Source organism: Diabrotica virgifera, chromosome 3 (genome assembly GCF_917563875.1).
Source record: "Diabrotica virgifera virgifera chromosome 3, PGI_DIABVI_V3a".
NCBI classification, from domain to species: Eukaryota; Metazoa; Arthropoda; class Insecta; order Coleoptera; family Chrysomelidae; genus Diabrotica; species Diabrotica virgifera.
Window position 1 is genome coordinate 177291834 of NC_065445.1, and position 123208 is coordinate 177415041.

Below are 123208 nucleotides of genomic sequence, written 5' to 3' on the forward strand. Positions count from 1 at the left end.
TTTTGGTGACCTTCAAAAGTTTTTGCAGGTCATTTTTTAAACATTTGAATCTACTACTATACATTTGATTTAAACATTGAGGTCTGAGGTTAACCTTAGTGTAAAGTAAAAGAAGTGTAGTTTTGCATAACTTGGACATTTGTTGGCTAATAGTGTTTTGTCCATCAGTTTAAAGGTTATGTTTCAAAGAATACGTGTCGGTCATTATGGAATAGTAGGTATTTCTATAAGAATGGCCTAAAAAACCAGAAAACAAAGACTCTGAATGTATATTTTGTAAATGAAAATTCTCCAAAAATGAACGAGGAGAGATTTGGATTCAATACTTAAACTGTTCTTTGTGTGCCCACCTTGACTAGACCGGAACAGAGAAAGAAGATTCAAGATGATGTGTATTATTTTTGTAAATAGAGTAAAAGCAGTAATGACTAGCATTTAATCTTAAAAATATGGTTATTATAGTTAAAAATATTTCTTTTCAGTTAATGCTTTATAAACTCAATTTTTTTCAATGATTATAACAAGTATTCCATATTACCCGAATATTTGATATTAACCTCCATTTGTAACTTTTTTTTGTAATAAACATTTTTATAAAAACACAATAAATATGTATAAACATTTTCAATTTCAAAATAATAGTGTCCATATTTTCAACAAAATAAATATTTCATATCTTACAAGTGATAGTTCATTGCAATAAGTTGTAGTATGAAGCAGTGACGGATCCAGAAATTTTTTAGGGGGTTCATGGATTTTGAGTTATTTAATTACTTTTCTCTGATGCAAAGCCACTTAGTCTTACCACCCCTAGGATAAGTGGGTTTTCAATTATTTTTTGGATGGGCCTAATTTTTATTTTGTTTGACTGCTCTCGGTTTTCTTTTTTTAGGATTATTAAATTGATATCTTGAAATCTTGAGAAATATGGAACTTGAGGATGATTTAATTACTTTTCTCTGATGCAAGGTCACTTAGTGTTACCACCCCTAGGATAAGTGGGTTTTCAATTATTTTTTGGATGGGCTTAATTTTTTTTTTGTTTGACGGCTCTCGGTTTTTCTTTTTTTTTTTAGGATTATTGAATTAATATTTATTTTCAACTGGGAGGGGGGGTCATGATCCCCGTGACACCCCCTTGGATCCGCCACTGGTATGGAGTCATGATGGTTTTTGGGAATTTTAATTCAAAAAGAGTAAGTTATTTTTATAAATGTATATTATGGTATTCCACAATACCCTCCTCTAGTCTAGGTACACCGTTTTTGAACAAATCTCATATTTGAAAAATTACTTTTCTATATGCACAGTCTAATGTCTTTGTAATCCGCACAAATGTGAGGTTAACGCAAAAAACCTTGATAGGGGAGTCAATATAGAACGAAAACATGCATTATTTCGGAATCATTCAAACACGCTTATATTTTTCTAAAACTTTTTTTGTTAGTTTATATACATGTTAAAGTAAAAACTTCTACTCACAGTATTTGCCGCTAATTGTTTAAACAATAACAATTGTTTTGCATAAATAATTTTAAAAATATCGTTCAATTTATCATTTTACTTTGATCAAATATGTTTCTATTTTCTTTTTGATTATGCTGAATCCGAATATCGCATTACAATTTGAACATTTTTATACAGAAGCTCTTATACAGTATGTCTGCGTAGCTAGGAACAGTATGGGTAACTTTCTTATTATCAATTTTACGAAAAAAAAGTGATTCTTCATAAAATGCTCTGCATAGTCTAAAATCTAAAACTCAACCATCAGATATCAAATTTTATCAATTTTATACGAGGTATGTCAAAAACATAAATTTCGTTAAAGAGTAAAGTACGTCTATATTCCAGTATATCAAAAATTGGTATAATGAAAAGTTGTTTGGAATTAAAAACTATGTATATACAATTACATCCTTCTTAATTCACTATTTTCTCAAATTGCGGCTACCCATCGTCATTTTATTACAATTATGATAACTGTTTTATTATCAATTTTACGAAAAAAAGTTATTCTTCATAAAATGCTCCACCTGATCTAAAATTTAAGATACAACCATCAGATATCAAACTTTTAAAATTTTATACGAGGTATGTAAAAAATATGAATTTCGCTTAAGAGTTAAGTACCTTTATAGTTCACAATATTTCAATTAGAAGGATGTAATTGAACATTGAAACATAGTTTTTAATTTCAAACAACTTTTCTTAATAAGAATTTTCGATATTGTGAAATATAAAGGTACTTTACTCTTGAGTGAAATTCATATTTTTTGACATACCTCTAATAAAATTAATAAAATTTGATATCTGACAGTTGCATCTTAGATTCTATACGATGCAGAGTATTTTATAAAGAATAACTCTTTTTCGTAAAACGGCCAATAAAAAAGTTATCAATAGGTACCAAGTTACAGAGACATACTGTATGAAAACTCAAAAATTTTTTTTGTTGAACATTTATTATTGTTGAAGCTTATTATTAAATGTATTTTAAGTAAATTTTGCAGAAAAAAGTTTTGATTACTTTGTATAAACATTTTCTGAGCTGGTAATTTTCGGTTTTTGTATTACATTTTTGTATCTTTCTTAATTTTCTTAAAAGGAAATTGTTTATTTCATTTCTAAAGTAAAATAATTAAGTGCATTTTAAAGATTACATCCTAAGCTTTAAAAAAAACTCCTATAAAATTGTAATCAATCTGTTCAAATTTGAGTAATGCCGTCTTAAAGTGGTAATACATCTGTAAAGCTACGAAGTTTTCAAAAATTACATTTTTTTGAGACGTGCGTCGCACAGTGGTCCAAAAACCCGAAAAGATGGTCAAAATATGAAAGCGTTTTTCGATTTGCATGAAATTAGGCATCCATGGGTTTTTGAGGTCGCTAATTACGAATCCGAAGTCTAAATTGCAAAAAAAACAAAATGGCGGATATAATGTGGCGGGTTTATGTACCTATTTTAAATATATATGTAATACCGTTGAAATTTGATATCCGGGGGTTTTTGAGGATGCTGATTACCAATCCGAAATCGAAATTTCAAAAAACAAAATGGCGGATGCAATCCGCCAATTTTTTATTCCAACGTTAAATTCGATTATTAATCATATGAAAGTAAAACTAATTTTTACTTTATTTTTCAACAATACTGTACCTGACCCTTTTATCCACGATTTTACCCTACGATAGTGAAATAACTAAATATCTACAATCATAACAACTACCGGAATGCTGCAGCATGATCTGTTTATTCTGAGTTGTTAACGATTCATATTGAAACTCAGCGCAGAGCGCTTGTACAAAAAATTCTCGCAAAACCGAATGGGCAGATAGTGGCAGCTATTTTTTTTTTAATCTTAAAGAGAAAAATATAAACTAAAAGATGATTGTAGTAACATCTTGTAATTCGATGGAATACATAACTATTTAGCTAGCTGAAAATAAAATTTTTTCAAAATATATACTTTCTTATTACTAAACTTCAACTTAAAATCTACTAAATATAACACATGTACAAATATTTTGATATTAACGGCTTTTATTAAAGATGGCTCCGGAGACCGGCCCTGGCAAGTTATGGTAAAGTTGTAGTGATATTGTACTCCTAGTTTTTACTAAAAACAAGTGGTATTATTAAATAGTTTTTTAAAACTAAAGTGTTTATCTACTAGATACTACTACGTAAGTCATCTATACGTAATTATTAGTTTATTATTGTGAAAAGAAAACGTCAAATAAGAAAAATACACCAACGTACAATCATTTTGTGAGGTTAGCTAGCATGCGGTTGGTTTGTCACTTACCAGAGTCGGACTTAAGCTTTCGCCACCGCAGCTTAAAATGTCTTCACACAATGTAAACACACCTTCCGATCTAACCAGTCCAGTAAATCAACGTTCAAATATCACAAACAGTTATGCTTCAGCCGCTTCACAGTCTTTTCCGAGTAAGACCCAAGCAATTGTATTTAGTTGTATCGATAATGCTAAACTGCAGGATTATTTAATTCCTTTGGGCACAATCATCAACCCAAAAATATTATATTTTCATCTAGATTATCTCATAATAGAATCTGCATGTATTTAGCAAACAAAACCGTAGTAGATAATTTCATGACACAACATGGCTCTATAAAAGTACTCGGCGAAGTTGTAACAGCACGGAGACTTGTCTCTCCAGCAGAAAGACTAGTCTTGTCTGGTGTATGCCCGTCAATTCCTCATCAAGTATTAGTTGAAGAATTACAGAATATCGGTTTAAAGCTTATTTCCCCAATAACATTTCTGAAAATTAGCTCCACTCTTCCCGAATATAGTCACATACTGAGTTTTCGGAGGCAAGTTTATGTAATCCCTATAACATCAGCAATTCCAGATTCTATTCTAATAAATTTTGACCAAACACCTCACCGCATATTTTTGTCACAAGGTACACTCACCTGCTTTATTTGCAAAAATACAGGACACATATCATCCCAATGCAATAACAGTTCAGTAACGGAATCAACTCATATTGAGTCAAACAATGAAGTACCAAATCCAACAGATCCAACAAGTATATTACACAAGGTACCAAACACTCAGCAGTCATCAAGTTATCCATTATCAAATCCGAGCATATCACCTACACCTACAAATCTTCACGACCAAGAAATTACTAATACTCCTACTCATAGCAACACTTTCAATCAACCTCATTCAGCGGCAATACCGTTTTCACAAACTTCGGAGGCAAGACCCTCCAATCTATCAGCACCTTTTCCATTAGATACAACTGCAGAAAACTCTAATAAAACTGATACATCACCACAATTTTCTGAAACAACCATTTCAACCAATCTTACAAAATAAAACCTCAAGCTCGACTTCTGCCACTACCAATGAGTTTGCTCCAGTACCTCCAAATGTAATAAAGCCACAGCATCTAAGTGAAAACTCTAATAGCACTTGCGAAAACGCAAGTTCTTCCATAAAACGCAGTATTGGTGAGATCGATACGCCTCCTTCAGACTCAGCAATTTCATCACAAAATCTGTTTGCAAAACCCAAATCATCTAAACCAAAAAAACCGCGCTCATCTAAAGTCCCATCTACACGGGTAACTCTTGAAAATTTTATTGATAATCATACCCCACCATTCGTTTTAAATTACCACCAATTGTCTTTACTTATTGATAATGTCCAAGGCTCCCCCGACACTATTAGCGTCGTTAAAACATTTACAACTGATATGGCTGGTTTACTCTATCTTTTACAAAGCAGCTATCAATATGCAAATGATAGATCTACAAAAACCAAGTTTACAAAACTTCAAAAGAAACTACACAACTATTTAGGGAATGAGATTTCTGACTTAGACAGTGACTCTTCTGTAGACAATTGTTCAGTATCATCTAACTCCGAATCTGTTAACAACATTCAACGCGATACTTCAATGGAACATTGATAGATTTTTCCATCGTCTCCCTATGCTACAGCTTCTTTTATCTGAATATTCTCCAGATATTATTTGTCTACAGGAGACAAACTTAAAGACCAATCAGTTGTACAATTCAAAACATTTCACTTGTTTACCCCCAGCATGTAACACATATTCAGCTGAACTCTACGCCATATACCGCGCTGTGAAACTTCTTAACGAGTTTACACTCACAAAAGCCCTGATCATAACAGATTCCCTTAGCTCTCTAAACTCATTAATACATATTTTTCCGAAACATCCTTTTGAAAAGTTGCTACAATACCAGCTTTCCCAAGCTCATGAACATGGAAGAAGCGTCCAATTTTTATGGGTTCCCTCACACGTCGGAATAATAGGAAATGAAGAAGGTGACAGGACCGCACGAGAGGCAATTTTAAGTGATTTTTCAGAGCCGATAGACAAGTGTGTTTCCAGTGACTTAAAATCTTATTTTAAAAATAAAGTGTTGTTTTTGTGGCGAAATGAGTGGTTTCAAACTAATTCCAAGCTAAATAAAATTAAAAATAATGTGTCTCAGTGGCTCCCATCGTCACGCAATAGACGAGAACAAATTGTGGTTACGTGTTTGTTTACGTCTAGGTCATATAAGATTAACGCACTCTTACCTATTCACAAAGAAAAATCCACCTATATGTGATCAGTGTAACGTCCGATTAACAGTCGAACACTTTTTAACAATATGTAGTAAATATGACCAAGAAAGACAGCGCTACAAGATCCCAAACGCTCTACCACAGGCTCTAGGTCAAAACTGTTCCTGTGACAATAATATAGTTAATTATCTCAGATCCAGAAACATTTTGTACAATCTGTAATTGTTTAATTTTGTTATTTATATTTTGTTCCGTCGCTAATAACCTTTTGGTGGATGCGACATATTTTTCTAATAAAAAAAAAAAAAAAAAAGATGGCTCCACGAATATCCTCTATTTTACAGAATTGAATTTGCGCATTTCGTTCTCGAGATACACGCACAAGACTGAGCGTATAAAATATTCGATATTTTTAACTGCGGGCATGTTCCGTACGAAGGTCAACTTTGAACAGAACTGGAAATTCAGATATAGGAGATATAACTCTAGGGTTGCCAACACTGAATAGGGAATTTAATTTTCTTTTAGAAAATGTAACGTCGAATTTCTTTTTTACTTTTGGCCAGCTTCTCTGGAATTTGGACCACTGTGCTTCGTATCATTTCAATTAAATTTTTGAGATTTTTTTGAATAAAATATCGTTTAGTAAGATGTTTGAAAGGTAACTGGTACAAATTTGAGAGTTTTATAGTAATAATTGTATTAGTTACACATTTTTAAACAAAATTCATGTAAGTCTTATTTTCCGCCTACACCGTACTTATACCCATACATTTTATTTCTTTTTATCATAACCATAAGATAACCTAATTGTTCTTCTTTTATGTTCAATTGGTTAAATGTCATTTGATTCATTACTTAAATAATTATATTAAAATAACTCAACCGTTCACTTCGCCGAACGTTAGTTTACAGTGCGCCAATGTAGTGTGTGTGTTGAGTAAGTGTCTTGTTACTTTGCAAAGTCGACGTCATTGTCTTTGCAAAAAGACGCTAATTGTATCCGAACGTCTGCGGTCCCTCCGGTGAGTACCGATCCCACAAGGACAGAAACTATATTTATTTATTAATTTATAATAAATGAAAAATTTCTGACCCTGGTGAGATTCGAACCCACAACCTTTCGGATTGTTTCGATCCAAAGGCAGGCGCTCTTACCACTGAGCCACGGAGGGGGTGATATGTTGTTTATTAAACATTTTTTAATCAAATTACAAAAAGTTTGATTTTTTCCGAAATCAAAATCTATATTGACTCCCTTATGAAACAAACTTCACATTTGAATTGGGTTTTCCCCTTGATGAGTTCTCATATGTCTAGTTAATATTGTCTTGGTAACAAACTGTTTGTTGCAAATTTCACATGTATAAAGAACGTCTCTAGTGTGCCATTTCATGTGTGCAGTTAATTCAGATTTCTTGGCAAACCGTTTGGAGCAAAGTTCACAGGGGAAAGGCCTATCTCCTGTATGCCTTCTCATGTGTATTTTTAAGTTGTATTTTGTTGAAAATTGTTTATGGCACATTTGACATGAGAAAAGTTCTCTAGTATGCACCTTCATATGTAATTTCAACGTTTTATTGCTGAAAAATCCTTTGGAGCACACTTCACATTTGAATTCCCTATGTATTCTTGAATGAAATTTTAACTCAGAATCTGTAGAAAATTGTCTTGCGCAAGTTTCGCATGTAAAAGTCTCTTCTACATTGTGCGATTTGATGTGCAATTGAAGATCTTTATCTGTTTTATATCGTTTCAAGCAAATTCTGCACTTGAAAGGACCTTTTTCGATATGCACCATCATATGACTTTTTAATCTACTACTTGTTGCACATTTCTTAGAGCAAATTTTACATTCGAAAGGCAATTCTTTAGTGTGGTGCTCTCTCATATGTACCTTTAAATTCGTGCTTGTCATATAAGATTTAGAGCAAATTTCACATACAAAAGGTTTTTCTCCAGTATGTGCTCTCATATGCACTTTAAGCGCGGACTTTTGTGAAAGTTGTTTCGAACAAATTTCACATTGAAATGGTTTTGCGCCTGCGTGGAATCTCATATGGACGGTGAAATAATGATAGTCTACGAACTGTTTGGAACAAATCTCGCACGTGTAAGCTTCTCCAGTGTGCCATCTTAAATGTCGCTTTAAAGTATTCTTGTTTATAAAAGTTTTGGAGCACACCTCACATGTAAAACGTCTTTCTTTGATCCCTCCAATGTGCGCCCTCATATGCAACTTTAAATCATAATTCGTTGTATATTGTTTAAAGCAAATTTGACATGAAATAGTTTCTCCACTGTGCCACCTCATATGTGTTTTTAAAGAATATTGCTTTAAATACTCTTTAGAACAAAGTTCACATTTAAATGTTTTTTCGGTATGAAGCCTCATATGCGATTTCACCTCATAATTGTTCGTAAACTGTTTGAAACAAACTTCACATTCAAAAGGTTTTTCTATGCTGTGCACTGTCATATGAGTTTCAATAGACTTTGTCGAAAACTCTTTGGAACCAATTTTAGACGCCACTGTTGCACCATAATGTGAATACTGTTTGTCAAAGGTGAACAGATTTTCAAGGTTTTTTGTGTCCTTTTCTAAGAAGCATTTATTCGCGTTCAACTCACTGTGTGCGTCTTCAGAGAAGGAACCTAAAATTATAATTACATACTTATAAATTTTTTAATGGTACTCGAGGTTTATAGTTCTTAAAGTAAAATTGTTTCTTCATCAAGTTTATGCCCAAATGCGGAGGAGATTAATAAACGTTATGCGAAAGACGAGGTAAGCTCCTCAAATAAATTTCTTAAAATCTTTCTCTCGCCTCAAACCCCAACATACATTCACTTGAAAGAATATCAAAGTCAATGGTCAATTACGTGTGTGTGGTGTGGTGTGGTGTGGTGTGGTGTGGTGTGGTGTGGTGTGGTGTGGTGTGTGTGTGTGTGTGTGTGTGTGTGTGTGTGTGTGTGTGTGTGTGTGTGTGTGTGTGTGTGTGTGTGTGTGTGTGTGTGTGTGTGTGTGTGTGTGTGTGTGTGTGTGTGTGTGTGCGTGTGTGTGTGTGTGTGTGTGTGTGTGTGTGTGCAACTTGTGTATTATTGCTTATTTTTCAAATGTGTAATGTATTTCATTTCATTGAATATAATTCAGTCTCGATATATTTCTTTGTAGAGTAAAGTCGCATTTTTATATTGTAACTATTAGATCGCAATAAAGTAAATTCTCGCACTTGTATTTTAAAAATTGTTTTTTTTTTTTTATTATTTATTAAATTAACAATGCACCTAATCTTAAGACTAACCAGCATTTTACATTTAACTTAATCTACTACTGTACTGTCCTAGGTATTCCCAACGGTTCACCTTAGAAATTAATAATTATTGTTGCACACATCACTGTTGTGGCTAGGTTCACTGTCCGAATTTAAACTGACACTGACATTTTTATAGATTTATCACTATCACACAAGTTCAAAAGGTTTGGTGCGTTTGAGCCTGCGGACTAGGTTTTGATTATCTAAAAGTTCTAACACTTCCCTGTTTGTATGGTTGTGGAGTCGTTTTTCGTGACCCTTGGCAATCTTCTTTATTTCTTCTTTGATTGTTGCTATACGAAGTTGCGATGTAGGTCTTTGTTGCGGATATACCATGGAGCGTTGACTATGTTTCTTAGTATTCGGTTTTGGACTCTTTGAAGGCAAGCATAGTTACTCTCACTAGTACAGCCCCATAACTGTAGACCATAGGACCATACTGGTTGAAGCATTTGTTTGTAAACTAATACTTTGTTTTTGATTGTAAGTTGTGAGCTTCTACCTAATAACCAATATAACTTCTTGTACTTCAGTTTTAGTTCTTCGGTTTTCTTTCTGATATGTTCCTGCCACTTTAATTTGCTATCCAAATGTAGCCCTAGATATTTAACTGTTTTCTTGTACGGAACGATTTTATTGTTTATTCTAACTGGGTGATTATTTATTCTTTTGTAGGTGAAATCGATATGGGCAGATTTCCCTTCATTGATTTTTATGCGCCATTTATTATTCCAGGTGTTTATTTTGTTTACTGCATTTTGCAGGTGTCTAGTTGTTTCTTCGAATGTTTCACCGACTGCTAGTATTGCAGTGTCGTCTGCAAATGTTGCCAGTTTAATATTTTCTGTAACAGGTATGTCACAAGTATATAATAAATATAGTATGGGTCCCAGAACACTGCCCTGTGGGATTCCTGCTTTAATTGGCCGTAATTCTGAATATTCGCCTTCCTGTTTAACTCTAAAAGTTCTATCTTCCAAATATGATTGTATTAGATGTACAAATTGGATGGGAAGATATCTTTTTAATTTTAGTAACAAGCCTTTGTGCCACACTTTGTCAAATGCTTTTGCTATGTCTAGAAAAATAGCTGAGCATATTTTATTCTCCTCCAGAGATCTCTCTATAATATCTGTTATTCGATGAATTTGGTCTATTGTTGAATGTTTATTGCGAAATCCAAATTGGTGGGAAGGAACAATTTCCCTGTGGTCGAGTATAGGTTGCATTCGTGCTAGCAATATCCTCTCAAATAGTTTGGATAAAATTGGTAGCAGAGATATTGGTCTGTATGATTCTACCTTGTTGGTTGGTTGCCCTGGTTTGGGAATCATGATTAATTCAGATGTTTTCCACGTTATTGGTACATATTGCAACCTGAATACTGCATTTATAAGGTTTGTGACTTTTACGATGGCCTTTCTAAAAAATTGTTTTTAAAAATCGTTCCGAAAAGGCAGAAACTATCAGTGGCGCAGTCAGTAGGATTTTTCGTCGAATTCCATTGAGGATATTCGTGGGTTTTAACTCTTAAACGAAAAAAGAACCGGGTTTCCGTTTTTCATAAACTTTTAAACTGTCAGTGATTTTGGGCTCCATTCGGACATCCAGAATTCCAGGAACAAGCAGAAGTGCATAAATGTGGTAAGCTAAAAATTTTTTGTTCATTTTTATCAGACTCCTCTTGTCTATTGAATCCTTTTGCGAAAATAATAGTCAAGTGTAGTATTAGTTATTATAGAAAAGTAATAAATACTCTAATCTTTTTCATAGCGAAGATAAACCCCTTACATTTACCAATAGAGTTAAACATGTTATTAAAACTAAGGATGAACTACCTATTTATAGTAAATCGTATAGATATCCTTTTGTTCATAAACCAGAAGTAAATAGTCAAATAAACAAAATGTTGGAACAAGGAATCATTAGACCCAGTAATTCAGCGTACAGTAGTCCCATTTGGGTTGTCCCAAAAAAAGCAGATGCGTCAGGAAAAAAGAAATGGAGAATTGTTGTAGACTATAGGAAGCTGAACGAAAAAACAATTCCAGATAAATATCCGTTACCAAATATCACCGATACACTTGATAAATTAGGCAGATGCAACTATTTTAGTACACTTGATCTAGCTAGTGGCTTTCACCAGATTGAGATGCACCCAGACGATATTCCCAAGACAGCATTCAATGTTGAGAATGGTCATTATGAATATGTTCGTATGCCATTTGGGCTCAAGAATGCTCCTGCAACTTTTCAGAGAGTTATGGACGATATTCTGCGAGGTCTTCAAGATGACATCTGTCTTGTCTACTTAGACGATATAATTATTTTTTCTACCTCACTTCAAGAGCATATTGTAAATTTAGACAAAGTTTTTAAACGTTTGCAAGAAAATAATTTTAAAATACAACTAGATAAGTGTGAATTTCTCAGAAAGGAAGTAGCCTATCTTGGTCACATTGTAACTAAAGAAGGTGTGAAACCAAACCCAGATAAAATTAATGCAATTGTCAAATACCCAATTCCAAAAACTGCACGCGAAATAAAAGGATTTTTAGGATTGCTAGGATATTACAGGAGATTTATAAAAGATTTTGCCAGATTAACTAAACCATTAACGAAATGCTTAAAAAAGGATGCTAAGATAGAACACACTCCAGAATTTGTAAAATGTTTCGAAGATTGTAAAAATCTATTAATTAATGAACCTATACTTCAATATCCAGATTTTGATAAAGATTTTATTTTAACTACAGATGCAAGTAATGTAGCAGTAGGAGCTGTATTATCTCAATTAGTAAATGGTCAAGATAAACCAGTAGCATATGCCTCGAGAACATTAAATGAGTCCGAGCAAAACTACAGTGTTATAGAAAAAGAACTTCTCGCGATAGTATGGGCAACTAAGTATTTTAGACCTTATCTTTTTGGAAGACAGTTTAAAATTATGACAGATCATAAACCCTTACAGTGGCTTATGTCTCTTAAAGAACCAAATTCACGATTAGTGAGATGGCGTTTAAAATTAGAGGAATTTGATTACATAATTGAATACAAGAAAGGAAGTTGCAATGCAAATGCAGACTCCCTATCTCGAATAGAGATTCATTGTAATGAATTTTTAAAATATATGGAAGAAATTAATAAAACTCCGAAAAACGACGATGATGATAGCAATTCGATGGCTGTAAATGTCGACGACAACATTAACGAAGAAAACACAGGACAAGGAAATAACCAAGAAAACGATATTGAGGAAGATGATGATGACGATGATGGAGAAACTGTACATACTAGTCTAGAAGATCCAATACTAGGAATGCTCATTTCTGATAAGCATCTTAATGCTTTTGATCACCAAATTGTAATCGATTTCGTTTTACACTCAGCCGTCAAACCAAAAATTGAAAAAATATTTCCTAACAGAAAAAGACTTTATATCCAAATTTCAAAAAATAATATTGTAGAAGAAACTATAAATATATTTAAAAATTACATTGACCCTAAATACAAATACGCTGTGTACTTCAAGGAAGACACTTTTATAGCAGAAATATTAGAAACTTTAAAAAACACTTTTAAAAATTCTGCCTACAAGTTACTAAAATGTAACAGCATCTTAAAAGATATAGTAAACAAAGATGAACAACATGAAAAAATAAGGTCATTTCACGAAGGAAAAACCAATCACCGAGGTATTCTAGAAACAGAAACTAGGATCAAACGCACCTATTATTGGCCAGGAATAAAACAAGATGTAACAGATTTTATAAATAACTGTAATTTTTGCCAAGTAAATAAATATGATCGTAATCCGCCAAATCAAAAACTAATGATTACTCCCACAGCTTCAAAACCATTCGAAATAATATTTGCAGACACTTTTTCAAGCCAAGGCCAAAAGTTTCTTACTATAATAGACACATTTTCTAAATACGGTCAAGCATACCCTCTTTCAGCATTGACAAGTACTGAAATCGTAAAAGCTTTTCTAACCTTCATGACACACCATGGAATTCCTGATCTTGTAACTATGGACCGAGGCACAGAATTAAAAAACTCTGTTGTACAAGAATTTTTCGACATACATAAAGTAAAAACTCATTATGTAACTACAAACAGTACCCAATCTGAAGGAGCTATAGAGATTTCATTCTACTCTAATAGAACATCTACGAATAATTAGAAGCAAAGCTGATGGAAAAATTGATATCCTAAATCAAATGCCTTATGCTATTTTAGGCTATAATAACTCAATACACTCCGTAACTCAACAAAAGCCGATAGATATTATAAATGGCCACATTAACACTAAAGAAATTTTTTGATATAAATATAAACCAAAAACTAATTAATAACTACATAGAAAAACATAGAGATAGGACCAAAGAAATCTATAAAGAACTTAATAAAAAATTGATCGAACAAAAAGACAAAAGTATCGAATATAATAATAGAGATCGACATGAACCACTCACATATGAAGAAGGAAGTGATGTTTACAGGAAAAATACTACACTGGTACGAAATAAACTTAATCCCAAATTTATGAAAGATAAAGTTGTTGAAGATGCAAAAATTAAAGTTGCTACTCCAAAAAGACTTTTACACAAACAAAATTTAAGACGACCAAAAACTAACCGGAAAAAACTCTTACAGGTTCCTAATGACAACGATGATGATCCTGGGCCTTCAACAAGTCGAGAATAAAGAAATCACCTTTACGAATCTCAAAGATAATCCCGGAATACTTCCTTATAAAGTAGGCACTGCAAAAATTAAATCTAGTACTCATTAATTTATCCATTATGTTAATTTAGAACCAATTCAAAAAGAAATTAATACTCTAAGACTTTCCTACCAAAATGTAACAGCTGCAATTAAAGACGGCCTTAGTAGTCCTTATTATTCCGAATTAGAAAATTTTGATCGCGTCCTTTTATTCCAGCTACAACTAGCTGAACAAAAACTCCAATCACTCTTACCTGATCACAGAGCAAAAAGAGGTCTTATAGACGGACTAGGCTCAATAATTAAATGTATCACAGGAAACTTAGATACAGAAGACGCAAAACATTATGATAGCGCACTACAAGAACTAAAAAGTAACCAAAATAAAATTGTAACTAAACTTAATAAACAAATTTCATTATCGACTGAGATTGTAGAGAATTTTAATAATACTATTTCTCTCATAAAAAGTAACCAACAAGTAATTTTCTCTGGTTTAGAATCTATTCGTTCAAACCTTAATAAGTTTATTTTTAATTTTGAAGATTTTCTTATAACTAGAAATATTTTAGATCAATTAAGTATAAGTATAAATATTATAGTACAGTTACTAACAGATATAGAAAACTCTATAACATTTGCGAGACTAGGTATTTTAAATAGTAGTATAGTAAAAATTAATGAACTAAAGTCAATATTAACTCAAATTTTAGAATATCATTCAAGAAACGAACTAATTTATCCAAATATCACATCAGACATACATAATTATTATAATATCTTAGAGACAGAAGCGTACTACTCTAACTTGACGATTGTTTTCATTGTCCATGTTCCAATAGCTTATCCCGACGAATTTTCCTACTATCATTTATACTCGATTCCTACTGTAAATCATACTACCATAGTGCCCCCTAACACTTATCTGATAATGAATGAAAATTTTTACCAATACACATCTGTACCATGCTCAAACCTGAAGCCCAAATTCTTCTGTCCCGAAAATCCTCTAAGAAGCAAAAGTGAAGAAGACTGTCTATTTCAACTCCTTCAACTAAAATCCAATCCTACGAGATGCCAAAGAATAGAAGTTCACATTTCAAGAAATATGATCCAGCAAATAGATGAGTCCCACTACATCGCTGTTTTGGTAACCAAAACCAAAATCCAAATGAACTGTACTAACACAGACCTTCAATTAATTTCTGGAAATTATCTCATCACAGTTCCTTTCCAATGCCAGTTTAGCACAGAAGATCAAACATTTAGCAATAATCGTCTCATTTCCGAAAGTCAGCCACTATTACTTCCGAATATAGTTATTCCTCATACCCACCAAGAAGAGATTCCCGAAGTCCATATCCAAGATGTTCAACTGGACAAGATTCATTTAATTAAGAAGAAACAAGAAGAAATTAAAACATTAATACTTAAAAACTCAAAAATCACTCATCCTAATTTTTGGAACCTAACAGTAATATTTTTGATTATAATAATTTTTGCATATTTTGTTATTAAATTTATAAAAAGAAGAACGAAATCACAAAGAAAAGACGATAGTCCCATGGAGAATGTTCACATCCAAGAAGATGATCCTGAAGAAAATCTACCAGAGGCCCAACCTAGGTCATTTTTCAATTCCATGAAAAATTCCAGAAACTAAGGGTGGAGGAGTTATATCCATTGACCCCATATAAGCCAATACCCTGAATCCGATGTGTCAGCACCTGAACTATGGTCGACCTTATTTCCAAACTGCAACTTGTGTATTATTGCTTATTTTTCAAATGTGTAATGTATTTCATTTCATTGAATATAATTCAGTCTGATATATTTCTTTGTAGAGTAAAGTCGCATTTTTATACTGTAACTATTAGATCGCAATAAAGTAAATTCTCGCACTTGTATTTTTAAAAATTGTTTTTAAAAATCGTTCCGAAAAGGCAGAAACTATCAGTCGAGTTTGGCAGAAACTGACATTTGTGCTCTATTATAATTAAAGGTGAAATGAGGAATGTTTTTTTGGAAGTGTAGGATGAATTCTGAAATAATGGTTTGTAGATCTATTTGCAATTATTTTGTAATCAGTTTCCCATTTCCTTCTGATATTAGGTTTGAGAGCATTATTCAAATCTTTTAAATTAAATACTTTGTCAATATGGTGGCAACTGTGATTACTTTTTGCGGCTATATCCGCAATTTCATTACCTTCGACTCCGCAATGTCCTTTCGTCCAAATAAACGAAACAGTTACATTATTTTGTTTAAGATCCATAATTAATTTTTTAATGTTCAAAATTAAGGCATTTCGGAATTGGTTTATTGGGTGACCGCTAATAGCTTGTAATGCTGATTTTGAGTCTGAAATTATTGCCACATTCGTGCATGTTTGAGTTGCACACCATTTTAGTGCCTTTTCAAAAGCAAAGGACTCGGCGGTAAAAATGGAACAATAATTTGAGATTCTGTACTTTTCAATATGATTTATGTTTGAAACAAAAAATGGCGAACCTGTATTTAGCTCAGTTTTTGACCCATCTGTATATATTTTAGTTAAGTTCGACCCGAGACCATTCACAATGGATTTTATCATGGCTTTGTTTAAGATATTACAATGTGAATACCGAGGGAATATGGTGATAGGTTTGTCAATTATAGAATCGAAACTGTGTGCATAAAATGGTATTTTATTAAGTTTAACAATATCATTTTGAAATAAGTTTGTATCAATAAATGCATCTGCCAAAGGAGGAGAGTTTTTCTTTTTCCAATAATGATTTGTCAAATTCTCAATTACAAGAAAGTTAATTTTTGCGATCAAATCACTGTTGTAACATCTATATTTTAATAGACTTTTATTTGCTAAAAACTGTCTTCGAAAACTAAGAGGAAGTTCTTGAGACTCTGCCAGAATGGCATGATTTGGTGAAGATGCCATGGCTCCCAAACATATTTTCAGAGCTCTATATTGTATTCGATCAAGAATAAGTTGGTTCGTATTGGAGGTAGAACCATAGAGAGTACACCCATAATCCAAAATCGAGCGAATATAAGACTGGTAAAACATTAAGGAAATTTGTTGATCCGCGCCCCAGCTCTGTTTGGAGAGGAAGCGCAGAAGATTAATTCCCTTTTCACATCTTTGTTTGACATACTTAATGTGACTGGTCCATAGAAGCAGGGCCGGATCTACAAATTCTGGGGCCCCCTGCAAGAAGTCCTTTGGGGCCCCCTATACGGACTTACCACAGGGGTCCCTGGTATGAAGGAGAGGGGGGCGTGTGAACCGTGAACCATATAACATAACTACCCACCCCCGGACCCTCAGCCCGACGGGATTATGGATGATAAAATAACTGTAAAGGGATCAATAGTTTTAGTTTTTTTTATGTTACTATATTCTAAATTTTCTCGTGACTGGTCTGATTGTTAGATTTAAGTCTGAAAATAAATTAAGTCTAAATCTCTGATCTCGGTCTCCTCTCATTTGACCTTGTGAGTAAAGCCTCCCAAAGATGTATAACCAGCACAGAAGGTAATGGTAAGAAGATGTAATGGATGTAATAATCCCAGATGTATGGTAAGAAGGTAACACTTTTTCAAAACAAATGCAGAAGTAAATGAAATATAAGTCCAGTTAAATAAATAATACATAGTATGGTTGCACAATATTGAAACAACCTTAATTGAAGAGGTAAATAAAACGAATAATTTAATATTCACATATGAATGTTTATTTTACACAGAATTGGTGTAATACAATAATACAATTTTCTTACATGTTAGTTTGTTTGCAACATTTTTAAGTTAAACGAGGCAACATATTAAATAATTCTTAATGAAAATACACCTATTTTAAAATAAGTTTGCGAAAATTGTTGTTGAAAATTATAAATTTCTTTAAAAATTTCAAATACACTTTTTGATATACTGCACAAATTTAAATTTTGATGATACATGAAACTGCTTGATTTAGTAGTTTGTTTGGAAATTATTTTAAGTTAAATAAGCCAATATCTAGAATAATTGGTTATGATAAAATTAAAAATACTACACTGCAAAAACTTTCCTTCTAAATTTCATTTCTGCAAAGCATTGCACTAACGTACGCTTGTCTAGTTGTGAGGCTTCTCTTTGGTTTATCGCCAACATTCCAAGATCGCTAAGTCTGTCTTGTCCCATTGATGTTCGGAGATAACATTTAATTCTTTTTAGCACTGAGAACGACCTTTCTGCAGATGCCACTGTTACCGGCAAAGTCAAAAATAACATTAGAGCAGTCTGTACTTCTGGAAAACTTGTAGCTAATGTGTCAAACTCAATCATTAAAAGTGAAGCTAAGTCATAAACCGTTTTCAGTTTTGATAGCTCACATTTAAATCCACTTTGAAGGGATATAAGTTCAAGAGGTAGCGATGGCCCTATGTCTTTTTCGTACACTCTTTGCAATTCTCCAGCTTTTTCAAAGATTTCTTTTTCAGTTAGCTTGACCAGAACTGTTGGAAATAAAACAGAAAACAGCTGGACAACATCTCGAACAGAAGAAAAGCGGTCTTCAATTTGACGATTGACTATGTCCAAAACAGCGTAAAACACTTGCACTCTGAAGGCCTCTTCACCACTTGAAAACCTGAAATCTTCTGCTAGTTCATCAAAGTGTCGTTTTAGTTTACGCTGCCTGCTTTGAGAAAACATTGGTTGTACGTTCCATTTACGTGCTATAAGTGTGGCTTCATCTTTGTAGGCCTCGTAATCTTCCCTCATTTTCTTGAGCTCAGTTTGACTTCTTTCAAGTACTCTGGCAGCTTTTTCTAAGTCTGTTTCCTTGCCTTGAAGAAACTTAGACGTGATGTTTAGCTGTGTAAAAATCTTGGACAACACTACTGTCAGCATTACAAACTGAAAGTTATCAAGGGATTTTGCAAGTGCTTTAGCTTCAGAAACTTCTTCTTGCTTGTTACTCTCAAGTATAATCTTCGTAAGAGCTTTCATAATGTCCAAATACCTTACCTTAACTGCTAAAATCGAATCATGTCTTGATGCCCACCTAGTTGGATTCAACTTCTTCAATGTCACTTCAGATTCACCCGTTAATGACGACAAAATGTCCCACCTCTTAATGCTGAGGCCGAAGAAAACATAAAGAGATTGCAGAGTTGTGAAATAACTGTCCACTGCTCTCACTTCCTTAACAGCATCATTGATGGCAAGATTTAAATTGTGCGCATTGCAGTGTACATAAACAGCAAGTTTTTCAATTTCTTGAAGTCTTTATAAAATATTCAATACATGAGAAATAAAATCGATTTTTCAGAATCATAGAAAAATCATGGGGGAGGGGGCCCCGAAGGGGCCACCACCAGGCCGGGGCCACCACCAGGCCGGGGCCACCACCAGGCCGGGGCCACCACCAGGCCGGGGCCACCACCAGGCCGGAGCCACCACCAGGCCGGGGCCCCCCCGCGCCGCGGGGTTTCGCGGTTCCTAGATCCGGCACTGCATAGAAGTTTACTATCTATAATTATACCTAAATATTTATATTCTTTTACGATAGGAATAGTGTATTTACCTATAGAGAAATTATAGACTAACTGATATCTGTGCCTTGTGAAACACATCACAGCTGTCTTTTCTGGTGAAACACTAAAACCCATATCGTCGAACCAGTTTTGCAACCTGTCAAAAGTACGTCTTAAGTCTATCATGCATCGATCGTAGGTATTATGGGCGACATAAATGCATAAATCGTCCGCGTATTGAATAATTTGTATGTCATCGCTCATCAAATCATGCAAGTCTGCAGTGTATAAGTTAAACAAAAGGGGACTTAAAATAGAGCCTTGCGGAAGCCCGTTGTAAAGTACTCTTGGACCATGTAAAACGTTATGACTACCTCGCAAAAATATTTTTCTATTAGCAAACAAATTTAACATATTTATAGAGACTCTTTTATTGATACCAAACGTTACCATTTTTGAATATATTTCCAAATCTACCACATCATAAGCCCCTTTAAGGTCCACAAAAAGACACAACATGTAATTATTTTTTGATAGACACAATTGAGCATCTGTAACTAAATGGGAGATTGCATCAATTGTACCTATACCTCTACGAAATCCATACTGATTTTTTAGTAAAATTGATCTGTTTTCGACAAAATGTTCGAGTCTAAATTTTATAAGCCTTTCGAAAGTTTTTGTAATGCACGATAACAATGAAATAGGTCTGTAGGACGAAGGTAAGTCAGGTGGTTTCTTAGGTTTCGCTAGAAGACACACAATTATATTTTTAAGACTATCTGAATACTTTTGTTTCAACCACCAATCATTAAAAATTTCTAAGAGAAGAAGTTTACCACTTTCAGGCAATTTATTTATTATCGTATAAGTGAACCCGTCAAGTCCAGGTGCAGTATTTTTTGATTTTTTTAAGGCTAATTCTAATTCCGAAAAGCTAAAATTTTTTGAAAGGGTGTCTGAGTCTTGATGGAAGTGAAATTGATTAATGTTGTCGTTAAAAATTGGACCTGCAGCAGATGAAGGAGCCAATGTATCAAGAACTTTTTGAATAAGGCTTTCGTCTAATTGTGGTTTTCTTTTTTGATGGTGTTTATTGCAAATAGATCTTACAGTGTTCCATATCTCAGTCAGAGGAGTGTTTTTATTTAATTTATTCAAAAACATTTTCCAACTGTTTTTTTTGTTTAAGTTTGAACGTACGTTTGACATTAGCAGAAGATTGATAAAATTACTTTGTTTTTTAAACTCGCTGAGAGCTTCTTTTTAATGGTCAATTACAAATAGATAAATACGAGAGGTGAATCAAATATGAACCGACCTTTGCTAATAACTTTTTATTGAATTATAATTGCAACAATTAAACAATACTTTTCTATTACTTACTATTTTTCTATATACATTCCATCCTTCTGTATGCATTTTTTCCAGCGGCTAGGAAGTTTCTGTATTCCATTTTTATAAAAAGAATGAGGGCGGGTATCCAACCAATTGCTCACGAATTGCTCCACTTAATTATCATCATCAAAACGCGCTCCGCCTAGTGCATCTTTTAATTGACCGAACATGTGGTAATCACATGGTGAAAGATCAGGACTGTATGCAGGATGTTCAACGAGAGTCCAATGCATTTCCGCTATTTTTTCTTGTCAGCTGTATGCAATCGAGTGTTGTCATGCAAGAGCAACACACCTCGTATACCTTGGACCTATAGGCAACTCGAACACGGTCCAAAAGAAAACAGTAATAAGCTGCATTAATGGTTCGTCTCTCACGAAGAAAATTTAGCAACAAAACGCCACGATAATTCCAAAACATGTCGCTAAAACTTTGCCTGCAGACAAATCAGTCCTCGCTTTTATCGCACAATTTTTGGACGTCGTTGATGACTTTTGTTTTCTACGGCATCTCGTCATTCACGAACTTGTCTATGCAAAAATTTCACTTGTGTATTGGACAGTTTTGATTCCCCATATTGATTTTTTAGTCTTCGCCAAATTTCAGCGAGACCAACATTTTCTTTTGCAATGAATTTGATAACAATGCGTTGTGCAACCGAACATGGCACTACTCTCTCGCTCATCGCAACAGTAACTGACTGCAAGTCATTAGAGAACAGGCGGTAGCGCGCAGTCACACATTAGACTATAACCAAAGAATACTCCATCCAATAAGAAGCGAAAGCATCGACTATTTCACGATCCGAATTTCTTTGCGCATGTACGATCCGCCATGTTTCATGTATTATTTCTTATTTCTCAACCTAACCGCTAACTGTTTGTTGAACCTAACAAATAATGTGAATGTATTTATAAAATTATTGTGTTGTTTAGTCTTTTCTAATTGTAGAAAAAAGGAAAATACTATTAAACATATATATTGTCAAAATAAACTCTCATTGTGATGGCTCCACGCAAAGGTGGATTTTCTTGTGTGGTTCGTACTAGGATGCCCCCATGCCCCACTAGATCGTGAACAAATAATTCTCTTTTCAGTACCGAGAAATCGTAGCAGTAAACGGTCGTAGGGCAATGAGAGAAGTTCCATTTAAACATTTATGTGATTCATTTTCATTCATTTTCAAACATTTATGTGGTTCCATATACGTACATCTATTAAATTATTTCTTCCCAGATTTTTAATAAAGAATAAAAACATAGCTAGTGTTTTATTTAATTTGCAACAGTATTTTTTTTTATTTCCAGTAAACAAACGTTTGCTTAAGGGGGGGGGGGTATGGTTTGAAATATTTAAATTTTTTTTATTATTTCAAATAAAAGTGCATACTTTCAAGAATACTCTCTGAAAATTTCAAAATAATCGGAGTAAAATTACCAGAGATACAGCGTGTTTGAATATTCCTACCTTTCGACTCGCTTTGCCGCGACTTCGCACTAGCACGCATGAGCGTAGTGAGAAATGTTAAACAACTGTTCGCCTTCTCTTGTGTAGATTACTCCTCGATTCAAAAAATATATTTCAATGTGCATCACTTTACGATTTGGCAGACAAATAAGAAGATGAAGATGCAGTTGTCAAAACTTTAAACGCATTTTTCTCAAAACTACTTCTTCAAATGCGGTGGACATTGTAACTGAAAAACTACTCGGCCGATCTACCTGATATTTTGCACATATTTTCTTGAGACATTTCATGAGGTAACAACGTCGAGATATTTTTCTTTTTTTGCTTATTTTTTGTTCAACAATAATAAATCTGTTGATTTTCACAAAAATTTTACCAAAAATTTCAATTTTTTTATTTTTGAGTGATACCGAAAATTCAAAAATCATTAAAAATAAAAAACTCTACGTTGTGACCTCGTAAAACTCATAAGCTAATTAAATCTTTTTGAATTTTTTGTTTCGTATGATCTAGTGACGAGTTCTGATGTCCACCGCAAAATCCATTTTTTTGTCAGCTACCTGTCAAAATTTGTCACCAATGGCTTACTTTTCAATATGTTGGATTGAATTTTTTTCTAAATATTCTTTGAATTGTACTTAATATGTTTATTTAATTTAAAAATACAATAACTGTACCATAGCTTCGAAAAAAATTCTCAAAAATGTGCTTGATATGTTGATTTCAAACCATACCCCCCCCCTTAATTTTGTTCAGATCATTAAGTATTTGTCTTAGCACCCTATTCAAAATTCAAAATATGTATGTTGTCGTTATTGTACATTTGAAATCTAACAAAATTTAGTGTACGGTTCTAGAAATAAATAAAAGTCATTTTGAATTTATGCAAGGCAGGTCCACAACATCAATTTTTTTATGACAGCTGAGGGAAAAACTTATGAGTGGAAGAGAAAGACTTGCACATAGTGTTTATTAATCTTGAGAAGGTACTAAAACTGGAAAATTTTGTGTGAAAGCAGAGCTTCATTAGGGTTAGGTTAAGTTCCGTATTAAACCCGTAGCTATTAATAAATAGAACTAGCGAATAACTACAAAAGATAATGTTAGGAATGAGTATATACGAAAAAATTGGGTGTGGATCCTATTGGAAACAAAATAAGAAACAGGTTAAGGTGGCTAGATGCTAGATCTGATGTCTTCTTTCTTTTATATAGGCAGTACTGCATGTTTTTCTTCAACGGTGAATTTCATTCTTTCCCTAAATGTCATTCCAACTTTTCCTTAAGCGACCTATACTTCTTCTGCCTAACGGTGACTTGTCCCTGGCTATTCTTACTATCCTTAATTCAAACATCCTGCTCATATGTTGATTCCGCTCTTCTTTTCTGTTTTTTACCCAGGTATTTATATTGTCTACCCTACATATGCGTCTGATTTCCTCACGTCTTACCCTGTCCAGTAGTCCTTGTCCAGCAATCCTTCTTAAGATCTTCATTTCGTTGGTATCCAGATGTTTTTATGTTTTGCTTGAATCTTGTCTTGTTTCGGCCGTATAAGTCATAACTGGCCTAATAACTGGCTTATATATTCGGGCCTTTGTTTGCACTCTTAAGTGTTTGTTTTTCCAAATCGTGTCGTTTAGGCATCTGGCCGTTCTACTGGCTTTAATTTGTTCTTTTACCTCTTCTTCGATATTGTTGTCAGCTGATAGATTAATTCCCAGGTATTAGATGCTAGATGTGATGGGATATCTGGGATAATTGTTATATATCCAGGCGAATTGAATTTGGTACAGTACAACCTGAGTTTCCAGAAACCTCATATGCACAGAAAGAAATCGAAGGTGAATAAAGTCATTCTAGCCTCAGCCGCAGAGTTTCCTCGTGCAGCGAGAATATGGTGGTGTTGGAGCTCAATAGACATTCAAAGAAATTTCTAAAAAGGAAACAAAAAAAGTTATCAACCTAAGACAAAGTTAATAGACCATTTGAAAGTATAATTCTGTACTAAGTAAAAAGGTCTTGGTTCAAAAATATATATTTTGACAAGTTTTTTATTACGAAAAAAAGTAATAGAAATCGATAGAAATTTTCAGCTCTACTTTGAAATTAACTATTAAATTCAACTAAGCATTAAAAATCCATCACGTTTACATAACTTTACAAGACTTAGTCAAAATCGATATTTTTAACTTAAAACCTTATAACCCTTTTAACCTTTACTTATGAGTACAAAATTTATGCAGCGTGTCTACTTAAGTTGGAAACATATGGGAAACTTTTTTATTATTAATTTTACGGAAAAAAGTTATTCTTTATAAAAAGTTCTGCATGCCCCAAAACCTAAGATTCAATCATCAGATATCAAATTTTCTCAATATTATACGAGGTATGTCAAAAAATATGAATTTCGGTCAAGGGTAAAGTACCTTTATTTCTCTCAATATCGAAAATTCTTATAATAAAAAGTTGTTTGGAATCAAAAACTAAGATCAAATATGCAATTACGTGCTTTAAATAAAAAAAATTCAAATTTATGGATACCCAATTTAAATTATTACAAATATGATAAAAAAGTTTTTCTTCATAAAAAGCTTTGCATGGTCTAAAATCTAAGACACAACCATGATATATCAACTTTTATTAATTTTATACGAGGTGTGTCAAAAAATATTAAATTCGCTCAAGATTATAGTACCTTTATATTTCACAATATTTCAATTAGAAGGATGTTATTGCATATTGAAACATAGTTTTTAATTCTAAACAACTTTTTTAATAACCGTTTTCAATATTGTGAAAAATAAAGGTACTTTACTCTTGAGTGAAATTCATATTTTTTGACATACCTCGTATAAAATTATTAAAATGTGATATCTGATGGTTGCATCTTCGGTGTTAGGACATACAGAGCTTTTTATTGAGAATACCTTTTTTTCGTAAAAGTAATAATAAAAGAGTTATCGTATGTGTTATAAATAAAAACGAAGTTAGTATCAATAAATTTGAGAAAAATTTGGAAAATATTTTTTTCTAATTAGAAGCATGTAATTGCATATTTAATCTTAGTTTATATTTCCAAACAACTTTTCCTAATAAGAATTTTCGATATTGAGAGAAATAAAGGTACTTTACTCTTGAACGAAGTTCATATTTCTTTACATACCTCGTATAATATGGAGAAAATTTGATATCTGATGATTGAATCTTAGGTTTTAGAGCGTGCAGAACTTTTTATAAAGAATAACTTTTTTTCGTAAAATGCATAACAAAAAAGTTTCCCATATGTTTCCAACTTAAGTAGACACGCTGTATATGGGCTATATTAAATTTTACAGAAAAAAATACAATTCATATTAAATAGATCAACTTAAACACTATAGCTTTAATTATTACTTTGTTTCTCAGTGTAACTCAAATTTCCTACTGTTTTGAACGAATTCCTCATTACTTTTCTTAGTGTAGTGTGAAGTATTACCCCTAACATTCTCCGACCGATATTTCTGTCCCCTGAACATCAAAGGAGCCGACAGGTGCTTTCGCTTCTTGTTGGGTGGAGTATTCTTTGGTTTAACGCTGCCCGGAGATTGGGCAAGGGCGGCTGATCGGCCATCAGCCTCCTCTGCAATTTTAGGATCCTGACTACAAATAATTAAAAAACTACAAGTGCGAATTTTGTGATGAAATTTGGTATGTGGGGTTAGAATAGTATTTGGAACAACTTGTTCAAATAACTTTTTCCTATATCTGTAATGCAAAGCAAAATATCGGTAATTTACCGTGTTTTTGGATTCGCAGAAGGCCGCTTTTAGAATTAAAAAAATTCAGTTAAGTATCTTAAAAAATGTGAACCTTCAACCTGTATGGACTGCAAAACTTCAAATCTGTACTTATTTTGATATGCATATCTACTTATAGAGATAGAATTGTTTACAAATAAACGACACAAACTTTGGTAATACACTTTTACAATTTGACAAGCTATTTTTAAACTGATATGATATTATGAAATTATGAATTATGATGATATTATAAAATGTAAATAAAAAATGGTCAAAAAATGGGGCCCCTAATCAGATTTTTTTGGCGGATTTTTTTGCTAAAAATGTGCAAATTTGTATAGATATTTTACAGTTAGGTATAGCCTCCCCTATGGTAAAAATCACGAGCCGCCACTGATGTCAATCGGAGTAGAACTAATGAAATCTCATTTGAGCTTTGTTGGAGACGTAAGAAATAAGTTTAGCGAACTAGAAGCGAAAACTTTCTTTTGCGAAAGCGATGATATCTCAAACATATTCTCTACAACTGACCTTCAAAGAACAAATAAAAGAAAAACATTTTTCGATGAAGCAGGTGAAAAAACAATTTTAAAGGGACAAGAGAGAATCAGAATTGAAATATTGTTCTGAAGCTATTTCTTTGTGGCATATTATGCAATTTACTATTTTACTTGGGAAATAAGCCACAATTTAAGTTGGAAATTATGGCAGCAGGAATATAACTCATCAGTGACAGGGCTTAACTATGTCGGCCACCAAAATAACATACCATCGAAAAGCTGGTTTCATGGATTAACAAAACGAAACTTCATTGTTACAAAAAAGCGAATAAGATCTAATCATGCTATAATATAAAATAGGACTGGATGAAAACTCTTATTGTCTATGCGGAGAAGTTGGTGATATGAACCATGTAATCCTAGAATGTTCAAGAAATAAGAAGAGCATTGAATAATTTTTCGAAGATATGGTAAATCTCAAAATTCTGTTTGCCAACCAATCTCAATTGTATAAATTTTAGTAATAATATTAACTTATATCAATGTTTGTATAATCATTTAAGTAATTCATTGCAAAATGAAATTGTAAAAAACTAACACCATTGGAAGCAATTCTGCGATACAAAATATAATTGTAAGTGTGTTCACGAAAAAATTAACATAAAAAAAAATAAAAATAAAAAAAATTGAAGGCACTCGTGGGAGTGCCGACAGAAGTGAAAACTTCTTATAGTACATCCATTACGAGCTCAATGCTTTTACCCCATCCTAAAAGAAGTGCTGTACCTATATCATATACGATATGCGCGATGCGTATGCCCTATGCTATTTATGTATACATACACATAATTTATATATGTATAAAATTGATTTCAGCGAAGTGATGACCATAAAGAAATTTTCAATTCAAAAATTTATTTCGTCGAAGCGATAACGGTCGCTAATTTAATAATTTTCCCATCCAAAAAGTGCACAACGTCCCTCAAGAAGTTTTCACTTCAAATATTTATTTCGTCGAAGCGATGATAGTTGCCAATTTATTACTTTTTTACATCGAAATAGTGCACAACGTCCCTAAATAAGTTTCACTTTAAATATTTATTTCGTCGAAGCGATTACGGTCCTAATTCTATACTTTTCCTCCATACAAAAAGTTCACAACGTCCCTAAAAAAGTTTTTATATTTAATAATTTTTCCTTATCCAAAAAGTGCACAACGTCCCTCAAGAAGTTTTCATTTCAAAAATTTATTTCGTCGAAGCGATGAAGGTTCGCTAATATAATATTTTCCCCATCCAAAAAGTGCACAACGTCCCTCAAGAACTTTCCACTTCTAAAATTTATTTCATCGAAGCGATGACGGTCGCTAATTTAATACTTTTTTCCATCGAAAAAGTGCACAACGTCCCTAAAAAAGTTTCACTTCAAATATTTATTTCGTCGAAGCGATGGATGACAGTCCCTAATTCAATACTTTTCGCCCATCCAAAATGTGCACAACGTCCCTAAAGAAGTTTCACTTCAAATATTTATTTCGTCGAAGCGATGACGGTCCCTAATTTAGTAATTTATCCCCATCCAAAAAGTGCACAACGTCCCTAAAGAAATTTTTGACTTCAAACATTTATTTTGTCGAAGCGATAAAGGTCGCTAATTTAATATTTTTCCCCATCCAAAAAGTGCACAACGTCCCTCAAGAAGTTTCCACTTCAAAAATTGATTTCATCGAAACGACGACGATCGCTAATTTATTACTTTTTTCCATCGAAAAAGTGCACAACGCCCCTAAAGAAGTTTCACTTCAAATATTTATTTCGTCGAAGCGATGACGGTCTCTAATTCAATACTTTTCCCCCATCCAAAAAGTGCACAACGTCCCTCAAGAAGTTTTCACTTTACAAATTTATTTCATCGAAGCGATGACGGTCGATAATTTAATACTTTTTTCCATCCAAAAAGAGCACAACGTCTCTAAAGAAGTTTTCACTTCAAATGTTTATTTCGTCGAAGCGATGACGGTCGCTTATTTATTACTTTCTCCCCATTCAAATTTAATAATATTTCCCCATCCAAAAAGTGCACAACGTCCCTAAAGAAGTTTTCACTTCAAAAATTTATTTCGCTGAAGCGATGACAGTTGCTAATTCAATACTTCTTCCCCATCTAGAAAGTGCACAACGTCCCCAAAAGAAGTTTTCACTTTAAAAATTTATTTTGCCGAAGCGATGACGGTCGCGATGACGTTCGCTAATTCAATACTTTTTCCCCATCTAAAAAGTGCACAACGTCCCTAAAGAAATTTTCACTTCAAAAAATTATTTCGTCGAAACGATGACGGTCGCTAATTTAATACTTTTTCCCCATCCAAAAAGTGCACAACGACCCTTAAGAAGTTTTCACTTCAAAAATTTATTTCGTCGAAGCGATAACGGTCGCTAATTTAATAATTTTCCCATCCAAAAAGTGCACAACGTCCCTCAAGAAGTTTTCACTTCAAATATTTATTTCGTCGAAGCGATGATAGTTGCTAATTTATTACTTTTTTACATCGAAATAGTGCACAACGTCCCTAAATAAGTTTCACTTTAAATATTTATTTCGTCGAAGCGATTACGGTCCTAATTCTATACTTTTCCTCCATACAAAAAGTTCACAACGTCCCTAAAAAAGTTTTTATATTTAATAATTTTTCCTTATCCAAAAAGTGCACAACGTCCCTCAAGAAGTTTTCATTTCAAAAATTTATTTCGTCGAAGCGATGAAGGTTCGCTAATATAATATTTTCCCCATCCAAAAAGTGCACAACGTCCCTCAAGAACTTTCCACTTCTAAAATTTATTTCATCGAAGCGATGACGGTCGCTAATTTAATACTTTTTTCCATCGAAAAAGTGCACAACGTCCCTAAAAAAGTTTCACTTCAAATATTTATTTCGTCGAAGCGATGGATGACAGTCCCTAATTCAATACTTTTCGCCCATCCAAAATGTGCACAACGTCCCTAAAGAAGTTTCACTTCAAATATTTATTTCGTCGAAGTGATGACGGTCCCTAATTTAGTAATTTATCCCCATCCAAAAAGTGCACAACGTCCCTAAAGAAATTTTTGACTTCAAACATTTATTTTGTCGAAGCGATAAAGGTCGCTAATTTAATATTTTTCCCCATCCAAAAAGTGCACAACGTCCCTCAAGAAGTTTCCACTTCAAAAATTGATTTCATCGAAACGACGACGATCGCTAATTTAATACTTTTTTCCATCGAAAAAGTGCACAACGCCCCTAAAGAAGTTTCACTTCAAATATTTATTTCGTCGAAGCGATGACGGTCTCTAATTCAATACTTTTCCCCCATCCAAAAAGTGCACAACGTCCCTCAAGAAGTTTTCACTTTACAAATTTATTTCATCGAAGCGATGACGGTCGTGATGACGGTCGATAATTTAATACTTTTTTCCATCCAAAAAGAGCACAACGTCTCTAAAGAAGTTTTCACTTCAAATGTTTTCGTCGAAGCGATGACGGTCGCTTATTTATTACTTTCTCCCCATTCAAATTTAATAATATTTCCCCATCCAAAAAGTGCACAACGTCCCTAAAGAAGTTTTCACTTTAAAAATTTATTTTGCCGAAGCGATGACGGTCGCGATGACGTTCGCTAATTCAATACTTTTTCCCCATCTAAAAAGTGCACAACGTCCCTAAAGAAATTTTCACTTCAAAAAATTATTTCGTCGAAACGATGACGGTCGCTAATTTAATACTTTTTCCCCATCCAAAAAGTGCACAACGACCCTTAAGAAGTTTTCACTTCAAAAATTTATTTCGTCGAAGCGATAACGGTCGCTAATTTAATAATTTTCCCATCCAAAAAGTGCACAACGTCCCTCAAGAAGTTTTCACTTCAAATATTTATTTCGTCGAAGCGATGATAGTTGCTAATTTATTACTTTTTTACATCGAAATAGTGCACAACGTCCCTAAATAAGTTTCACTTTAAATATTTATTTCGTCGAAGCGATTACGGTCCTAATTCTATACTTTTCCTCCATACAAAAAGTTCACAACGTCCCTAAAAAAGTTTTTATATTTAATAATTTTTCCTTATCCAAAAAGTGCACAACGTCCCTCAAGAAGTTTTCATTTCAAAAATTTATTTCGTCGAAGCGATGAAGGTTCGCTAATATAATATTTTCCCCATCCAAAAAGTGCACAACGTCCCTCAAGAACTTTCCACTTCTAAAATTTATTTCATCGAAGCGATGACGGTCGCTAATTTAATACTTTTTTCCATCGAAAAAGTGCACAACGTCCCTAAAAAAGTTTCACTTCAAATATTTATTTCGTCGAAGCGATGGATGACAGTCCCTAATTCAATACTTTTCGCCCATCCAAAATGTGCACAACGTCCCTAAAGAAGTTTCACTTCAAATATTTATTTCGTCGAAGTGATGACGGTCCCTAATTTAGTAATTTATCCCCATCCAAAAAGTGCACAACGTCCCTAAAGAAATTTTTGACTTCAAACATTTATTTTGTCGAAGCGATAAAGGTCGCTAATTTAATATTTTTCCCCATCCAAAAAGTGCACAACGTCCCTCAAGAAGTTTCCACTTCAAAAATTGATTTCATCGAAACGACGACGATCGCTAATTTAATACTTTTTTCCATCGAAAAAGTGCACAACGCCCCTAAAGAAGTTTCACTTCAAATATTTATTTCGTCGAAGCGATGACGGTCTCTAATTCAATACTTTTCCCCCATCCAAAAAGTGCACAACGTCCCTCAAGAAGTTTTCACTTTACAAATTTATTTCATCGAAGCGATGACGGTCGTGATGACGGTCGATAATTTAATACTTTTTTCCATCCAAAAAGAGCACAACGTCTCTAAAGAAGTTTTCACTTCAAATGTTTTCGTCGAAGCGATGACGGTCGCTTATTTATTACTTTCTCCCCATTCAAATTTAATAATATTTCCCCATCCAAAAAGTGCACAACGTCCCTAAAGAAGTTTTCACTTCAAAAATTTATTTCGCTGAAGCGATGACGGTCGCTAATTCAATACTTCTTCCCCATCTAAAAACTGCACAACGTCCCCAAAAGAAGTTTTTACTTTAAAAATTTATTTTGCGAAGCGATGACGGTCGCGATGACGTTCGCTAATTCAATACTTTTTCCCCATCTAAAAAGTGCACAACGTCCCTAAAGAAATTTTCACTTCAAAAAATTATTTCGTCGAAACGACGACGGTCGCTAATTTAATACTTTTTCCCCATCAAAAAAGTGCACAACGACCCTTAAGAAGTTTTCACTTCAAAAATTTATTTCTTCGAGGCGATGACGGTCGCAACGGCGGTCGCCAATTTAATACTTTTTCCCATCCAAAAAGTGCACAACGTCACTAAAGAAGTTTTAACTTCAATACATATACGTACAAAATATTTATTTCGCCGAAGAGATGACGGTCGCGAAATAAATCCTTTTTTTCTATCGAAAAAGAGGTTTTACATTTATTTTAAATTTAAATACTTCTATACAATTTATGTATAATGTTGTTCTGAAGCTATTTTCTTGTGGCATTTTTACAATTTTAACTATTTAGAATGGGAAATAAGCCACAATATTATTAAAAAATGATTTTTATTAACGTTTCGACGCCCAAATCGGGTGCCGTTGTCAAAATACAAAATACTATTAATATAAACAAAAATGTTGTTGCTTAGTAAAAAAATTCTTCTAATAATTTATTTAATTTGACTCATTTATATCGGCAATTCAGATACATATGATACATTTTAAAGTAGATGACTTTAAAATGATATTGCCAATATTTATGAGTTGCGTTCCTGGGACGACTTTACTGAAAGATAGTTCATTCGATTACATGAAATCAACCCCAACTCAAGAATATCCGTCACAAAAAAATCATAGCATGTGATCTGTCTTTAAAAAGACAACCACATGCAACGGTGACATTAAAATTCTCGCGTTAGAGATCTCATAGTAAATCACGAGGGAAAACCAGGAAAAACCTCGTGATACTATCCCGACATCGTAAGTATTTGGTCTTACATTTAATTTACTCTAAATTTAATTGACATAAACAGTTTATTTACAAATGTGCCATTAGATAAAACTTTAAACATAATCAAAACGAAATTAGAGAATGATGATACATTGACAACTAGGACAAAACTAAATGTATCAGCTATAATGGAGTTATTGACATTATGTACTAATAATACCTATTTTCAACTAAATAATGAATTTTATAAACAAAATTTTGGTCTAGCAATGGGCTCCTCTTTATCTCCATTATTGGCTAATATATTTATGGAGGATTTCGAAACTAATATCATTTCTAAACAAAATTTAAAACCCACTGTATGGTGGAGATATGTAGATGATGTGTTTTCAATATGGCCTCATAGATCAGAATTGTTGGATACATACCTGAATATTATAAACGATCAAGAAGAGACAATAAAATTTACAATGGAAAAGGAATATAATAACACGATGTTTTACTCGATGTTTTAGTCTTAAAGAAGGATACTGGATATGAGACTCAAGTGTATAGAAAACCAACACATACCAACAGATATCTCAATTACAAATCAAATCACATCAACGTTAAAAAGGGAATCATAAAATCCTTATATGATAGAGCCAAAATTACTTGTTCTAACGAAAATTCCTTTTTAGAAGAAAAACAATTCTTAACATCTGTTTTATTAAAAAATGATTATCCTTTATCGTTTATAAATAAGGAATTGTCAAGATTGGATCGAATGGAACAGAACAACATAGAACGGGATCCTACAACATTCACAAGAAATAATACGAGGAAAATATCAATACCATACATAAAAGGACTATCCGAGAAACTTAAAACAATAGGAAATAAATTCAACATTTCAACAACATTCAAAACAACCAACACATTGAGATCTATTCTATCTAAAACTAAACCTAACAATGAACAAGAAAGGACAAAGAATTGTATTTATAAAATACCTTGTGAATGCGAACAGTTTTATATAGGTGAAACATCAAGACCATTAAACGTTAGAATAAGTGAACATCAATCTTATATTAAAAATAGAGAATTTGATAGATCTCAAATATGTCAACACGCATGGGATAATGAACATAGAGTTCAGTGGAGAGATTCAAGTATAGTCCTGAAAGAAACAGATAGTAAAAAGAGAAAAATCAAAGAAGCGGCTCTAATTATGCTAAACGAAACCAATTGTGTCGCAAATTCCTCGGTGGAATGCAGTAGGATGTGGATACCCATACTGAAAGAGGAAGTCAATAGAAAGAAAATACCACAATTAGTAAGTCAATAGTCGAGTTAGTACATATTTTATATTTTAGTATTACTTATATACCCATGTATTATTGATATTATTTATAATTTAAACAAAATTATAGTAAAGTCAGAATTTGGTATTAATTTTGAGAGTAAATTAAATGTAAGACCAAATACTTACGATGTCGGGATAGTATCACGAGGTTTTTCCTGGTTTTCCCTCGTGATTTACTATGAGATCTCTAACGCGAGAATTTTAATGTCACCGTTGCATGTGGTTGTCTTTTTAAAGACAGATCACATGCTATGATTTTTTTGTGACGGATATTCTTGAGTTGGGGTTGATTTCATGTAATCGAATGAACTATCTTTCAGTAAAGTCGTCCCAGGAACGCAACTCATAAATATTGGCAATATCATTTTAAAGTCATCTACTTTAAAATGTATCATATGTATCTGAATTGCCGATATAAATGAGTCAAATTAAATAAATTATTAGAAGAATTTTTTTACTAAGCAACAACATTTTTGTTTATATTAATAGTATTTTGTATTTTGACAACGGCACCCGATTTGGGCGTCGAAACGTTAATAAAAATCATTTTTTAATAATATTGTGGCTTATTTCCCATTCTAAATAGTTAAAATTTATGTATAGATACACATAATATAGAAAAGTACAAAATTTATTTCGTCGAAGAGATGACGGTCGCGAAATAAATCCTTTTTCACCATCCAAAAATAGGTTTCACATTTATTTTAAATTTTAATACTTCTACACAATTTATATATACATACATATAAAATATATATATATATATATATATATATATATATATATATATATATATATATATATATATAAGATTATGGTATTCTTGACTGTATATTCAAATATCAAGCAGTGATTCTTGAGGATGCAGTCTATATTGGCCCACAAGACAAAAAGTTTCAAATTTTTTCAATGTAATCTCATGACTAGTAAGTAATTAAGAAAATTGTAAGTACCTACATAATTTTTATAATTGTATATTTTTGTCAACAGATGTCTTGAAAAAGAATTAAAATAAATTCGAAAGCTTGACAGTAAGTCAAAGAGTTTTCTTTGTCTTGTGGGCCAAAATAGACTGCATCCTCAAGAAGCACTGCTTAATATATATATATATATATATATATATATATATATATATATATATATATATATATATATATATATATATATATATATATATATATATATATATTGATACATGTATCCATGTGACTTCCAAAGTAGATTCTCGTAATACGTTGTTACTTCATATATACCGTTATGACTTCCGATTTCGGAAGTCACAACGTTTTGCCTATATTTTTACGAATTTGGCTACTAGATGGTATCAGAAGGCTTATATTAAAAATTTCGCTGGAAGTCATATCGTATCTAACATACTCATAAGATCAGATTTTAGTTCGACGGTATATCACCAGCGCTAGTGTCGCTCCCGTGCTACTATACAGGTTATGTACACAACGCGTAGCGTCTTCCGTATACCACACCGCTCGGTGTGACTTCCGTTTTTTGGCAACCCTGTGTAACGGTTTCCAGACATTTATCTGTTGTAGATTCGCGGTCCTAATCGTACTTAGTGTTTTGTGTGCCTTTTGTTTTTAAACATGAATAATAGCAGATCTGCTTTACTTTTAAAGTTAGCCTTAAATGAAGGTACAATAAGTGATTATATATCTCTATAATTATATATTTTCTGTACTTATTTCAATCTATAATATTTACTTACCTATTTACTTATATAAATTCATTTTTCTATATAAATTCATTTTCTCGTGTTTTTGTTTACTTCCTTTTTTACAATGAACTTCTAATTTAATCTACACTCACCGGCACGAAAAACGGGCACCCTAAAAAAATGGGTAATTTTTGATGTCTCGTATCTCTCAAACCTTTGGTCCGATTTAAGTAATGTTTTTAATATGTTATAGCCTTATTATTTAACAATATAGCTATGATAACATTATTGATAGACAGGTAAATTTTCATTGTATACCGGGTGTACCAATCAAACTGGGTTTTTTTCTCAATTTTCACAACACCCTGTGGAATATTCTAGCCTTTATAAAATATTTAAATTAAAGCCTAACTATAGCTCCAGGTTTTATTAACATTCTGTTTTTTTATTCATTCGCTTACGTTGGATAATAAAAAAGTTAAGGACTTTAACAACTAGCCATGTTCTTTATCGATACAGGTGTTTCTAAATATAAGTGCGACAAATTTTAAGGGGTAATTTCTGCATGAAAAAATAATGATCGTTTGGCAAAATAATTTTATATTTGCAAGCATTTGCGGACATAGCTTTATCAAGTAAACGATCATTATTTTTTCATGCAGAATTACCCCTTAAAGTTTGTCGCACTTATTTAGAAACACCATGTATTGATAAAGAACATGTTTAATTGTTAAAGTCCCTAACTTTTTTATTATCCAACATAAGCGAATGAATAACAAACAGAACATTAAGAAAACCTGGGGCTATAGTTGGGTTTTAATTTCAATATTGTATAAAGGCTAGAATATTCCACAGAGTGTTGTGAAAATTGAAAAAAAAAACCAGTTTGATTGGTACGCCCAGTATACAATGATAATTTACCTGTCTAGAAACAATATTATTACAGCGATATAGTTAAAGAATAAGGCTATAACATATTAAAGAAATACTTAAATCGGAGAATAGGTTTAGGAGATACGAGCCATCAAAAATGACCCATTTTTTGGGGTGCCCGTTTTTCGTGCCGGTGAATGTATCTATTAAATAATCTAAATTATTTTTAAAAATCTTATTAAAAGCTTAAATACAAGAAATGTAGGTAAATGTTCTCATTTAACGAAATTTCCGAAAATTGTGTATTTTTTTGACCCAAGTAGGCTGAAAAATCGATTTTATAGTTATTGTTATTTCGAAAGTAATAAAACGTGTAAAAATTACAAAAAAATTGAATGTACAATTACAATTGAATGGAATTAAATACACGATAAAATGAATCAAGAGCGATAAAAAGTTTAAAGTAATAAATTCTAGTAATAATATAAAATACAGTAAACTCTCTCTTAAGGGGGTAGGCGCAAAATCTCTGTCCAATGCTATTTAAATACATTTATTTTTTTCGAATCCTGGGAAAACTAATAAATATTTTTTAAAACATACACCCAGAATGAAAGATAACATTATTACGGGGGACCGAAAGTCCCTTAGAATAAAAAAAAGTTTCTTTTGAATGAAATGTTCGAAATTAAAAATCACACTAACTTTTCTCTTGTTTTTTCATCCCATTATCTTTATTAAAATAAACATATATTAGGTATATAAGTTATTAAAATAAACATTATATAAGTTTTCAGGGACTTTCTGCCCTCGGTAATAATGTAAGCTTCCATTCTGCGTTTAAATTTTTCAAAAATACTTATTAGTTTTCTCAGAATTCGAAAAAAATTAATGCATTTAATTAGCACTGGACTAAGATTTTGCGCCTATCCCCAACGAGCACCTCCTCTATACGGACGGTATTTAAAACAAAATTCATTTGCCGATATACTGAGCCTGTACTCTTCCGGACAATCCCTTAAAATGATGTGTACCTAAATGAAAAAAAAAATACATAGATATTTTTTCCAAATATTTTAGAATACAAAACTACAATATTTATATTTTATTATTTCAAATTAACACAGAGATGACAACGAGTGATATTTAAGAACTCTTTACCTTATCAGCAGTAGGTAATAAAAATCTGGTTCTAGTGTGAGATCCGTCATTAAAATATTTTGTGTGTCGGTCATTAAAAGAAATGTGACACCATAACGCGTTGCTCTAATAATACTTTAACATTGATATTATGTTGTGACTAAAAATGTTAACGGAATGTCTGCTTGGCAAAAGAAAACATCGGCACAATATCAATTTTCTTCTTTGATATGTTACCTATGTGTATGCCAAATTTCATGTCAATCTTAAGTGGTTTTTTAAAATTTATGGGTTTTGCAATATTTTACCGTCAGCGAACGGACTAATAGAAGAGGATCCGATATAAGGCCGATCTGCATCGATATATTTAATGGATAACAATAATTATTGGATATGTAATTTAGTATGTTAACAATTATAAAAAACAAGGGGTGCATGATCTAATTTTCTTCTGACTATAATCAATTAATAATTAATAAATGACTTTTATCTACTCTATGTCATATTATAATATATAAATTTTTAGTTTGTGAAAACTGTCATTATAGATAGCAGTGCTTTAAAGTAAGCATGAAGTAACAATGTATTTTAAATGGGATTTACTTTTTCTCACTGTTTTTGACACACTTTCATATAATTAAATATTCTTTCTTAACTTTCGCGTTTCATGGTGATGACATCTTTTTCTTCAAGTGCCATCTCCGCGAAGGAGGTCGGCAATCATCATAGCTATTCGGACCTTGGAGACGGCTGCTCTGAAAAGTTCGTTTGATGTACATCCGTACCATTCTCTCAGGTTGCGCAACCACGATATTCTGCGTCTCCCTATGCTTCTTTTTCCTTGAATCTTTCCCTGCATAATGAGTTGGAGCAAGTTGTATCTCTCTCCACGTGTAATATGTCCGAGATATTCCAATTTTCTGGTTTTAATTGTATTTAAGACTTCCATTTCTTTATTCACCTTTCTCAGAACCTCTTTGTTTGTGACGTGTTCTGTCCATGATATTTTTAGAATTCTTCTATATACCCACATCTCGAATGATTCCAGTTTTTTCATTGATGCCGCATTCAAGGTCCAAGCTTCCATTCCGTAAAACAGAGTCGAGAAAACGTAGCACCTAGCCAACCTTATTCTTAGCTCTAACCTTAGATCTCTTGTGCAGAGCACAAGAGAGGTGATGACATAATGAGCAATAAATTACAAAAAAAAAATTTGACAGTTTTGTGGTTTGAAAGAAATTAGAATTTTTATATGTCACAGTTCTAAGAATTGTAGAATAGAAATGAATTCCAGTGACGAAGAGTTACAGTATTTTTATTTGTTTATCGTAGATAAAATATTGTATGAAATTGTGCGTGAAGTACTTTTTGCGAACTTACGCGATGTATAGCACTCACTCCGTTTCATAAATAACTATTTTCATATATTAAAAAAAAATGTTTCGACCCGGGTAGATATTATTCCAGATTTTCAGATTTGGGCACAGAGTTGGATTGTTGGGGCATATATGGAGAGCAGGTAGCGCAACAACTATAAACTCAATTTTACAATGGAGACCCGGAGTTAGAAGGAGACGCGGAGGAACTAGAATAATTGGTTACAGGAATTAAAGGAAGATTTATATAGGGCAGGAATTAGAGACTAGCAGAAAAACAAAAGAGGATAGAAAGAAATGGAGAAGCATAGTCAATAGTATCGAGTAGCAGATTGGGAAAAATCTGCTCGAAAAAGATGGATCTAGATAGCTTTTTAGCGGGTAATCCCCACCTGGAGGGTTTAGCCATTTAATTTTTTATTACATATTATTATTGGTACATCAAAAATTAAAAGGACGGTGCCTGTAATAAAATCTAAAATATTAAAATTTTCTATAATTTCAAATTTATTTATTAACATTTTTGATATAATTTTCATAAATAAATGACTTACTATTAACACTTTTTTAATTAATTCCAATAAATCCATTTTACAGCAATAATAATATATTAGTATTTTTGTTAAAATAAATATCAATCATATTATCATAAATAACACAGGTTTACAAAAAAAACTAAATTTCGGACAATTTGACGAAACCATATGACAAGGGGGTTTTTGGAGTGGCTGATCACAAATCCGGGGTCTGCTCACCTCTATCGCGTCAGGTAAAGGTCATTTCAATGTCAAATCAAGATAAATCTACAGTCGCTCTGAAAAAGTATATTAGGGGGTTCTTGGGGTCGCTGAAGATGAATCCGGAGTCCGCTGACCTCTATCTCGTCTAGTTCAACGTCATTTTAAGGTCAAATCAACATAAATTGACACAATTGCTCTGAAAGTATAGGGAGTTTTGGGGTCGCTGATCATGAAAACTGCGGTCCGTTGAGCTCTACTACGTCATGTAAAGGTCATTTCAAGTTCAAATCAGGAGGAGTTAACAAAATTGATTTGACCTTGAAATGGCCTTTACCTGACGTGGTTGAGCTCAACGGGCCCCAGTTTTGTGATCAGGGACCCCAAAAACACCCTAATATACTTTTTCACAGCAATTGTGTCGATTTATCTTGATTTGACCTCGAAATGACCTTCAGCTACACGTGATAGAGGTCAGCGGATGCGGGATTCGTTATAAGCGACCCCAAAACCCTCCTAATATACTTTTTCAGAGCGACTGTCGATTTATCTTGATTTGTCCTTGAAATAACCTTTACCTGACGTGATAGAGGTTAGCGAACCCCGGATTCGTAACCAGCGACCCCAAAAACCCCCCTAGTCATATGGTTTCGTCAAATAGTCCGAAATGTATTTTTTTGTAAACCTGTATAATCAAAAGAATATCAATATTTTAATTTAAATAGACAACTTTAAAACACAGACAACTGTATTCACAGTAAAAGTTTCAAAAGATCACACATTACGCTCAAAATAGGAGGTAAATCTAGCAGACGAGTCGTGACTTCCAAAATATGACAACACCGCTGGAAGTGACAACGCGCCTTGAACTACCCTATATATGGAAGCCATGACGTATGCTGTACGCTTCGGTATATACGTATATATATACAAAATTTATTTTGGTAAATCCTTTCCCCTCAATAGGTAGACCCATTTTATAAGCCCCCCTTTTACCAAATACACAATTTTAAAAAAATAATTCCTAGTAGAAAAGGTGGAAGTCGGACAGCCTCTTCTGTATACCGGAAGTCACAACTTAACGTGCATCAATATATATATATATATATATATATATATATATATATATATATATATATATATATATATATATATATATATATATATATATATATATATATACCAACAGAATTTATTTCGCCGGAGAGATGACGGTCGCTATGATGGTCGCGAAATTAATCTTTTTTCCCCATCGTAAAATAGGTTTTATATTTATTTTAAATTTAATACTTCTATACAATTTATATATACATACACATAATAAATTAATATATATACAAAATTTATTTCGCCGAGAGATGACGGTCGCTATGATGGTCGCGAAATTAATCTTTTTTTCCCCATCGTAAGATAGGTTTTATATTTATTTTAAATTTAATACTTCTATACAATTTATATATACATACATATAATAAATTAATATATATACAAAATTTATTTCGCCGAAGAGATGACGGTCGCTATGATGGTCGCGAAATTAATTTTTTTTCCCCATCGTTAAATAGGTTTTACATTTATTATAAATTTAAATACGTCTACACAATGTATATATACATACACATAATATATAGCATGAGCGATGACGGTCGCAATGACGGTCGCGATGAGGGTCGCGAATTCAATGCTTTTTCCCCTATCCAAAGAAAGTGCACAACGTGCCTAAAGAAGTTTTAACTTCAAAAAAAGTTTAAAAAAAGTAAAATAATGATAAGCAAATAAAAAAAACAATAAAAAAAGGAATTAAAACTAAACAAAAGACTACATAAATAAAGCATTAAAAAAACAAAAAATATAATTAAAAAAAATAAAAAAATATACATATAAAAAATACACTAAACAGAAACACACACATTTTACTAACATAATAACATTTATCCTAGGGTGTGAGAGTTTGAACAATCAATTTATTTATATTGGATCATAAAAAAATGCTCTCTTTATATTTTATAAATAAAAAATAAGTCTGGCTAATTGGTTTATGCCAAAGCCAATTATAAATAAAAAAAAAGTTGGAAATTAATTTTATTGAATTGAAATGAATTTGCTTTGATTGAAATTCAAAGCAGCCAACTGATCTGGTACATACCATGGTCATGTAGAAAGAATGGATGAATGACGCCAGGCTGCCAAAACAAATTTTAAAATGGACGCCAAGGGAAAGAAGGAAGAGAGGAAGGCCGAAAAAATCCTGACTAGGCGGCATTCAGAAGGCAATGTCGGGAAGGAACCTTCACCCTGGCGAATGGAACGACCGACGAAGCTGGAAACTAGGAACTGGAAGGCGGAGAACGCTATAATAAACCGGAATAATAATAATTAATTTTATTGACGTTTCGAGTTACACATCGGGAATCGTTATCGAAATACAAAATATTAATAAATTGATAAATATTAACTAATTTATTAATATTTTGAATTTCGATAACGATTTCCGAAAAGGAAGTCGCAATGTCAATAAATTTAATTTCTAACTTAAATTGTGGTTTATTTGCCAAGTAAAATAGTAAATTTCAGAGTTGAAGTATTTAGTGGTATATGCGACAATAATACTCAAGAACTTTTATAGAGAATTGACTGTTACAAAGATGCAACATCAGCTTCTCGATGTTTGTTTACGCTAGATAAAGAAGACGTCAAGTCGTCAATTAATACTTTATGCGGGGAATATAAAAAAAATGTTGATGAAACGAAAGACAAGAAATTACTCATTTTATAACGTTATGCCAAAACTTGAATAAACATACAATTTATGAAAAATTTGGTGTCATTCAGGATGTAAAGGTAACTTTTCTCAATATTTTAATTTTACTGCAAATATATTGACAATACCATTATAAAGCATCAGACGAGCGGTCTTTTTTAACTTTAAAAAGAATAGTCATATTTAAGGTCTTTGGGTTAAGAAAACCTAGGCACATTATCACTATTGTATATAGAAAATGAAGACCTGGAGCAACTAAATAATTGTGATAGTATTATATGGCAGTTTGCTAATGCCAAGTCAAGAAACAAAGTGATCTAATTTTTGTCTTATGTAATTTATTGTATGGACTTTACAATAAACATTATTTTTCTATTCTCATACTATACGCTGTGAGCTCGTACGTAGAGGGGATATTTAAAAATTCGCGAGCGCCAGTAGTGACAAGTCTGTAAACGTTTACTGGAAATTTGATATAAATGTCAAAGTGATTAATTTAAAATTAAAATTAAAAACATTAATTATAAAAAATATTAGTTGGTCAAAGCTGTGGTATATATTTTTACCTTAAATATACTTACGTTTTAAATACCGAATTTAAGTTTTTTTAATGTTCCGTAATATGTAATTATAAATTAATCTATTAATCTTAGCGCCATCTACACGATAATTGTGAAAGTATCAGAAGTACGAAATTAATATTTCATCAATAGAACGTGAAAATGATTAGCAAAATCTTAAAAAAATCGATTACAATTTAATTACTTTTTTGCGGTGTAAATATTAAGCGATAACAATTAAATAATAAATTTAAAAATTACCGGTGAAAGTTGCATTAGTAATCCGTTAGGAGCGACACCAGCGAAGCTCAGAGCGTATAATCATAGCCACCTTTACTTAACAAGCCATGAAGTTGAAACAGCAACATCTAATGGTAGACCGGTTAGTCTGTCAGTTCTCATTTGTTTGTATACAATATTCACCAAATTTACAGAGAAACTGAAAGATTTTACAATATTTCGTGCTACAAATTATAAAGAGCTTTAAAAGGTATGTTATTAAGATGATTCTAGTTCAAACAGCTTGTTTTTTACAGTAAAGGAGAGACAACTGGAGCAGATTACTATGATTATTTGCAAAGGGGTGGTTTGTGCTTAACAACGGATTCAGTAAAATTTATTTATTAAGTAAAAATATTCTTAGTAAAAATATAGCTAATAAAAAATTTAAAAAAATGGTGTATGCGTGAGGTCTGAAGACCCAGTAGAAGCAGAGGTGCAGCTAATGAAATGTAAGTTCTTCTTCGTCAAATTCCAAATCGAATATTTCAATGTGAAATAACCAAAAAACGGAGCACTTTTCGGGGAAAATTCATTACAACTTTTTTAAAGTGTTTAAAAAATGTTTATTTTTGTTTTTTAAAAAAACTTTTAACATTAAAATTAAGTGAGTTACGCTCAAAATATTGTTGGTCCCTCTTATTTTTTGGTAAAAAAATGGCAAAAATCACCCCTTAATTAGCTTCTCAAATAAAATTAATCGTTACCGCTTTACAAGTTACTTTTCTCATGTAATGGTTATATTATCTATAAGTTTCATTGGTTCAAAGTGCTCAGTTTTGAAAAAAAATGGGTTTAAAATTTTTTAACATTTTTTTTAATTGTGAAAAAAATCGAAATTGTGTATGGAATTAACTTGAAAACAATTAGGAATACCAAAAATCTCAAAGAGTAATAAAATGTACGTTTTGCTTTTCTGAATATTTTTGATTTTTTGTTTTCTTGTTAGATAAAAATTGGTTATGCTATGGCTGTTCAAAATTTGCCTAAACTCGTGATTAGTTACTCGTTCAAGTAATTTTAACTACAGCTTTTTCAAAACGAAGCACTTTGAACCGATGAAACTTACAGATCATATAAATAATACACAGACAAAGTAACTTGTGAAGTGGTAATGTTAAAACGTATATGTGATGCTAATTAGGGGATGATTTTCGCGATTTTTTTACCAAAAAATAAAATGGACCAACAATATTTGGAGCGTAATTCACTTACTTTTAATATTACATGTTTTTATATAAAACAAAAATAAACCTTTTCTTAAACACTTTAAAAAAGTTAAAATGAATTTTCCCCTAAAGGTGCTCAGTTTTGGGTTATTTCACATTGAAATATTCGATTTGGAATTTGACGAAGAAGAACCTACTTTTCATTAGCTGCAACTCTGCTTCTACTGGGTCTACAGACCTCATGTATACACCATTTTTTTCAATTTTTGATGGGCTATATTTTTGCTAAAAATTTTTTTTTTCGCTAAAATACTTATAGGTCTGGATCCCGCGTATGAATAAAAAGTTGATTAATAGCAAGCTGAAAATTTGTTAATAGCTTAAAGGTGTCTAGTCGGACAAACTTTGATATATGGGAACACTGGAACAGCGGAAGTTTTAATTGTGGAACAGGTTAAAAATTTGGAACGGTCAGACCACGAAAACGGCACATGTATTTTGTCCGACAGAACAGACTTAAACTCTCCGAACAGTGATTAAACTCTCATGCAAAAATCAGACTGCTATTTATCACCAAATGGGCGTTTTAATGAGTGGAACATGTAGAATATGTCAAATGGCAGGAATTATGACAGGCAGTCTGATTTTTGCATCGCATGAGAGTTTAATCTCTGTTCGGAGAGTTTAAGTCTGTTCTGTCGGACAAAATAAATGTGCCGTTTTCGTGGTCTGACCGTTCCAAATTTTTAACCTGTTCCACAATTAAAACTGCCCCTGTTACAGTGTTCCCATATATCAAAGTTTATCCGACTAGACACCCTTAAGCTATTAACAGATTTTCAGCTTGCTATTAATCAACTTTTTTTTCACACGCAGGATCCAGACCTATTACTTTTTGAGTTATCTCCGAAAAACCCTCCAAAAACATGTTTTATTTTGTTAAACATGAACATATTCACTCGCAAATAACTCGAAAAGTATTGACTTAGTGAAAAAACTCTATAGAAGAAAAGTTGTTTAGAATTAGTCATTTTATCCAATTTCGGTCTTATTTTGAATGTATTTTTTCATCTTCGAGAGGGGGGTATTCCCCTCCATTTTTGTAAAATGGAGGGGATGTAGAATTGTAAACTTTTTCTTATATAATAATAGACAATTTCAACTACCTATTCCCAAATTTTCATCCTTCCTTTATTTTTTTTGGGTCAGATTGTTCTTTGATCGGGCTAGTAAGCCGGTGAAGAGACATGTTACAATCTTATGTATTATAGCATTGAATAACGCCAGTCTAGGGGAACACTTCAGTGTTCACGGTTTCAAAATAGGATAATTTTACGTCAAGTAATGAATCATAAAAAAACAACCATATGTACTTGTACTATTTATTCTTAACAAAAATAAAGCTTAGGTTTGTTATCTAATTGCTCCAAAACACCTCATGATATAGAAACAAACAAAAATAAACATATCTGACAGAAATTGTTATGACTTTTTCCAAATTTTAGTAGCTTGATGTAGGTAAAAACAATCAATTTATATTGAAATATAAGAAACAATACAAGAAATATGGTTTTATATTGAATTGTATCGATTATTTTTTAATGATTTTAACTTCCAATCGTATAGTAAGATATTTGATCACGTGTTCAATTCTGTCCAATCAGATTAAAATTATACCGATATAATTTTTTTAAGTAGATTGTTTCTGTTTAAGAGGATCGGTACGTATTTTAGGCTGCAATGCTATTCAAATGGAGATTCATTTTTTTCGAATCCTGAGAAAACTAATAAGTATTTTTTAAAAATTTAAACGCAGAATGAAAGATCACGTTATTAGCGAGGGCCGAAAGTCCCTGAGAACTTCTATAATGTTTATTTTAATAAGTTACAGGGGTGAAAAACTAAGAGAAAATTTAGTGTGATTTTTAATTTCAAATATATCATTCAAAATAAACTTTTTATTTATTCTAAGGGACTTTCGGCCCTCGGTAATGATTTAGTCTTTCATTCTGCGTTGAAATTTTTTAAAAATATTTATTGGTTTTTTCAGGATTCGAAAAAAATAAACACAATGCCGTGGTAATATTTTCCAAATCTATCTTTGTCTTACAACGCACTCAGCCGAATATAATATTGTCAGTCAGACACTGACAATCAGTGACAATTTTAAATATTTGACATTGCATCGGGAATATGTTGAGTTATTGATTAAATTTTATTTAAATATAGTGTATTTGATAAATAATTGATTTAAGACGTTGTAGCACTTAGAAATAAGGGGGAAGATAAAAGCTTGGAAAATTTAGATACTGCTTAAATACAAAAGGGTCGAGAAAACTAGGGGATATTTCTAAAAACTACTTTGCTACGGCGGCTCGTGTTTTGGTTGGAGAGCTAAGGTTGTGAGTTCGTTAAGAAGAAGTTAGGGATTAGGGAATATTTACTACTATCAAAAATTTAAACAAGGGTACTTACAGATATCCTGGGGTGTTAAATATAAATCCTGGCTATATTTTGTTAGGGCGCCTTACCAGGAGTTTTACTTTCTATGATCATCCAACATCTTAAAATTCGACTCTAAAAAGCTTTTAAAGTTTGTGGTTAAAATTTTGCCAATAGGTTAGCGGTAAATAAACAGGACAAAATACACAGTTATGGCATTTATTGAAAAATTATTCCTTGAGATAACAAAACTTTCAGATTACATAAAAAATTACCTGTAAAAAAAATACATCTACTTTTCTGAACATAGGTTATGGTGCACCAAAAGATAAACAATAATATTATTGCATTGAGGATTTGATATCTGACTTAATTATGACTTGTATAACTGACTGACTGACCTAATTATGACATATATTATAGCATTTGCATTAAAACAAAAATTTATATTCATTCAGGGAACAATGTTTACATTAAAGAATTACTGACTACTCCTCGTAGTACTTAATTATTGAAAATAACAACAACTATGTCACCTGTCAAATATCATTCCGTAAATCTTTTATTTTTAACTATTTCAAAAGGTTTCAAAAAGGATTTTAACATTAACTTACAATTATGTCTTTACAATAATATTTTAATGATGGAAGCAAAATTATTCTTTGTTCTGTTCAACAATTTACTTTTTCATTTTTGTATTTTAAGTTCCAAAAAGATTTATTTTTTTTATGTTGAAAGAAATTAACGTTATTAGTTTGAGAATTTTATAATTATTAAAAGTCACTATACCTTAAAATTCAAAACTTCACCATTGTGAAACTTGACATGACACTTGACAGCACGTACGTAGTTCATACGTCACTCGAAGGGGAAAATGTCAATGGAAAATTACTGATTGCACCATATACCATTATACCATGAAAATACCATAAAACAAAAGAAATTTGCTTATTTACCTCGGGAAATAGGTTTTCTAATCCAGGAGACGGGAGGCTTGGGTTTAATTCATCACTACGTTAATAGTACTATGCCGGCTTTCATAAATACATACGCAGTATTTTTACAAAGCGTATATTACACTTTTACCATCAAAAAAAGAACTGCTACACCATCAAACTGATGGTACACCTACTTAACAACAACACAGAAGAACTTTGATAGATCCCATTTACTTGGAAATTCTTTTTGCGTCACAAAAAAGCCAGTTACTGACTATCGATGTTTACTGATTCACTACCATTGTAAGAATGCCTGCTTTCTTCTCCGTCTCCTGCCAAAATTCCTTGATCCTGTCACTACGCAATTTCCGGCTTCCGTTCTTCAGAGCCAATTACGAGCTTCGATCTTTGTACCAAATTCAAACAAACCAATCAAATTGATTTTCAACATTTCTTCTAGAAAGTTCATCTACGCATTAGAACTGTACTTTTGTCAAAACTTCTTACAAATTCTGTTTTTGCGTCTCAAATAAACAGGAATCTTGTAACACATTGAAATGTGCGCAATACTTTGTAGATGTATACAGGTGCGGTTTTAGAAAATTCCTTGCAATCTGAATTTAAGTAAAAAACTGAATAAAAAAATTTGGACTTCTTAGAGAGGGATTGTAAAATCTATACAAATCTAAAGATCATATTTTCACTGGTTTTTTAAACGCTACACAGCCTCCTCCGAAAAGAGAAAGCTCGGATAGCTATCCAGTTTTCGATAAACCAAACAAAAATCAACCATGACTCCTTGAGTGAGGCTAAACAATCACATCAAAATTTTTTTAGATGATGGCTAGTGGGGATTAAATTAAACAAACAAACGTTAGGGATTGGGCTAGCGTACCATCAATCGCCAGACTCTTTAAAGTCGAGTAGACTGAAATGTGTAATGACTCTAAAATGAACTGTAGGTGACAAGAGTTTCTGTGCCTTGGGGAAGAAGCTAACATTGTGCCCTGTGTGGACCTCGCTGACATCCACAACAGTAACACAAGTGAAATATCAGGGCAGGCACAGCCTTGTCACCTCGTTGCCTAACCGCGAGCGGTTTTCGAGAACTAAAAAAATCATTTGAGCTCTAGGCTCAGCAGATAGGCATCTGCCTAAACTCCACTAAACGCCTAGCGAGTTTCAGGGAATTTTGTTGGCAACGGTTCAGCAAAAATGAGGATTTAGAATCTCCATTCTAAATACCTCAATGAGACAACGTAATCTTAACATTTGTCTCAAGTCGAGATCGGTAACTTTATGTTAAACGTCTCACAGGGAATATACTCACTTCAACTAGACCAAAATAAAATAAGACTAAAAAAGGGGTATACAACAACAACAAGGGCCAAATCACAACAAATTCATACAAGGGGGTATACGACAACAACAGGGACCAAAAGACGACATACCAAAATCAAAGAGAATATCAACTTCTTATCAAGACTAAGGGAACTGAAGAACAATACAGGGGGAACAGGGAATAGGGGATCAGGACTAAGGGGATGACATATTATCTTCATCACATACAAAAGGTTTTAAGTCTTTAACATGCCATTTACCAAGATCAGAACCATTTAAATCAGATAGACGATACACCACTGGTGACAACTTTTCACGGACTGTAGCTTCAATGTACCTCGGTGCTAGTTTAGACATAAACTTGTTAGCAGCATTAGACAGGACTTTATTCATTTTCCATACTCTATCTCCTACTTGGAATTGGACTTCTCTTCTTCGTAAGTTGTAACTTCTAGCGTTACGTTCATATCCTTTTCGAAGATTAGCCCTGACCTTTTCGAAGACTTGACTTAATCCTTTTACTTCTGAAGCATACATATCACGGTTACCAGGAATAATTTCTAGATCTTGCTTCCGTTGATCGTTTTGATCAACACCATAGTAGTTTCCACTCAGGGGAACATGACGGCCATAATTAAGGAAAGCTGGGGTGTATCCAGTTACTTCGTGCTTTGCGGTATTAATAGCTTGTCTGATCTTTGCTAAATTCTTGTCCCAGTCTACGTGGTCTTTTATATACATACGGATTGCTGTTCCAATGGTTTTATTATTTCTCTCCACAAAATTACATTGTGGTGCATACACGGGGCTAAACCATACTTTCTGAACATTATACCTACTACAGAGATTAATTAGAAGAGGGTTGTTCAGATTTGAGGCATTATCACAAATCACATACTGGGGAACACCAAACATCAGGAAGACATTATCTTCCAAAAATTCAGTAATATTCTTAGCCGTAGCCTTCCTCAAAGGATGGACTAAGGTATATTTACTAAACCAATCAGCAACCACTAATAACCATGTATAACCTTTTTTAGAACGAACAAAGGGACCTATCAGATCAATGGCAACTATTTGCCAGGGGAATTGGGCTTCTCTCTGCTTACCCATTTTACCTAAAGGAGCATGATTTGGTGTTTTCTGATCACCACAAACTTTACATGATCTGACAAACTTAAGCACATCACAACGCATTTTGGGCCAATAGTACCTTTCTTGAATACGGGACAAAGTTTTATAGAATCCAAAGTGAGCACACGTAGGTGGCTCATGACAAGATTGCATTGCTTCTAATCTTTGGGGTTTGGGAACTAAAATTTTCCATTCAATATCATTAGTCTTGAAAGAACTGGGGGATGGGGCATACTTGTAAATGAAATCATTTTCCACTTTCCATTGTGGAAAATCACCAGGGGAACGGAGTATCTTTGATCTTAAATCATCGAACCAAGGGTCTATTCTGTCAAGATCTATTTCTAGATAATCAACTTTTTGGGCATCTTTGGGTGTATCATTGGTATGAGCTCGAGATAAAGCATCAGGGACTAAATGGGATGTTCCTTTTCTATGAATCAAATCGAAGGTATGTTGTCTTAGGCGCATAGCCCACCTGGCTAATTTGCCTGTAGGATTGGACAGTTTATTCAACCAGAGAAGTGAATGGTGGTCAGTAATGACCGAAAACTTAACTCCTTCAATATAACCTCGAAATTTCTCGATAGCGAAGATCACTGCGAGACATTCTCGCTCTGTAACTGAATAATTTCTTTCAGCTCGGGAAAGGGACCTACTTGCATAAGCTATAACTTTTTCTTCACCATCAATAGTTTGAGTCAAGACACCACCAAGACCAGTGTCAGATGCATCACATTGCACAACAAAGGGAAGTTCGAAATTGGGTTGGGCTAAGATAGGGGCAGAAATTAGAAGTTCTTTAATTTTCAAAAAAGCTTTTTCAGCTTCACTAGTCCAAACTACTGGTTGTTTTTTCTTTCTATGACCTTTAAGGAGGTCATTAATAGGGGAGGCTAAACTGGAAAAATCTCTAATGAAACGACGATACCAGGAACACATACCTATAAATCTTTTAATTTCAGTAGAATTAGATGGCCTGGGATAATTAACCATAGCTAAGATTTTTTCAGGATCTGCTTTAAGGGAATTGTTACCAACTACATAACCAAGATACTTCAATTCAGATTTAAAAAAATCACACTTATCGATGTTAATGGTCAAGTTTGCTTCTTTCAGTTTATCTCTTATAATTTTCAACAATCGGATATGTTCTTCAAAAGATGGGGTACACACTATGATGTCATCTAAATAACAGAATATATAGGGTTCAAATTCAGGGCCAAAGATAGCATCAACAAGTCTTTGTTGAATCTGTGCACTATTACACAAACCAAAGGGAACAGAAGTGAATTGAAAGGAACCTCTACCAGAAACATTAAAGGCTGTCTTTTTCCTAGAGTCAGGATGCAGCGGGATTTGCCAAAAGGCTTTTCTTAAATCAATGGAGCTAATGCATTTAGCTCCTCTAAGCAACGAAAGAATTCTGTCTATTTGGGGTAAAGGATAAGTATCATGAACAGTGACTTCATTCAATGAACGACCATCAAAACAGAACCTATATTCACCTGACTTTTTCTTGACTAATAATATGGGACTTGACCATGGGGATTGGGCTGGTTCGATTACTCCTAATCGTAACATTTCATCTAACTCTTCATGTAGTATTTTGTTCATATAAGGGGATAAAGGATATTGTCTTTTCTTAAATGGCTTTGCATCACCAGTGTCAATAACCATTTCAATTTTATTGGTTCTTCCAATGTACTTGGAACTAGAAATTTCCTCAAAAGAAGCGACTGTGGAATCTACTAAATTTTTTTCAGTGGGAGAAAATGAGTCTACAGAATACAAAGTTTCTGTTTTCTCTTCCTTTTGGGAAGAATGCCATGTTCCATCTCTAAAATTCAACAACACTGAAAATTTATGCATAAAGTTACTTCCCAAAATAAAACTATGGGGAACGGAGGGTACGACAAGAAATTTCACTACTTGGGAAACACCATCAGCCTCAATTGGAAGATCAATAGTACCAACAACTGATTTTTGAGAACCATCTGCTAAGCAGACGTGTTTACAGGGAGTAGAATTATATTTAATTCCTTGGGAATCCAAAAATTTAATTCCAGCGGCACCTACTACGGATGTGGTGCAACCACTGTCTAAGAGGGCGACAAAGTTTTTAGAAAAGATAGAAATACTAACATGAGGACGACTGTCACAACCTTTCTTTTCAAAAAGAGGGTTAAGTATGTTTTGGGGGAATTTGTCGGGCTTAACTCTATATGGAGTGCAACTGCCGACTGGCTGCACACTACCTAGTTTTTTTTGACACATACAGGAGGACGTTCTCACTCCTTTATTACCACAACGAGAACAAGACATTTCTCTGTTTGTACAATTGCGAGAAATGTGGTTGGGCTTACCACAAGTAAAACAAAAAATAATTTTTCTAGGGTTGTCATGTGTTTGGTAGGGTTGTGGAGGGGGTTGCATTGAATGAGGTTGATAAGAAGAAGACTGATTTCCATACGGTCGATAGGGAGGGGATTGCATCAACGGAGGTGGATAAGAAGACTGATTTCTGTGGGGTGGATAAGAAGAAGAAGACTGATGTCTTTCTGGTGGATAAGAAGAAGAAGACTGATGTCTTTCATCAGTATCTACTGGAGGATTGGGTCTCTCATTTCTCTGCGTAGACTTGGATTTCTTAAAGGGACGATCTTGCTTTTCTCGTTTGTCTCCTTTGGGGTTATCAGGCTTGTCTTGTTTATCAAGTACCTGAAGCTTCTCTTGGGGTTTTTCTGAATCCTCTAATGAAATACCAGCAAGACCTTTTGTAGTTTGAAGCAGGGGCAAAACATTTTGCTCCAAACGTTTAACAGTTATGACTAACATTTCGACAGTGGGAAAATCTTGAAGGGCTACGAGTGGAATATAATCCACCAAAATATTTTTTCTTAAAATCTTTACTCGTTGGGCTTCAGACGGGTACTCTTCTAAACGTTTAAAGAGATTCTCCATGATTGCGGAATAAATAGTGATTGACTCAGACTTTTTTTGTTTTCGACCTTTAATTTCATCAAGGAGATTATCGTTATAATCTGGGGGTAGGAAAGCAGTTTTGAGAAGGGTTACCAACTCATTCCAACTGTTAACTGTATTTCCAACACTCCTATACCAAATAGCAGCGTTTCCGTCGAATAACTCAAAAGCTGATCTAAACAGGACATCATCAGAAATATTTCTGGATCTAGCAGAATCTCTTACTTTTTCTAAAAATGTGGGAAGGGCTTTACTCTCACCATTAAATTTGATATTTAAATCAGAAACTCTAACAGGAGTTGAAATTTGTATAATAGGGGCTGAAACTGAACTAATAGGGGCAACGGGGACTGAAGTTGTACCACTAGTCGATGGGACGGACACATTGTCAGATGTCTCTTCCTTTTCTAAGACATCTCCAGTCAACATCAATAAATCCATCTTATAGTTGTCAATAACTTCTTTTATAGCTTCTTCTACATTATCAGGGAAATTTTCCAATCTGAAATCCAGATGACTGGACCTTGTTTTGAAACGAGCAAAGTCAGCCTTTGATGACTGTGCACTCATTGCCCGCGCAATACTTTGCAAATCTGCTAATATTGACTGGATTGTAGGCAACTCTTGATCAGGATCGACTACATTTTTAGTCAAATCAATGGAAGATGAGATGGTCTCTTTACTTAACTGACCTCTCAACAACTTACGTTTTTCTTCAACAGTCTTATTTTGGACATTAAAACCTCTTATGAAAAGTTCATAAGATAACTCATCGGTTTTCAGATCATTAACTTGGGTAGACTTCATTTTTAAAACTGGGGTGAAAACAACACACAGGGGAAAGACCAATGGGAATAGTAGAAAGTATGACTTTCGGACAAAAAACCGTTTCTATTTATCAAACGAACACAAACCTCACTTGCACTCTCACGCAGCCAGATCCTAACCTCACTGACTTTGTTGCAACTTCTGCTCTTGGTCTGCAATCACTCAATAAACAAAAGAGGGGTCAATAAACTATTCGTCAAAAAATTCACACTCCACCACTGACACGGACTAACAGGGAATAACACAAGGGTACACAAAACAAACAGGAAACAACAGACTCAAATATTTTCAGACAAAACAGGGATAGACAAACACAAACAATATTGAAACTTGCTTCTCGAATGAGCTTACACGGGATAACACCAACAACGGTTCTTGTTCCGATAACTATTGGGAGTGTTCCTAGACAACTAAGCACACTTCCTTTATCACGAGTATTACACTTGTGATCTATTCTGGTACAAGAAGGGAAAGACAAATAGTAATTGAACTGACTAACTACTTTACTTCACGGATACACTCAAACTACTTCACAGGCAGACTCCAACTAACCTTTGGTATCTTTATGACACTGACAAAGCTAGATTAGTTGAGAAAAAAAATAATGGGACAACTAGACAACATTGGGAGTAAAAGCTCAAACGGAAACTACACAGACTATACACATATACTCAAATGACGAACAAAAAAAATCACAAAAACAAGTTATTCTGTAAAAAATTGTTAATCAATTATGAATAAATGCACAAATACAACTAAAATGTTATACTTTATCAATAGTTTCAATATTGGAATGTTCAACGTTACTTATATAGACTACTTGTCTATACAATCAATACTTTTTTTAAAAAAAATTTAAATATTGCTTTCACCATGGGTACTGTATTAACATCTACTATAAGTACATACATAAAAACAATGTTAATACACTACAATGAGTACATATTTACACATCCTATTGAAAATTTTATACCACTTCGTAACGTTAAAAAAATGTAGGGGCTCTTGGGCTAAACTATGTTGCGATACTGGTTGTGATAGTAGAATCGGTCTCGAATCTGGGGCAAGGAGAGGAAATTAAGTTGAAAAACAGTTGGGACTAACTAAAAAAATGTAAACTGCTTGGGAACAACTTAACGATATGACAGGGGGGTGAAAAGAGACTGGCCTCACGTCTGAGGGTGCTATTTTGTAGCGCACAACTGGACACTGAAAGAGGCAGAAAAATGAATCGGCCCCACGTTCTAGGGCGACATTTTGTAGCACTTAGAAATAAGGGGGAAGATAAAAGCTTGGAAAATTTAGATACTGCTTAAATACAAAAGGGTCGAGAAAACTAGGGGATATTTCTAAAAACTACTTTGCTACGGCGGCTCGTGTTTTGGTTGGAGAGCTAAGGTTGTGAGTTCGTTAAGAAGAAGTTAGGGATTAGGGAATATTTACTACTATCAAAAATTTAAACAAGGGTACTTACAGATATCCTGGGGTGTTAAATATAAATCCTGGCTATATTTTGTTAGGGCGCCTTACCAGGAGTTTTACTTTCTATGATCATCCAACATCTTAAAATTCGACTCTAAAAAGCTTTTAAAGTTTGTGGTTAAAATTTTGCCAATAGGTTAGCGGTAAATAAACAGGAAAAAATACACAGTTATGGCATTTATTGAAAAATTATTCCTTGAGATAACAAAACTTTCAGATTACATAAAAAATTACCTGTAAAAAAAATACATCTACTTTTCTGAACATAGGTTATGGTGCACCAAAAGATAAACAATAATATTATTGCATTGAGGATTTGATATCTGACTTAATTATGACTTGTATAACTGACTGACTGACCTAATTATGACATATATTATAGCATTTGCATTAAAACAAAAATTTATATTCATTCAGGGAACAATGTTTACATTAAAGAATTACTGACTACTCCTCGTAGTACTTAATTATTGAAAATAACAACAACTATGTCACCTGTCAAATATCATTCCGTAAATCTTTTATTTTTAACTATTTCAAAAGGTTTCAAAAAGGATTTTAACATTAACTTACAATTATGTCTTTACAATAATATTTTAATGATGGAAGCAAAATTATTCTTTGTTCTGTTCAACAATTTACTTTTTCATTTTTGTATTTTAAGTTCCAAAAAGATTTATTTTTTTTATGTTGAAAGAAATTAACGTTATTAGTTTGAGAATTTTATAATTATTAAAAGTCACTATACCTTAAAATTCAAAACTTCACCATTGTGAAACTTGACATGACACTTGACAGCACGTACGTAGTTCATACGTCACTCGAAGGGGAAAATGTCAATGGAAAATTACTGATTGCACCATATACCATTATACCATGAAAATACCATAAAACAAAAGAAATTTGCTTATTTACCTCGGGAAATAGGTTTTCTAATCCAGGAGACGGGAGGCTTGGGTTTAATTCATCACTACGTTAATAGTACTATGCCGGCTTTCATAAATACATACGCAGTATTTTTACAAAGCGTATATTACACTTTTACCATCAAAAAAAGAACTGCTACACCATCAAACTGATGGTACACCTACTTAACAACAACACAGAAGAACTTTGATAGATCCCATTTACTTGGAAATTCTTTTTGCGTCACAAAAAAGCCGGTTACTGACTATCGATGTTTACTGATTCACTACCATTGTAAGAATGCCTGCTTTCTTCTCCGTCTCCTGCCAAAATTCCTTGATCCTGTCACTACGCAATTTCCGGCTTCCGTTCTTCAGAGCCAATTACGAGCTTCGATCTTTGTACCAAATTCAAACAAACCAATCAAATTGATTTTCAACATTTCTTCTAGAAAGTTCATCTACGCATTAGAACTGTACTTTTGTCAAAACTTCTTACAAATTCTGTTTTTGCGTCTCAAATAAACAGGAATCTTGTAACACATTGAAATGTGCGCAATACTTTGTAGATGTATACAGGTGCGGTTTTAGAAAATTCCTTGCAATCTGAATTTAAGTAAAAAACTGAATAAAAAAATTTGGACTTCTTAGAGAGGGATTGTAAAATCTATACAAATCTAAAGATCATATTTTCACTGGTTTTTTAAACGCTACAACGTAAACTTAATAAAAAGTTATTTATTGTGTATTATTTGTGGAAGATCCAAGCAGAGAATACATCAGGATAATATATTCTGTGATCCAAGTATTTTGTTCTTAAAGATGTTCAAAATTGTAAGCGTTCCATAACAATATATTATTAAAAAATCACTTTAACACTTTTCCTCTTTTCTCGATTGAGTATTAGTCTTTGTTGTACAAATAAATTATTACAATCACTGAATACATAGTTGGTGAAAAATTATCACATTTATTAACGTAATTAATAATTTCCAATTATAAAAATAACAGTTATCCAAGAACATTCAAAACCCATCTCTTTAAATTAATGATGACATTTTCAAGTAGAATGACATTTAGTAATGTTTACATATCCATACCAGTGTGAATTTTACTACGCGTAATTTGCCGTGTAAAGACAGAAAAAGTAGGGATACACGTAAAATATTTGCGAATTATGTACCCATAGCCTTAATGGAAACCAGTTCCTAGTTTTGACAACTGTCACATTTAAGAAAATATCCATAATATACGTATTAAAAAATAATCTTACGAATATCACACGACAGTAAGAATAAATAAGTTGTTGTTGTCATTGGGCAATAGCCACCTAAGTCCTGCGAGCTCTCGTGTCTATTGCCAGACAACAAATTTTCGAAAAACTGTCGCATTATTTTCAATTTATTCTCACTCACTTGTGATACTATACCCGATAATTAATAGGTATATACTTGGGACCGATAATTATCCTCCTTTGAATGATCCTTACTAGCATTGCCAATAAGAAATGCTTGGTTTACTTGCATATTACCTACTGGTAGCAGCTTTCTGCTAGTTCAATATATTTACAGATGGAGTGTTTTTAGTTTTATTCCTGCTAATTTTTTTTCCTGGCACCATGTCATATTCACAGGGATAACTGCCATCAGAAGCAATTTAATCATCTGATAAATCATCTGCATCTGACAATTCATTGCACACAAACAGGTTACTAATATCTTCATCTGACATTACTTCATCATATTTTTTTTATTCGAGCTTGTTTAGCTTCAAAAGAAGACATACTGCGCTATTTATCACACTTCTCAACTTATGCGTTCAACAGTTACTTGTAAAGTAATGCAATATTCACAAGTGACCCTTAACACTTTGATTTAGTCAAACAAGAATCGACAAGCTTGAAACAACAACTACACTCTCGACCAGATGACACATCCATGAGTCTCACTTTTATTGCTACACAACACTATTGACTAAAGGGCCTAGCCGGGTAAGATGGTGAAAAGTGCCCCCAAGCCGATTCGAATTCCATATAGGCCACTTTTTAGCACATATAGAGGATATCACTTTCTGAAATTTTTAACCCCCTAGGTGGTCACGTGACCCCCCTAGAGCCTAATTAAGCTTTTTATGTTTTTATTTTTTATCTCAGCCGCATCGAGAGCTAGCCAAAAACTTTATTTAAAAAATTTGTAAGTTTAAAAAAGATCTATATGAAAATTTTTTTTTTTTAATTTTTGGCGGGAAATTCGAATTTTTAGAACAATTTTAAACTTTTAAATAAGTCTGAAAAAAAAACTAAGACACTCGTTTTTACGAAAATCAATTATAATGTGTATTTTTGCACAATCTTTCACCCTGAAATTTTTCAGATTTTTAAAATTGGTGAAACGTACCTTTAGAAATGAAAAACCGCATTTTTTCGCTTTTTTCGGGTATTTTTTGAAGAAAATCCAGTATTAAAAATCAGAAAAAAAATTTTGCGCATTTAGCATAATTTTTAGATTGTTCAATACCTTCTATGTAAATAATATATTCTTCATTCTTAACGATAAAATCATTAGTTTAAGAGATTTTTGAAGTTAAAACCGAAGGGATATAATGCATTACTCAAAAAAACTCTGCGTTTCATTTTAACTTCAGATATCTCGAAAACTAACGATTTTATCGTTACGAATTAAGAATATATTATTTTCATACAAAGTATTGGAGAATCGAAAAATTGCACTAAAATAGCAATTCCGCCAGTGACGTAGAATTTAGGAAGGGTCAACCAATCATTCTCCCCTGTCGTACGACTCTGGTAGTAGCCTGAAACATTTGTTTAACATAATTTAGTAGGGTGTATAGTACCTACACTTGCTGCCAAATATGACAAGGATATGTCAAACAATCTTAAAGTACTGGGTACAAATATAATTTTTTAATTGATTAATAAAACACCTTGTAACTAGCCACATTTTATTTAAGTGATTTGGGTATTTGGTTATTGGATCTTAATCTTTTGAGCCCAAGAATCTACTATTAAAATATTTCTAATTATTAATGAAACACCCTGTATATTTATAAACGATATACATAATGAATACATTCTATAATAATATTATAGAACCCACTTAATAGTACGTATTAGTTATAACAGTATTTTAAAAAAGATATTTATTGAAGTTATTTACATAAGTGCAACAATATACATAATATTATAATACATAAATTGAATATACAGTCGACGCCGATGCTAGAAACTGTTACAAATCCTAGCCGGGACCAAGCCACTTGGACATTGTTCTATGTTATACTAGATGATGACGGAACACTATTTGGACACTATTGATTGAGCATTGGAGAGTTACGTCGAAATAATTGTTTGACCTCGTAATCTAAAATTTTTAACTTAATTTAATAACCTATGTTGAAAAAAGTTTTCCATTGCTAACATTAAAAAAAGTACTTACTTATATTTTTTGTAGGGAGCGAAATGGCCCTGTTGCAATAGTTTAATATCGTTTTTGCATTCAATCTTCATCACTGTCTTCATTTATAACAGGTATAACATTGGAATCAAATATGTTTGTTAGTATTTTTGCTGGATTTACAATTTTAGCTAGATATCTTGCATTTGATAAGTAGTAGATGATAGCGGCTACATGTGAGCAACATCCTATTGTTCTGGCACCATTTGCGCAATCGCAATAATGGCGTTTGATTCCACTGGTACCAATTGAATGAGGCTGATAGTGAATGTAACAGTTGTATGTTTTAGCCTTTATATGTCTCGAACGAACTTGAATTTTAATTATGTCTGCAGTTTCTTTCAAGAACTGTAGATCCACTTTATTATCTTCAGTAATTAACTCGGCCAAATATGAAATTGATTGTTTCAGTTGATATGTACCTGTGAAGAAAGTTATTAAATCTTGTTCTGTCATTTCGGGGAAATCTAAAACATCATTGGACTGGAGTGGTTGAAATAAAGTTTTCCGCCTACCCCATCTATTTTCTTCACATTCTTGAAGCAACGTATTCTCTAAACTTTTTATTTTGTTGATTTGTGCAATTATTTCGTTTTTACTTGAAACTTCGGAAACGTATCTCTTTCCAAATGTGTTTATCAAAAAACCCGCTATCTTACAATATAGAGCTGCGTTGGGAATCATCTTGTTATCGAACTGATTATGCAGAAGTTTATACTTTTGGCTTATTACACCATGTACAGCTTCGACAACCCAACGAACCATTGTAACCATACGTGACTCATTGGCTTCTATACTTGTGAGTTGCTTCCTTTTTCCCTTTAATGCAGGCATCAGTGCTTGAAATTGAAGGTTTGACAGTTTTTGTATAACGTCGCGGAACCCTCTATCCAAAAAAAATTTATCTCCTTCCTGCAAAAGCGTTATCAATCCATTTGGGTCATTGAGAATACTCTCAAGAATTTTAGCATCGTTGTCAGTTGCATAGTACGGGCCGAGTATGTCTATGATGTAGCCATTGGTAGTGCAAATTGTAAAAGGTTTACACAGAGGAGCTTTTTTTTGTCCAGAGTATGATTTTCTTTGATATTCATTATTACTGCTTTTCTCGTGACGGAGATATGTGCCATCACATACGAGACCTAGCTGATCGCCCCGAATATCATACAATATTTTGGCAACCGGCGCGGTTTGGTCGATTAAATGTTGTCGATTAGCAGCTTGAATTCCAAAACGAGATGGCAAAACATCTTTCTCAAAAGAACTTAAAATCGATGCAGAAAAATCCGATACTTGTTGAGGGCGCTCAAGTCCAAGTACAGCTGCAATTGTGTTGTTTGAGTTTCCTGATCGTAATTTAAAAAGAAATACGACCAATGCTTGAATTATATTTCTCGATTCCGTATTTCTCAGTGACGTCATCATATCACGTAGCATAATAATATTTTCCCAAGTTAAGCCAGTAAAAATAAGTAAACGCTCTTCGGATAGAGAGCACTCGCCAATTTTGTCTGTTAGTTCTTTGTCTATATCAACTCTCAAGTTTTCAAGAAGCTTTATGACGTCTGATTTTTTAATTGAACTATAATGTGTATATACTTGAATATTATTTATTTCATCTTCAAAAAAGCGTTTTTTTATTAAATGGGTAGAACAACACCGGTTGCCATCAGGAATAAATATTTTCTTGGATGTAAAGACTTGTTTGCGAGCATTAAAGGGTACATTGACAATAATAGTTGATTTTCCACATAAGAAGCAATATTTATGTGTCGAAATAGGACGAGGAAATGGCAATTCTATACACTCTTCTTCTTCTTTAGGATACTCTTCAAGTACGAACTCTGAGACATTGCTAGAAGATTGTGACAAAGTAATCGGTCCTGAACCTTGACTATCAGTTTGTGTACTTTGTGAACATTGTTCTTGTTGCGATGAATCCTGTTGTTCCTTTGGTTTTGGGTTTAAAAATTGAAACGTTGTATAACAAGATTTGCAGATGTAATCACCGAGTGCACTATTTAGATTCAAAACTTGGTTTATTTGATTGGCTAAAGAATCAGACACAATGAATTTTTTATACGACGTAGCTTTTCTTTCATCGGCACCGCATTTGATGCACTTTTTGTATGATTTGCCTTTACTAGTGCTATCAGACATTACTAACCTGAAATAAATAGATTAAAGTTAGTATTAGACTAAAAAATTAGCGCAAATTGAGATTCAATGAAAAATATTATATGAGACCATAAATTATATGCCACCTTATAAACTAATCAACATTTTTTTTCACTTACAATGTAAACAAACACACATTTTCATACAGGACTGCAATAAAGACAAGTCATTCTTTCGTAAAATTATTATAAAGAAAAATTATTTTACCAGTATTTTTTGTGAATGGATAAAACACGTAAACGACTGCTAAACGGCTTGGCTCCACAGACTCCAATTTGCTTTTTAACCACTTTTTGTTTTCAATATTTCAAGTGTCCAGATCTATTACTGAAATTAATTTAAATAAAAACACGAATTGAACTTATTTCAGTAAATGTTGCACAGTAAAAATGTTGAGAATTATTTTTATATAATCTGACTAAATGTCATTTTGGTGTCAATTTTATTCCACTGCTACCTAGATACATACGCGCATCATAGCCTACTGACTTGAGCGGTTGTCGATCCACAACCGGAATCAAGCAGTGTCGAGTGCAGTTATGTTTTGGATGGGTGACCACTTTTAATCTTTGGTATTACATATTTAAAAAATTTTTTTTTGAAAGTAGTAAGTATTAAAATTGGTCTAATGTTTAAACAAAATACAAATAAACTGTTTAGAATATATATATATATATATATATATATATATATATATATATATATATATATATATATATATATATATTTCGTTGAAATCATATAATAGAAATATAACTTCTTCAGAAAACTTCGCTCTCCTGAGATGTTGCTATATATTTTGTTTTGATGGATTATATCACGCTGTGAAACTAAGCTGAATACGCCGAAATAATGTAAAGGCTGAACTCTAGAGTTTCATGGGGGCTTTTTTGTAAACATAGCATTATAAGAAATATTTGAAAAATCGATTTTTGATATTTTATGGTATCTATTTGACTATTTGATTGACTCTTAAAATATTATGGTCAAGAGTCCTTTATGTTAAACACGTGAGAAAGTGTTTTCAGAATTTTCAGTGCATTTTATACGAAAAAAAAAAAAAAATTGAAAAAATTAGTATTTGATTTTTTACAGCATCTACAAACAACCATCTAGTATCTTTACCTAATTCAGAGCAGCAGCACTTCGTGTTAAATTCGCAAAACATTTTTTTTCTGATTTTGTTAGGTTTTCTGAAAAAAAAAAAACGCGAAAAAATGAGTTTTTTTATTTTTAAAGCTACTTTTCACCAATTTTAAAAACCTGAAAAAATTCAAGGTAAAATATTGTGCAAAAATACACATTATAATTTATTTTCGTGAGAACGAGTTTCTTAGTTTTTTATAGACTCATTTAAAATTTTCAAATCGTTCTAAAAATTCGAATTTCCCGCTAAAAGTAAAAAACTGTTCGACATATCCTTGTCATACTTGGCAGCAAGTGTAGGTACTATACACCCTACTAAATTATGTTAAACAAATGTTTCAGGCTACTACCAGAGGCGTACGACAGGGGAGAATGATTGGTTGACCCTTCCTAAATTCTACGTCACTGGCGGAATTGCTATTTTAGTGCAATTTTTCGATTCTCCAATACTTTGTATGAAAATAATATATTCTTAATTCGTAACGATAAAATCGTTAGTTTTCGAGATATCTGAAGTTAAAATGAAACGCAGAGTTTTTTTGAGTAATGCATTATATCCCTTCGGTTTTAACTTCAAAAATCTCTTAAACTAATGATTTTATCGTTAAGAATGAAGAATATATTATTTACATAGAAGGTATTGAACAATCTAAAAATTATGCTAAATGCGCAAAATTTTTTTTCTGATTTTTAATACTGGATTTTCTTCAAAAAATACCCGAAAAAAGCGAAAAAATGCGGTTTTTCATTTCTAAAGGTACGTTTCACCAATTTTAAAAATCTGAAAAATTTCAGGGTGAAAGATTGTGCAAAAATACACATTATAATTGATTTTCGTAAAAACGAGTGTCTTAGTTTTTTTTTCAGACTTATTTAAAAGTTTAAAATTGTTCTAAAAATTCGAATTTCCCGCCAAAAATTAAAAAAAAAATTTTTTCATATAGATCTTTTTTAAACTTACAAATTTTTTAAATAAAGTTTTTGGCTAGCTCTCGATGCGGCTGAGATAAAAAATAAAAACATAAAAAGCTTAATTAGGCTCTAGGGGGGTCACGTGACCACCTAGGGGGTTAAAAATTTCAGAAAGTGATATCCTCTATATGTGCTAAAAAGTGGCCTATATGGAATTCGAATCGGCTTGGGGGCACTTTTCACCATCTTACCCGGCTAGGCCCTTTGAATGGAAATTATATTGTGAGTTATTTAAAGGCCCATATTTGATAATTTAAGTAACATTAATTTCTGGTACACAGATCTCATAAAAAAAATTCATGCTAGGTATCTAACATGTTAAGGATGAAAACCTATGTTCCTGGGTTCTGGTAATTTAAGGTTAGGTTATAATTAATTCATAATAATAAACTTTGAAGTGTTCAGTTTTTCTGACTAACCCACATTCATTTGTCACATAAAGAAGAAACAAGCCACCCAGATGACAACACTCACAATAAAACATTCATAGAACCAATAACCATTTTCAGTCAAATAACTTTAAATAAAAATGTCACTATTTAAAGTTCACATTTGCCTATTTTCGTAGATACAATAGTTGTCGAGTGAAAAATAGGAAAAAATTTTTATTAACAAAATACCACAAAACTCTAAGGCTGAAAAAAAAAAAGAAAATCTAGAAAATGGAGTTTGTACATTATATTAAACAACTCAATAGAGAATCAGAATGACCAATGTAGAAAAGCAAAATGTTCGACAAACTACCAGGGCCTCGATTTTTGACCCTTCGCTTCGTTAACGAATGTATTCGCTTCTTATACTAAACAGATATGAAGCGGATATGTTCGATAAAGAAGCGAAGGGTCAAAAATCAAGGCCCATGAAGGCTGTTTAGATGTGATAGATGGAAGGTTAGTGAAACCTAATCCTATTGCAGAAACAGCAATTGAAGCTGAAAAGGAAAAATAAGCCAAAACTGATTTTTATAGAAAAGAAAAATAGATATGCAAAAAGTTTAATAACTAGTGTGATCAGTGACAATATTTATATCAGAAAATTATTTACAATGAATCAGCTTTTGTTCTTCCGTGGACTTCCGATAGTGCAGAACCCCGTCAAAAATATGTGGGCAGAGTTAAAAAAGAAACTACATGAAAGAAACCTTAGACCACGGAATAGAATTAAATTATGGGAAGCAATTGAGCAGGCATGGGAAGAATTTGTTTACTATAACATGAGGGGATGTGTTGCTATCTGTGAACAGAAGACTGCAAAGTTGTATTGACATTAATGGGCCTTCCACCAAATATTAATTATTATTTTAAAACCAGACTTTATTATTTTCTATATTAAGATCATAATCCATTTTATTCAAAAAACTTCTGTCTACATATACTTTCCATTTTGTTAAGTTTTGTAAAATATATTTAAATATATTATTTTGATTTTTTAATTTTAATCAACATATTCTAGGTACACCACTGGTAACGTCACTTTGATGTCAAAGGTGCATTTAAACGAGGTGAATTTTAAAAAATTGGCTCCTAGGTGGGTAAGTCTGTAACCTATTCAATGACCATAACTGTACCTACTTTATTTAATGTGCCATTTAAGCAATGATTCCACAACAACACAGATTGAATGAAATTAACATTGCAGAAGATAATAGCTTTGTTCACAGACAGTCCATGACTGGTTTCTGACTGATTCGCATATATGCAGTTCTGTTCTCAAGCACCTAAAAACGGAACTACGCATGCGAATCAGTCAGAAACCAGTCGTAGACTTTCTACATAAACAAAGCTTATGCTAGTTCCTTGCTGCAGCTGTATCACAAAGGGTTTTTAAGATCTAGGCTAATCTTTAAGGCTTTGTTTAATAGTATTAAGTATTGCAGGATTGTAATAGTTGGAGTGAGATTATTTATATTTAAGAGGATGGGTACGTATTTTCGGCTGCAATGCTATTCAAATGGGAATTCATTTTTTTCGAATCCTGAGAAAACTAATAAGTATTTTTGAAAAATTTAAACGCAGAATGAAAGATTATGTTATTGGAGAGGGCCAAAAGTCCCTGAGAACTTCTACAATGTTTATTTTAATAAGTTACAGGAGTAAAAAGCTAAGAGAAAATTTAGTGTGATATTTATTTAAAATATCTCATTCAAAATAAACTTTTTATTTATTCTAAGGGACTTTCGGCCCTCGGTAATAGTATAGTGTTTCATTCTGCGTTTAAATTTTTTAAAAATATTTATTAGTTTTTTCAGGATTCAAAAAAAATGAACACAATGTCCGTGGTAATATTTCCAAATTTATCTTTGTCATACAACGCACTCAGTCGAATATAATATTGTCAGCATACTGTCAGTCAGACAGTGACGATTTTAAATATTTGACATGGCATCGGGAATATTTTGAGTTGTTGATTAAATAATAATTACAGTCGGTAAAATGAAAGAATACCCATGAACGAACATATAAAACACGCTGTATTTTTCTGTCACCGTGTCACAAAGAAAATTGTCCAGTGCAAGTACATGTCACAATAATTATTACATGTACTTGCGCTGGCTAATTTTTTATGTGACACGGTGACAGGAAAATACAGCGTGTTTTGTATGTTCGTTCATGGGTATTCTTTCATTTTTCCTACTGTATATATAGTGTATTTGATAAATAATTGATTTAAGACGTGAACTTAATAAAAAGTTATTTATTGTGTATTATTTGAGGAAGATCCAAGCAGAGAATACATCAGGATAAGATATTCTGTGATCCAAGTATTTTGTTGTTAAAGATGTTCAAAATTGTAAGCGTTCCATAGTAACAATATACAGTAGAACGTCAATAATCCGGATTAATTGGGACCGGACCCCATCCGGATTATCAAATTATCCGGATTATCGAAATTTCCTCAAAAAAGGCCAGTATTAAAGTACAACAAACGTTTTAAAATATTATGTTTTCTCTTGTACAGTAAAGTGTCTAGAGGTGAGATTAATCAAAACATTTTTTATGTTTAAACACTGTATTGTAATTAATTTATAATAACCGGTGTTACTGTCATCGAGGCCTAGCTTCTCGATGTGCATCGCCCCGCCTTCTCTGCTCTGACGCGAGTCAGAGACTCCACCCGCCGAGGCTTTGAAATTTCCAGCTGCCGCACACGTCACTGTCGACGTTTTCTATAAAAGCTGGCGGTTCCAATCCTCGGCATAGCGATCAAAAGTCCACCCCTTTCACTCCACAAGCTGGAGTTCCCCAGGGTTCAGTCCTAGCACCGCTGTTGTACATCATCTACAACAGCGATATCACCAATCAAAATATCCCAGGCACTCGGCTGTTTCTGTACGCAGACGATACGGCTCTGCTCACAACAACCTCTCGATACAACCCAAGACTCATCCATAGAAGAGCCCAGGCTCTGTTGGACGGGGTCGGAGAATGGTGTTGTAAGTGGAGAGTCACGCTCAACGCGAACAAAACAACAACAATTGTGTTTCGCGCCCCTTCTGTGTCACATAGAATCATAATTAATGAAGACGACCAATATCCATTGAGACTGTTGGGAGAAAGGCTTGTTGTTAGCCCGACTGCGACCTATTTGGGAGTACTGTTCACCAGGACTCTTAACTGGGACGCAGATCTAAAGGCAACTTTAGATAGGGTAAGGAACAGGGCCAGACTTCTCAACCCTCTCTCTGGACGAATTGGCAAGACACATAAGAAGACTCTCATTCACACTTACAAGACCTTTATTCGACCAGTAATAGAATACAAGTCATGTCTCTACACTCTTTGCTCAAGAGCAAAACAAGAGAGGTTGTTGCGAGCGGAACGTAGAATCTTGCGTGTATGCAACTACGAGCACTGGAGATATCCCTCAAACGAAATCCATAACATTTCAAACATCCCCAAAATCACCGAGAGAATAAACTCTCTGAACAGGAACTTCACAATCAAAGTAATCAACGATCCCCCCTCCGACACACAAGAAACTCTCAAATGTTCCTGTTCATCTTCCGGCCACGTACTCTACCGAAAGCCCAAACACAAAAAGATTCATTTACCGTCCGCTCTATTGCAAACATGCATTGACGAACTCCCGGTAGAGTACGAAAACATCCTCGAGGCTACCCCGTTAGCCTTCCGTACCCACCTTTAACATCTCCTCTTCCCTACCCCGAACAGGGAGAAGTTGGTTTTTTGCGGTTTCCCAACTTCATTGCACAATTATACCTGTTCGTCCCAAGAAAATAGCCGCAACTATTTTCTCCACTCGAACGCACACTGTCCACGCCGCGCTCAAAGCCACCTCCTGACCGCCGACGAGGGACGCAGGCTCGCCTGTCGCTGTACAATGGTTTCTAGGGAGATTGGTCTAGAGCAAAGCACGGACAGTACACGTAAATGTCTATGGAACCAACAACAATCCATCAAACTTTCTTCTCTGTTGACTTCTTAGCCTTCTGGACACCACCGTCCGGCATAACCCAGGATCCAAAAAACACCAGGATACGGCGCTTGCCCCAGTGTGTTTTTCGGACTGTTTGCTTTTGCTGCCAACATTATACATTCACTACAAACCCTGAAGAGGACAAAATCCTAAACGGGGACAATCATTGATCGCATTTCCACATAGCATTATATCTATACACGCAAATCAAACAATGATAGTAGTATCCTCGGCATCTCAGTCCGCAGTTGTCCTCCGGCCTGCACGGGCCTGCCCGTCAGCCTGGGGCGCTGCACTTGCCCTACCCTGACTCTGTGGTCTGGGGTGGTTCTACAAGAGAAAACTGTTGTTTTATTTACTAGTTCTAGTTAGCAGTAGTGTTTTCTTTATTTTAGGTCTTCATTTTAAAATGTAAGAAAGTAATAGCTTTGGCTTGGTTCTTTTCAGAACCAGCCAAACGCTACCAGAGAAGCAGCCTTTGGTTCTTAGTGTCAGAACTGTACTGAGTTCTGTTGTGGTCAGAACTCAGTACAACTCTTCGAGTAGGAGTAATTTTATTTTTAGGTTTTATTCTAAATGTAAGAATCACGAGCTTTGGTTTGGTTCTTTTTAGAACCAGCCAAAGTCTCCTAGAAGATAAGAACCGTAGTTCTTAGTGTAAGAACTGTACTGAGTTCTGTTCTTCGAACGGCAGAACTCAGTGCAGCTCTTCAGTTCCAGTAGCCATAGGAATTCATAATGTAAGAATCATGTATCGAGTTCTTATTAGAACTCGGTACACCCCAGCACTGGCCTTTATCAAGGCCCATAGTGCACCTCCAATTGCCTTAGCCCTGGAGGGCTGAGGCGTAGCAGCGATCATGCAGAGCCATCCATACGCCGAAAATGGATGAGGACCCAACAGGCCGGGGGTGAATTTAGTAGCCCCTTGCATGCTAGAAGTTGGAGGCCCTTCGAGGGGGACTTACGACTCTAACTTTTAGCTCCTGTTGTGGACATTACCTTAGCCATAAATTTCATCCATAAATTTTTTTTTCATATTTTCACAAAAATTTGGTATAAATTTATCAAAAATGAATAAAAGAGATAAGAAAAATGTTATATATGTTTGGAAAAAAAAATTAAACGGGCGATGTATTGACGGTGAGTAGATAATGCCACTCAAATTCAAAAATCCTTTATGGATGGTACGTTAGTCAACTTTTTTTCTCAGTTTTTTGTTAAATTCTCAAAGTAAATATATAAAGCATAACATATAAAAAAATCGTGATGGAGGTATTTTTCAAAGCAAGCGAAAAAAATTCTGAAACTTAGATGTATTGCGCGCTATTCGTTAATACGTCTCAAAAATCCTTTATGGATGGATCGTTAGTCAACTTTTTTTCTCAGTTTTTTGTTAAATTCTCAAAGTAAATATAATTAAGCATAACATATAAAAAAATCGTGATGGAGGTATTTTCCAAACCAAGCGAAAAAAATTCTGAAACTTAGATGCATTGCGCGGTATTCGTTAATACGTCTCAAATTCAAAAATCCTTTATGGATGGATCGTTAGTCAACTTTTTTTCTCAGTTTTTTGTTAAATTCTCAAAGTAAATATAATAAAGCATAACATATAAAAAAATCGTGATGGAGGTATTTTCCAAAACAAGCGAAAAAAATTCTGAAACTTAGATGTATTGCGTGGTATTCGTTAATACGTCTCAAATTCAAAAATCCTTTATGGATGGTACGTTAGTCAACTTTTTTTCTCAGTTTTTTGTTAAATTCTCAAAGTAAATATAATAAAGCATAACATATAAAAAAATCGTGATGGAGGTATTTTCCAAAACAAGCGAAAAAAATTCTGAAACTTAGATGTATTGCGCGGTATTCGTTAATACGTCTCAAATTCAAAAATCCTTTGTGGATGGTACGTTAGTCAACTTTTTTTCTCAGTTTTTTGTTAAATTCCCAAAGTAAATATAATAAAGCATAACATATAAAAAAAATCGTGATGGAGGTATTTTCCAAAACAAGCGAAAAAAATTCTGAAACTTAGATGTATTGCGCGGTATTCGTTAATACGTCTCAAATTCAAAAATCCTTTATGGATGGTACGTTAGTCAACTTTTTTTCTCAGTTTTTTGTTAAATTCTCAAAGTAAATATAATAAAGCATAACATATAAAAAAACGTGATGGAGGTATTTTCCAAAACAAGAGAAAAAAATTCTGAAACTTAGATGTATTGCGGGCTATTCGGTAATACGTCTCAAATTCAAAAATCCTTTATGGATGGATCGTTAGTCAACTTTTTTTCTCAGTTTTTTGTTAAATTCTCAAAGTAAATATAATTAAGCATAACATATAAAAAAATCGTGATAAAGGTATTTTCCAAAACAAGCGAAAAAAATTCTGAAACTTAGATGTATTGCGCGGTATTCGTTAATACGTCTCAAATTCAAAAATCCTTTATGGATGGAGCGTTAGTCAACTTTTTTTCTCAGTTTTTTGTTAAATTCTCAAAGTAAATATAATAGAGCATAACATATAAAAAAATCGTGATGGAGGTATTTTCCAAAACAAGAGAAAAAAATTCTGAAACTTAGATGTATTGCGCGGTATTCGTTAATACGTCTCAAATTCAAAAATCCTTTATGGATGGTACGTTAGTCAACTTTTTTTCTCAGTTTCTTGTTAAATTCTCAAAGTAAATATAATAAAGCATAACATATAAAAAAAAACGTGATGGAGGTATTTTCCAAAACAAGAGAAAAAAATTCTGAAACTTAGATGTATTGCGGGCTATTTGGTAATACGTCTCAAATTCAAAAATCCTTTATGGATGGCACGTTAGTCAACTTTTTTTTCAATTTTTTGCTAAATTCTCGAAGTATATATGTTATAGTCAAAGCCCGAATTTCAGGCACTCCTAGGTTTGACTAGTCAATCCTCAGGTCTGACTGACGATCTCAGTCAAAGCCCGAAATAAATTACAGTTTCGGCCTATGACTAGTCAAACCTAGGAGAGACTAAGTTGGTCAGGCAAAGGTCGAAATTTAATTTTATGAAATCGGGGTTTGACTGGTCAAACCCCGATCAGCTATTAAAATGTCATAATTTGTTAGATTAGGTTTAATAAAACGTCATTTTTTTAATTTTGATGTTTATTGCCACCACTCCCCTGAGCCATTCGCTCAGAAGCCTCATGTCTTTATTTGATTACTACCTTACTTCCCTGAACGGGCTGTTGGAAAGTTTGGCGTGCATTCTGCCAAGTAAGAGGTGACGCAAACCGTCTGTGTGTGCTTCGGACTTCCCTGAGGGGGTTGTCGTCAGTTGTGTGCCGGCCTCGTCGCCAAAGTTCTTTGTTCAGGTGTTACGAATCCAATCCAAGGAATCTTAACCGGCCTGTCATTCAAACAGTACATGCATTCACACTTTCATCTACTCGCTCCGACGCGCAATTCTGTCGACCTGAAAAAAATAACCTGAAAGAGAAAACATTATTTTTGTTTTTTATATTTTTTTTTGGGTGGGAGAGCCTAGTCCCCAAGTAGTGTTCTAGTCGGTGACTAGGCCCTTCCGGTTTTTTTGGTTTTTTTGGTGTTGGAGTAAAGACTCCGACCGGTTACCCGACCGGAGACGTTACTCCTCCGTTTTGTTGGATTTTTCACCGTGGTTTTTTTTGGGTAGGTAGGCGAGGCCCCGGAGAACCGGCAACTCGGCTACCTGGGGTTTTTGTGGTTTTTTCTGGGGTTTTTTTTGGTGGTAAGAGTCCAGACCCCAAGTTCAATTGAAATCGGTGCCCGGACTCCTCCCTTTTTGGGTTTTTGTGGGTTTTTTGGGAAAAAATGAAAATCAAACGCTTTCGATCCTATAAGATTGAATTAATATTAAGAGGGCAGAATATTATATTTTATTGTTCCGTATCTGTACACTCGTCTGAAGAAGACTCTAAATTGGGTTCAATTACGATCGGGTTGATAGACGGCAATGTTCGATATTCATTTTCTTCTTTTATTACATGACCTACGCTATTTTTCCAGACTTGTAAATATTTTGGATTAGTAAATACTTTCCGTATATTTTCAATGACCATGTTATTGTTTTAGATAATGCGTCGTATCATTCGCGTCAAATGAATAAAATACCGAATTCAAATACCAAAAAATCGGATATAATAGCATTTATGACACATAAAAGTATACCAATTCCTCAAAAAATGACGATAAAAACAAGATTGTTGGAAATTATAAAAACTTATAAATTACGTGGTTGATAAAATGGCGAAAGATGAAGGTCGCACGGTACTCCGCCTACCTCCTTATTACTGTATTTTCAACCCGATCGAGTGTGTGTGGGGTTGTTTAAAACAAAAAATTAAAAAAACTAATAGTGCGCTATCCTTAAGTAACATGGTCTTTGAAAATATACGGAAAATATTTACTAATCCAAAATATTTACAAATCCGGAAAAATAGCGTAGGTCATGTAATAAAAGAAGAAAACGAATATCGAACTTTGCCGCCTATCAACCCGATCGTAATTGAACCCAATTTAGAGTCTTGTTCAGACGAGTGTACAGATACGGAACAATAAAATATAATATTCTTCCCTCTTAATATTAATTCAATCTTATAGGATCGACCAGAGCCACGTTTTTAGTTTTTATATTTCGTAGTACCTATACTACTACCTTTACATAAAACGCACTGGCTTTTAGCTGCTACATAATATGTGTCATCCGCACAGTTGCCGTGTATAAACCTGTCACATGTTACACATTGAAATGACTTGGAAGATGTAGGGGAGAACATAATATCGCAACCGCAAACTAAACAGCGATGTTGCATGGGCAATGAACCCTGTAGAATTGCCCGTTGTAAATCTATTCTGAATGTATCCAAGTTTATTTTATCGTTGATTAATTTATTATCAATAATACATTGGCTGACATAAATTACGCAAACACCACAATTGTGCTGGTCTTTCTGAATAATGGGACTTAGCACATTAACATTCAAATTTTGCATATTACATTTCAAAGTATCTACTTTAAACAAATGAACTCGGTCTAAAAAGTAAGAGGAAAACAAATTTCTATAACGGACAGCTTTAGTTTTGTTTACAAGTCTAGATGAATCATATATATTAAACTGATAATGTATAAAGTCTATTTCACACAAGATCCAATGGTTTTGATTATGGTTAACGGGAATTAAAATTTTGTTATAATTTGAAATATTTGTTTTATTAACAATAAAATTTTCGGTTACGTTGTTATTACTATGGCTTAATATACAATATCCTAAACTTGCATAAATATATAAATCATCCTTTGAATTTTTTATATTTGTTGTGCTAAGAATAGCAGCGTCTATTACAGAGTCACTTAACCATTTTATGGGATTTAACGTTTCAAAACCTTCGTTGTATAATGTTAGATCTCCTAAAATATAATTGTATTTCGCAATTACAAAGTATTTATTTAAATTTATTGAATTGTAAAATTCAATTTTGTTTTGAAGGCCGTTTTCAAATTTATTTTTGAAAGTTGGATTAGAATACTCGGTTGTAGTATGTTTTTTAATAGTGGAACATTCGTACTCAGTCTTAAAGTATTTTTTTAAGGTTTGTTTTTTAAAATATGTATTATTTCTTTTTATCCGTTTGCACCATTTTTCTTCGTTTATCTTTATTGTATTACGCGGTTGTTTTTTATTAACTCTTGTGGCGCAGCCCGTTTTTTTTATGCTATACTTTTGTTCTCTATATCTGTTAATAACATATTTTCTTACAGTTCTAATAAAGCGCGAGCATTTTCTGTGTAATTTATTGTTTAATATATTGTTTTTAAGCAAACCGAAAAAAATTTCTACCGGTGCATTACTGCTTCGTTTGTAATTACAAATTCCCGTCCAGAGCGGAATGTAGGGAACAAAATGTTTTAAAAAATAATATACGAAATCTTGATTATACATAGGATTTAACGGAATATTTTTACGTTCATTAGTTTCGTTAATAAGTTCACATTTTTCAATTATGGAATGTTTTAAAATATGTTCGAAATGTTTAAAGAAATCGTTATTTTTGTAAAAAGCTGTGTGCTTAGCTGTTAAATGAAATTCGGGAATTGTTGTCATTTCTTTCGTATCATCAATAATTATTGTGTTTATATCAGTATTGATTAATGTTATTTTTAATAAATTTGTCCTCATTTCATTACTCTCAGTACTTTCATGTTTTAATAGCAATAACTGAAACATCGATATGATAACTTCCTCAACAAATCCAAAGTCAGAAATATCAAACAGCGACGCTAAAACCTCCTTCAGAAAAGACCTTACGTTCTTGTGTTGCGAACAAAAATACTTATCCACACATCTAACGAATATTTTCATCAAATGAGCACAACACAATTTTAACACGACTAACCTATCCACTATTTTATTAGAATACCTAGATTCAAAAAACAGAGTGCAGTACCGTTGCAAAGTCATTAAATTCCAAGCCTCACAAATGGAATTTATAACAGCTAAACTGAAATCCGTTGTCGCTGTTCTAAATACAGGCCACCTTAGATTATTCCTCACACAAAAGTATTTAAATTCCTGTAACCAATTTAATATGGTAACAGTGTCATGCTTTTCAGCTACCATTTCAAAGACTGGAACCACCCTTTCCATTTGTACCTGAATAACACCAGTGTAATACAAAATCCTATTAGATGCAGGACATGGTTTTCGGACTACGCTCCCTGTTGCATCAATGTGAACATCCGGTATCTCACCGGTTTTACATTTCGCAAAGTTAAGTAAATGCAACTGCTCTTTACTAAAAATAGTCACAATAAATGGACTAGATACCCTATAAATATAATTTTTATTATCGGTCCTCATCTCCACCATGTCCTTTAAATAGTCGTTGGATCTATCACGAAAAGCCTCACTTTCAGACTTTATTCTGCGATATACACATTCGCTCTTAATACGCTTTAAATTTTTAGTGACCATAGCTACTTTATGACACCTTTCAATGTCTTCATCCCGTACATTACGCGCTAAATCACAACGTAATCGCTGACCTAACAATACTCTACTCCTCTGACCTGTTGCGTTAACTCCCTTTCATGGAAATAGTTGAAGCTGTTACTATACACTTCACAGTGTAGCCCATCTTTAATGCTACATTGTAATTTAAAACTTTTACAATTATCATGACGGCAGTACCCATATATAACAACCATTTTCTTATTATAATTACATTGTTCGATACAAAGTATGCAAGTAGTATTTGCTTTTTGGAGATGTTCGCGTATAATAAAAGGATAATTACAACGACGGAATTTATTTTCTTTTGCGTTATAAATTAATTTTAATTCGTCAACACTAAGGGAGAACTCACCCTCGCGAATCACTAATTTATTGTGGAATTTTAGTTTTATTGGAAAGTTATTTCGCGAATGTTTTGGTAACACGTTTAACTACGGTTGTATTTCATAACATTTTTTTATTTCGGGGTCAATATTAAGTTGTTCGGGCGTAACGTCCACAGTTGTATTTGTTTCCGATAAAGTTTCTAGCAGGTTTTGATCTGAACTATCAGGCATTTCAGTATTAATGTCAAAACTTACGTTTTCAAATGTTTCTTTTAATGGTTCAGGTTTATCCGAATATTCCACATTTTGAATAAAAACAGTTGAATTTGGCACGTTATTTATATCAATATTATTATAAAATTTGTTGTCTGTTGGTGAACAATTCAAATTATTTGTATCATTTGTATAGTGAAAAAAACTTGGGAAAAGTTATGAGAATTACGTTTAATTATTTTCAGCAAATTATTACGAGACAAACTTGATTTATTATTAAACAATTTTAGACATGCATCCGCAATTATTTTATCACCGTGTTTTAGCCGTCTAATTTGGACAAGAGTTAACTCCTGTGAGTTCAAGAATTTACACAATTTATCTACTAATTCTGCCATTTTAAAAAGTAAATACTACAAATAAAAAAAGTAAAATATTAAAATGATAAAGAGAACGATTAATATAGTTGGGTAAGTTGCAAAAAAAACAAAATTACTAATAAAAATTTAAGAATAAAAATTAAAATATTAACAAATACTTACCAAAAACTAGAAGACACAAAAACACACTTTACACTTTTTAGCATTAAACACTTATTTTGACTGTCGCACTTGACGGACTTCAATCAACTGAAACCTATTTTCTTTTGACAATATATATATATATATATATATATATATATATATATATATATATATATATATATATATAGTTATATATAAGTTATTGAAGAATAAAAGCCATTAATTAGAAAGTTAACTGATTTTTCTGAAATTACATTCTACAAAAGTCACGTTGAAAACTAGACAAGGAACTCGTTATCATAATCTCTAAACAACTCTTACCTAAAATAACTATAAATGAAAAACTAGTCGTAACTAATGACCACAATCCCAGGTAATAAAATCATATTATCTTAATCCCTCAAGAATGGTATTTTCCAAAAATTTACACAAAATATAAGAATATTAGATCTGTCTATAAAACAATTGTTAAGAATGTATTTGGTATTCCTACTTATTCTTCTATAATAACTCAAAATTAAAAAAAAAATAATTTCAATTTTTCTAATACAAATTCGGCTAATTGACGAAGTCCCTGATCACACAAACAACAGCCCACACACATTAGTCCAAGTAATGAAGCATAACATAGGACAAAACCTAGCAATTTTTACAGAATGGATCGATTTGCTTGAAAATTTGAGAATAAGTAGTGGATAGTCCAAGGATAAAAATCTATATGATGCCAAAAGGCGCTTTTACCATGGGGGTGGTTGCCACCCCATGTTGGGGATGAAAATTTTTTATTATATTTTGACCGCAAAAGTTGGTAAAAACATTTATTCTAAGCAAAAAATATTCTATACATTTTTTTGATAAAATTAATAGTTTTCTATTTATTCGCTATCGAAAGTGTTAGTTTTATATTAAAAAAAAAATAATGTTTTTAATCAGTTTTCTGCAAATAACTCAAAAAGTTTTTGTTTTATCAAAACAACTTTGCTTAATAAAAATGTACCTTTTGAAAAAATCAACAAAACCGTTTTTCTTTATTTTCTTTAAGACCAATAGTAATCGAGCTATACTTTATTATATGTTAGGTCTTCTTCGGCAAATGCTAAATATTGTAGTTTCAAAGTCAAAAGACGGGAAAACTAAGCATTTTTCGAGGTTCACTTGTTTAAACTAATTTGAAGTATTTAAAAATATCTATCTTCAGAAATAAAAAAAGTCTTTAGCTCAAAAATTAGGCGGCTTATAATGAAAAGAATGTCAGACCCTATATTTTTCAGCGAAAAAGTGATCGAAAGCAAACCCCTAATCACCACCCTGATTAAAATTAGTCATTGACCTTATTTCGTCTTCTTTACTTATGTATTATTAATAGGTTCTAGAAGTTTAACTGGTTTAGAATGATTAGTTTTTAAAAAAATGGAGTCAAAAGCAAATATCGAATTTTTGAAGTTTGGTAAAAAATTCCCTTTTCTTCAGAATAGAAAGATTATCATCAGAGATACAAAAAAATATTTCAATATAAAATTGTATCTTATTTAATTTCCAAGAACATGGTTTGCAAAAATTTTCTCTACGGTAAAAATTAAGTGTGGTATTGGCAATTAAAACTTGTAATAACATGCAAAAATCACCTTTACCAACCCTTTCAAAGTCACCACTTTTTGCGACTGAGGATTTTAAAAGGATTTGGTATTAATAGTCTTATAGATCTTGTAAAAACCTACAAAATTATTTTTTATCAAACTTTCTAAGATTAAAATTAAAAAGGTTACGGTTAAAAAATCAATATATTTTTTTCAAAAAAAAAAAAAGAAATCCAATTGGAAGCATAATAATGTAAGTTAGCTTTGCTTTCAGTCATTGGCCTTATGAGTTCTTCTTTATTTATGTATTATTAATAGATTTTAAAAGTTTGACTGGCTTAGAATAATTAGTTTTTAAAAAACTAGAGTTAAAAGCGAATAACGACTTTTTGTAGATTGGTAAAAAATGCCATTTTCTTCAAAATAGAAAGATTAGCATCAGATATACGAAAAAATGTTTTTATATGAAATTGTAGGTTATTTAATTCCCAAGAACTTGGTTTGAAAAAATTTTTTCTACGGCAAAAATTTAGTGAATGGTAAATGAGTATATATCGAAAAACATTGATTTTTTTCTATATAAAACTAACACTTTCGATAGCGAATAAATCGAAAAGTATAAATTTTATCAAAAAAATGTATGGAACATTTTTTGCTTAGAACGAATGTTTTTATCAACTTTTGCAGTCAAAATCTAATAAAAATTGTCCACCCCCGAGATGGGGTGGCAGCCACCACCATTGTAAAAGCGCCTTTTGTCATCATATAGATTTTGATCTTTGGACTATCCACTATTTATTCTCAAATTTTCATGTAAATCGATCCATTCTGTAAAAATTGAAAGGTGAAATGCTTCGGTTCCTGGACTACATAAGAAATATTTGAAAATGAGACGCATTACCTACACGCCGTTTAAAAATTTTTCCCTCGCTTTCGAATATACCTTGATTACGATATTTTATATCTCATGCTTTATTACACGTACTTCCAGAAATTTTATTATATGTACTTCCAAAATTTAACTAAAAATTAAAAAAAAATGTTAACTAACGTACCATCCCCAAAGCATTTTTTAATTTGAGACGTATTCCCGAATAGCCCGCAATACATCGCAAGTTTCAGAATTTTTTTCGCTTGTTTTGGAAAATACCTCCATCACGATTTTTTTATATTATGTTATGCTTTATTATATTTACTTTGAGAATTTAACAAAAAACTGAGAAAAAAAGTTGACTAACGATCCATCCATAAAGGATTTTTGAATTTGAGACGTATTAACGAATACCGCGCAATACATCTAAGTTTCAGAATTTTTTTCGCTTGTTTTGGAAAATACCTCCATCACGATTTTTTTATATGTTATGCTTAATTATATTTACTTTGAGAATTTAACAAAAAACTGAGAAAAAAGTTGACTAACGTACCATCCATAAAGGATTTTTGAATTTGAGACGTATTACCGAATAGCCCGCAATACATCTAAGTTTCAGAATTTTTTTCTCTTGTTTTGGAAAATACCTCCATCACGTTTTTTTTTTATATGTTATGCTTTATTATATTTACTTTGAGAATTTAACAAAAAACTGAGAAAAAAAGTTGACTAACGTACCATCCATAAAGGATGTTTGAATTTGAGACGTATTAACGAATACCGCGCAATACATCTAAGTTTCAGAATTTTTTTCGCTTGTTTTGGAAAATACCTCCATCACGTTTTTTTATATGTTATGCTTTATTATATTTACTTTGAGAATTTAACAAAAAACTGAGAAAAAAAGTTGACTAACGTACCATCCATAAAGGATTTTTGAATTTGAGACGTATTAACGAATACCGCGCAATACATCTAAGTTTCAGAATTTTTTTCGCTTGTTTTGGAAAATACCTCCATCACGATTTTTTTTATATGTTATGCTTTATTATATTAACTTTGAGAATTTAACAAAAAACTGACAAAAAAGTTGACTAACGATCCATCCATAAAGGATTTTTGAATTTTGAGACGTATTAACGAATAGCGCGCAATACATCTAAGTTTCAGAATTTTTTTCGCTTGTTTTGAAAAATACCTATATCACGGTATTTTTATATGTTATGCTTTATTATATTTACTTTGAGAATTTAACAAAAAACTGAGAAAAAAAGTTGACTAACGATCCATCCATAAAGGATTTTTGAATTTGAGACGTATTACCGAATAGCCCGCAATACATCTAAGTTTCAGAATTTTTTTCGCTTGTTTTGGAAAATACCTCCATCACGATTTTTTTATATGTTATGCTTAATTATATTTACTTTGAGAATTTAACAAAAAACTGAGAAAAAAGTTGACTAACGTACCATCCATAAAGGATTTTTGAATTTGAGACGTATTACCGAATAGCCCGCAATACATCTAAGTTTCAGAATTTTTTTCTCTTGTTTTGGAAAATACCTCCATCACGTTTTTTTTTATATGTTATGCTTTATTATATTTACTTTGAGAATTTAACAAAAAACTGAGAAAAAAAGTTGACTAACGTACCATCCATAAAGGATGTTTGAATTTGAGACGTATTAACGAATACCGCGCAATACATCTAAGTTTCAGAATTTTTTTCGCTTGTTTTGGAAAATACCTCCATCACGTTTTTTTATATGTTATGCTTTATTATATTTACTTTGAGAATTTAACAAAAAACTGAGAAAAAAAGTTGACTAACGTACCATCCATAAAGGATTTTTGAATTTGAGACGTATTAACGAATACCGCGCAATACATCTAAGTTTCAGAATTTTTTTCGCTTGTTTTGGAAAATACCTCCATCACGATTTTTTTTATATGTTATGCTTTATTATATTAACTTTGAGAATTTAACAAAAAACTGACAAAAAAGTTGACTAACGATCCATCCATAAAGGATTTTTGAATTTTGAGACGTATTAACGAATAGCGCGCAATACATCTAAGTTTCAGAATTTTTTTCGCTTGTTTTGAAAAATACCTATATTACGGTATTTTTATATGTTATGCTTTATTATATTTACTTTGAGAATTTAACAAAAAACTGAGAAAAAAAGTTGACTAACGATCCATCCATAAAGGATTTTTGAATTTGAGACGTATTACCGAATAGCCCGCAATACATCTAAGTTTCAGAATTTTTTTCGCTTGTTTTGGAAAATACCTCCATCACGATTTTTTTATATGTTATGCTTTATTATATTTACTTTGAGAATTTAACAAAAAACTGAGAAAAAAAGTTGACTAACGATCCATCCATAAAGGATTTTTGAATTTGAGACGTATTAACGAATACCGTGCAATACATCTAAGTTTCAGAATTTTTTTCACTTGTTTTGGAAAATACCTCCATCACGATTTTTTTATATGTTATGCTTAATTATATTTACTTTGAGAATTTAACAAAAAACTGTGAAAAAAAGTTGACTAACGTACCATCCATAAAGGATTTTTGAATTTGAGACGTATTAACGAATAGCGCGCAATACCTCTAAGTTTCAGAATTTTTTTCGCTTGTTTTGGGAAATACCTCCATCACGATTTTTTTATATGTTATGCTTTATTATATTTACTTTGAGAATTTAACAAAAAACTGAAAAAAAAAGTTGACTAACGTACCATCCATAAAGGATTTTTGAATTTGAGACGTATTAACGAATACCGCGCTATACATCTAAGTTTCAGAATTTTTTTCGCTTGTTTTGGAAAATACCTCCATCACGATTTTTTTATATGTTATGCTTTATTATATTTACTTTGAGAATTTAACAAAAAACTGAGAAAAAAAGTTGACTAACGATCCATCCATAAAGGATTTTTGAATTTGGGACGTATTAACGAATACCGTGCAATACATCTAAGTTTCAGAATCTTTTTCGCTTGTTTTGGAAAATACCTCCATCACGATTTTTTTATATGTTATGCTTAATTATATTTACTTTGAGAATTTAACAAAAAACTGAGAAAAAAAGTTGACTAACGTACCATCCATAAAGGATTTTTGAATTTGAGACGTATTAACGAATAGCGCGCAATACATCTAAGTCTCAGAATTTTTTTCGCTTGTTTTGAAAAATACCTCCATCACGATTTTTTTATATGTTATGCTTTATTATATTAACTTTGAGAATTTAACAAGAAACTGAGAAAAAAAGTTGACTAACGTACCATCCATAAAGGATTTTTGAATTTGAGACGTATTAACGAATACCGGGCAATACATCTAAGTTTCAGAATTTTTTTCGCTTGTTTTGGAAAATACCTTTATCACGATTTTTTTATATGGTATACTTTATTATATTTACTTTGAGAATTTAACAAAAAACTGAGAAAAAAAGTTGACTAACGTACCATCCATAAAGGATTTTTGAATTTGAGACGTATTAACGAATAGCGCGCAATACATCTAAGTCTCAGAATTTTTTTCGCTTGTTTTGAAAAATACCTCCATCACGATTTTTTTTATATGTTATGCTTTATTATATTTACTTTAAGAATTTAACAAAAAACTGAGAAAAAAAGTTGACTAACGATCCATCCATAAAGGATTTTTGAATTTGAGACGTATTAACGAATACCGCGCAATACATCTAAGTTTCAGAATTTTTTTGCTTGTTTTGGAAAATACCTCCAGCACGACTTTTTTATATGTTATGCTTTATTATATTTATTTTGAGAATTTAACAAAAAACAGAAAAAAAGTTGACTAACGTACCATCCATAAAGGATTTTTGAATTTGAGACGTATTAACGAATACCGCACAATACACGTAAGTTTCAGAATTTTTTTCGCTTGTTTTGGAAAATACCTCCATCACGATTTTTTTATATGTTATGCTTAATTATATTTACTTTAAGAATTTAACAAAAAACTGAGAAAAAAAGTTGACTAACGATCCATCCATAAAGGATTTTTGAATTTGAGACGTATTACCGAATAGCCCGCAATACATCTAAGTTTCAGAATTTTTTCCTCTTGTTTTGGAAAATACCTCCATCACGTTTTTTTTATATGTTATACTTTATTATATTTACTTTGAGAATTTAACAAAAAACTGAGAAAAAAAGTTGACTAACGTACCATCCATAAAGGATTTTTGAATTTGAGACGTATTAACGAATACCGCGCAATACATCTAAGTTTCAGAATTTTTTTCGCTTGTTTTGGAAAATACCTCCGTCACGATTTTTTTATATGTTATGCTTTATTATATTTACTTTGAGAATTTAACAAAAAACTGAGAAAAAAAGTTGACTAACGATCCATCCATAAAGGATTTTTGAATTTGAGACGTATTAACGAATACCGCGCAATACATCTAAGTTTCAGAATTTTTTTCGCTTGTTTTGGAAAATACCTCCATCACGATTTTTTTATATGTTATGCTTAATTATATTTACTTTGAGAATTTAACAAAAAACTGAGAAAAAAAGTTGACTAACGTACCATCCATAAAGGATTTTTGAATTTGAGATGTATTAACGAATAGCGCGCTATACATCTAAGTTTCAGAATTTTTTTCGCTTGTTTTGGAAAATACCTCCATCACGATTTTTTTATATGTTATGCTTAATTATATTTACTTTAAGAATTTAACAAAAAACTGAGAAAAAAAGTTGACTAACGATCCATCCATAAAGGATTTTTGAATTTGAGACGTATTAACGAATACCGCGCAATACATCTAAGTTTCAGAATTTTTTTCGCTTGTTTTGGAAAATACCTCCATCACGATTTTTTTATATGTTATGCTTTATTATATTTACTTTGAGAATTTAACAAAAAACTGAGAAAAAAAGTTGACTAACGTACCATCCATAAAGGATTTTTGAATTTGAGACGTATTAACGAATAGCGCGCAATACATCTAAGTTTCAGAATTTTTTTCGCTTGTTTTGGAAAATACCTCCATCACGATTTTTTTACATGTTATGCTTTATTATATTTACTTTGAGAATTTAACAAAAAACTGAGAAAAAAAGTTGACTAACGTACCTTCCATAAAGGATTTTTGAATTTGAGTGGCATTATCTACTCACCGTCAATACATCGCCCGTTTAAATTTTTTTTTCAAACATATATAACATATATAACATTTTTCTTGTCAATATTATCTGTTTTATTCATTTTTGATAAATTTATACCAAATTTTTGTAAAAATATGAAAAAAAAATTTATGGATGAAATTTATGGCTAAGGTAACACCGTTTTTATAATAGCACCATGTGTACAGTAAAAATATCAGACACTATTTGGGCTTTTAAAAAAATATGTAAAATATTTTTGAACTGCGGTAGAGGTTCGTTTTTCGTAGCGAAGTTCTTAATTTATTTTAAAAGAATCAGATATTTTTGCTAGATACAAATCTGGATTATTGACAGTCCAGATTTTTGACGTCCGGATTATCGACGTTCTACTGTATTATTAAAAAAGCACTTACAACACTTTTCCTCTTTTCTCGATTGAGTATTAGTTTTTGTTCTACATATAAATTTATACAATCACTGAATACATAGTTAGTGAAAAAATTATCACATTTATTAAATAAATTTATTTATTTATTTATTGACGGGATTGCCCCATTAAAAGTTATAAAATTAACAATAATAAGTTTACGAGCTAAATATGTACTAATAATACTTTAACAACATTATAATTAGATAACAAATATTAGAGTAAGAATAGGTAGGTACGTGTAACCTTAGAACTAACAAAAAGTTAAATAAATACTCTACTTAAATTATTTTTAAACTTACTCAGAGATATATCAAAAATTTCAATGTGTTTGTCATTTATAAGTTTACAGTAACGATCTATAGGTGAATTTTGGCCATAAGTTGTGCGATGGAAAGGAATATAAAATGTTCTAAAATCACCTCTTCGATTTCTAGTTTGTATATCAACATTAATACACTGTAATAGATCACAGCAATCTAAATTTCCATTTATTAAATTATACAAAAATACTAATCCTACTTGATTAAGTCTATTTTCTAGTGTATTAAGTTTTAAACTGTTTTCTATTAATGAATAATCGTGATCTACAATAGTTTCACCTAATTTAAATGCACAGAACCTCAAAAATTTGTGTTGAATTTTTTTAACAGTCATATTATGAACTGCATGGTATGGAGACCATACTATAGAGCCATATTCAAGTTTAGATCGCACCAAAGAACAATAAACTCCTCTTACAGTGTCAACTGAAAAATTACTACAGTGTCTCAAAATAAATCCTAACATTTTTGAAGACTGAACTGTTACGTAATTAATGTGTTCAACAAAACTCAAACTTTCGTCAAAAATCACTCCTAAATCTTTAACTTTTGAAACATATTTCAGATCTTCATTATTTATTTTATATGAAGTATTGATCTTCTTATTACCTTTGAAAAAACCAATGTAACAGCATTTTGAGACATTTAGGTTGAGTTTGTTTACTGTACACCAATGTGTCAATCTATCCAGGTCTTCCTGCAGAAGGTGTTGGTCTAAAGGACTAGAAATTATCTTTGATATTTTAAAATCGTCAGCAAAAGCTAAACCATCACTGTTTTCAAAGCAGTCGAAAATAGAATTCACAAACAGATCAAAGAAAATCGGTGAGCAGTGCCCGCCCTGAGGAACGCCCGATGTAACTGCAATAGAGTTTGACAGAAAGGATCCAACCTTAACCTTCTGCTGGTGGCCAGACAGAAAACTCTTGACCCAGGTGACTGTGGTTATGCCAAAACCAATATCGATGAGCCTCTTAAGGAAAATGCTATGGTCAACTCGATCAAAAGCTTTAGAAAAGTCTGTATACACTGTATCAATTTGTTTAAAGTCTTCCATAGCATTTATTAATCTATTCTGATATAAAACTAAATTGGTAATAGTAGATCGACCCGAAAAAAACCCATGCTGATTCTTATTTATTAAATTTCGACATAACCAACTTAACTGACCACAAACCAAGCTGTCAAAAAGTTTGGGAATAGATGACTGTATGCAAACACTTCTATAGTTGTTAACATTGCTTTTATAGTATTTTACTACAAAAGCGATATTACGTAGGTCAAAATTTTTGACGTAAGAGAACTGTCAAAACATTAGAATGTGACTTTTCATTATTGCCATGTTTATTAATAAACATGGCAATAATAATAAAATATGATCGTCATCGGATCGTCCTTCCCACTGTTCCAACAAGAATTGTGATCTTTCGGTGACGGTTTCGTGATGATCATTTCAGTAATCGGGCAAATGCATAATGTGCTGGTTGGACTGACTTGCGCACTAGGATTTAATTCTTTAAAGTTTTTGAGCCTTTGATCGACTAAAAAGTACACAAGCTGTCACCAACAAAAATGACAAATATATGATTACCGTCATGGGACGATAACTGGGCGATACAATTACGAACATGCGCACAACAAACGGTACAAGTAGTTTCGTGACGGTTTCTGGACCGTCCAAAAGTTCATGTTGGAACAAACCTTAGGTAAACGCAAAATTTTATTATAAATTTCTTGTATAGAAATGTCTGCAAAGTCAATATTCTGTGAACAATTTATAGGTAAAACCAAATTATCCACAGAACTATTTTGGTCTCCAGGAGTATAGACTGTCTGAAAGTATTCCTTAAAAAGGTTCACAATATCTTGGCCATTTTCTGCCAACTCTTCATTATACTGCATTGAGTGTGGTAGTGAGTGATTAGACTTTAGGTCGTGCACATACTTCCAAAAGTACCTAGGATTAGTTTTGAACTCATTATTTACATGAGATATATACTGAGACCAACATACTTCTCTGATTCGTTTGCATTCTGTACGTAGTTGACAAAATCTTAGGTAATCTGAATGTAATTGTGATTTACTGTAAGTTTTATGCATTTTTCTCTTTTGAGATGTTATGTATCGCAATTCTGGTGAAAACCATTTAGGAAAACTGCTAGATATATATTTTTTCAAAGGTACAAAAAAAGCAATTCCCATAGCCAAGATTTCATAAAAATTGTTAACTGAATCATTAATATTATTTGAGAAACATTGTTCCCACTGCACACTTGCTAAAAAATTATTAAGACCAAAATAGTTTGCATTCTTAAAATCATAGTAAAAATCATGTAGATATAAGGTACTAGAGTCTTGATTGTTAGAAAATAGGTTTAAAGTACATTCGTAACTAAAATGGTGCAAACTATCAGCAAAAATAAAATCCTTAGATTTACTAAGTTGTACATTTTTGTCATTTGTAAACAACAGATCCAAATATATATTCCTACTATTGGGTATTTCATTTAATTGATACAGTTGCAAAAAACCAAATTGTTGAGCAAGTCCTACTGCATTCGATGTACCAGGACACTCTACTCGAACTCCATAATCGTCATTAAACCACCTAGCATCTGGTAAGTTATAGTCACCAAATAAATATATTTTATTCAACGGAAACCTTTGCAACATATTTTCAACTGCTTCACAATGTTTATTGTAATATATTTCAGGCATCTGAGGTGGAATATACAGACCTCCAATTATGAATTTTATACTTTTAAAATTACAAGAAATAAATAATGCCACCACCTCGTGATTTTTGACTAGTTAAACTTGATCTATCATTACGGTATATATTGTAATTTTGACATTCCAATTCACTATCCAAATAGTCACAGCTATTTGTGACTATCCAAATAGTCACAAATTAATAATTTGCAATTATAAATATAACAGTTATCCAAGAACATTCAAAAGCCATCTCTTTAAATTAATGATGACATTTTCAAGTAGAATGACATTCTAGTAATGTTTAGATATCCATACCAGTGTGAATTTTACTACACGTAATTACCGTGTAAAGACAGAAAAAGTAGGGATACCCATAAAATATTTGCGAATTATGTACCGATGGCCTTAAAAATAAACAATTTATTCTAAAGATGTATCCGCATAAAAACAAAACTATTTTTTAAATGTATATGTATATGTGGGAAGAAAAGTGGAAAGTGTCATCTGCCAAACTATGCAATAGTAAAAAATCGATAAAACCCTGGCCAACATTACCAACAAGTCAGAGAGATCAAGTAATATTATCACAACTCTGACTGGGTCATATGTGATTAACCAATAGCCATGTGTTTTCCAACAAACAAGAACCAAGATGTGACAACTGTGAAGAAAAGTTAACAATCAAACATTTGTTAGAGAAATACTCAGCATTAATGCCGAAGTGCATGTTGTACAATATACCCAACAAACTAAGTGATATTTTAGGTCTACAGTGCAATGTGTCAAATCTAAAAAGTTTAACTTCAATTAACATTTTAAAAGCTATCTAAACATATAAATATAATACACATTGTTCGCTACTATTGTTTCTCTAATAGCCAATTTGGCTGATGTGATTTTGTTAATAAAAAAAAAACTACTTCCCTAATGTTTATAATTGAAGTAGGTATGCAAGTGATTATGATTATGTTTTACTTTTTTTACCTTTACTTTTTTAAATTGTTTTGTCCTAAATTATTTTTATTTATACATACTTACCACATTGACTCTGATTTGCTTCAATTACGTCTTCCTCTTCCTTAATATTTGGTTCAGACTTAAAAATTTTACAATTCAACAAATTACTATCATCTTCAATTTCTTCATGTTTTACATTTTCAATGTATATTGCAGTATTCATTTGATTGAACCAATCTTTAGAATCTTCATTAGTTGGATTATCCTCAGGTAGAAACATTTCTTTTTTAAATTCATTTTTTATGGTAACCGGAAATTCTGTATTATTCACACCATCATTCTCTAATTCGGTTTGGCATTTTATATTATTAGATAGTTCGCTTTTTGTGTAATTGTCTTCTTGTTCCTCCATACTGTTTAAATAACTGTTTTTTTTTTATATAAATGCAGACTAATAATAACTAAAAATTAAAGGAATAACGAAGCAGAAATCACAAAAAAAACGCCGATATAACTTGATTAACCTATGTGTAAATTTTAGATTTTAGTTTGTTTGTGTTTGTATTGTAGATTTGATTTGTACATTGTAGTCAACAAACTGTCATAACAAGGATCGAAGGATGTACAGACCGACAGACCGAGCTAGTCCCACGGTTCTTAAGGCTGTATGACAATAGGGAGTTTTTGTTGCTACGTAACGTACGCATCTCCGTATACGTAAAGCCACTAACGTGTCGTAGAGGATGAACGTTAAAATAGGTAGTTTTTGTGACTGCCTTAACGTAACGTAAAGCAAATCGTAAAGTAATTTTTAAATTCCGTTGACATTAAAAAAATAAAACAATGTTCACACAATATACAATTAATATACAAATGTAAAAAAAGATAAATGAATGATGACATTGTATGGTTTTTATTGCTTCTATTTAAATATAAAAATATTATTTTTCCTTAGGTTAAAATTTTTTTATTTTTGTTTATACCTACTTTTTAGTTGTAAATTATTGTACCTACATCAGAATTCCAGTATAATGTAAATAGTTTGTTCATATTTATTTGAAAATTTTACAGAAATTAGGTCATTTATTTATCAAATTATTAATTGTGGTGATCACAGTATTTCTTAAATTAATACAAGATTTGTTTGTTTTGCTTTATTAATAGACAACTTGAAAACAATAAAATTTTAAATATATTATGAAGTTCCAATTTCCAGTTACAAACACAGAATAATTTTACTCAATTAGACTAAACCAATAACCAATATAACCTTAAATATTTATAAACGGGTAGTACGCTGATGAAATGTTCATTTGGTAGCCATTGGCACGCCATTGGTAGGTAATCGCCAATCGGGCAAGATCCTCGTGTGCATTCGGTGACTTTCGTCTCGATAGGGATGCGTTCTCACGTAAAGTAAAGACGGGATTCCGTTGGAAAATTTACGCTAACAAGAGCGGACCAGATACTAGCAAAATGGCAACACTGTTAAGAGTGACCAGGGTGACAATTTAGTGAACAGTAGCGTAGATATCTAATTTAAATTTAATAAAAGTTATTATTTTGCAAACATTTGATTTTAAGTGTAAATTGTAAATGAGGCCATCGCATTTCCTCAAATTATGTGGGTATCAGTAAATATTTTATTTTACGAAAAAGTTTAAATAAAAAAATATCGGTGTTATCAACATCTGTGATATACCTAGGTACATAGTGATAACACTAATCGACTCGACTGAACAGATCTTATTGTAAAATAATAATACCTGTATAAAAAATTGTCAATAACATTAATTATCACATATAATTAAACAGTAAGTATGATCAAATTTATATGTTTTAGTAATACAACTGCTCATAAGTAGTAAACCTTACTGTTTTATCTCTGATAACTTTCATGTTATTGTAATCTTTTGACTAATTGATGGACTTGTTAGTGTCCACGCTTCCAAGCCATAAAGAAGAGTAGAGAACACGTAACACAGAAGCATCCTTAGGCGTAGTTCTAACCTTATATCCTAATAACAAAGAAACTTTGTAAGTTTAATGAATGATGCACGTACTATTTCAATACGTGTCGTAAGGGGCCGTTCAAATATTACGTAAGGGGGGAGGGTTAAAAATCTTCAAAAATTGCGTCACGTAATACGTGAACGCCCCATTAAGGTGCGTTACGAAGGGGGAGGGGGTCAAAAATCTTCAAAAACCGCGTTACGTACGTACTTGAACGCTCCCTAATTTCTTTGCTTTGGTCCACATTTGATGTTATCCATGTTCCTAATTATTTGTAGTATCCACACTCTTAATTACAGTATCTTCAATAGTCAATTGGATGTTTGCGTGTGCTAATTTAGTCATGGTCATGCATTTAGTTCTTTAAATTAATCTTCAGTCCGTACTCATGACAGCGTTCACTAAGGCGTTGCATTACGTTCTCTAAATTCTAAATCATTGTCTTAATCCGTTATTATTAAGGCCGTGACACACATATCCGCACCGAACCAGCACCGTGTCCGCACCGCGCCCGCACCGAGCAGAGACAGCAAGGCTGGCCATGCTGTCTGTGCTCGGTGTGGGCTCGGTGCAGATATGTGTGTCCCGGCCTTTACTGTATCATCTGCAACTCATAAGTTGTTCCAAAATTCTCCATTGATAGATATACCTTTATCGACCTTTAGATTGTAACTCTTTAGCGACGTATTAGTAAAATATGGATAATCGTCGAAGGCCGATATGATTAACCAAAAAAGAAGATGTGTTTGGTAATATTTCTAGTGACTTTCTTGGGTGTAAATATGTCTTTTTATTGTACTCCTCTTGGTTTAAAAACAAAGCTTAGTAATACTTTTAAATAGTCTGGTGCTTATCTATTAGTATCTGGATACCGCGTATGAAAAAAAGTTGATTAATAGCAAGCTGAAATTTTTGTTAATATCTTAAGGATGTCTAGTTAGACAAACTTTAAAATATGGGAACACTGGAACAGGGGAAGTTTAAATTGTGGAACAGGTTAAAAATTTGGAACGGTCAGACCACAAAAACGGCACATGTATTTTTTCCGACAGTGTATTTTGATACGTGTATTTTGTACTTTTTCGATCTGATGTTCATTTCGCAAAATATTGCGGGGTTCCTATTTAAAATTTACCCTCACTCCTCTCCGTGGGAGTTCGTGTTTGGTATCATTCGATATATTTTTGAAGAATATTGAACACGTAATTTTTAGTTTTTCGATCTAACGTTTATTTCTCAACATATTCTCTTTTTTCTTGTGAAGCTTTGTGACTCACACATTTTCTTACGCGCCCCCTCAAACCGTCAGATTTTTGAAATATACACTGTTCTGTATGTACTTAACTTATCTTATCTTAATGTGACATAAGTTTTTCTAAGGGTATATTTTTTTTCGGATCCTCCTGTATTAAGATCCAATATATGGTAGGGGTATATTTACATAGGACCTACAAGGTTTCTCCCCGTGTAATTTTCTGGCTCGCTCAAGTAACTGCAAAAATACCCGCTTGAGCTCCCCTACCAGTATGGCTCAATTCATTTATATCTCTGTATTCTATTACATTCTACATAATCTAATAATTAATTGCTGACATTATTAAAATTATATTTTTCCGTCACAACCAACATAACAAAGATTTATCACCGATTATCAATTATTAGTGACCACTGATCAGGTACAAAAGTTAACAATGGATAGAGTAATTTTATTATTTGGTCTGTCAAACTAACGTCAGAACGTGTATGTATCGATCTGTAAATTGGTGCCGAAATTTGTAATTATTACTGTAAATACTAGTTATTAAAATTAGTTTTCGCTCAAATAGTGACTAATAACAATTGTGTTACGTGTTAATCATCAAGAACAAGCTGTAACTTCAGTGAGTAAGAGATGTTTTACTTAATAATCTTCCAATTTAAACCCATTCAGTGTCAAACTGTCAATAGTTTTTCACTGTTGCTATCCCGTCCCAACGGACGCCAACGGTTAGGCAACCAGTATTGCAGTGATGTATCCAAGGTTATCACTTATTTCCAGACATCCAAAGCGTTAATATAAACAAATTCAAGTTACTTTTGACTACATGAGTAACAATTTAAATAAATGTTCCCCACTGTTAGCAACACCATGTTTGGACCCAATTCTTCCAGTAATCTTACTAGTTCATATGCAACTGCTACTATGACTAAACAACGTCCGAAGTATCCCAAGAAGACCGAAGCAATTTTATAATTAGTTGTACGTCTCTATAGTATCCAATGATTGTATATCCAATTTTTTTTCTTCGTAATTTTTACGTAATGTTATTTAAAATTTAGAAATTAACTGTTATAATACCTAATTAGTTTTAAGTCCTTATTGTAATTAATTATTGTATAACCAATATTGTTTGTGTAAATGGCCATTGCTGCCGAGACACATAAATTTAAATAAAAAAAATTATTATTTTAGAATTTGCTAAAGCGACATCGATTTAGTTAAATAAAATATTTGACAATATTCTGAAATACAAAAAAAATTATTTTCCTCAACAACTTCAGAAACATTTGTTGATCAGAATTAAAAGAAGAAATTATTAAAACATAGTTGTTGTTTATGGTTTTTGAGTTGATTTTAAAAATAATAAAACATCTTGAAATGTATTTTTTATTTATTAACAAAAGTGGAAAACACTTCAAAATTATTTGCACTTACTTATATAAAAAAAAAACAAAAATAACATTATAAACAACAAAACCGAAAAAAACCGATAAAACCGTTTGAAAAATTAAGTGTTACGGTTCGGTTCCAAAAATTATATTTAATATCAAATAAGGGTTCAGTTTCGGTTCTGGTCCACTAAAAAATATCGGTTTCGGTTCGGTTTTCTGTTTTTAGCGGTACGGTCCGGGTCCCTGGTGCACACCACTGGACGGCTGCAATCAGCCGAAAGATGACACTTTGTGATAAACTATTTTATGGCATGGCCTCGCTCAGCCAAATATTGTTATATCTTGAGCGAAGGGTGAGTAGTTCTTCCGATAAAAGATACCGCATTATGATTGGTCACAACAGCAATATCCGATTTTTTGAGTGGCTCTTTGTCCACGTGGACTGATCAACAGTTCGATGAAAACTTAACTGGGTGATTGCCCATATTTTAAAATATCATACCAGGAACATCTGAATGTAGAACCTTAAAACTTTTATATTTTACACATCTTAGTCATTGATAGTTTTGCAGTTAATAACTACTCCTGGTAGGGTACTTTTGCTTTCATTTTTATGGCTCGCTTTTATTACAGATACATTATATTTTTACACAGTCTCACGGAAATACGAGGCGACCATACGTATCAGAGCGCTACTTTAGGTAATACGCATCGAGATACGGGAGTTCAACCATTAATGCGCAAGCGTATATGTCAAAAAGATGGGTTACGTTTACGTATTTGTGTGCACAAAAACTCCCTACTATCATAGCCACCTTTACTTTACAAGCCATGAAGTTGAAACTTGGCAACATCTAAGCGTAGACCGGTTAATTCTGACAGTTCTCATTTATTTTTAAATGTTTTTAAATAATATTCACTGTATTTACAGAAAAACTCAAACATTTTACAATATTTCGTACTCCAAATTATAAAGAATATTAAAAGGTATGTATTAAGATGATTTTAGTTCAATATAATATATTTTTATATAATATATTTTATAGTATAATATATTTTTATATAAACTTACGTGCATATAGAAATGCGTCCACTTAAAATTTTTGTCATTTTTGATGTCTTATATTTACTAAACCTGTTGGCCGATTCAAGTGATTTTTTTAATATGTTATAGCCTGAAATTGGGACTATAACTAGTCCCAATCTTGAAAAATTATTTTTGCAGCACAATTGTCACCTGAAGCTGTTCATGTTTGGTAATGAAAAGTTTACAACATGAAGGCTTTCATTTAAATTTTGAATTTGAGTGTGAATGTGGGGAAAATGCCTTCAAAGTTTATTCTGCTATTATAAAAATTATGTGTAATATTGTTTTAAATAATTATACAAAAAACAAAAATAGCATCCATCAAAGTGATGAATTTTCAAAAAAGTATAAAAAGAAAAGTAATGCTAAGGGGAATAACAAAAAAAGAAAGTTATCGACTCTAAACCCCAACACTTCACATCAAACCATGTGAGAAATTGTTGTTATAGTTTTTTCTAGCGATATTTGTATATAATTTAAAATAAGATATTATTTATTTAAAATAAAGTATTTTACACATATTCTTGTTATTGGTTTTTTTTGTATAATAATAATAATATATTAAAACCCAACTATAGACTCTGGTTTTCTTAATAACATTCTGTTTTGTTTTGATTAATTCGCTTATGTTGGATAATAAAAAAAGTTAGCTACTTTAACAACTAGATTTTTGTTCTTTATCAATTCAGGGTGTTTCTAAATAAGTGCGAAAAACTTTAAAGGGAAAGGAACAAAATGCAAAATTTTGACGCCTGTCAAAATTTTCAGTGTATTTTAAATGCAATATCATTTTGTTCGAATCCTGAGAAAACTAATAAGTCTTTTTGAAAAATTTAAACGCTGAATGAAAGATTACTTTATTACCGAGGGCCGAAAGTCCCTTAGAATGAATAAAAAGTTGTTTTTGAATGACATATTTGAAACTAAAAATCACACTAAATTTTCTTAATTTTTCGCCCCTGTAACTTATTAAAATAAACATAGAAGTTTTCAGGGACTTTCGGCCCTCGGTCCTAACGTAATCTTTCATTCTGCGTTTAAATTTTTGAAAAATACTCATTAGTTTTCTTAGGATTCGAAAAAAATTAATCCCATGTATATTCTTGTTATTGGTTTTTTTTTGTATAATAAACGTTACTTACAAGGAAGTACTTTTAATTTTATTTTGTACAAACTTCTAATTAATAATATTTTCTTGTTCGACTCAAAAAATACTATAAATTTTACCAGAATTTCTACTTTAAAATTGTGTTTTCAAAAGCGGTAGTCCGAAAGTCGGACTACGCACGTCATCAATTGCGATGTTGCCTTTTTCTCTTCATGGCTTGTTAAGTAAAGGTGGCTATGACACTATGCATTTTCTTGTATCATTTCTAATATCGTTTCTGATATCGTTTCTTGTATACATTTTCTTGTATCATTTCTTGTACGTACATTTGTGCCCTGTATGACACTATCATAGCCACCTTTACTTTACAAGCCATGAAGTTGAAACTTGGCAACATCTAAGCGTAGACCGGTTAATTCTGACAGTTCTCATATATTTTTAAATGTTTTTAAATAATATTCACTGTATTTACAGAAAAACTTAAACATTTTACAATATTTCGTGCTCCAAATTATAAAGAATATTAAAAGGTATGTATTAAGATGATTTTAGTTCAATATAATATATTTTTATATAATATATTTTATAGTATAATATATTTTTATATAAACTTACGTGCATATAGAAATGCGTCCACTTAAAATTTTTGTCATTTTTGATGTCTTATATTTACTAAACCTGTTGGCCGATTCAAGTGATTTTTTTAATATGTTATAGCCTGATTCTTTAACAATACCGCTGTAATAATATTGTTGCTAAGCAGTTAATTTTTTATTGTATAACGGGCATTTATAAAATAGTGAAATTAAAACTCAACTATAGCCTCAGGTTTTCTTAACATTCTGTTTTTTATTCATTCGCTTATGTTGGATAATAAATAAAAGTTAGCTACTTTAACTATATAATATGTCTTTTATCAATACAGGGTGTTTCTAAATAAGTGCGACAAACTTTAAAGGGAAAGTAACAAAATTCAAAATTTTGACCCCTGTCAAAATTTTCAATGTATTTTAAATGTAATCATTTTTTTCGAATCTTGAAAAATCTAATAAGTATTTTTGAAAAATTTAAACGCAGAATGAAAGATTACTTTATCACCGAGGGCCGAAAGTCCCTTAGAATGAATATTCCATAGGGTGATGCGAACTTTGAAAAAAAAAGACACTTTAATTCGTACACCCGGTATATATACAATGAAAATTTACTTATTTAGCAACAATATTATTACAGGGGTATTGTTAAAGAATCAGGCTATAACATATTAAAAAATCAATTTAAATCGGCCAACAGGTTCGGGAAATACGAGACATCAAAAAGGACCAAATTTTTGAGTGGGCTGATTTCTATGCACGCAAGTTTATATAAATTTCTTTAAGTTTGGTATTTTACATACGGCATACCTACTTATAATTTTTGTTTTTGTAGATGCCAAGCCGTTGCTGTGTGCCAGAGTGCAAAAGCAATTACGATAGCAGTCTTAAAAAGAATGAACAACCAGAAAGCACTTTTTTATTTCCAAAGGATCCAAAGCTGCGAGAACTTTGGTTACAGTGTATCCACAGGAAAAATTTTGTTATTGGAACATCAGCGGTAGTATGTGCCAAACATTTTTATTCTGATGACATCGAGAGAGTTAGAGAATGGGTAGATAAGGAAGGCAACAAACATGTAGAGAAATTAACGAATCCTAAGTTAAAACCTTCTGCAGTTCCTCGCATTTTTCCAATTCAGGATGTTTCTAAATAAGTGCGAAAAACTTTAAAGGGAAAGGAACAAAATGCAAAATTTTGACGCCTGTCAAAATTTTCAGTGTATTTTAAATGCAAACATTTTTTCGAATTCTGAGAAAACTAATAAGTATTTTTGAAAAATTTAAACGCTGAATGAAAGATTACTTTATTACCGAGGGCCGAAAGTCCCTTAGAATGAATGAAAGGTTGTTTTTGAATGGCATATTTAAAACTAAAAATCACACTAAATTTTCTTAATTTTTCGCCCCTGTAACTTATTAAAATAAACATAGAAGTTTTCAGGGACTTTCGGCCCTCGGTCCTAACGTAATCTTTCATTCTGCGTTTAAATTTTTGAAAAATACTCATTAGTTTTCTTAGGATTCGAAAAAAATTAATCCCATGTATATTCTTGTTATTGGTTTTTTTTTGTATAATAAACGTTACTTACAAGGAAGTACTTTAATTTTATTTTGTACAAACTTCTAATTAATAATATTTTCTTGTTCGACTCAAAAAATACTATAAATTTTACCAGAATTTCTACTTTAAAATTGTGTTTTCAAAAGCGGTAGTCCGAAAGTCGGACTACGCACGTCATCAATTGCGATGTTGCCTTTTTCTCTTCATGGCTTGTAAAGTAAAGGTGGCTATGACACTATGCAAGTTCTTGTATCCAAAACTGTATGAAATTCGGCACGTGATTGGTCGAAATTTTGTTTGTCACCCTGTCACGTTACATTGGTATGGTATGGTAGTACTGCGTCTACAGCTGATTTTAAGGATTTTATAAAATTTATAAACTTTTAAAAACCAATATTTTAATGTTATAATAACTAGAATTTTTACGTTGACTTGATTATTTGTGTTTTTTATTTTGTTTTGATATTTGTGCTAAAATATTTGCATTATAATTATCTTCAGTTTGATCCAAATTGGAACTATTGTATTTTCCTCTATTAAAAAATTATGCAATATGAAACCCAAAGTTATTCTAAATAAATGGTTATTAGTAGAACAGTAGTCCATACCAAACGGTATATTAAGTATCAATAAAATATTTATAAATAATACCTACAAAACACAAATAAATTCATCAAGACATAAATCATATGATCTCATTTTCAGCCGCCATTATGACATTTAGAAGTTTTACCAGCAGGTTTTACGTTTTTGCTCTCTGCGCAGAAATTGGCGCAGTTATTGTACAAGAATCTGTGCCTGACACAAATTCTTGTATCGTTTCTGTATCTGTGTATGACACTATTGGCCATGAGCCGATGGGTAGAGGGGATTTGACAGCTTTCTCCAGCGCTGTTAGTGGCAGTTTTGTGCATTTATCTGATAAATTTAAATGGCGCGCCATGGGTAGAGGAGAGGGGATTTGACGGTTTTCGCCACAGCTGTTAGTGCAACGTTGCCACATTTAGTAGATTTCTACTTTTTTGGTAGATTTTTGATATTTTTTAAAAAATTCTAGTAGGCAATATTTTTTAGTAGATTTTTGGTATATTTCAACATTTTCTTATGACTAAAATAAAATTTGCTTTTTAATAGTATTTACCCCATTTCTAAATTAATTTTTAGACATTTTGTTACAATTTCCCAATGTCATTACCGAAAATAAGATTCAGGGGTGGGATTCTGTGTACAATCGCTAACAACCGCCGACCGCTTTCTATCAATGTCAATATATTTGAATTTTTAGTTTTAATTCAAATATTTTCTTGTTTTACAAGTATCACTTCAGCATCAACTAGCAAAACTAGAAAATAATTCAATTAAAACTAAAAATTCAAATATTTTCACGACAATTGACATCGATAGAAAGCGAAGTGTAGATATCTACAGTGCACGGAATCTAGCCCCAGGACGTAGATGATGAATATTAAACAGAAATGAAACTGGATTCTGGTGTAACAAACTTGCAGATTTCAAGTAGCAGTGCAATCAGTACCTATTTCAGGTGTTATTGAAGAGTTCTGGTATTCGGTGGTCGGTGAGCCTGTTAGAAGCTAACGATGGAAAACTAAAATATCTAAAGTCCACTTTACATCAACAATAAATTGGACAAGAAATTGACCAAGTTATTCAAGGCCAAATTTGACGTGTAAAAGCACACTTTGACATCTAAGTTTGTTCGTTATAAACTTCACGTGAAGAAATTGACGAAAAAGAAAATTGTTCTATTTTTTCATTTATTTGGCGTGAATTCAGTGTCACCAACCTGTGTCCATTTGGCGGGAAGTGGAAGTAGAGCTGTAGAGCTTTTTGTTTATTATTATTTGTTGAGGTTGAGTCTTTCATGTTCATGACAACCTAAAAATTTTGATTGGAAAATGCATATAAGATAAGGGGGTGGGAAAATGGAAATTAGTGGCTTTTTTGCAGTTCTGTCTGTTAGTTTTGCTCTGGCTGGGTCTCTTTTGTTTAAACAATTATGTAAGTATTATAAAAACGTTTTCAATTTTCTGTATTCTTTAGGAAACGAATTATTTATGCATATTATTACCTGTAAATAGTAGTACCTATTTCCTATTTCTTTTGATTTTTAATTGTAAAGAATAGAAAAATTACCATTCATTTTAATTTTTTAGAATCAGCTGAAAGTGGTCTACAAAAAAACCAGGAAGGAAACGTATTATAGCCTTGTTGTGGCTATGAAAGGCAAAAGAAAGATACCTATAAAAAGTGTATTGACTAGTTGGAAGAAACTCCACATTGTCGATGCATAATAAGATATTACTTTATAAACAAATATCAAGACCTAGGAATGGAACCTGGATAATATAGTCATCAAGAAGATAGCAGGAGGTCATGAGCAACAACAACTTCATAAGTATGAGAATATTGAGGAAATCCAGCTCCTCGATATCTACTACTGGACAAACTAGAAGATTGAAGAGGACAAAGCCTTTTGAACTAGTTTGAGTGATAGGTGATAGTGAAAAGCAGAGCGTAGTGCTTGTGTGCCTGTGTATGTTAGAATAGTGCACGATCTTGTTAGATTAGATAAGAGACGCTATAGGGTAAGCTCTTCATTTTAAGGAACAGTAGTAATTTAGGTTAAATTAAAATTGCTCATTGGTCAGTTATGACCAGATTGTAATTCTCTGATGTTTGGCAAAAAGGGCTGAAGTCAGAATTGCACATCAATAATGTTTTGATGATTTCTGGACCATAAAAAAAGTGTTGCAGACTTAAACTGTATGTACCAATAAAAAGAGCCGATTTTTCTGGTCCAGAAATCATCAAAACATTATCGATGTGCAATTCTGACTTAAGCCCTTTTTCCCAAACATCAGAGAATTGCAATGTACAATTCAATACAAATGAATCATCATCGTAGTGATGATTATGGAAAAAAATATATATATATAGAAATATATATATTTTGTGCAATAAAAATGTTTATATTTATCAAGGATGTATTATTTGGTATGGCCACATATACTTCTGGTATATCGTCGGTGATGTGACAATACCTCCTATCTGCTTTTTCATGAATTTTGTAGGAGACGAAAAACCATTTTTAGGGTCATCTGTTTTCACATGTAAATTTTGACATGTTTTGTAGTAAATAGATAATTGAATTTACTACAAAACATGTCAAAAAATATCATATGAAAACAGGAGGTGACTGTAAAAAAAGTTTTTAGTCTCTCTTACAAAATGGTTAACAGTTAATAGAGAGACAGATAATCGAGGTTCCACTGTATAGTGAAATTTGGACACCCGACACCCCATACAAATTTTATGGGGGTTTTGTTCGTTTAAACCCCCCCCCCCCAAACTTTTGTGTAAGTTACAATTGAATTATTATTGTGGTACTATTAAACACAATGTTTTTAAAACTTTTTTGCCTCTTAGTACTTTTTTGAAGTCAGTTTTTATCGTGATATTTTGAATATTTGTCAAATCCACCACATATTTGTATATGGTTAAGTACGATTGTAGAGACTAATAATATGAAAATTTATTTATGATTTACATTTTTAGGTATATTTTGAACCATTTTAAAAAGAAGCCATATCTTGATAAAAAGAGCTTTATCGAAAAAATAGAAAGAGGTAAAAAAGTTTTAAAAACACAGTGTTTAAATAATGGTACCGCAGAAATAATTTAATTGGAACGTACCCAAAAGTTTGGGGGGGTTAAAGGGAACAAAACCCCCATAAAATTTTTATGGGGTGCACAAATTTCACTATAATTTTTCTTTAAGATGTTACTGCAATAATATTGCTTCATGTCCATTTTCAATAAAAAATCTTTAATAGTTTTCGATATATTCGAAAAAATCGAATTTTCATTTTGTATCTTCAAAGGGCTGTAACTTTTTTTGTGTGCATATTTGTACTAAGGTAAGTTAGGTTCATTCAAATTATTTTTGGTCCCAGAATATGTGATTTAATTTACGACCAATCTTTTCGGGACACCCTGTATAATAAATGGGATTAGCTGGCTTAAAAATTCATAATCTACGTTCTGTAGAAAATATACAGTTTTTGGTTTCTTTTTAACTAGATCTTAATATCTAACCAAGCATTTTAAGACCTTTTTATTATTTTTTCGATGATATATTCATGTTTTTAGTTTGTTCAAAATATTCTAGATGATTGTACACTATAATAGATAGCCAACTAAATAAACACAAAAATTTTATTTTTGTTACAGCCTGTATATAAGTTTACCTATATATACAGTGCATTACGCACCACCTTAAAAATTGGGCATTTTTGATGTCTCGAATTTCCTAAACCTGTTGTCCCATCTAAGTGATTTTTTTATAATAATATAGCCTGAGGCTATAGGTTACTGCCTTATGCTTGTCATGCACGGGGAGCTATACTGTAATATATATTATATCACGTCGCTCTCTATAGTAATGAGTGAGCCTGCACATACGGAACCATTAGTTCCCTGTCTGCAGGCTCACTCATTACTATAGAGAGCGATATGATATAATATACATATATTACAGTATAGCTACCAGTGCATGACAAGCTTAAGGATGTAACCTATAGCCTAGGCTATATTATAAAAAAATCACTCAGATGAGACAACAGGTTTAGAAAATTCGAGACATCAAAAATGCCCTATTTTTAAGGTGGTGCGTTAATTTCTTGGAGAAGTGTATTGTAATTTAATGTAAATAATGTAATATCCAATAATTGTAATTTAATATAAGATGTAATATAAGTTCCTTAAAAATATATTTTTTATTTCCCACCATACATTCTCCACAGGTCTAAATATCGATGCTAGACGTCCACCGGAGGTCCTCTCAGGACGTTAGATGGACGTTCGGCAGCAAGACATTGGACCAAACTGGGACATCCTATGAAGGTCCAATTGACATTCACTGAACGTCCCCTCGGACGTTAGGTGGATGTTTGGCAACGTGGCATTTGGACCAAAATAGGACGTCCTGTTAAGGTCCAATTTACGTCCCCTAGGACGTCCGATTAAGGTCCAATGTACGTCCCTTCGGACCTTAAGTGGACGTCCAACAGACATTCGGTAGCGCGACATTTGGACCAAAATAGGACGTTCCTTGGACGAAAACGGACCTCCCTAAAGTCTGTGAAGGACATCCTTGTGCTATTAGGGATGTAGGTATATAGTATCTTTATTCTATTATATTCTACTCTATTTCAAACCTATTCTATCCCAGACAGCACAAGTACGTTTTATGGACATCCAATGGACGTACATCTGTGTACATTGGAACGTCCAATGGACGTCCCGATAAGGTACAATGGACATCCGATGGACGTCCAACGAATGTCCAGAGTTCACAAAATTGGACGTCCATAGAACGTCCGCTACAAACGTACATTGTACGTTGTATTGAAGCTTTCAGTGTACACCTTATGTACATTCAATGTACGTCTTATGGACATTTGTAGGGCACTTTTCAGAAAGAAATCTGGTATCTATAATTTTGTGAATACATAGCAAAAAGCCTTTATAGGAAATAGTTCCTTATAATACTAAACTTATACTTAAAAATATTACACAAAAGACCTTTTTATTTCTCTTTACTATAACTTCATTTTAATATATACTTTATTATAGGAACTAGGAACTTCATTAATGCACGACTGCACTTGCACGATAAACAGAAAACACAAATATATCACAGGATGTATTTTCATAAAAACGAGATTCAGATAATGACGCCCTAGGATAAGCATGCACATTAAAAGAGGTTTAATCTCTATTCTGTTTCTGTTCCAAACTATTTTTAGAGTCAGTACCGTTGTTGTATATTACAAGCGCGTTTGCCATTCTGTGAATTATCATAAATAAACCATCCTTCAGTATTCCACAACAATTAACAGCGATAATCCCCTAAAAGTACCTGTATAATACTACCTTTCACGACCGATAGCGCGAAGAGCGACAACGTTGTCAAGAAGATTCTCATTTAGTTTGTATTGGGACTTAATATAATAGTTGCGTTTTGTGTAAAATATCCATGGACCACAAATGGATGTCCAATGTACGTTGAAATCCAACGTCCAATGGACGTCCCGTAATGTACGTACATAGTACGTCCAGTTTTGGTCCATGGACGTTTGGACTTTAAATGTACGTTATATGGACGTACATCGGACGTTGTGTGCTATATGGGATATAAGTATCTACACATTACACCTATTATCATCATCATCATTCTCTTTGCCTTATCCCTATGCAGTGTCGGCTTCCCTAATTGCATTTCTCCACACAATTCTATCTTGAGTCATATCAATGTTAATCCCCTTTACCAACATGTCCTGCCTTATCGTCTTCTTTGGTCTTCCTCTCCTACTCCTTCCAGGAATCTGCACTTCAGCTATTCTTCGTATTGGGTGATTAACGTCTCGATGTTGAACATGACCAAACCATCTTAACCTATGCTCTCTCATTTTGGCATCAATTGGTGCCACACCTAGACTTCCCCTAATATACTCATATCTAATTTTATCCTTCTTTGTCACTCCACTCATCCATCTAAGCATTCTCATTTCCACCACATGCATTCGTTGTTCCGCTTTCTTTTTCACTGCCCAACATTCAGTTCCGCGCATCATAGCCGGTCTTGTGGCTGTTTTATAGAATTTTCCCTTCAGCTTCATTGGAATTTTTCTGTCACAACACACCACTCGCTTCTTTCCACTTCATCCATCCAGCCCTAATTCTACTGCATGCATCTCCATCTATTTCTCCATTACTCTGTAATACCGATCCTAGGTACTTAAAACTATTGCTTTTCACAATCATTTCACCTATTATATTATATTTTACTTTATTCTATACTATATATCTATTCTAATCTATCTATATATTTCATTTAATCTGTTACATTCTACTCTATTCTGTTTTAAATCAAATACTTTATTAGTAAGTATCTACATATATATTACATCTATTCTATTATATTCTACTCTATTCTATTTCAGTTTATTTTATACTATATATCTATTCTAATCTATCTCTCTATTTTATTTATTTTATTAATCTGTTCTATTCTATTCTGTTTCAAATCAAACACTTTACTCAAACAAAGAAACAAACGACATTCAAAAGCTTCTAATAAAAAAATCATTGCATTGGTACTACTGAAAATATTGACATTTTTACAACATTTATTCCAAGTTCCTTCAATTTTTTTGAGGACAAGAAAATTTTGCTTTCAAGAAATTCACGAATTTATTGGCGTCAAGTTAATAACGAACAAACTTGGATGTCAAATTGTGCTTTGAGAACACGTCAAATTTGGCCTTGAATAACTTGGTCAATTTATTGTTCAATTTATTGTTGATGTAAAGTGCACTTAAGGCCCGGTCTTTTCACCTCCGAATAAAAGTTATTCGGAGGTTATTTGACAGATTTACATGTAATCTGCCGGATAAACTTCCTAATAAATATTTATTCGGAGGTGAAAAGACCGGGCCTAATTATAATGTATGTAACTTTGCAAAACAACAAATGTTGTGTTTGCGTGTTTCTAATGTAAAATGCGAAATAATTGTTTGAAGAATGTGATCCAGATATGCAGATGTTAAAATCAGTGGATGACAAAATATTATATATAAATATTAAATATGAAACTGATAAAAATTAATTATAGTTGGTCATTTTGTTCCCCAGTTAAAATATAAAAAAGTTTGGTTTTTGTTTACAAACAGTCATATTAATTTCTAGTTAAACTCCCTCTGTGGCTCAGTAGTAAGAGCGCCTACTTTTGGATCGAAAGGTCCGAATGATCGTGAGTTTGAATTTCACCAGGGTAGAGAATTTTTCGTTTATTATAAATTAATAAATGAAAATAGTTTCTATCCTTGGGGGATCGGTACCCACCGGAGGGACCGCAGACGTTCGGATACAATTAGCGTCTCTGCAAAGACAATGACATCGACTTTCCAAAGTAACAAGACACTTACTCAACACACACACTACACATAAAGTCTACTTTACACTACATGATTTATCACGTGATTTATCATATGATTTTGCCCATGACGAGCCGCATGACAATGCTTATGATAAAACACAATGCTTATGGCAAAATCATATGACAAATCACACAGTGTAAACATGTAAATTTTACTCTATGACCAAATCATATGACAAATCACATGATAAATCATGTAATGTAAAGTCGACTTAACACTAGCTACCTAATTGGTAAAATCCACTGTACCATCACCATGCCAATGCCCATTAGTTGTCGAGGCATTAGCTAAATAAAAAAAATTTCTAGTTAGTCAGCTGTTATTTTTATTATAAAAAGTCATAAATTATATACAAATATATTAATAAAGTTTTATAGTATATTTTAGTTTTTGATAAGTAGATTTTAGACAAGAATCTACAGGTCGAGCAAGTCTCGTAAATTTCACGATTGCGAGCCACGCTTCACGCAACCGTGTTTGCGTACTTGTGTTTCGAGTTGCGTGGTCGTACGGAGTTATATTTACCAAATTTAAATATAATCGTTTTCAAAATTAAATCAATATGTCAATATGGCTACTGGGTGTAAAAGATAAATCTTATTCTATCTGTTCTTAATGAGTTTTAGATAATTTTAGTTGTATTTCTTTGTAATTTTGTGTTGTACAAAGATTAATTTAACATTTTCTCTGGAAGTATTAATTTAGAAAGATAATATGCTTCATTGGTGTTGTGTTTTGAAGTGTGAAATGTGATAAAGTCAAGATAAAGTTCACTTTTAAACTGAACTAAATAAGGTATCTGAGAGACAACAATGGTTAAATGCAATACAATGTACAGGTTTTACTAGCGAAATGAAAATTTTCCTGTCCTGTCTGCTGTAATCATTTTATATCTGGTAAGTTACAATTACAACAGTAACGATTTTTGAAGATGTTAACATTTTAATCTTATAGGAAAACCAGCCGACTTAATCGATAATAACAATCTCCAGATTGGGTTCCTTCAATAAATATGATCTATAAACACAATGAAATAAGTTCCCCAAAATCTAAAATGGAGTGGTATCAAAGGAGAATTAAAGGGAAAAATATTCATATTGAAATTATTTATAAGGCACTGGACTGTCTTAAATTCTACAATAATACTAGGTGGGTAAATGATTTTAGACATTTTTCATTAAGAGTAGATTAAGATTAAGTAGATTTTCATTCAGTAGATTTAAGACTTGTTTACACGGGTAGAGTAATGATGCAAGTACTTGATAGAGTAGAGTAACTCTACCTGTAAAAATGCTCAGCACAGTAGAATAGCTGGTAGAGTGTATAGTTGGAGTTAAAGTAGAGTGACTAGCAACCTATGGCAAAGTAACTACTCTATGACCACCACTACTGCCAAAATGTCTACTCGGCTGCACACTCTACCCATGGAACACGCTCAATTATGGCAGAATAGAGTAGGTAGGAGAGTACATGGGGGCGCTGTCATTCTGGCTGGAATTGTGTTTTGTGTAAATAGTGAAAATGAAGTTCACCGAAGATGAAACTTTAAAACTTGTAGAGCTATAATACGGCGAATACCAGTGTTTATGGAATTTAGGTAGTGTATACTACAGAAATAAAAGTTTGCAGCAAGCTGCGGAGGATGAAATCGTCGAAAGAATGGCAAAGGGGGCTTTGGAGTAAACAAGCTTAAGCAAAAAATTAAGAATTTAAGGTGCACTTATAATCAAGAGTGTTTAAAAATACAAAAATCGGTTTCACTATACTAGCATCAGTACTATACTTGTACTCTGCTCATGTGAATGGTATCAAGCCATTTTTGGTAGAGTACTACCACTACTCTACTCTCCTCAAAACTCTACCCATGTAAACAAGTCTTTAGAAACAGTGGAAAATGAGGTAGCTAGTAGAGTAGTAGTAGAGTAAAATATACTGGTTTAGCAAATTACAATGTTTTAAGGTAATACAGTAGCGATAAACAGGTAGCCAAAACGTGTTCCAAGATTGTCACTGTAATTTTGAATATTTTTTCGAGGCATTTGGCACACGTATTCGTAAAATAATAAAGAATGGCGGTACAGAGCCCAATTTGAAAAATATATTAATATGTGGAAATTACTCTGTAATTATACAATATTTAAAAAATGAGCCTGTACCGCCATTAAGAAGAACAAAAAAATACACTTTCTTCAAATAAACTTTTTTATCCGATGCCTAGATTTTGTGTAATTTTGGAACTACTAAAGAAATAAAAAATTTTAGTAGTTCCAAAATAACACAAAATCGGATAAAAAAGTTGTATTTGAAAAAAGTGTATTTTTTTGTTCTTCTTAATGGCGGTACAAGCTCGTTTTTTTTATATTGTATTTAATTACAAAGTAATTTCCACATATTAATATATTTTTCAAATTGGGCTCTGTACCGCCATTCTTTATTATATTACGAATATGTGTGCCAAATATCTTGAAAAAATATTCAAAATTACAGCCGCAATCTTGGAACACATTTTCGCTACCTGTTGATCTATACTGTTTCCTCTTAAGATAGTTTTAATAGTTATTTATGATATAAGTATTAAATTTTAAGACGCGCATGTGAAAGTTAACTTGAAAAAATAATTTTATTAATGTTTTGACTTCCACATCAGATGTCATTGTCAAAATACAAAATATTCATTATTATTAGGTTTGTTCTAGCAAACAGTCAAACTAGTCAAAAACCATCAGCAAACAGTTGGTCAGTAAAAGAACATAATACAGTCACCAGTGCGATCCCCTCTACTCGCGCTGGTCCACTATTCGCTGATGGTTTCAAACTGATGCTAGAACAAACCTATTATTATTATACATATCATTATCTCTAAATAATATTTCTTCTGATTGTTAATTGTAAAGGATAGAAAAATTACCATTTATTTTATTTTTTTTAGAATCAGCTGAGAGAAGTGGTCTACAAAAAAACCAGGAAGGAAACGGAATATGTGGCTACGAAAGGCAAAAGAAAGGTTTACAAAGCAAATGTGACACATTTTTTTGAAATATTTAGGAATATCAGTAAATTGCATTAAAAAAATGTATGAAAAGATTTTGTTCAATAAAAATGTTTATATTTATCAAGGATGTATTATTTGGTATGGCCACATATCGTCAGTGATGTAATAATACATCCTATTTGTTTTTTCATGAGTTTTGTAAGAGAGACTAAAAACTTGTCTTAGGGTCACCTCCTGTTTTCATATGATATTTTTTGACTTGTTTTGTAGTAAATTAAACTATCTATGAACTACAAAACAAGTCAAAACTTACATATGAACACAGGAGGTGACCTTAAAACATGTTTTTCCATCTCTCATACAAAACTCATGAAAAAACAGATAGGAGGTATTGTCACATCAGCAAGGATGTACAGTGATGAGTGCCCTAATAACCGGCAAAATATTTAGTTGTGAGATAAAAAGAAATGAAACTAGTCGAGCTGGGAAATTTAGCGAAATTAACCTTTAAATTTACGTTATATTGATCCCACCTTTACACATATCGGAGGAGTATGTCAACTAAAACTGTCACTGTGACAGTGGTAGTTTCCAAACTCGTCTGATACGTCTGAAGGTGGTACACAATCAATACAATCTAAATGTATAAGTTAATATCGCTAAATTTCCCAGCTCGACTAGTTTCATGTCTTTTTATCTCACTACTTAATACATCTTTTGTGCTATTTTGCCGGTTATTAGAGCGCTCATCACTGTATTTCTGGTATATCCAGGGAATGTCTACAAAATATATTTTGAATGTCCAGAGAACATTCGTGGACATTCATGGAATGTTCCAATAAGACATTCAGGTAATGTTTAAAATGCTAACACAGGATTTTCCTGGGATGTTCTCAGGGAACATGTTTTCGGGGATATTCCAGGAATTTTTCAATGTCTGTGTACCTTCTATGGACCTATATGGAATATTTTGGTGTTATTACCGCCGCACTCCACTTGCGATTTGTAATCAGGAAGATTGAACACATTGTTTCAAATACAAGTCAATCCATGTGTGACTAAATAATCATGGATTGACTTCTATTTGAAAGAATGTGTTCAATCTTCACAACTACAAATCGCAAGTGGAGTCCGGCGCTTAGGGCTACTTCCTCTTCGGTATTATGTATTATACTACAGAAATCAGGAACTTTCCTTCTAAATATATGTATGCATCTTGGCCATCAAACATATTCTTCCAAACATTTTTTTAAGTCTTGTGGGTAAAAAAAGTGACTTTTTAAAAAAATTATATCTCGAAAACTAAAATTTATTTTTATTTATAATTGGAACATGTAAAAGTATAGTACTTAAGGTAGTCTCAAAAAAAGTTTCAGCCAAAAATATTCATTTTTGTAGAGTTTAAGTTTTTTTGCGTTGGCAGCATAACTAAGTCCGGTCTCATCTGAAATCAAAAAGTTTCTTGTAGTTTATACCTCTGGCTAGAATATGAACGAAGGAATTAAAAAAAAATGAAATTTGAAGATTTTACATAAGTTTAAACACATTTTTGACCCCAATTTTTCTCATTTTTAAAGTAGTTTTTTTTATAAAACAAAAATGACCTCATCTAATAAAAAATCCTTTGTTCATTGACTAGCCAGAGGTATAAACTACAAGAAACTTTGATTTCAGATGAGACTGGACTTGTTATGCTGCTCACCGCAAAAAAGGGCTGTTGTTGAAAAATTGCAGTCAACTCTACAAAAATGAATATTTTTGGCTGAAATTTTTTTGAGGGTACTATACTTTTACATGTTTCAATTATAAATAAAAATAATTTTTAGTTTCCAAGATATAATTTTTTAAAAAGTCACTTTTTTTACCTGCAAGACAACAACTTAACAAATTGTTGATTTCAAATTGTAACAGTTGTTTTGCAAAGTATGCTGCCCTCTTGTATTTTCTGTGTTATCTTCATCATACAATTACTTCATCTAAAAACTTTCTGCGATATATTCGCAACAACAAAAACAAACAAAACAAAAAAAAAATAAAACAAAAGTTTAACCACCTTCACACCACAGAATCAAGCAATCAAGTTACACAAATTTTCAAACACCTCACCTGACACAGCGTCTCAAGTACGATTGCGCGAATTGGTAAATATAACTCTGCACGACCACGCAACTCGAAACACAAGTACGCAAACACGGTTGCGTGAAGCGTGGCTCGCAATCGTGAAATTTACGAGACTTGCTCGACCTGTAGATTCTTGTAGATTTTAGTAAGCTAAACTTACAGTAGATTTTCTAAATAAAATGTGGCAACGCTGTGTTAGTGGCAGTTGGCAGTTTTGTTTTGTGCATTTGATAAACTTCACAAACTGAAATGGCGGGTAATATGGATTTTTCAAAAAAGAAAACAAGATATTGCAGCTGTTGTATTGATTCATGTAAAAATATTGAATATAACAGTACTGGATGCAGTTATTATATTCGGAAACATTGCGTACATGTCCTGTATCAACTAAATCCTTTCCTTTTTTGGTGTTGCTGATTGAAATTGGATATCATGGGAAATAAGACTGAATCCAGTATAATGTTTAATATCCATTTTGATAGAATTCAAACAAATTACAATTCATACAAATTGCAAATTTTAATAATCAAAGCAGTAAGCACACAAAAATAAACAGAGGTAACCTTTAAAATGTTAAATAATTCATATAAACTTATTCTTTTTCTCAATGGTCTCTTGCGTAAGCAGTCATCCAGTCTCACGAACTTATATATTAAATATTAAAATTATAATGAATAAAATAAAAAAACATAATTAATTTTACTATTAATTCTGTGTATTCGTTTAGTAATCAGGTAACAATAATATTTCAATTCATAATTTATGTCTTTCTAGATAAGTATCTATTTTTCTCGTTTTGTATATTTCACATACATAAATTTTATCAGAAAAGTATAAGTTTCAAACCGCGAGATAGCGCTACCGTCGAAACTCACAGCCAATACATTTTTTTGACATATCAGAAACGATATTAGAAATGATACAAGAAAATGCATAGTGTCATACAGCCTTTAGACTATACTACGGTGCACGTGCAGGTGGCCTTTTCCGGCGGTGGTGGGGAGACTTCAATTTTTGACGTTACGTCACAAGAGTTTAGAATCTGACAGACCCATTTTTAAATTTTTTGCGGTAATCTTTTTTGATCTTTGAATGTGTACAATATACTTTGTATAGTATTGTGTATGATTTGTATTGTTATTAAATAACATATATTAAGATAAATTTTATCTTATAATATCCTAGTTTACTTTATATTTTTGTATTTGAAATTGTGCTGTTGTTTCCCGTAAATACTAATTTTGAACTGTTTATGAAATTTATGGTATTTTGAACTGTTTATGAAAAGTTATTTATGTTGTACATCGTACCTATTGTAGGAGCCTAAATATTAAGAATATTTATATATAAGGTAAGTTAAATCGTTAAAATTAAGGTATTTAACGTAATAATAATGTTGATGAAATTTTAGAATGCCAGGTACAAACTGCAGTGTGGCCGTTTGTAGAAATAATTTTTATAAAAACAAGAAGTCTGCTGATGATGCTGATCAACAAATAGCATTTTTCAAGTTTCCCAAAGATAAAAAACTAGAAAAAATATGGATTGAGCGCTGTTACGGAAAAGATGAAATAAAAACAAAAACTGCTAGAGTATGTAGTAATCATTTCAAGAAGGATGATTTTGTGGATGATATGTATGCTCGAATAATGGGAACTAGACCTAAATTAAAATTAAAGAATGGAGGTAAGTATTGTTTTCTAATGTTATAGTCGGTTCGCTAAACTCAGACGCAACTGGCTAGATATTTTAGTCGATAATTTTTTTGTTTTTTGCCAATTTTGCAAAAATTGGTAAAATTACTATAGTGATTATTAACTATTTAGTAATTATTTTTTATTACCGACTAAAACATCTAGAAAGTTGCGTCTGAGTTTAGCGAACAGACTATATTCTGTTTCTTATCATCACTATTTTGTAGCAATTCCAAGTGAAAACTTAAAATATCTGGGCGATGTTTCAAAACAAACAACAGCAATAAGTGATAAAATGATAGAAATGAAAACACAAAAAGCTATCGTTGAAGAACTATTAGAGGTATACTCACATGAAAGAATCATTGATGTGTCTGATGTGCCCAGTACAAGCAATGAATCGGAGGAAGATATTTTAAAACGAAAATATGAGGAGTTGCTTAAAGAGAACAAAAAACTGAAAGAGAAATTAGAAGAAAATGAAGAAGATTTGTATACTACCAGAACGAGGATTGTAGAACTAAATAAAAGAATCAAAGAAAAAGATATTGATAGTGAAAAAAATATTTTGAAACGCTTGGGTCACATGTTTAGTAAAAACGAAATTGAAATTATTTTGAAAAAGAAAACGAGGGCATGTTGGACAACGGAAGAAATTTCAAAAGCTTTCACAATAAGGTATTTTAGTAGAAGGTGTTACCTTTATCTAAGAAATACCCTTAAATACCCATTACCTGGAATATCAACATTACAAAATTGGGCTGCACACATTAATCTTAGATCTGGTCTCCTACAAGATGTACTTCAGGTGATGTATGTTGCTGGAAAATCTAAAACTGAGCTACAAAGAGTAACCGTCTTGTCCTATGATGAAATGAAAGTCTGTGCCCAGTATGAATATGACCAAAAAGAGGATGAAGTTGTTGGCCCTCATAGGTACATGCAAGTAGTGATGGCCAGAGGACTTTTTGATAAATGGAAGCAACCAGTGTACATTGGCTTTGATACAAGTATGACTGACAATATTTTACATTCAATAATTACTGAGTTGCATAATGTAAACTATAATGTAGTTGCATGCGTATCGGATTGTGGAGGAGGGAATCAAGGACTTTGGAAAAAATTGAATATTTCTGTTGATACCACCTATTTTACACATCCAGTCACAAAAGCACATATTTACATGTTTGCTGATGCTCCCCATCTTCTAAAATTAACAAGAAACTGGTTAATCGACACAGGATTTGAACTTGAAGATGGAAGTGTATTAAAAAAAGATCTATTAAAAAGAACTAATTGAAACTGCAAAAACAGAAATAAGTTCCCTGTATAAGCTGACTTTAGATCATTTAGAGGTAAAGAAAATGCGAAGACAAAATGTTGCACTTGCTGCAGAATTATTATCTCACACAACTGCAACAGCCTTAAAACATTATTTTAAAAATGCAGCCAGAGATAAAAAAATCGCAGCACAAAAACTTGGGGAGTTCATAGAGCTTATTAATAGTTGGTTTGATTTAATGAATTCCTTTACACCTGTTACATCTACCACGAAACGACCTTATGGATTGTATATTTTGGAAGAGCAAAATAGGTTACTGGATCTAGTAATTAATACTGTTACTAAAATGGTGTGTATTGGAAAAAAATCCATGCAAATTTTCCAAAGGGGGATTATAATATCATCCAGATCTATCCAGGAGTTATTTACTGACCTAAAAGAGAAATATAAAATTTCTTATTTCTTAACACACATATTAAATCAAGATTGTCTGGAAAACTTTTTCTCACAGGTAAGAAATAATTTGTTATCTATTTTAAGCATATTTATATTTAATTATTTTATATTTTTAGTTGAGAACAAGGGGTGGATTACATGACCATCCGTCACCTCTAAATACCCTTTACAGAGTGAGAATGATCATACTAGGAAAGAATCCAGGTATGGTGCAAAGAACTACCAACGTTTCTCATTACGGTGGCCAAGAAAATGAAGAATATATCGTTGCAAAAGCTCTTCAACAAGCAAAGATAAATATGTTGCCACCTGAAGCACCTACAAATAATATAGATACTGTGTTCATGGATCTGCAAAATCAAAGTAGCAGTAGTTCAGACTTGTCAGTTCCAGATAATATTACTAAAGAAACCGAAACAGATGGGTTGATATATATTGCTGGTTTCATAGCATTTAAATTTAAAAATAAATTCCCAAATTTAGGAAGACGTACATATGAAGAACAAAATATAAATCTTCATAATTATTCTGTACCAACCTGGGTACAACATTTATCATTTGGTGGACTCACAAATCCTTCATCAGAATGGGTAGACCAAGTATTAACAATGGAAAAATATTTCCAAAATTTTCATGGTGAAAACCTAAATCGGGGTAAAAAAATTATACATCGAACTACAGAGTATATTTTCCATCATTGTTCGGATATATCTCTTTGTCTAGTAAAAACATACTGTAGACAAAGGATTTTCGTGCGGATTAAGTATTTTAATAAGTGCTTCAAACGTCAGGTTACCAGTGGCAAAAGAAAAAAAGAGCAATCAATCAAAGAGAATGATCGATCACGGAAAAATATTAAAAAAATGAAAAAAATAATTATGTAAAAGAAAGCGGGGGAATGGTGCGCGCTTAAGCAGTAATCGCTTCTGGTGTAAATTTTTAGATCTGAAGTGACCGGCACAAAAAACGACCACCCCATAAAATGGATCATTTTTGATGTCTTGAATTTCCTAAACTTGTTGTCCGATTTAAGTGATTTTCTTATATAATATGTTATAGTCTTCTTCTTTAATAATATTGCTGTAATAATATGTGTTTATAAACTGTGTTTTTTTTTCTCAAAGTTCACCACACCCTGTGGAATATTCTAGCAATTAAAAAATACTGAAATTAAAACATAACTATAGCTTCAGGTTTTCTTAACATTCCTTTTGTTGATTCATTCGCTTATGATGGATAGTAAAAAAGTTAGGTACTTTAACAACTAAGCATGTTCTTCATCAATACAGGATGTTTCCAAATAAGTGCGACAAACGTTAATTAATTCTGCATGTATGTTAATTCTGCATGAAAAAATAATGACCGTTTGATTTATAAACCTATGTCCGCAAATGCTTCGTTTCCGAGATAGGGAATGTTGAATTTTTTCTTACAAACTGATGATTTATTTATTGCTCTAAAACCGGTTGAGATATGCAAATGAAATTTGGTAGGTTTTAAGAGACAGTTATTGCACATTTTTTGATATGCAATTAAGAATTTTATATTCTTCATTAGAGTGCATACGGGTAATGCCAAATTTCATTTGCATATCTCAACCGGTTTTAGAGCAATACATAAATCGTCAGTTTGTAAGAAAAAATTCAATATCCCGTATCTCGGAAACGAAGCATTTGCGGATATATGTTTAGAAAGCAAACGGTCATTATTTTTTCATGCAGAATTACCCCTTAAAATGTGTCGCGCTTATTTCGAAACACCTTGTATGGATGAAGAACATGGCTAGATCTTAAAGTACCTAACTGTTTTATTATCTAACATAAGCGAACGAATCAAAAAGAGAATGTTAAGTTGGGTTTTAATTTCAGTATTTTATAAATGTTAGAATATTCCACAAGTTGTGGCGAGCTTTGAGAAAAAAACACTGTTTGATTAGTACACCTGGTATACAATGATAATTTACCTCCCACATAACAATGATGTTCGTATCATGTTCTAAGCATATACTACCAACATTCGTCGGAGTATATTCTGTTTAGTATATGCGTAGTACAAGCATAGCATGTACCTTAAAAAACATTCTAAATTTCATGTTCTTTGCATATACTTTAAAGTATATTCTCGTACCGAATATACTGAGTACATTCGTGTACGTAGTAACTCGGAATATTCGTAAAAGTTTATTCTTAGAATATACCTTTATCGAATATTCTTAGCACATACTTATAAGTACATTCTTAACACATACTTATAAGTAGATACTTTTAAAATATCTTAAAAATAATATGTATGTATAGTATTGGCTCCGAGCGTTAACAAAGTGTCAAGGCAAAATCGACCGACCTGCTCATGGTGGCGGTTTTTTGAAATTTTGTAAGGACGCTTTCTGTATGATTAAATGGAACATTTAAAAAAATACCGTGTCACGCTAGTAATATGATGTATTAATATAAACAGAAAATAAAAACGCTCTTAATCTGATATAAATTCTTCTCTTTCCAACAGTTTGATTATGTATACATAACCTCACTATCGCAGTTTATGTCAATAAATCTTTATTAACGAAAAAGAAAATATTTTGTTGCACTATAAATTACACTATAAATTAATAGGGCTTTTCATTCACAGTCATTTATTTCGAGCTTCTGTCTTATGTCGTATAATCTGTGTATATTAATATTATACACAGATTATACAACTTATGACAGAAGCTCGAAACAAATGACAATCGATGAAAAGCCCTATAACTAATGAATTCTAACAATTTTATTCGGTTATGATCACTACAAAATAAAATATTTAAGTTTAACAACATAATCCCATAAGACTCAATGTTAAAACGTCCTTACAAAATCTGACAGCGTGTCACGTGACTTTAAATAGAGGGGAGACGCACGGGGCGAATAGGAAGTATGAATAATATTAGCCTTATAGATTATCAACTTCGTTATATTTTAGAATAATTAATAAAATTGATGTATGTAAGTAGTATTGGACGAATTTCATTTCAAAATTGTTGTATGGTAAAAAAGTTTAAAGATTAATTGTATTAACGTTTACATAGATACTATTAAAAATTCGTTTTCATAATTGAAATGACTTTACCATTTCGAGTTTATCATGAATCATGAGTATTTTTATATCCTTGGAATTTGAATTTAGGTACATTCAATTCAATATGGGCCATTTCGCAGAACCAAAACGTGCCAAACTGCACAACCAAAGCAACCAAAGGCTTTGGCGTTGCCAACCGTCGAGTAAGGTTTTTCCGTCAACTTACCTTAAAAATTCCCACTTTTATAAAAAAAAACTTCCCTCCTGTTTACAAAATCTGAGAAGATATGTTTAATTATTTTCAAATATTTTGATTTTTTCTTAATATTTTACAATTTGGAATGGATAAGTTACCTTTTGAGTTAACTTTTTCCCTTTATCACCTTTTATGTTGAAAATTCCTGCAAAAAGGGAAATTTCTCTCCGTTTGGCAACACTGACCACCGATGTTATTCCACAATACATTCCCCCATCCCCCATCTGACCATTTCTTACCTGAGTGGATCAGGGATAGGAAAAAACCGTAAAATATGAAAAAGAAAACAGGCATTATTTCATTATTTCTATCATCTATGGATCTATGCAGTGTTGAGGATGAAGACGAATGATGTAGTACTAGGACTAAAGAACATACATACAATATATTTATTGTAATATCTTTATTTTGTTTGCGGTGCTTCAAAATACATAAAATATAATCTATTTTGGTAACTCATTAAATAGGTAAGTACATATAAGTATTATATAAATTTTAGTTACTTATGCATAGTTTAGTTTAGCTAAATATATAATGATTTATACATATAAATAACTAAAATTTATAAATATGTACTTACTTTTTAAGTAATATTGTAGAATGTATTAGGTACTAACTACATTCTCATTTGCAATTAAAATATGTAAATATAATAAGTATTTGGTAGAACCAGTAGAACCTAAGATGAGATTAGGTGATGCTAAAAGCATACTTCTAAGCAATATAGCACTTGATAGCACTTTCTTAGAATATTCTTAAAAATATATATTCTTCCCATACAAAGATGTGCGGTTGTAGGTACGTTCTAAGTATATAAATAGAAGGTTTATAGCACTTCCTTGGAATATTCTAAAAAGTACCTTCTTGGTATAAACTAAAAAGATGTGCGGTAGTATGTTCTAAGTATACACATAGAAGGTTTATAGCACGTCCTTGGAATGTTCTAAAAAGAACATTCTTGGTATATACTGAAAAGAAGTGCGGTAGTATATTCTAAGTATATACATAGAACGTTTAAGTACTGTAATGTAGTATATACTCAGTATGTGCTCTGCACATTCGCAATGGTAATTACGTATATTCTCAGTATATACTTTTTCTGAAAAGTATGTTCTATGAATCTACTAAGAACATGAAATTGTTATGTGGGCTATCTGGCAACAATATTATTTTAGCGATATTGTTCAAGAATAGGGCTATAACATATTAAAAAACGCTGTGTCTAGGTACACGCTAACGTGTACGCAAATAAAAAAGTTAGGTACACGCTTAAACGTCATCAAATCAGTGACGTCACTATTTAGCGTGCACTCTGACTGGGTTTTTCGGTGCACGCTAATTTGAGCTGCGTGTATGCTGTGGTATTTAAAAGTATCTGGTATGGTGAGTGTCAGAGTGTGGTTAGAATTTGTCTAATCACTAATCACGTTGTGTTTACCCTTTAATTATTGATTAATAGTAAAGAGTTTTCTTATTTTTTATTTGTTTAGTATTTTTTTAATTAACTATGGAGTGTGGACAATTATTTAGTTCTATTAATGAGTTTAACAACATTCTAAAACAGTATGAAAAAGATAAGAGACAAAAATTCGTGATTAAGGGTAGCAGAAGTATTAAGAAAAAAGTATACAGGACAATTGATTAGTGTGATAAAGCTCAGTAGATTCGCTACAGTAATAGATAGCAATAAAAGTTAGTAACAAAAATTGTAGCAAACTTTGAGCTTTATATAATAAAATTAGTTAGAATGTTACAGGGCGTTCGATAAAATAGTGGCCCTATATTTTATTTTATGTTCGAAATCTTCTTAACTTCTCCATCACAAAAATATAAAGGTCTATTATGTTATACAGGGTATTCACAAAGTTATAACCAATTATTTATGAAAATCGTAACAAGTTTAACTCCCTGTATAAATAAAAATACACACAACAGCATTGGTTTATAAACTGGTATAATTAACTTATGTATAATATAAAAATTATTTTAACAGTGTTTTGTACATGTCATGTCAACTAAATATTTATTTTGCCTACCTGAATACATACTTTTATATACACATTGATTTATTACAATAATTAAGTTTGAACCTGAATAGTTCTGCTTCCCTTCCCCTAATAAGAAATATTTTTCTATCAAACAAACACTAATAAACATATCAAAATAGCGTATACCAAAATATACAGTCACTGCGCACGCTAAATAATGACGTCACTTGCTTGATGAAGTTTAATTCGCGTGTACCTAACTTTTTTATTTGCGTACACGTTAGCGTGTACCTAGACACAGCGATTAAAAAAATCAAATCGAACAACTGGTTTAGGAAATTCGAGACATCAAAATGACCCATTTTGTGGGGTGGCCGTTTTTTGTGCCGGTCAGTGTATCATAACGGTCATTACGTTAAAAGCTCTATATTTAAAAAATAATTATTATTCTAATAATGAATGGGTTGCATGTGTGAGTCCATACTATTGTAGTAAAGAAAAGAGAGACGTTCTCACAAACAATTTATTTTACAACTGACGACCGGTTTCGCAGTCTACAATATTCACAGCATCTTCAGGTCACGGTAAAAGTAAAACGGATTATTATTCTACTTTGAATACTTAAAATAAGTTGTAGAAGCCTCTGGTAGAGAAGCGACTTTTACTATCTATAATTTCCTTTGCTGGATTGACAGGAGCAAAATCATACTCATTAAATTTATCGGGATTTAACGGACATATATTCCAGATGCACTAAAACCTGACACTGCCTTCTCCATAATGGCTACGTTCATAAATGCATTATTTACTAGCTCAGCGACGTCACTTTCGGTTATTTTTTGATTTGGAAAAGACTGTAAGACTTGTACACACTTCTAAATGGATCAAAACGGCAAACAGGTGTATGTTCTCAAAAAACTTTTGATAGTGTGTAAAAAATATTGTATTATCAGCTAAGTACTTTCAACACATAACGTGCCATCATCAGAGCTTCGTCCTCTTATAAAACCTTCATAGAAGAGCAATTGCTAAACGACACAATAAAAAACATGGATACTGGGCAAAAGCCAGAGATATCGGGTATAACAACCCTTTAAAGTGAATAAAATCACATCTAAATTCTTTTATAAATTAAAAAGACAACATGGCTGAGTCAAACCATTTTGAGCCCACGTGAACAGCAGATCAGCTGAGGAAGACTGGCACGTTATGTGTTGAAAGTACTTAGCTGATAATAAAATATTTTTTACACACTATCAAAAGTTTTTTGAGAACATACACCTGTTTGCTGTTTTGACCTATTTTTTGATTGCCTGTTAGACAGATAATATTGTTAGACAGATAATGTTAAACAGATAATCATATTCTCTAAGTGCATTCTTTAAAGGACTTAAGAAAGTCAAGTCCAAAGATAATGATTCTGAAGATCTGAGGTGTGTGGTGATAGTGACACCATTTGAATGTTTTTTTTTTGCAAAAATTATATGCACCAATAGACATATGGCTGGAGTGGTTATCCAGCATTAAAAGAATGGGATCAGTAGCTTTGCATGTCTTACAACATGGTACAGCCTCCCACAAAAAAATCTGTATTCATCCATCCATTTTTGCTACATAATATGTATATAGCATCAAGAAGTCTATTTTTCACAAGTGTATGAGACATTCTTTTACGAGGATAGATCAACATAGAGCAATATAATTTCGTGCAGCACTCGTGCAGAAAACGGCTAAAAATGGTAATGTAAATATGTATTTACCAATTCATTGTTTGTGGGGGAATCGTGCGCACTATAGCTTGGCACCCCTTTATGCCTGAAACAGCAAACGGCATCACAAACGGAAAACTACTGAACCATATAAACCAACACATGCATCAAAATGTACGGAAAACTCATGATTTTTTTTATTCTTTTAAGGCCTTTGCGAACTGCTTCCATCTAGCCAGCAACACTTCTTAAAATCAAAGCCTAACCAAACCTACCATACACCAAGACCATTACGAATCCAATCGAACAATCAGGGGAAGGGAAGGGAAAAAAACTCTTGATTTAATCAACAATAAGTTCATACCAACTGAATAAGGCATACGAACGTTTTAATTTTTGAGGCAGAAAAATTAGAATAATTCTTGCAATTTTCAATAATCGGATCTCACTTGGTGCATGTATATGCAACGATTGACTGAAGATACGGGCGTCAACTGTTCACGAGATCGGCCGAAAGGAGTAGGACTGGGATTTGCGTCATCGTCTTCCCGGTCCTCTTTTTCCTTCCACTTTCCCTTGTATAACTTCTTAATGTTCCGTGTTTATAACATGTTGTGTCCATGATATTTTACATATTCCTCTAAAACACCATTTTTACACTTGCGTCCGGACGTGTCTAGGCTTCAGCTCCATATAAAAGAACAGAGAATACTTAACATCTCAATATAGTCTAGTTCTAATTTCTATTCCCAGTTGTCCATTGCATAATACTATTTTCATCTTATTGAAAGCGCTTCTGGCCATCTCAATGCGTCGTTTTATTTTAAGGCTGCGGCCCATTGTTCATTTAGCTCACATACCAAGTAATTGCTAATTGCATCTGTGTATGGTTCTTTTCATGAGCAGTGCGTCACAAATGATAGAAAAAAAGGTTAGTCCGTGATAAATACACATTTATGACATTTATTCTAACATGACATTTTAGTTAAATCTGGCAGTTGTCACATTTTATTTGCAATTTGGTATAAAAACAAATCAATTGTGTTTATTGCATTTATAAAATGGTATTTTCTTTGATTTGTATAGTCTTATAAATTGTACAGATTAATTTTTTTTATATACGCTCTGAGCTTGGCTGGTGTCGCTTCTAGCGGATTACTAATTCAACTTTCACCGGTAATTTTTAAATTTATTATCTAATTGTTATCGCTTAATAGGTCTGTTCCAACACGACTGAGAACCGTACATGTACAACATGTACAACCGTACAACGGAACAATCCTATTTACAACGCTAAAAAGTAATTAAATTGTAATAGATTTTTTTTATTTTACTAATCATTTTGACGTTCTTTCTTACTTCGGATACTTTCACAATTATCGTGAAGATGGCAGTAAGGCTTTGATGGCGCTAAGATTAATATAGATTAATTTATAATTACATATTACGGAACATTAAAAAAACGTAAATTCAGTATTTAAAACGTAAATATATTAAGGTAAAA

The 123208-nt window shown here is 32.4% G+C and overlaps 2 protein-coding genes and 1 long non-coding RNA gene across 4 annotated transcripts; 2 read left to right on the forward strand and 1 right to left on the reverse strand.

Annotated features, from left to right (window-relative positions):
* Positions 1-6390: 6390 nt before the first annotated feature.
* LOC126881411 (gastrula zinc finger protein XlCGF57.1-like) lies at positions 6391-89861 on the reverse strand. Of its 2 annotated transcripts, XM_050645676.1 has the most exons (3): positions 89634-89861; positions 89200-89579; positions 6391-8735 (listed from the first exon to the last, which is right to left on the reverse strand). In XM_050645676.1, exons 2-3 carry the CDS (start codon positions 89528-89530, stop codon positions 7354-7356), a joined length of 1713 nt encoding a protein of 570 aa, XP_050501633.1. In that variant the 5' UTR covers positions 89531-89579; positions 89634-89861; the 3' UTR covers positions 6391-7353. The 2 variants fall into 2 exon arrangements, with proteins under 2 accessions (XP_050501633.1, XP_050501632.1); XM_050645675.1 differs by having other exon boundaries at positions 89200-89857.
* A 6544-nt stretch (positions 89862-96405) lies between these two features.
* Positions 96406-98165, forward strand: LOC126881415 (THAP domain-containing protein 2-like). The gene is made up of 2 exons (XM_050645684.1): positions 96406-96508; positions 97404-98165. The coding sequence occupies exon 2, from the start codon at positions 97404-97406 to the stop codon at positions 97722-97724; it is 321 nt and encodes a 106-aa protein (XP_050501641.1). The 5' UTR covers positions 96406-96508; the 3' UTR covers positions 97725-98165.
* Positions 98166-106563: 8398 nt separating this feature from the next.
* LOC126881416 (uncharacterized) lies at positions 106564-109264 on the forward strand. Its single transcript, XR_007696840.1, has 3 exons — positions 106564-107048; positions 107107-107301; positions 109082-109264. It is a non-coding gene; the product is annotated as an uncharacterized LOC126881416 (long non-coding RNA).
* Positions 109265-123208: the final 13944 nt, after the last annotated feature.

Bases quoted from the DNA above. Each gene is read 5' to 3' on its own strand.
- LOC126881411 (XM_050645676.1), bottom strand. From the start codon at position 89,530: ATGGAGGAACAAGAAGACAATTACACAAAAAGCGAACTATCTAATAAT. The intron at 8,736-89,199 runs GTAAGTATGTAT...TTATAATTTTAG, and splicing joins AGCAAATCAGAGTCAATGTG to GTTCCTTCTCTGAAGACGCA.
- LOC126881415 (XM_050645684.1), top strand. From the start codon at position 97,404: ATGCCAAGCCGTTGCTGTGTGCCAGAGTGCAAAAGCAATTACGATAGC.